The 143,571-nt window shown below is 44.3% G+C and overlaps 10 protein-coding genes, 1 long non-coding RNA gene and 2 pseudogenes across 12 annotated transcripts; 4 read left to right on the forward strand and 9 right to left on the reverse strand.

Annotated features, from left to right (window-relative positions):
• Positions 1–3,591: 3,591 nt before the first annotated feature.
• On the forward strand, positions 3,592–4,485 carry LOC133899990 (non-specific lipid-transfer protein 1-like). The gene is made up of 2 exons (XM_062341053.1): positions 3,592–4,071; positions 4,202–4,485. Exons 1-2 carry the CDS (start codon positions 3,710–3,712, stop codon positions 4,209–4,211), a joined length of 372 nt encoding a protein of 123 aa, XP_062197037.1. The 5' UTR covers positions 3,592–3,709; the 3' UTR covers positions 4,212–4,485.
• A 19,755-nt stretch (positions 4,486–24,240) lies between these two features.
• LOC133900587 (vacuolar-sorting receptor 1-like) lies at positions 24,241–28,830 on the reverse strand. Its single transcript, XM_062341775.1, has 12 exons — positions 28,092–28,830; positions 26,898–27,587; positions 26,722–26,810; positions 26,574–26,643; positions 26,397–26,480; positions 26,201–26,277; positions 26,022–26,103; positions 25,797–25,879; positions 25,649–25,706; positions 25,337–25,465; positions 24,960–25,066; positions 24,241–24,871 (listed from the first exon to the last, which is right to left on the reverse strand). Exons 1-12 carry the CDS (start codon positions 28,396–28,398, stop codon positions 24,773–24,775), a joined length of 1,875 nt encoding a protein of 624 aa, XP_062197759.1. The 5' UTR covers positions 28,399–28,830; the 3' UTR covers positions 24,241–24,772.
• Positions 28,831–49,197: 20,367 nt separating this feature from the next.
• LOC133900740 (probable WRKY transcription factor 14) lies at positions 49,198–53,291 on the reverse strand. Its single transcript, XM_062341968.1, has 3 exons — positions 53,092–53,291; positions 52,894–52,998; positions 49,198–50,009 (listed from the first exon to the last, which is right to left on the reverse strand). Exons 1-3 carry the CDS (start codon positions 53,166–53,168, stop codon positions 49,520–49,522), a joined length of 672 nt encoding a protein of 223 aa, XP_062197952.1. The 5' UTR covers positions 53,169–53,291; the 3' UTR covers positions 49,198–49,519.
• Positions 53,292–78,524: 25,233 nt separating this feature from the next.
• LOC133900739 (WRKY DNA-binding transcription factor 70-like) lies at positions 78,525–80,421 on the reverse strand. Its single transcript, XM_062341967.1, has 3 exons — positions 79,594–80,421; positions 79,334–79,438; positions 78,525–79,126 (listed from the first exon to the last, which is right to left on the reverse strand). Exons 1-3 carry the CDS (start codon positions 79,965–79,967, stop codon positions 78,718–78,720), a joined length of 888 nt encoding a protein of 295 aa, XP_062197951.1. The 5' UTR covers positions 79,968–80,421; the 3' UTR covers positions 78,525–78,717.
• A 4,093-nt stretch (positions 80,422–84,514) lies between these two features.
• Positions 84,515–87,258, reverse strand: LOC133899889 (transcription factor WRKY45-2-like). Of its 2 annotated transcripts, none has more exons than XM_062340923.1 (3): positions 86,841–87,258; positions 86,505–86,609; positions 84,515–85,596 (listed from the first exon to the last, which is right to left on the reverse strand). In XM_062340923.1, the coding sequence occupies exons 1-3, from the start codon at positions 87,167–87,169 to the stop codon at positions 85,044–85,046; spliced, it is 987 nt and encodes a 328-aa protein (XP_062196907.1). In that variant the 5' UTR covers positions 87,170–87,258; the 3' UTR covers positions 84,515–85,043. The 2 variants fall into 2 exon arrangements, with proteins under 2 accessions (XP_062196907.1, XP_062196905.1); XM_062340921.1 differs by having other exon boundaries at positions 86,505–86,612.
• An 8,622-nt stretch (positions 87,259–95,880) lies between these two features.
• Positions 95,881–100,489, reverse strand: LOC133900304 (uncharacterized; annotated as a pseudogene).
• Positions 100,490–100,638: 149 nt separating this feature from the next.
• Positions 100,639–101,617, forward strand: LOC133900305 (methylesterase 17-like). The gene is given in 5 exon segments (XM_062341395.1): positions 100,639–100,758; positions 100,866–100,997; positions 101,113–101,247; positions 101,338–101,502; positions 101,504–101,617. Coding segments are annotated over 5 exon segments (666 nt in total).
• Positions 101,618–102,160: 543 nt separating this feature from the next.
• LOC133899877 (methylesterase 17-like) lies at positions 102,161–104,041 on the forward strand. The gene is made up of 4 exons (XM_062340908.1): positions 102,161–102,424; positions 102,718–102,858; positions 103,313–103,441; positions 103,778–104,041. The coding sequence occupies exons 1-4, from the start codon at positions 102,200–102,202 to the stop codon at positions 104,039–104,041; spliced, it is 759 nt and encodes a 252-aa protein (XP_062196892.1). The 5' UTR covers positions 102,161–102,199.
• Positions 104,042–114,304: 10,263 nt separating this feature from the next.
• Positions 114,305–116,459, reverse strand: LOC133901093 (uncharacterized). Its single transcript, XM_062342384.1, has one exon. It carries the CDS (start codon positions 115,872–115,874, stop codon positions 114,960–114,962), a length of 915 nt encoding a protein of 304 aa, XP_062198368.1. The 5' UTR covers positions 115,875–116,459; the 3' UTR covers positions 114,305–114,959.
• A 2,894-nt stretch (positions 116,460–119,353) lies between these two features.
• On the reverse strand, positions 119,354–123,905 carry LOC133900306 (uncharacterized; annotated as a pseudogene).
• Positions 123,906–124,641: 736 nt separating this feature from the next.
• Positions 124,642–125,670, reverse strand: LOC133899959 (uncharacterized). Its single transcript, XM_062341008.1, has one exon. It carries the CDS (start codon positions 125,659–125,661, stop codon positions 124,831–124,833), a length of 831 nt encoding a protein of 276 aa, XP_062196992.1. The 5' UTR covers positions 125,662–125,670; the 3' UTR covers positions 124,642–124,830.
• A 459-nt stretch (positions 125,671–126,129) lies between these two features.
• Positions 126,130–128,519, forward strand: LOC133901095 (uncharacterized). The gene is made up of 3 exons (XR_009906637.1): positions 126,130–126,800; positions 126,885–127,008; positions 128,041–128,519. It is a non-coding gene; the product is annotated as an uncharacterized LOC133901095 (long non-coding RNA).
• Positions 128,520–140,424: 11,905 nt separating this feature from the next.
• LOC133900494 (protein LURP-one-related 8-like) lies at positions 140,425–141,575 on the reverse strand. The gene has a single exon (XM_062341652.1). It carries the CDS (start codon positions 141,507–141,509, stop codon positions 140,838–140,840), a length of 672 nt encoding a protein of 223 aa, XP_062197636.1. The 5' UTR covers positions 141,510–141,575; the 3' UTR covers positions 140,425–140,837.
• Positions 141,576–143,571: the final 1,996 nt, after the last annotated feature.

Below are 143,571 nucleotides of genomic sequence, written 5' to 3' on the forward strand. Positions count from 1 at the left end.
TGCATGTACTAGGATCTTATATCTTGAAACTTCATTGTGGCAGAGTACTTAAATTCAGTTCATTGCGATGATTCACAGAGATGAGAGGTAGGGAGATATTGCTTCACTTTTTTGGAAACATGAAGCAAAAATAAAGAAGATTGCGGCTGAAAAGCATGCTCAAACTCAAGAACAAGAACCATCTTTGATTCCGATTATGGTTGAAGAGCAATCTCAAGAACAACCACATCCTGTTTCGATTTCGGTTGTGGTTGAAGGGTGACCTCAAGAACAAGAACCACCTCCAATTTGTAATGTTGATCGTCTCGAATTGTCGAATTTGTAGTGTCTTTTGTCAAATTTTATATTCTTTTACCGAATTTGTATTCTTAAAAATTTAGATGCCTACCCTACGAAAAAAAATCCTAGGTCCACCACTGCTAGCAATAAGAAGAATAACCTTACAAGGTGCTGAAATTTTAGTTCAAAAACCAAAACAAAAATCAAAACCGGAAACCGAAAAACTTGCAAACGTGCAAGGAAACCAATAGAGCGAAACTATAAGGAGAAGAATTTAAGCATATACAAAAACATAAACTTTAATACTCAAAAAAATCAGCCCTATTTTAATCGAATTACAAAGATTTATCTCTCAAAACTCTCACATATTACATAGTCTAAGCATTCACCATTCTCTCATCTAAAACTCTAGCTCTAATCTCTCAAATGGATGGCTCAGGGGGGGCTCAAGTGGTTGGTTCAAACTCTCTCATAGACCTACCCCTCTATTTATAGGCCTAGAAAACTTGACTCCTAAATTTTCTAGCTTTTTTTTCTTCCAAAATACACTTCTCTTGTAGTACACTCCTATCTACCACTGGATACATTTTGATCCATTTTCTTCTCCATTCATCGGACGGCCGTGGCATCCTCATGACTTAGCTTCACCTCGACGCAAGCTTCGCGATGGTGACATGTACTCCTCCAATCTTTTCACGGTTTTGAGGCTAAACCGTAAAACCGTCTGCACGCTTCTCAAAGCGTGACTCGCCGCATTGTTTATATCTTAAGCAAGCGTTTCAATGTCAATACACGTACTCCATCATGCAATCCTAACTGTCAGTAAGTTCCTCCCGCTCCCAATCGTTCGGATCACCTTGTCACTTGCACTAGCATCCAATTCGCTTGACTTTATCAACATATCTTCTCTATCCGCCTTTCATGCTTTGCTTAACCTCCACCTGTTCAGCTAGAATCACCCTTGACTCTGTCCGGCCTCCTTAATCGTCTGGTACCAAGCACTTCGCTTGGCCCCGATCATCCCGTCGTCGACCGCCAAGTTGTATCCATCATCTGCACACCATGAGACAAACAAACCTATATCTCCAACTCCAATTTCAGTTAGTCCATAATCAATATGCTGAAATAAAATTCCAAATTAATTCAAATCACATCAAAACCCATACAAAACCGAAGATCATCAAGCAAATAAATACCAATATCAATCACTTATTATAAATAAACTAAGATATATTTCAACTTAGTTTATTAATATAAAGTTGGAATTGAAGTCTTAAATGCATGTGAATAGAAGTCTTGGCTCAGAAGCATCCACACGATCGGGGGGTGACGGATGGATGGAAGAGAGCTATTAGCCTTTTCTTTTTTATAAAAGAATACAGTTTTGGCCTTTTATCCTTTGACATAGAGCTTTTATTTATTATTACGTAATCTTATCATGGATGATTGGAAATATCAGAAGGTAAAGAAAAACAAAAGAATAATATAAAAATTATCATCATATCCTGTAATTAAACCGCTACCTATTTTTGACAAACATTTTCATAGCCATCACCTTCAAAGCTTAGCATGCTTTAAAATGTCATCCATTTGATCATCCCTTTGTAACAACTTCCAAAAACACAACCAATAAATCTCTAAAAATTACTTACATTAAAGATATATTAGGAGTATGATTAAACACAATATTATTTTGACAGAGCTATATTGATCAACAGATGGCAGCAACCCTTTTCTCTTAGCTAAGTACCAATAATATGGCTTGTACTGCTAGATTTTTTAATATTTAAGGTAATAGAAAGAATTTGTCAAAAGATTCTAGCAAATAGTATTTAAAGAAAAGATGATTAATTTTTTCATTATGGATGCAAAAATAACACTTTAGGTTTCTATCTCAGACATTTGACAGTGATAACGGTGAGTCGAGATATTATTTATTTATACATGGATTGAACTGAAGCTGTTAGCCTATTAACCATGTCAATCAGCAAGGGAAAATTGTTCGTGATCGATCGAGAATGAGAAGCTAGGTAGCCCATATATATCCACGTAAAGAGACGTGACAACAAACAATTTAAAGGCTATTTTTGAGAAAAATGATAATATACCATATCTAATAATTGTAGATGTTAGTTGTTAAAATTTTAGAATTACATGTTGTATTCTAATCTAACAGATCATTCATATTTTTTTAGTCTTCTCTTACTACCGTACTCCACCATTTTAAAGCTCAGTTAGATCATGATGTCTTAAATATGCAACGAAGCTGAGTTATCGAATCATTTTTTTTAATTATGTATATCTATTGTTAAAATGTTGGGTCTGTTACTGTTGGTGCATGAAAGAAAACTACTTGGATTAATGTTTAATTATAGTACGATTGATCGACGCATGATGGCAACTAGCTACTTGGAATGTATATCGTCACATCAGCATATATCCAAGCTATATCCTTGTATCTTCACTATCTGCTTACTGCTGAGGTACCGCTTACTCAGGGAACCGCAGAAAGCGCCACGTAGAACTACAATACACAACTGCTGGCTTACGTTTCAACGTGATCAAGTTGCCAGCAAGAAAGCTCAGTTTGCGCTAGTGAAAATTCATGTGATCAGTCCCACTGGTAATAATATTATGGTTCATTTTTTTTAAAAAAAAAATACTCGCTAACTGTTTGCAGAAAATATCTAGGTTAAGCGCGATGTATGTGGAGTAGGCCCTGCTTAGGATTTATCTGAATCTTGCGGAAATTGAACTGCTTAAATTTACGTGAACTTCCTCCGCTTGCTAGCTCTAAATTAAATAGGCTGTTGCATGGTAGTGATATATACATATATATTCTGTAGGTATATTCACTGTATTTTATGTCTGCGTATATCCTATAAGTTGTAACTTATAGTGTTTCGGGTTATAACTGGTGATATGCGCACTGTGAATAATAAGTTGTAACTCATAGTGTTAGCTTCTCATGTTACGATTATGTATTTATGGACGTGAAGTTGTAACTGGTCTACCTAACAAGTTATAACTCACAGTGTTTCGAGTTGTAACAGGAGGATGTACGCAGTGCGAATAACAAGTTATAATCCACGATGTTAACTTCTCGTATTATAATTATGCATTTCTAGACGTGAAGTTGTAACTAATCTACCTATCAAGTTATAATTTATAGTGTTTCGAATTGTAACTGAAGGATATACGCAGTGCGAATAACAGCCAACGACATGGCAATGATGGCCATGGAATGGACGATCATCAATCAATCAATCATGTATAGTAGTGGACTGAACCTCTCTATTTAAACCCTCCTATCCCGCTCATTCCCTCCACAGTACTCAAGCATATATAGCGCCAGCAAACTTGCAAAGTAGTGATCACACACCACCTCGGCACATCATCCAACTCCTAGCTTAATTAGCTCGGTCGATCGATGGCTCTGAACAAACAGGCGGTGGTCGCCTTCGCCGTCGTCGTAGCGGCGTCGGCGGCGCTGCTGGCGTCAGAAGCGCCGCGCGCGTCGGCGGCGATCACCTGCGGGCAGGTGAGCTCGGCGCTCGCCCCTTGCATCCCGTACGCGACGGGGAGGGGCAAGCTCAGCCCGGGGTGCTGCAGCGGCGTGCGCAGCCTGAAGAGCGCGGCGAGCACGAGCGCGGACCGGCAGGCGGCGTGCCGGTGCCTCAAGAGCCTGATGGGCAGCATCAGCGGGCTCAACATGGGCACCGTCTCCGGCATCCCCGGAATGTGCGGCGTCTCCGTGCCATTCCCCATCAGCATGTCCACCGATTGCAACAAGTACGTACATGTCATCTTAACCATATCATTCAGGAGTACTACCTAAGTCCATACATATTATACACACGTACGCATGAATATTAATTTACTCATCATTCATATATATGTCTCGATTGTTTGGTGCATGCAGGGTCAACTAGATCGATCAATCCTACGTACGCACGTGCTACTATACTATACGTAATGGAGCGAGATTGCTAGAAAAATAAAATGAAGTTGTGGCAGCAGCGTCGTCTACCCTATATGTATCTTGTACTCTGTGTCCGTGCGCGTATACTTGTGTGTGGTATGTGAGAACTGTTAATTAGTGCTGTTCAGTGGCCTACAGGTGGTGCTTGCTATTAATTCATACTCATATCTATGGATGCTCTTCCATCGAAAACATTATATATATCTTCACTTGTTTTCATAGTATTCCCTCCAAGCAAGATCCGATCCGTTATAATATGGACTTACGTTATTCTCGGATATCCAATATCCCACGTATATATATGTCGGTGAATCAGGAACCAGTGGTCCCTGAATCTCGAAACCATGCCAGCAATCCGCCACGTGGCGCCCTCCCGTAGAGGTCAGCTCCGCGAGGTAAAAAAAAAGAGACTAAGTCCCGAGAGAGGGCGCTCGGGGCCACAGTCAGTGGTCCCCGAGTACCCGGGTTCCCCGATGATCTGCGAAGACTAAAGTAACCGGGAAGAGAGTGCTCGGGGAGGTAAACAGTGACCCCTGAGCACCCAAATCCCCCGACGACCAGGAGAGCCAAGTACCGGGAGAGGTGTGCCCGGGGCCGCGAGCAGTGGCCCCCCGGGCACCCGAGTACCCCGAGGACCAAATGAAGGAAGTTCCGGAAGAGAGTGCTTGGGGCTGCGAGCAGCGGTCCCCGAGCACTCGGTTCCCCAAGGATCCGTACAGTCAAGACCGGGAGAGAGTGCTCGGGCCTTGAACAGTAGCCCCCGAGCACTCGGTTCCCCGAGGGTCAAGAAGGGTCGTCCTCGGGAGAGAATGCTCGGGGAGGTGAACAGTGACCCCCGAGCACTTGGTTACCCGACGACCCAGGAAGCCCGCTAACAGTGGCCCCCACAAGGGTCCAGCGATGAGGTGTCAGCCGGTGAAAAGCCCGAGGTCGCATTTAAGAGCGCGCGTGGCCTGTCACCTCCAACTGCTCTCGCCACGCTCGGTGTCAGTTCCTGCCATATTCTGGCAGAAGGGCGTGGGGACATTAAATGCACGGGTCCCATCCGGCGCGCCTCGGGATAACATCGCAAGGCCCGAGGTGTTCCGTCTGCTGCGCTGCTGTAGCAGGAGAACAAGACGGGGCGGGCACGCCGGGCCGCTCTGCTGCTTCCCGGTGGGCCCTCTCTACGGCGCCCGTTGCCCGCGCCATCATGATGACTGATGACCAGGCGCGGGACGCGTTTTCAACCCCCGTCACTTCGCGCAGAGGCCATGATGACGCATTTTCCATTTATGGTGCCTTGTAACTCGTGCCCTCCCATTCGGGGCACTCTACCGCCGGCGGTTATTTAAAGCGGCCGGCAGCACGGACAAAGACAAGCTTTGAGGAAGTCTTGAAAGCTCGGCAAGCTCTGCACGGTTGAAGAAGTTAAGGAGGTAGAGAAGATCGAGAAGTCCAAGGGCACCCAAAGCCAACAGATACACACAGATCAAAGAACACCTTCGTACGAGCATAGAAACCGAAGAACAAGGAGCCCCAGGCCCTAGGATAGACAGACATTCTTGTAACTAGCACACTCCTGAGAGACATTCTCAGGGCATTTATAGCATCCACACAGGAGTAGGGTGTTACACCTCCGTGCGGCCCGAACCTGTCTAAACCCCCAGTGCATTTACTCTTTTCTGCATTAGATCATTCCACCCCACCAGCCATCGCATTCATATCCATTTATTTCTCCGGCAAACATAATCAGAATCATCCCCCCGGCCGAATCTCTAAAAAGGGGTCCCTCAGGATCCCTGCGACAGGAGTTAACCCTTCGACAACTGGCGCGCCAGGTAGGGGGGTTGCATCCCTTAATTTGTTTGTTTGTTTTCTCCTGCAGAAAAAATGGCTGGCGGTCATCGTCTCCGGCACTCTGGCTCCAGCTCCAGTGAGGAAATGGAGCCCCTCACTCAAGAGGCCCTTGGCGCTGCTGCGTCCCAGCAGCAGCCACGATCTGCACGCACGGCGTTCCCCTCTCAGGGGGACCATGGCGCTTGGCCCAGCAGGGCCGCCGCCGTCGTCGCCGGTGCACTATCCAACCCCCAGCAGGTGGCCGAAACTCCTGCCGCCAGATTCACGTCAGGACAGCGCCGGGTGCCGCTGCAGCGTAGGCTCGCCTTCGGCGAGGCCAGTCCTGGGAGCGCGCTACTTGCGACGCAAGCTCTCCTCAGGCACCCGCCAGTCCAGGCAGCGGGGGAAACCCCGGAAGGCCGCTGGCTCCAGGAAGTAGTCGCCTTAGTCGGCACGGCCCACCGCTAGGTGCTGGCCGAAAGTTCCCGCGCTACCTCACACCGCGGCGCAGCTAAGACCGGCCCATCATCAGGTGGCGGTCGCACTGGCCGGGGGGCCTCCAAGCGGAGCGCTGCCCCCCTGGCCACTACCGGAGCCCAGAACCTCCGCTTGCACCTCAACGAGCGGAGGGGCATCGAAGACGCGCGCGTCACCCTCGAGCGCCAGCGGGAGACCCGGCATGAAGCTGAAACCGAGGACCAGGCCTCCTCTCTGCCGGCCCATGATCGCCGGGGCTCCCTAGCTCGCCAGCGTTCACCGCCCAAGGGCGCTGCCCGCGCCGCAGGGTACGGCACCGGTTGCCGCGCCTTCACCAGAGAGCTCTGCCGGGTCAAATGGCCCACCAAGTTCCGGCCAGAACTGCCGAAGAAGTACGACGGGTCCATCGACCCCGTCGAGTTCCTCCAGATATACACCACTGCTGTCCAAGCGGCTGGCAGCAGCGAAAAGGTGATGGCCAACTACTTTCATGTCGCCTTGAGGGGCTCTGCCCGCTCTTGGCTTATGAGCTTACCCCCAGGATCCATCAGCTCCTGGGATGATCTTTGCCACCAGTTTGTGGCTAACTTTCAGGGCACATTTATGCGCCCCGGCTTGGAGTGCGACCTCCACGCTGTCAAGCAGTAGGAGGGGGAGACGCTGCGGCGCTTTATACAGCGCTTCAGCTAGGTCCGCAACACCATCCCGCGAATAACCCCCCACGCTATCATTGTCGCGTTCCAGCAGGGTGTCCGCGACGAGCGGATGCTCGAAAAGCTAGGCACGCACGAGGTCGAAACCACCGCGGAGCATTTCACGCTGGCCGACAAGTGCGCTAAGGTGGTGGAAGCTCGGGCATGGCACGTTCCGCACCCTAAGCATCCCGCCGCCGATCAGCCAGGTCCTTCCCGCTCTGACAGGCGGAAAAAGAAGAAGAGAAGGAGGCGTGAGGCTGTGCCCGTCGAGCCAGCCCAGGACCCCGGCCATGGGCCGGCCCAGGAACCCGACCACCGGCAAGCACACTGGGCGGCCGTCGACAGACGGCCTGCGCCCGCGAGGGCTCCGGCCCGAGCCCCTCCTAGGGCTCCGGCTCCCGCAAGGGCTCCTGCTCCGGCAAGGGCCCCCGCTCCCGCGAGGCCCGAGCCGGAGAAGTGGTGCCAGACCCACCAGACCAGGTGGTATGACCTCACAGAGTGCCGCACGGTCAAGGGCCTCATCGAGCAGGGCCAGAGGGACCGCGAGGAGCCCCGCAGGGGCGGCGACGGCGGAGCCACCCCCAACAACCAAGAGCTCGGCTTCCAGGAACCCGAGCACACCGTCACCTTCATCGACGGAGGCACGTACACACCCTCCTCGCGCCGTAGTGTTAAGACCATGCGGCGCGAGGTGTGCTCAGCGACCCCGAGCGAAGAGGCCGCAAGGCCCCTGAAGTGGTCGGATGCCCCGATCACATTCAGCTTGGCCGACCACCCCGCCAGTATTGCAGGCGTGGGGTGACTACCCTTGGTAGTACCCCCCACCATCTATAATGTGAAGGTTAGCAGAGTGCTGATCGACGGGGGCGCAGGCCTTAACCTCCTCTCCAAGGAGGCTTTCGAGAAGCTGCAGGTGTCCTCCAGACGCTTAAAGCCGTCGCTCCCCTTTTACGGGGTGACACCCGGGCACTCCCTACCCCTCGGGCAGGTCGAGTTGCCCGTGACATTCGTGAGCCGGGACAACTTCCGAACGAAGAACGTCATCTTCGACGTCGTGGAGCTCCCCCTCCCCTAGAACGCCATCCTCGGGCGCCCGGCGCTCGCTCGGTTCATGGTGGCCACGCACTACGTGTACCTCACGGTTAAGATGCCGGGCCCGGCGGGCCCCATCTCCATGTCTCTCGAGACCAGCAGCGCCGTCTCCTGCGCTGAGCAGTTATACTCGGCCTTGGTCTCAGCTCGGGCCGAGGTCAAAGGTCGTCCAGGGGGCCCGGGACCCTCTTCATCCAAACCCCGACTCGCTGCCGACGCCTCCGTTTCTACGAAGGAGGTCGTGGTGGGCGAAGACGCCTCCCAGGTCGTCCGAATCGGCGGTGACCTGGGCGGCAAATAAGAAAGCGCGCTCATCGCCTTCCTCCAGGCTAACGTCGACGTGTTTGCATGGCAGCCGTCCGATATGCCCGGGATCCCTAGGGAGGTGATCGAGCACTACCTGGCTGTGCGCCCGGACGCACGCCCGGTGAAGCAGAAAGTCCGGCGGCAGGCGCCCGAGCGCTTGGAGTTCATCCGGGAGCAAGTCAGTAAGCTCCTTGACACCGGATTCATCTGAGAAGTCCTCCACCCTGAGTGGCTGGCGAACCCAGTCATCGTCCCGAAGGCCAACGGCAAGCTACGCATGTGCGTGGACTACACCGACCTAAACAAGGCTTACCCAAAAGATCCTTTTCCTTTACCCCGCATAGATCAGATTGTAGATGCAACCGCGGGATGTGATCTTTTGTGTTTTTTAGATGCAAACTCTGGTTATCACCAAATTCGTATGGCCATAGAGGGTGAAGAAAAAACTTCTTTTACCACTCCGGTGGGGTCTTATTGCTATGTATCGATGCCTTCTGGTTTGCGCAACGCTGGGTCTTGACTCGCAGGTTGGCCGCAACGTCGAGGCCTACATCGACGATCTCGTGGTCAAGTCCCGAGACCGCGCCACCCTGCTTGAAGATCTTGCAAAGACTTTCAACAGTCTCCGCACTACCCGCCTGAAGCTCAACCCCGAGAAGTGTGTCTTCGGGGTACCTGCGGGCAAGCTCCTCGGTTTCTTGGTCTCCAGCCGAGGGATCGAGTCCAACCCAGAGAAGATCCGGGCCATCGAGCAGATGCGACCCTCGGCTCGACTCAAGGAAGTGCAGCGTCTCGCCGGCTGCAAGGCGGCCCTCGGACGCTTCATCTCCAAACTTGGGGAGCGAGGACTCCCCCTCTTCAAGCTTCTGAAGAAGACCGGTCGATTCGACTGGACGCCGGAGGCCGAGCAGGCCTTCCGCGATCTAAAGAAGTACCTCACCTCGTCACCCGTTCTGGTGGCCCCCTCCGAGGGCGAGCCACTACTGTTCTACGTCTCGGCCACTCCTCAGGTCGTGAGCATGGTACTGGTGGTGGAATGCGATGAGTGCTCGGGGAAAGATGCTGGGTCTCAGCTCCCGGCCGCCCCCGAGCACTCCCTAGTCCTCTCGGCTCCCCCCGAGCAGGGGGTGGAGCCCGAGCAGGGGGTGGAGCCCGAGCACTTGGCTCCACCCGACCAGGGAGTCGAGCCTGAGCACCCGGCCAACCCCGACCACGTCGCTGAGCTCGGGGGCTGTGACAGGCCCTCGGGTGAAGCCGCAGTCCAGGCTCGCCGTGTACAGCGACCGGTGTACTTCGTCAGTGAAGTCCTCCGAGATGCCAAGACAAGATATCCCGAAGCCCAGAAGCTGCTCTACGCCGTGCTCGTTGCTTCCCGGAAGCTACGCAACTACTTCCAGGCGCACAAGGTCTTGGTGGTTACTACGTACCCACTAGAGCCTATCCTTCGGAACCGAGAAGGCACCGGGCGCGTCGTCAAGTGGGCGGTGGAGCTGGCGGAGTTCGACCTGCACTTTATCAGCTCCCAGGCGATCAAAAGCCAGGCGTTCTCTGACTTCGTGGCAGAGTGGACGCCCGTCCCCGAGGTCGACCAAGAAGAGATTTCCGCATATCCCAGGCACGATGCGCCCGGGTACTGGATTATGCACTTCGACGGTTCTCTCACGCTGAAGGGCGCGGGGGCCGGAGTGGTTCTCACCTCCCAAACGGGTGAAGAACTCCGGTACGTCGTGCAGCTGCAATTCCGAGCAACCAACAACATGGCGGAATATGAGGGCCTCATCGCCGGCCTCCGGGCTGCGGTGGGCCTCGAGATTCATCGCCTCCTGGTCAAGGGAGACTCCCAGCTGGTGGTCAACCAGGTATCGAAAGAATACCAGTGCACGGATCCTCAAATGGCGGCGTATGTGGCGGAAGTCAGGAAGCTGGAGAGGCACTTCGACGGCCTGGAGCTGCGGTACATCTCTTGCCGCGACAACGCTCTGGCTGATGACCTCTCTCGCCTTGCCTCTTCCCGTGCGCGCGTCCCTGCCGGAGTCTTTGAAGAAAGACTCACACGACCTTCCATCCTGCCTGCCGAACAGGACGAAGGGGAAACCTCGAGCCCAGTTCAGGGGACCCCCGCGGTGCCCTCAGTGGGAAGCCCTGACAGGGTGCTGCCGCCCGGCGAGTGCGCTATGCTTGCTAGCTGTTCTCAAGATTCCTCGTGGATGGACGAGATCCGAGGGTACTTGAAAGAAAAGTTACTCCCCGGGGATGATGCCTTTGCTGAAAGAATTGCTCGGCAGTCCAAACGCTATGCCATAGTAGATGGGGATCTCTACCGGCGTGGCGCAGGCGGCATCCTCCTGAAGTGCATCACTCGGGCAGAAGGCGGTGAGCTTCTTGCTGAGGTCCACGAGGACGAGTGCGGTGGCCATGCATCGTTCCGCACGTTGGTCGGGAAGGCCTTCCGGCAAGGTTTCTACTGGCCTACAGCCCTCCAGGATGCTTCCGAGCTGGTTCGGCGCTACAGGGCGTGCCAGTTCCACGCAAAGTAGATTCACCAGCCAGCTCAGGCTCTTCAAACCATCCCCCTGTCATGGCCTTTCGCGGTCTGGGGGCTGGACATTCTAGGTCCATTCCTTCGAGCAATCGGGGGCTATGAGTACCTCTATGTCGCCATCGACAAGTTCACCAAGTGGCCGGAGGCGGTTCCAGTCATCAAGGTGACCAAGAACACGATGCTCCAGTTCATCCGCGGTATCACCAGTCGCTTCGGTGTCCCGAACCGGATCATCACCGACAATGGCACCCAGTTCACAAGTGCCCTGTTCGGGGACTACTGCGAGGACCTCGGCATCAAGCTCTGCTTCACCTCTGTCGCTCATCCTCGGAGCAATGGGCAGGTCGAGCGTGCCAACGCGGAAATACTGAAGGGGCAAAGCATGGGAAAGGGTGGATCGACGAGCTGCCTGCCGTGCTATGGTCCAATCGGACCATGCCAAGTCGCGCTACCGGGGAGACTCCTTTCTTCCTCGTGTACGGCGCTGAGGCGGTCCTCCCCTCCGAGCTTACTCTAGGCTCCCCTTGGGTGCATGCCTACTCTGAAGGAGAACAGGAACAGCGAAGGCGCGACGACGTCGACTACTTGAAAGAGCGCCGACGGCGTGCCGCCGTCCGAGCAGCCCGCTACCAGCAAAGCCTGCAGCGCTATCATCAGCGTCACATCTGGGCCCGGTCTCTCGAGGTGGGGGATCTATTTCTCCAATGCGTCCAACCGCGCGAAGGAAGGAATAAACTGTCCGCTATGAGGGAAGGCCCCTTTACTGTGATCGGTGTCCCGCGAGAAGGCTCCTTTCGGTTGGCTGCAGAGGACGGGCAGCCGCTTCCCAACGCGTGGAACATCGAGCATCTGCGCAAATTCTTCCCGTAGATGGCATGTATGCGTGCTCAGGTCAACCAGGCCGGGGGCTTCCCCCCCCCCCCCGGCCCAAGTTGACCGGGGGCTACCACTAACCGGGTAAGTCACCCTGTCTTGTAAAAATTGTTAATACAACATATATGTTATCAATGTCCAGTTCTTATGTAAAATTTTATTTTTTTTCTGGAAACCATATGTTTAATCTGTCTGGTGAGATGCTCGATTGTGCGAGAAAAAATTACTCTCTCTTTTTCCCTGTTGATAAAAGAATCCCGATCGGTATGCGCGCGGGCAGTTGCCGTTGACTTATGTCTGTTGTGGTAGGCTATGGTGTTCGGTGTCATAGCAGTCCTCCGGGCATCACCGAGTCCCTGGGGTTCTCGAGTAATCCTATCGCTCGAGCAAAGAGTAGTCCGGAGCCTAGGCCCTAGGGGCGGGCTGTCGGTGCTCGGTCTGGTCTGTCATACCCGGGCGCCACCGAACCATAGGACCTCTGGGTTATGCCTCTGCCTGTATAGTCCGCCGATCCGGGTATTCGAGAGATCTCAGGTCGAAAATGGGAGCAGTCTATAATAAGTACCGCACTAACAGAGTGCACCAAACAAAGAACCTTTCTATTTCCTCGAATCACAGATCAACAATCTGGAATAAAAGCAGCTCTACCTCGAGGGCTTCAGTGCCCAGGTCGCTGCTCGGGCCTAGGGTCCTCGGGTGGTCCGACCGCTCGGGCATGAGTGGTCGGGATCGCCTAGTCCCAGGCTCCCCATCACGCTCCCCAGTGCTCGGGCGCTCCAGCCAAAGGAACCAAGTTCCCGGGCACCCCGAGCTCGGAGCGCATGCCTCTCCTGGATCAGTCGGCCGAAAAGCTGACAGCTGTCCGGTGAGTGGTTAAATCCATACAAATTTACAGTCATTAATATATTGTTCCCGAGTTATCCTCGGGGCCCTCGTATCCTAATCTGTTCGGCGAGATGGTCCTCGCGCACAAAACTCTGCCACGTGTCCGCTTTTCTCGGAACGATAGAACGGACAGTAGAAAGGTGTACCGTACGAACGGCGATGTCTGACCAAAGTCCTTCATGGCGGTCGTGGTGTTCGGTCCGCTTAAAAGGCCCCAGGCACTACCGAGCCTCTAGGGTTCTCGGGTAATCTCACCGCTCGAGCAAATAGCGGTCGGGAGCAAAGAAGGCCTCACTGCTCGGGCGTTGAGTGGTCGGGGCGACTTCGTTCTCGGGGAGGGAAAGGTCGGGCTCGGTCTGACTGAGTACTCCTCGGGACATCAAGTAAAAGGAACAGAGACTTCATCAAGCATTTGGAAGAACACTGGAGTTGCGACCCCAAAGAAAGGCTTCCATTATATTCACAAGAAAGGACAGCTATTCTGAAGGATCACTCCCATATTTACATCAAGTCAAAGAAAAAGAAAAATTACAAAAGCCTAATCTAAGTCTGAGTCGTCGGGCTCAGAAGTCGGCGGCGGCTCCCGCATGAAACAAGCCGCCACCTCAGCGGCGACACCCCAGACAGCTTCCTGGGCGGCCTCCTCATCGGCCTCGACCACCCCTTCCCGAGGTGGTTCCAGCGAGAAGTTCGGATCCCGGCTCCGGTAGCAGGCCAGAATGTGCTCGGCCACCGCTTGGGCCAGGCCACGCCCTTCCCGGGCAGCTAGCTCCTGCACGGCCTGGGGAAGCACCTCGAGTCGCTGGCTGAATTTCTCGAAGCCGAGGGCGATGTGGCCGATGGTAGCTCGCTCCATCCCCTTATCGCCCACGTGGACTCGCCCGAGCCCGGCCACCCTCACGGACCTCCGTGCCTGCCGAAGGATGTCTTCCATCATCAGCTTCACATTGGTCCGTTCGGCGCTGATGGTCTCGAGCTCGTCCTTCATGATCTGCAGCCACTCCTCCAAGCTCAGTCCCTCGGCTGTGCTGGTCGGGGCGGCGCCGGGCGCCGGGACTTCGGCCTGCTTCTGCTTCACCTGCTTGGCGAGGGCAGAGAGGGCCTGCTCCCGGGTAGTCAGCTCTGACTCCCACATGGTGGCCCGCTCCTCCCGAGCGGCTAAGGCCGTCGATGCCTCGGCAGCCTCCGCCTCCCAGCGGGCCAGTAGCTCCTCCCGGGCGTCCAGAGCCGTCGTCGTGATGCTGACGTCGGTATCGCGGATCGCGACGTCCTCCTCCCGACGCTGGAGCTCCTCCCGACGCTGGAGCTCGGCGCGGCTCTGCTCAACCTCGTCCTTCTGGCAGGCTAAGTCCGCCTGGGAGGCCTCCACCGTCCTCTCGCGAGACAGGATTGCCTCCTCCCGAGCCCGCACCAACCTCTCCCTGGCGAGTACCTCGGCTGCCCGCCGCCGCGATGTCTCGGCCAGGCGGGCGGCTTCTTCTTGCTCCTGCACGGCCTCCATGCGTATTTCCTCCAGGGCCTCCCGCTCCGCCTCTATCGCGCGCCGCTCATTCTCGTGGACAGCGCGCGCTGCGGCGACGCTGTCGGAGGGTTAACTCCTGTCGCAGGGATCCTGAGGGACCCCTTTTTAGAGATTCGGCCGGGGGGATGATCCTGAATATGTTCGTCGGAGAAATAGATGGGTATGAATGCGATGGTCGGTGGGGTGGAATGATCTAATGCGGAACGGAGTAAATGCGCTGGTGTTTAGACAGGTTCGAGCCGCACGGAGGCGTAACACCCTACTCCTGTATGGATACTATAAATGCCTTGAGAATGTCCCTCAAGGATGTTGCTGGTTACAAGAATGTCTAACTATCTTAGAGCCTGGGGCTCCTTGTTCTTCGGTCTGTGCGTATCTCTTGGCTTTGGGTGCTCTCGATCTTCTCTTCTCTACTCAAAGCCTGTTCTGAGATTCTTGAGCGCCCGAGAGCTTGTTCTGTCCGTGCTGTTCTTCTCTCTCCTTTTTTTTTGTCTGTGATGTCGACGGCTTTAAATACCCACCGGTAGCAACGTGCCCCGAACGGGAGGGCACGAGTTCTAAGGCACCATAAATGGAAAGGACATCATCATCACCTCTGGGCGAAGTGACCGGGGGTGGAAAATGCGTCCCACGCCCGATCATCCGTCACCATAAATGCACTGGTAACGAACGCCGTGGAGAGGGCCCACCGGGCAACCGCGCTGTCTTGTTCCCCTGCCACAGCAGCGCGGCAGACGGAACACCTCGGCCCTTACGACGTTATCCCGAGACGGGCCGGATGGCACGGGATGGGACCCATGCATTTAATGACCCCACGCCCTTCTGCCAAAATATGGCAGGAACTGACACCGAGCGTGGCGGGAGCAGTCGGAGGTGACAGGCCACGCACGCTCTTTAAATACGGCCTTGGGCCTTTGACTGGCTGACACCTCATCAGTGGGCCCCTCGGGGGCCACTGTCTGGGGGCTCTCTGGGTCGTCGGGGAACCGAGTGCTCGGGGGTCACTGTTCACCTCCCCGAGCACTCTCTCCCGAGAATGCCCTTTCTTGTCCTCGAGAAACCGAGTGCTCGGGGGTACTGTTTACCTCCCCGAGCATTCTCTCCCGGGCACGCTTGTACGGATCCTCGGGGGACCGAATGCTCGGGGGCTGCCGCACGCAGCCCCGAGCACTCTCTCCCGGAACTTCCTTCAGTGGGTCCTTGGGATACTTGGACGCCCAGAGGGCCGCCGCTCGCGGCCCCGGGTACGTTTCTCTCGGTACTTAGCTTTCCTGACCGTCGGGGGACTCAGGTGCTCGGGGGCCACCGTATACCTTCCCGAGCACTTTCTTCCCGACACTTAGACTTCGTGGATCATCGGGGAACTCGAGTACTCGGGGACCACCGACTGTGGCCCCGAGCGCCCTCTCCCGGGACTTAATCTTTTTTACCTTGCAGAGGAGACTCCGCGGGATGGCGCCATGTGGCGGATTGCTGGCCTGGCCTCGGGATTCGGGGACCCCCGGTTCCTGATTCACCGACAGACGCAGGCCTCAAAAAGGCGTCTGCCCTCGGCCAGTCGCTCCCTTTCCTCAAGAAGGGCGGCGCGGCCCGCCTCAAGTTGCGTCTTCTCCCCCGCCACGGCCACCTTCAGCCGCTCGATCACCTCCCGGGCACTTCCTAGCACGTCCGGGAGGGGTTCTGCAGGCCGGCTGCACGACGGCCGGGCGCTGGGTCCCCTGCGAGCCCCCTCTAAGGGGCTCGGGGTCCCCGAATACTGCCACGAAGGCACCGCCCTCGACGAGGCCATCCGCCCTGCACTCGATGTGCTCGGGGCGGGCTCAGCCGGCGACGGTTGCTCGGGCGCGGCCTCTGCCATCGGCTCGGTGCAAGGCGGCGCCTGCGGCTCTGTTTCGGCCGGCGCGCTCAGCGGTTCCAGCTCCACCGGCGCGCTCAGCGGCTCCGGCTCCACTGGCGTGCTCGGCTCGAGGGCTGGAGCTGGCCTCGGCGCCTCTGACCGTCCTTGGTCTCCGGCGGCGTCCTTAGGCGGCCTGAAAAAGAAAATAAGGTCAGTCTCCGAACTCACTCCAGGCAAGGCTTGCTCAGGGAAAAGGAGGGAAACTTACACAGTTTTGGGTCTTCGGTATTGCCATCTCGATTCCGGGATCTTGTATTCCGGGCCCGACAGCTTTGGCCCGGAATCCTCGCTCCTCCTCTTATGCGGGGGATTCTGCGGGGCCGTCGCGGGGTCCGTCTCTGGCGACGGGCCGGGTTGGGCACTCGCTGTGCCCGCGCTCCCGTGCCGGCCTTGGTCTCTGGGTTCCAAAACCGTAGATGCCACCTCCGTCGCCGGCCCCACGTCGGACGGTTGGCCGCCCCCGTCTCCCTCCTTCGCGCCGCCCGCCGGCGGCCGCTGCCGCGGTGGCGACGGCGACGACGAAGACGTCGGCGTAGGAACGAAAATCCAGGGGCGCTTTCCTTTGTCCCCCGGCGCTGTCGCCGCCCCACTGCAGGTGGTGCCTCCTCCACCTGCCTGGCGGCTGCTGCCTGCAGCAGCCCCACGGCTGGTCTACGGCCCGCCACCCGTGGCGCTTGAGCCACCGGTCTGCGCCGGGACACCTGCGGCCTCCTTGCCGCTCACCTGCGGCCTGCTTCTGGTGGTGTCCCCGCCGGAGGCACTCAAAGCGCGGCCGGTCGCCTCGTCCACCCCGGGAATCTGGATAGTCCCGGGGTTCTGGCGCCCTGACCGGTCGACCAGCCCCTGGGCGTCGAACTCGGGCAGCGTTGCTTGCAGCGCCACCCGGTTCGGGTTGGCGCAGAGCGCCAGCTCCTTCCATGGAAGCTCCGCCCGGCCCAGGTCATCCACGCCAGTCACCACCCGGAGCAGGCCCCTCAGCGCTGCATTGTCCAAGTCCCACTCCGCGTCGATCTGGGTCCTGGTGATGTCAGGCGGTGGCGCAGATAGTCCGCCACCACCATCACTGAAGTGAGCCTGGCCTGGCGCAGGAAGTCGATGCGGTCCAGGACCGGCTCAATCCTCTCGACCGCCTGCGGCGGTGCCTCTCACGTCGACCTCTGGGGCTCCGCCGCCCTCTCCGGCAACGTAAGGCGGTCGTGGGGGCTGACGTCAACGTAGAACCAGTCGCGCCGCCAGTCGTCCCATTTTCTCCGCAGCACCTGGGGAATGTACTGCTCCCCTAGGCCGTCCTGCAGCCGGAAATTGCAGCAGGCGGCGACGTCGGCGGTGGAGAAGCCCCTCTTCTTCCCGGCCGATCGCAGCATGAAGAAGTGCCGGAAGAGCGACACTGACGGCGGCACCCCCACGAACATCTCGCAGAGGTGGGCGAAGACCGCCAAAATGACGACGAAGTTCGGGCTGAGATGCACCAGCTGGATCCCGAACGTGTCGAGGATCTGGAGGAAGAAGGTCGAGAACGGCGGCACCAGCCCGTCCGCCACGAAGGAGGTGAAGAGGACGATGCGCTCTGACCGGTCCGTCACCGGCGGGAAGCTCGCCGGCCTCACCACCGAGGCCTCCCGCTGGCCTTCGGGCCCCATCAACTTCCGCACTTTGTCCGCCGCCTCCTCGTTCACGAGTCGGGACTCCGGCAGCACGCTGTCGGGTGTCTTGTCGCGGCGGCTTCCTCCCGCTCTCGGCATCTTGTCAGGGTGGGGGATGAGTTGGAACGGTGGGGGAAGAGTGGTGCTCTGATCGCCTAAGGGAGGATGAGGGCTCAGGAGCGCAAGGAAGAAGAAGGCTTGATCGCAGAGATGGCGTAAAGAGGGGGGCGGTTCGCTCCCCTCCTCCTTTTATACGCCAGGGAAATTCAAACATCGCCTGCCGCGACGCGCTCAGTGAGACGTTTTCCTCGGCCAGCGCAACCGTCAGGCGAATCTCCCTCGGGCCGCGCGGTTGTTAGCGGTTGCCAGGCGCACTTTCCTCAATCTGCGCGGTTGCCACGCGCGCCGCCTGCCTCGTTATCACGCACCTCGGGAGTCGGCTATACGCGCGTCCGTTCGGCTCCCCATTGGGCTGTACCAGAAGCTCGGACCGGAAGGGCCAGCGCCTAAGAGCACACCGCGTAGCGTCGGTGCTGGGTTCGGCCTCATTGACGACGAAGAGTCCATCCGCAGTCTCTGGGCCATCGCCTGCCAATGGGCCCGGGGGCTGCTGTCAGTGAATCAGGAACCAGGGATCCCCAAATCCTGAGGCCAGGCCAGCAATCCGCCACGTGGCGCCCTCCCGCAGAGGTCAGCTCCGCGAGGTAAAAAAAAAGACTAAGTCCCGAGAGAGGGCGCTCGAGGCCACAGTCAGTGGTCCCCGAGTACCCGGGTTCCCCGATGATATGCGAAGACTAAAGTAACCGGGAAGAGAGTGCTCAGGGAGGTAAACAGTAACCCCCGAGCACCCAAGTCCCCCGACGACCAGGAGAGCCAAGTACCGGGAGAGGTGTGCCCGGGGCCGCGAGCAGTGGCCCCCCGGGCACCCGAGTACCCCAAGGACCCAATGAAGGAAGTTCCGGGAGAGAGTGCTTGGGGCTGCAAGTAGCGGCCCCCGAGCACTCGGTTCCCCGAGGGCCAAGAAGGGGCGTCCTCGGGAGAGAATGCTCGAGGAGGTGAACAGTGACCCCGAGCACTTGGTTACCCGACGACCCAGGAAGCCCCCTGACAGTGGCCCCCACAGGGGTCCAGCAATGAGGTGTCAGCCGGTGAAAGGCCCGAGGTCGCATTTAAGAGCGCGCGTGGCCTGTCACCTCCAACTGCTCCCGCCACGCTCAGTGTCAGTTCCTGCCATATTCTGGCAGAAGGGCGTGGGGACATTAAATGCACGGGTCCCATCCCGTGCCATCCGGCGCGCCTCGGGATAACGTCGCAAGGCCCGAGGCGTTCCGTCTACTACGCTGCTGTGGCAGGAGAACAAGACGGGGCGGGCACGCCGGGCCGCTTTGCGGCTGCCTAGTGGGCCCTCTCCACGGCGCCCGTTGCCCACGCCATCATGACGACTGATGACCGGGCGCGGGGCACGTTTTCAACCCCCATCACTTCACGCAGAGGCCATGATGACGCCTTTTCCATTTATGGTACCTTGGAACTCGTGCCCTCCCATTCAGGGCACTCTACCGCCGGCGGGTATTTAAAGCGGCCGGCAGCACAGACAAAGACAAGCTTTGAGGAAGTCTTGAAAGCTCGGCAAGCTCTGCACGGTTGAAGAAGTTAAGGAGGTAGAGAAGATCAAGAAGTCCAAGGGCACCCAAAGCCAACAGATACACACAGATCGAAGAACACCTTCGTACGAGCATAGAAACCGAAGAACAAGGAGCCCCAGGCCCTAGGATAGACAGACATTCTTGTAACTAGTACACTCCTGAGAGACATTCTCAAGGCATTTATAGCATCCACACAGGAGTAGGGTGTTACGCCTCCGTGCGGCCCGAACCTGTCTAAACCCCGAGTGCATTTACTCTTTTCTGCATTAGATCATTCCACCCCACCAGCCATCGCATTCATATCCATTTATTTCTCCGGCAAACATATTCAGAATCATCCCCCCGGCCGAATCTCTAAAAAGGGGTCCCTCAGGATCCTTGCGACAGGAGTTAACCCTCCGACAATATGGCTCCCTATATCTGAATCTGATATCCGATACAATTATTCGAGATCCGATCTGTTATCCTAGATTTGTTTTGGATATTTGATATCCGATTAGCATCTAAAATGGTTCGGGTGGTCGGACATGCAGGAAAAAATCCGGCCCATTTTCACCTCTAATTGTGGAGAAAGCGGAAGCCGTGGGGTTAGCGGCCATGACTGTAGATGTGCACGCAGCAGGCAGACGTGAAACAACAGCAACTCGGGGCAATGAGGGGGGAGGGGTGCAGGGGGTCGGCCAAACAAGGTTGAATCTGACCCCTTTTTTCATGCCATGAAAGACTGGAAGTATGGGAAGGGGGTGGGGCTGCGTGCAGGGGGATCGCGCAGGGGGTCAGCCCAACAGGGTTGGGGGTATCATATTAGGCCGATGCCATAAAAAAATTGGAAGTATGAGAATAATCTCAAACTTAGATTATTCAAGGAGCGCTAGGGCTACATATGATGTTTATCTCTAACTCTAAATCTATCTCTAAGTCAATTCTATCTTAAGAGATCTATTTGTACTTTAAATCATTTTATCTATAAGCTATACAAACCAACTATAACAACTGTAACAATCATGGTCCGGCAACCGGCCGATTGCCAGACATGCTATAGTACCCATGCGGTATCAGGTGGCACGGCTCAGCTGACATGGTGTAGCAAAAATAGCCCTATTAGATCATGATTGTGATTTTGGTGATTAATGACAACATAGTCAATGAGACTAACATGTTTGTCAAGAATATATATTAGTAGGTCTTATGGATGCAATATATGAAAAAGTCACCATAGCCGAGACAAAGTTTGGTTAAATTGGAGAAGTCCCAGGAGATTTGTTCTCACCGGATGGTCCGGTATACTAAAGGCTATACTCACCGGAGTATTCTTAGCAGAGGAGAAAGAAGGCACCGGATAGTCCGATGTTGAGACATGTGTACTTATCAGAGTGTTTATGCTCATAAGAAAAAATAGAACAACCCACCGGATGGTCCGGTGATCAGAGGAGGATACACACCGGAGTATTTGTACCAAAGAAGGTTGCAGCTATCAAATATTGAAGATCAACCCACCGGATAGCCCGGTGATCACAGAGAGTAGCACCGGAGTACTTTTAGGGAAAAGAAGAGAAGATCCAACTGACCGGATAGTCCGGTGATAAATGGTATAAAGCATCGGAACATTTATTGCAAAGACGATTCCAAGTGCTGAAGAATGAAGAACAACTCACTAGATAGTCCAGTGATCACAGAGATAGTTGCACCAGAACATTACCAGGGAAAAGAAGAGAAGGTTTAACTTACCGGGTGATCCAGTGTGAATGGATTGAACACCGGATGAATGCACCAGAGTATTTTACACAAAGAGGCTGCAAAGGCGTGGTGATGAAGAGATGCACACCAGGGGCTTCACCGGAGCAATTTACACAGAGAAGAAGTAAAGACTCAGAGGGCTTAGGATAATTCACCGTATAGTCCAGTGATGGAGATGAAGTATACACCGGAGTGTCCGGTGTTCACAGAGGCATTGAGTGGAGTTCTAACGATTAGTTTCTAAGGTTGTAGTCACCGGATGATCCGATGTTAGTATTACTGTTATCATCGGATTATCTGGTGTTAATAGTTTTTGTGAACCGTTGGGGGCAACGGTTAATTGATGGGCTTGAGACTATAAATACCCCTCCACTTAGTCATTTGAAGGTGTGACATGTTGCAGGAGTCCAGAGAATTTCATATACGCTTAAGAAGACATAGAAGCCACCAAAGTGCTTAAAGTGTTCATCTAAGGTGATTAAGCACACAATTAGTGAGTGATTAGTGCTTATGGGCCTAGAGAGAGGGTTGCTAGGTGATTACTGCATAGAGAGTGGATCAAGGAGTGATCCAACCATGTATCGAGAGGTACGTCGACACCTTAGAGTTTTGGTGACTCACCGGCAACTTTTTGACCCTCTGACTTGGTGTGCAGCGGCGGCAAGACACGTGTACGGGGACGCAGAGATCCTTGCCTTGGTGGCTCAAGCTCTGAAGTGATCATGACGGCAAGGGACTTGAAGAGAGGCTTGTGGTGAGGTCTTGTTTTGGTGGCTTGGCGGCTCATCCAGGTTTAGGTCTTGTCTTTGTGATTTGGTGTCTCAATAGCTATGACCGGGTGCTGACCGGGAGCATATCCTTGGTGGAGCTCCATCGTGGACTAGAGGTGGCATTCATGCCATCAATACTACGGGAAAAATCCTTGTGCCGAATTTTCTCTCTACCTTATTTACGTTTCCGCATTTACTTACTTACAATTTACCTTCTTACTTACTTGTGAAAAAATATTATAAAATCTAATAGCTAAAATCCAAAAACAGTTTTTCAGAAAAACAAAAAACACAGCTTTTCAAAGAAATCAGAAGCAGAAGTCCAAATAAACAGGCCCTATATCCTGATCGGAGAAGCTGAGTGAAGAACATTTATTCCTGTCCAAATAATTAATTTTTTTTTACCCTAACACAGTACATTCCAAAAGGCATCATAAGGTCTGAAAAAGGGCATCATACAATCAATCCTGATCAAACACATGCAATAGCTCCCCATGTCTCTTTTAAATTGAGCTATAACTGAGGCAAAATCACGCCCTCTTAATAATTACTCTAGCTTCGGGTGAACAGCTCTTTAACATTGTCTCCGATCTGTGGTTTCCTAACTCAAAATCTTAGGATGAAGAAAAGATTATTCATTTTTTTCAGCAAGCTTTGATAATTATTATGCAGGTACAGGTATCAGGTCATGATAAGGAGGACATTTTATGTTGGCAACTTGCAGCCTCAGGTGCATGCACAGCAAAGAAAGCTTTTAAGCTTCTCCAATAGCAAAACTACCAACCCATCCCCATAGAAAGCAGCAGGGCTTTACCACCAAACATTCAAAGTTTGATGGACAAGATCTAGAAGCACAAACTAATGCAGCCAAGGATCAAGACCTTTGCTTGGAGGCTTCTAAGACAAGCACTTGCAATAGGACACAGAGCCAGCCGCTACTCCACACACATTGATGAAAAATGCAAAAGGTAAGGTCAAATCGAAACTGATCATCATTTATTCTTTACATGCAATTTTGCTAGGGCAACTTGGTTTTTAGCTAACCAACAATTAGGACAGATGCTTTACCACAAGGACAAGATGGAATACATGTGCCCATATCAGCCATGTTCCAAGTTGTAGGAAGTGAGCAAAAAATTCTAGAAGTCTTCACTCTTCTTTGGTATTTGTGGAAGGCAAGAAATGATTTAAGATTCAATAACAAATAATGGACGATTCACCAGGTGTCCCATGCAGCTCAAGCAATAATACAAGGTATGCTTTTAACTTATGATGGTCAACAGGTTCAGAGACGGACATGTATGCAGGAAAATGGACACCAGGTGCAGCCAGCTTAAAAAATTTCACAACAACAACCAAGACCTCTTCTACCGGGACCAAGATGCTACACCGACGCGGCAATCATTCCAGATACACAAGCCACGGGACAAAAAAAAAGAGATCTCGGCATCTTCATCCACAACACAGGATCCACAGTCTCCTCTTCCAAAATTTTCATATCTGCCCAGGCATAAGAAGCTCACAGCCCTCTTATAGCTGAGGCTTTAGCTGTTAGCATGGACTTCAAGGTGGTTAAAGCTCTCAATCTCGCCCAAGTGACTTACGTATCTAACAATCAAACCCTGGTGACAGCCCTTTGACAAGAGACATCATCTCAGCTCCTGGACACTAGAAGCTCCGACCAGTTCTTACAGATTTTGGAAACAACAATGAAAATCAACACTATGATGTACGCAAGATAAATAGGAGCATAAACAAAACTACTCATGCTGTAGCTAGGAAAACCTGGAACTCTCCTGTTAGGGCTCCTTCAATTTATAAGTGCAATCATATCTTTCATGACCAACAGTGCCCAGTCTTAGAGGCACTGCAATCTGTAATTTGAGATGAATTCCACCCTTTACTGTAACTTGTCTGTGAAATAAAATCCAATATTTATCCCAAAAAAAAAAAACTGAGGCAACAGGCTTTAGACGCTTTTAGTATCAAAACCAAAATCCAATTAAGCAGAGTCAGTGTACAACTGAAGAAATAATCAGCACCAGCTCGGTCGAGCTCATATTCCAGGATCAGATGTTGATAAATGCGAGATGCCTCAAGTATGCCAACATAAGGTTCCAGTTCCCTGCTTTTACCAATACAAAATTTTTCAATCATTGGATGCCCATCATGAACAAGACAATGGATAGCAGACACAGTTCTCTGTTATGTTAGGCAGTCAACATGCGCTCAAATCCCTCTACCACTGACCACAAACATGACTAAACTGCAGCCACGCCTGTCTGCCATCTCCTTTATTGGTGCTAAAAGAAAAAATAGGCAATTCTTTCTCCTATCAATGAAATGATATGCAGCTCTACTCCGTATTCGAGACAAAAAAAAAAAAAAAACTAAACAAGACCATGTCACGGTACAGCCTAACCCAGTAACCAGCGGATACAAATCGATTTAGAAATTTACAGGAGGATCTCACTTTGCATGCTACACATAAGATCGTTACGGTTATACACATCTAGCACAAGTGTATATGCAGAACAAGCGCCCGCTTCCTCTCTTCAAATCTTCAGTCTCCATCCTCTTCATAAGGGGAAGCTAGCTGTGTTGCTCTTCACATCTCAATATGATGAGAATGACTCTGAATATCCCCTTGGTTGTCCAGGGGCATGTACTGAGCCATGATGGCACGGATCTCTGAATCCATGTACCTCTGTAGGCACCAGCAGCAAAAACAGAATTAGATGGCAGCCTAGAGGTATCAACAGATAATGAACCTGTACAAGCTATTCATATCTTACCCGGATCCTGTACTTGTACACTGCATATCCGGCAATTCCTGCTGCCACAAGGCCAAAGAAGATGACCCACAAGAAGCTCCAGCCTACCTCTGTTGCTGCATTTTTGCCTGAGCACAATAAATGCCCAATTAGCATCACTCTAGTGTCAATTCAATGACTAGATTTATCATACTTGTTGCCATTAGCTTTCAACTGTCAATTACTGAAGGAAAAAAATCCCAATCATGATTGGTGTGTCTCAAATAGATGAGCTAGCCAGCAACTTGTGGTAACTTATGACCCCTAAGTCTCAATGATTAACTCAAGAACATAAATTCAACATGTGATTTGTTAGGCAATAATAAGCTAACAGTGTAAAATGTACGAGGGCTGCATACTTATGCATGTATCATGCTCCTTCATGTACAGCAAGCCTCCACTGCAGCCACACTCATAGCTTCCCCATGTGTTCTTGCATTTGCATTCTTTGCACTGACATGCTGTCCTTTCCTTGCATTCATCAATATCTGTCGCGAAATGTTTCACATCAGCGTCACAACAAAGATGGACAAGGCTAACGATATACGATATGGTTTGACTGCGATAGCCACTTCTGAAGTGCTTAATCACATTTGTGCACTGAATCATAAGTTGTGTGGGACTGGCAAGCACTTCTAAGAGCCTAATGGACTTCAGGAATTGGCTCTTACCTTCACATTTGTGGGTACCACCACCTTCGAACCCATCCGGGCATTTACAGCCATCATCCTGTTGATTACAGACACCACAAATATAATTTCAGATCTTATCAAAGATATGGCAATTTTAAGGACAGCAAAAAATCAAACTGATACTTACCGTGCAGGCAGAGTATGTCCGGCCATTCCTGGTCTCTTTCCAACATCCTCCATTGTTAATTTCACATCGCCCAGATCCCGAAGCTAAAATAACAAGGGCACATGTTATAATTCAGAGGCCCTAGTAACAAATGTTATTCCCTGATTTTTCTCTGTTACTTAATACTAAAAAATTTAAAATGAAAAAAACGCCAACAAATGAATCTTCAGATGCCTTGTAGTGTACCTTCACAATGAGTGTAGCCATCGCCAACGAATTTTACACCTTTCACAACTGGACACTCACAAACCCTTCCACGGAAAGTATCCTTCACATATACCAAACAAGTATTATGCATAAGCTAAACAGAACAAATATCTGATAAACAAGAATTTCGAGAGAGAAAATAACACCACAGGAACTACCTTGCATGCAGTGATGTTAGCAGCCTTATCTTGCCAACAGCCACCATTGTTCTCCAAGCACTCATTTGTTTGTATATCTAATTTGACATAAGATGAATGTTAGATGCTTAAGAGCAAGTTGCCACGCAAGTTACATTTGAAGCATAGATCACAAATGCAGTAACCGTGGAAAAACTAGGGAAATCACTGCACCAACCTTCACTCAAGCAAACAGCAGGCTCAGTAGTTTCTCGAAAACCAGCACAAAGTGCTTTAAGAACTGCTTCTTTGTCAAGCTTCCCTGAGAAACAAAGATTCGGATAAGTTTACCCGGTAAATTGGTAATCTCAAATCACATTTTTATAGTAGCTTTACAGGATAGCGGAGCACAAACCTCTGTATTGTCTATTGTTGATCACAAGAGTTGGTAAGATGGTAACATCACCACGAGAGCCCTTGCCAATCTATGCAAAGTGGTGGACGATGATTTATTCAGATCAACAATAGGATGTAGGGAAAAGATCGTGAATTGAAGCACTAACCTGTACATCCTGTTCAGCTTTCAGAACAGGATTTTCTTCATCAGCATCTGGATCGCCAATACACTTGTCTATTGCTTTATGATCAAGGCCTGTAAATTATAAATCAATTCAGTACAGCCACTGCACCTCTGCACCTCACCACAAAACATAGGAAAACATATGCAAATATCACATACCAAGTGACTTGATAACTCCATCAGCACACTCCTTGGTGTACTTCTTTTCCTTCATTGGGCACCGAATCGCAAAATCAGTAACATAGTCCCACCATAACCAAGGTTTCTTGTGCTCCTTAGCAAATTTAAACACACAAACTTGGCGCAAATTCTGGACCACTACATCTTTCCCATCATATCCTTTGCTAAAATCCTGTTCAGGGTCAGGTGCACAGTATCTCCCATGATTGATGCACTGGGACTTGCACTGCTTGCTTAGAATGAAGGCTTCCGGGCAATACCAGGTAATGTAATGGGGAGTGAACTGCGTGTAGCCCTTCTTCTCAAGTACTTGTGCTGCTCCTTTAAAGCTCTTGACAAAATCAATCTGGCTATCACATTTTGGGCCACATTCATCATTACTGTTGGTCCAAAATTCATACTCAACGCGCTCATCAGGGTGGGGCAGGGCCTCCCTCCAATCCAAATTCACATTGACCATGTCACCGTTATCAATTGCTTTCTTGAGCCTGTCCCCGAAGCTTTTGGTTATGAGCGCTGAAGGAATAGTGATGTTCTCTAAATAATCTGCCCTCCCGCTCTCTTCAGGGGTGTCCATTGTAATTAGAGGTTCATCCTTGTCATCAGCAACAAGGATTGCTGCTGCTCCAGCATTCTGTGCATTCCATGCCTTCTTTGTGAAGTAGCAATCTGAATAAAATATAGCATTGCATATTTTAATTAATCAAGTGGAATGCAACATCACAGAACAGACAGATAACAGTGGTAAATAAACAACAAAATTGGTTGAAAATAAAATCAGTGGAACATCATAGGGAGGTAAATAAACATGAGAGTGACATAGGTACAACAAAATGCAGGAGGGCTTGACCGTAAGCTTCCAGATTAAGGTCCCTTGCTGCACAAATCTAACCACAAATTTGGTCGTGGGGTCAACGAACATTACACCCAATCAAATCATCTCATGACAAAATCAAATCTTCAAGGTACCTAACTAAAGACCACAAGACTAAACAAAAATTGCCCCACTTGTGGTTAAACCTTCAACTACACTCTATCCAATCTAATTAACTGGAGCTTGTAAAGGCCTAGCTAAGTAATAATCAACGAAGTCACACATGGATGACCTAACAGAGACCAACTACGAAAACCGTAGTAGCAGGGAGAAGAAGTAATTTTTCTAATTGTGCTGACCTCCCCTGTCGACGAGCAAGAAAGTGGGGAAAGCCCCCGGCTTGGCCTTGTAGGAGATGTCGAAATCGTCGAAGCTCTTGCACGCCTTCTTGTTGGCCTTGGGGTAGGCGACGAACCCGACCATGGTGCCGCCGTACTGGGGCACGCCGAAGTTGCCAATGGCGCACTCGTAGGTGCCCTTGAGATCATCGGGCGCCGTCACCTTGAGGCTGTTCTTCTCCACCACGAACCTCCCGTGGCAGCAACCCAGCAAGAACGCCGCGCACAGCAGTAACCGCAGCATCGTGCCGGTGGATCGGAACCCCATGCTCCAATCCACGGCGGAACCTTGCAATTGGCGACACCAAGCTAGTGATTGGATTGATATCTGCGGTTCGATCGGCTCAAGAAAAGACCAATCTTGGGGGTTGCGCAGGCGAAGAAAGCGGCGGAAAACGGCGGAGAGGAGCGGAAAGATTAGATTTTGACGTCGGGTGAGAGTGTTGGAGCAAGAAAGTAGGCTCTACACTCCTCGGATGGAGGAGTTGGAGCCGGAGAGATTTTTTTGTTTTAGGTTTTGGGAGAGGAAAGAGAAGTGGGGAAGGGACGCGGTGGCTTTTACGTACTGTATCACTACTACACTATGTTAGAGGATTTTGGAGACGGAGACGAAGACCATGCGGAACCAAGAAGAAGAGCACAGCAGCTAAAAAAAATAAAAGACGACTGCTCCGCCTAGGTTGCTCCTATGCTCGAGGGTAGTCGGTGTTTATGGTGTTCATATTTTGGATTAAGCTTGTAGTGTTTACCTAACAGCTCACGAAACCATGTACAACACGCCAATGTGCCTTTTATCTTTTGTAAAATATATATGACTATGTATTATATTTGTAATCGAGAACAAGGTGTTACATATTCACAATACCAATGAAAAATATGATTTTTTTTTCCATCGGACCTTATCTCTACTGAAAAGTGCGCTGGCACTTGTATATGTGTTGTAGCTGGTAGTAGTTGAAGCTATTATAGAGGAGGAAAAGCAAAAAATCGTGAAGAGGGTAATCTCCCAACGCCGCCTGCCCCACATCTAATTCATCATCACAGGACACAAAACTGGAGATGCATGAACTATCGCTACCGGTGGTACTTGTCATTGACGGGATACCAGCATAATATGCACTTGTGGTGCCATTGAACAGCTGGTTACTGGTAGAAAATGGAGGAGGCAGCATCGGTGGTTCTTGCTTGACCATGCCATGGCCGCTATTTGGAGGATTGATCAGCCGCTCGGTGCTGTTACAGTAGCCTAGTGTTGATGGCATAAGTTGATACCATGGGAGAGTTTCGGATTTGGAAATTGTCAGTATATCGGAACATCCAATTAAATATTTTTATCTAAACCGAAGCGTCTATGTTTAAGAAAACTTCCGATGTTAATATTGGAACATCTGATTAAATATTTTTAGTACAAACCAAATACCCTATGTTATCGGATATTCTGATATAATCGGAACATTCGATCAGGGCATCATAACATCCAATCTAAGTCAGATCAGGATTTGAAGACGTGTTTTGATAGGTTCTAACTCAAAACAGGGCAAGACCAATCCACCATATAAATATAAAGGGCCATGGTCGATTGAGGATATCCAACAACTAATCGATCAAACACAATTTAATTTATCTTTCGTTTTTAGCTCTTTTTGCCCTAATTCTCTTTTCCAACCTCTATTGCTTCCTGTTCTTGATCTCGGCAACCAAGGACAAGCCTTCGGTCACCTGTGCTCTGACAGGGTCCCTCCCGAGCGTGGGTGAAGATAAAGGTCCAACTGCGTAGCGCCACGACTAGGGATTCCTATGCGCTGCCCGTTGGATACACAGATCGGATGTTCCGATCATTAGATCAGAACATCCGATCCTGATAGGAAGTTCTGGTCTAGTTTTGCACATGAGGTGCTCAGTGTTTGGCATGTGGAATCTTTACATGTCAACACACTTTTTGGCGACTCCGCTGGGGACCGAAGTTTTCAGCTATCTTCTAGCTGAATTCTAAAACCTAGACATGTCTACTTTGGAAATCGATAAAGATAATATCATCATGACGTCCTATGACAAGTTGCCGGAAGAAGCTCGCTTGGCGTTCGAGGCCAACTTGGAGCAACTCCTCTCATGTTACGTGAAGACTTGGTAAGTTATGTTCAAGAAGGAAGATTCTCTACCGCTCATCATCCAAAACCCTAAGGTACTAACCAATGTAAGTACTCAACTCTCTCTTTCTCATGAAGATGTTGCTAATATGATCGATCAATCTGTTGGTGTAACCATGGCTAATAGTGTTCAAAGGATGGTTGAGGATATGTTGGTTGATAAGATTCGACCTTTAGTTTTACAAATACACGAGGAACACAATTTGAAAAAACATGTTGCTAGTAAGTTAATACTTCAATTCCTCCTGCTATTGTTAAAATATTACCTAGTGCTTCTTATGTGTACTTGAATAATCCTCATAATGGCCGAAATTATATGAGTAGTGTTGCACCTAATTATATTACCGCTTATCCTATTAAAACTGATGTGACACAAAAACCCGTATCAAACACCATATGTTAAATACCATACTTCAACTTCAGTTCAAACTTATAGAGCCGAAGGTTCCCAATGTGCAAATACCTTATTACCAAACCGTAGAATATAGTGCCCTGCCTATACCGCTACAAGGGTTAGGGTCCCTTATGGGCCGACATTTGAGGAGAATTTCACCACGCCACCTCCTATTACATCCTATATGCCAAATGTGACTACACTGCAGCTTGAGCCAGTAGCTAACTCTGTTCGGCCCGTGGCCGATTATGTTGAAATTATGCGAGAACAAGTAGTTACAGTGTTAAGGGAACAATTTGGCATGGAGGTTAGAAGAAATCTTGTGCATACCAGAAGCCATAACCCAAGCACTATGACACAATTCCATACCCACGTGATTTTAATGTTCCTAATTTTGTAAAATTTACCGAGAAAGATAATAGAACAACTAGGGAGCATGTGAGCCAATTTCTTGCGCAATTGGGTAAGCTAGTTCCAATGATATCTTGAAAATTAGATTATTTCCTTTGTCATTGTCTAGAACTGCTTATACATGGTTTACATTTCTTGCTCCTAATTATGTACATGTGTGGTATCAATTAGAAGAATTTTTCATGAATATATTTATAGTGCTAATATTGAATTGAGACTTTCGCATTTAACATCAATTAAACAAAAATACAATGAACCTGTTGCTAATTTTATTAAGAGGTTTAGAGATAAGAAAGAATTGATGATTTAACTTGATGCTTTCTGAAAAAGATTTGGCCGAATTAGCTTATTCGGACTTATTATCTCATCTTAAGGAAAAGCTAGAAGGGTACTATTTTCAAGATGTTAGTCAAGTCTTGCAAAGAACTCTAGCACTAGAGAGCCGGGCTAAAGAGTCTAGAATTTTTTAGAGATCAAAAGATAAATCGAGAGTTGATCATCCTAACGTTCACATGCTTGAATATGAATCTGAAGGTTCGGACGATGATGACGTTGATGTATGTGTGGTCGAATGGGCTTGGTCTTCTAAGTCTAAACCATTCGTGGTATGAATATCTTAGGGATTTTTTTTGTCAAAAGGGGCTTTGAAATAGGCAAAGATGATTCTACTCTCTTTACTAAAAATGTAGATAATGATTTATTTATTTGCCAAATATATGTCAATGACATTATATTTAGTTCTAGTAATAAAAATTTTTATGAAGAATTTAGTAGGATCATGACAAAGAGATTTGAGATGTCAATAGTGGCTGAATTGAAGTTCTTCCTAGGATTTCATATTAAACAATTTAAGGAAGGAACCTTCAAATATCAAACGAAGTATATCAAAGACATGCTCAAGAAGTTTGACATGGAGAATGTCAAACCCATCAAGACTCATATGCAAGCAAATGGACATCTTGATTTAAATAAATATGGCAAGATCTTGGATTAAAAGGTATATCGCTCCATGATTGGTTCTTTACTTTACCTTCGTGCATCTAGGCCCGATATTACGCTTAGTGTGTGCATGTGTGTAAAATTTCAAGCCGCTCCAAAAGAGTGTCATTTGGTGGCCATTTAGAGGATTCTTAGATATTTGGTTCATAACCCTTACTTTGGCTTATGATATCCTAAAGGTTCATCCTTTGACCTTTACGGCCATTCGGATTCTGATTATGCCGGTTGCAAGGTGGATATGAAGAGAACCTCGGAGATTCTCGTAACGTGGCTTGATATGTTGCATGCAATTGACTGTTCTAGCTTCATAGTTTTGGTAGCTAGATTTTTGCGAAAATCTCCTTGTTTTCTATTTTCAAAAATCATTTAATTCTTGATCTTTTGATCATAGCTTGATACTTATGATCATTGTTATGTACTATTGTTTGTTGGCTGATCACAAGTGGTAAGAAGTTCTTATATGTCCAATAATCTTTCTCTCAAAATTCTCCATCAAATCTCAGCTCAAAATTCAATCTTGTCAAAGTTCCAGAACCCGGAGTATCTAGATAGATCCAGAGTGTCCGGATTTTGGACGTCCAATTTTTTTTCTGTTGAGTTGATAGGACCTGGAGTCTTCGAGTTCACCCGGATACTCCAGGCCCTGTCACTCAACCCGGAGGGTCCAGGTCACCCTCTGGGAAGGAGTCTCTGTCTCGTGTCCAACTCCAACCCGGAGTCTCTGGGTCATCGAGGCTTTTTAGCCTCCCCCGAGCAGCACATCTCCTATTCAACTCCATAATACCTCTTTCACCTCTCTCTCAACGTGGAAACCTTCCTCCGGCGATTTCAAGCACCCTCCAAGGATTTTGCAAGCTTTTCTTCAAATCTACCTCAACTCTAGGCCAGATTCTCCAGGCTTCTCTCCGGATCGATCGTTGGTGATATTTTTGCCCTAAAAAGGTACTTCAAGAATTCATTCACCCGATCTCTCAAATCCTCGATCTAGAGTCCGATTCCTTTGGTAGATATACTTCATATACATCATAGAATCACATACTAAAAGGATATTGCAATGCCTTGCTCCAATCTCTCATATCCTAGATTTTTGCTCCGGAGCCGGATTACCCGGAGTATCCGGGTTGACCCAGATACTCCGGGTTAGTGAACTTTTCTACAAAAGCCTATTTCATCAATTCCTTCATGAGTAATCATTCTAGTATCTCAATTTGTTCATCCTCTGGTGTATCTCAGGATTTGTGAAGATGGGACGAGACAAGGGCAACGCTTATCAAAGAAGAACTAAAGCGAAGTTTGATCCGCTTGCCCAATCTTCTCCACAATAAGCAGAAGGCAGTGAGAGTAGCAATGGCAGTGGCCATGGGAGTGGTCTTGGTCGCTTTCGTTCAGTTGTTCCGAAAGTGCCTCACTCATCAACAGGGATCCACATTCATGAGCCCGTTCCCACAACAACTGCAACTCGCGGGAGAACAAAGATACAAGCTACGAGAGGTAGAGGAAGAGGTGCAGCAGAAGAAAGAGGAAAAGGGAAAGCTGCTGCTTCTGGGTCTTGGAGTCAACATCATGAAGAAATCGAAGAAGAAGAAACTCTAATGATGAGTCCTTTGAAGCTTCATCGACCCATTGGACTTCACACAACAAATGACATGCCAAAGCAAGTTGTTAATTACATGAAGAGGGCAAGTAGATTCAAGAAAGAGAGATATGAGGATCCTTTTCAGTTTGTGAAGAATGTAGCTGATCACCATTTTTGGAGTGACTTTCAAACAGATTTTTATGAAACGGTGATCCTTACAAAGAAGAAGCCAATCACTCCTATGCAATGAATTGATTGGGATTACATGGCTAACAAAAATGATCCAACTTTCAATGAAGTGATTTCAACTTGTGACCACAAAAGAATCAAGTCCATCTTGGGTCTACTGAGAGTTGATTTTCAATATGGATCTTAGTCTTTTGAGTGTTACGGATGTCAAAACCAAAAACATGAGTGAAAGCTCGATACGGGATCTCATACTTTTCTCCTTCGATAGTCCAAAACATGGATTGATCTCTTCACGGTCATACCAGAGTGTAGTGTAGAATTAAGCAATTACTTCTTCACTCTAGTCATATCTCAAGACATGGATTTTATGTATTCAGATCACGAAAGAGTAGTTCATGGCATGGTCACCGGCTTGAGGCCTTTCTATAAATGCTTGAACTCATTGTTTAGGGTCACCTTGGCTCCTAAAAGTGGAGATGCCACCGTCGTTCAAGGAATTTTAAGAAATCTCCTTGCTAGGATGTCCAATGAGGGAGCTCCCTTCAGTATGATTGATTTTATTTAGGAAGAAATTCACACAGCATCACACACTCCCAGCAGAAGCTACCCATATGCTCCCTATATCATGTTCATGATTGAGATAATCTCCCAGAAAAGCTTCTTCAAGGAATGAAGCACGAGCCTTGCAGAATGAGGTTGGTGAGCAATAGATCATCTACACCTCCACCTTCACCTTCTCCTAAAGCTCCAAGCGCTCAAAGGAAAGCTTCACAACGTATGTCTTCCTCGCATAGCTCTCCATCTTTCATAAAAAGAGCTCTCAAGGCAATTTTCAAGGTGTGCACTCACAATATCATCAAGATCAAAGAGCACAAGGATAAGACAAATCTGAGATTGAGGAAGATAGAAGAGAGGCAGAAAGCTATTTATGCAAACTTGAGGATTGAGCCTCCTTGCTCTCCACTTGCCTCAGAAGAAGTGGGTGAACCAGAAGCATTTAAAAATCCTTGGGCATGGTATGATGAAGCACAAACAGCTGCAGCCGGTACTTCTCATGTCCAAGATGATGATGATGAGGAGACAGAAGAAGAAAATATGGGAGGAGCCGAGGACATCTCTCCGGACAACAATGATGGCTCCGATGATGATGGCGATGAGGACTTCGCAGCGGATAGTGATTAGTTTCTATTCGATGCTTCTCTTTCTTTTTGGTGCTTGATGCCAAAGGGGGAGAGAATGTAAATTCTTAGGCTATTCATCTTCTCTTGTTTATCTCTTCGAGTCTTTATCTTTCCGTTGGACATGTCAGACATATGTATCTATTTGTGATGAACTATGTGTGGTGTGGTAGTTGTTAAATTCGTATTTGTAAGTTAATTAAATTTGTGCTAGTGTGATGCCATGAGATGCTTTGATGGTTGTTTCTCTCTTTCTTTTGTTTGTGATATATATTGTCATATGCATCACGTACTATCATATCCACACACTTGCACCCTACGGATTCTAAGATATAGGGGAGCTCTCACAAAATTTCTTTAAATATGTGCATTTGATCTTAAACTCCAATTTCTAATCAATGTACACATTTAGAGGGAGCTCACCATAAATCTTAAAATTCAAAACTCTTTAATTCAATTATTTCTTGTAAGCTTTAATCGTGTTGTCATTAATCATCAAAAATAGGGAGATTGAAAGTGCATCTAGACCCCTTAAGTAGGTTTTGGTTTATTAATGACAAATGATTAAGGGACTAATGGTTTGCTGAGTTTTTGAACAGGTTTTAAGTCCCTCAAAAAGAAAAGAGAAGCGGCATATAGTTACTCAATAGGTTTAAATTTATTTTATTTTGAATTTAAGTTAAGGATAACCGTACTATCAAGAGAGATGCATGTTGATAGTCTTGAAGATGTCTCAGTGCTCAAAATATCATTTTAGGACCAAAAGATGACAGACTATCACTCACGGACACCGAAAAATAGTTTTTGTTGTCTGAGCCTGGAGTCTCTAGGTGAATCCGGATACTTCGGACACTATCCAGTTGGCCGGAGCCTCCGAGTGAGACTCCGCCAGAGAGTCTCGAGTAAGCCTTGTGTGCTCAACCTGGAGTCTCCGGATTGGTCTGGATACTCTGGTGTTCTGGTTGTGGCCGAAGTCTTCGAGTGAGACTCCGCCAATGAGTCTCGTGTAAGCCTTGTGTGTTTAACCCGGAGTCTCTGGGTTAGCCCAGATACTCCGGTGTTCTGTTCGTGGCCGAAGTCTCCGAGTGAGACTCCACTAGAGAGTCTCGGGTAGGTCTTAAGTGCTTTACCCAGAGTCTCCAGGTTGGTCTGGATACTCTGGGTCCAGATGTCTCTGGACCCTCCGAAGAGGCTCCGGATAGTGTATTTTGCCTAAGTCATCGTGTGTTACTCGGAGTCTCCGGGTGAACCCGGATACTCCGGGTCAGTTCAAAATAGACTGTAACGGTTAGTTTTTTAAAGTGAGCTATATATACCCCTCACCCCCTTTGTTGGGGTGCTGCTGAACTAACTCGTGGACATATACTTCCAAAGCCATTCAATAACCCTCCTAACTCCGCTAGAGCTCAGATTTGTGCAAGATTTGGATATTAGGTTTTGGAAAGTGAGTTTGAGTACTAGAAAGCACAAATTCTACTCTTGAGCACTTGAGGTCATCAACGAGCTTTTGATTCACATTCTTTTCTCTTGGAGATGTGAGCTCCTAGACGGTAAGGCATCACCCGGAGAGCACCCAAATTTGTGGAGTGTCCCGGGGAAGTTTGTGTTACCCTCGTTGATTTGAGTAAGAACCCTCGCTGATCTTTGTGGTCGCTTGGGAGAGGAAAGGGTTGGAAAAGACCCGGCTCTTTGTGAGATCCTAAACGGAGACGTAGGCACCTCTTTGTGAAGTGGTCGAACTTCGGGAACAAATTCTTGTCCATTTCATTTTGTTGCACATTAACTTGCTTTAGTTAACATTTGGGGATTTTTCCAATCTACTTGTTAGTGTGCTTGTGACTGCAGGGTGTTGGTGATAAAGTACTTAGACCTCCTTTAGAACCTGTGGTAATCCTTTGAATCACTTAGATTTACTTAACAGTTCTTTAGTTTTGTTTTTCTGTATAATCTGGACTATTCGGATAAGGCCAAAATATCCAGGTTCTGTATAACACGGAGTCTACGGATTAACCCGGAGTATCCGGATCCAGTTATCCGATGTTAAGTTTTTAAATTGCAGGAATCACCTATTCACCCCCTCCCCCCTCTAGGCGATATCTCGTACATTTCAATTGGTAATAATTCGGTCAAATCTAAACATGTTTCTACTGCTGTCCAAGTTGATTAAAAGACCAATGATCATGAAGCAAGCAGTAGCAAGCCGGTTTCTAAGTACCTACAGCTGAGGTTCTGTCCCTCGGGCTTATCTCACACAAAGAAGAGAAGATTGCAATGGCTGCATAAGCAAGAATTGATAGAGCAACAAGTTAAGAAGTTATGGGATGGTACTTTCAATGAGGTTAAACCAATGAACCCATGAAGCAAATATGGAAACCAAAGCTATATGACAAAACATCTCCTACAACCGTCCTTTCGCCGACAACAATGCTAGAGCCTATACAAGGTGACAAGTAAGATGAAGAATTGCTTGATTATGGTGATTCACCGATGCATACTAATGATGTTTCACCAATCGAAGGTATGGATATCAATATGGTTTCTATGTTACCTTCGGAATTTTATGCTATGGATGAAGGTGAAGTGGTTCAATTGAACTTAGAGCCAAAAGAAGCTCTTTTTGAGAAGTCAAATGAGACGAATCGGCACTTGAAACCGTTATATGTAAAAGGCTATATTAATGGGAAGACAATTTCAGAAGTGCTTATTGATGGTGGGGTTGCAGTTAATTTGATATCATACTCAATTTTCAAGAAGTTTGGTAGAGATGATGATGAATTAATGAAGACTAACTTGGTGTTCAATGTATTTACAGGTGATTCTAATAAGGCTAAATGTGTTATCTCTATAGAGTTCACTATTGGACGTAAGATGTCATCCACCGTCTTTTTCGTCGTTGAGGTGCAAGGTAGTTATAGTGTTATTCTTGGACGCGATTGGATTCATGTAAATAGTTGTGTTCCATCTACCTTGTGTCAGTTTTTAGTTCAATGGGTGGATGATGATGTGGAAATAATACATGTAGATACTTCGACCTATGTTGCTTTAGCCGATGCTTCGATTGATTGGAGATATGGCGATGCTAGATGCTTATTAGAGCTTGATCTTTCAGATTATGATTTCCGTAGTGTTTCCAAGGATGGATTTGTACCCGTGGTTGTGAAGCTGGTTTGTGATAATCGGTTAAATGATGTAGTGTATCAATGAATGTGCATAGGAATTTAGAATGGCTACAAAAGCGTATGGAACAATATCTTTCAAATAAGAATGATATTTGTTATAAAATTGAAGACTTAGATGAGTTAGATAAATTAGGTCAAGGTATTTTGTCGGCCGATCTATTAGAAGAGGTTGATATAGGTGATTGTATTCTACCAAGGCCGACATTCATAAACAAAAAAATATGAAAGCCGATTACAAGGACAAAGTAGTCGAGTTGCTCAAAGAATACATTTATTATTTTGTTGGAAGTATCATGAGTTGTGAGGGCTTGACTGAGAGTTGGTAGAGCATTGGTTGCCTATTAAAGCAGGAGTTATGCCTTATAAATAGCAACCTAGAAGGTTTAATCCTAACATGTATGATTGGATTAAAGAAGAGATAGATCGATTATTGAAAGTTGGATTTATTAGGCCATGCAGATATGCGGATTGGATTTCCAATATCGTCTCGGTTGAGAAGAAGAGTATCGGTAAGTTGCGAGTTTGCGTTGATTTTAGAGATTTGAATAAAACTACTCCTAAAGATGAGTATCATATGCTTATAACTGACATGTTGATTAATGATGCTTCGGGACATAGAATAATTAGTTTTTTTTGATGGTAATGCTGTTTATAATCAAATTTTTATGGTCGAGGAAGATATGTCTAAAATAACTTTCCATTGTCCTGGTTTTGTTGGTTTATTTGAGTGGGTGGTTATGATATTTGGGTTAAAAATACTGGTGCTACTTACCAAAGGGATATGAATTTGATTTTTCATGATTAGCTTGGTGTCATATTAGAGGTATATATAGATGACATAGTTGTTAAATCAGATGATGATGATTCTCATTTAGCCAATTTACGATTAACCTTTGAAAAGATGCGTTAGTATATTCTGAAAATGAATTCACTCAAATGTGTTTTTGGTGTGTCGGCTGGGAAGTTTTTATGTTTTATAATATGTGAGAAGGACATAGAGATAGATCTTACTAAAATAGAGGCTATACAAAAGGTTCAGGATCCTACATGTAAAAGAGATATGCAGAAATTCCTGGGTAAGGTAAATTACTTGAGAAGGTTTGTATCAAAATTGTCCAGAAAAGTTAGCATTTTTACATCTATACTTCGGTTAAAGAATGATACTGAATTTACTTGAGGGGTAGAACAACAACTTGCATTTGATGAAATCAAGAGATATTTGTCTACTACTCCGGTGCTTCAGGCACCTAAAGCCAAATAGTCATTTCGGTTATACATTACTGCTGGAGAGAATGCGATTGGTGTTGTTTTGACACAAGAAATTAATGGTAAGGAGCACGCAATTACTTGAGTCAATGTTTCTTGGAAGCGGAGACGAGGTATGTCTTTATTGAAAAATTATGCTTATCGTTGTATTATGCTTGCACGAAGTTAAGGCATTACTTGCTATTTAGTACTTGTGCAGTAGCATGTCAAGCCGATGTTGTTAAATATATGTTGCAAAGGCAGATCTTAAGTTGTAGAATTGGTAAATGGGCTTATGCATTTATAGAGTATGATTTGGTTTTATGAATCTTTGGAATCTATGAAAGGCTAAATTGTAGCTAATTTTATTGTTGACCGTCAGATTGATGATAAGCATGATTTAGAAGTTAATTATATATCTATTAAACCATGGAAGCTTTATTTTGATTGTTCGGTTGCAGAGTTAGACAAGGTGTTGGTCTTGTCTTTGTTTCACCTAGAGATGCTGTTTTTGAAACATCTAGTCATATAGATTATTTTTATACTAATAATCAAACCAAATATGAAGCTCTCTTGTTAGGTTAGAAAGTTTAAGTTCCATGGGTGTGAAGAATATAGAAGCTTTTGGTGATTCGTTGCTAGTTGTGCAATAAGTTTCTGGTAATTATCAATGTTTCGACGGATCACTAAATAGCTATCTTGATAAATATCTAGACATCATTGCTGTCTTGGATAATTTTGCTATTAGTCATATGTCTAGAGATGATAATTTTAGAGCTAATGACTTAGCACAATAAATATCTGGTTATCAAGTTGATAGAGGCAAATTTTTATGATTGAAAGACCGATGCTTGAAAGTGTTAATCATTGTATAGTCGAACATGAATTCTTGGGTTTAGTTACGTCTTCTCTAGTGGGAGAAAATGTTGAAGTGGCTGAATCTAAGGATTGGAGAGGGCCTTTAATTGATTACTTAAAGGATCCAAGCAAAAATATTGGTAGAAAGATTCGGCGACGATCCTTTAAATATACATTGCTGAATGATTATCTATATCACCGGAGTGTGGATGGTTTGCTTCTCAAGTGCTTGGATTTGGATCGAGCAAGAATTGCTATGTGAGAGGTACATGAAGGCATATGTGGCACACATCAATCAACACACATGAAGTGGTTATTGAAAAGAGCTAGTTTCTATTGGCCTATTATACTTAATGATTGCTTCAGGTATTATAAAGGGTGTGAGACATGCCAAAAATTTGGTGACATTCAGTTAGTTCCTGCTGCTATGATGCATCCTATTATCAACCCTTGGCCGTTTTGAGGATGGGGCTTGGATTTCATTAGTCAAATACATCCTCCATCATCTAAAGGTTATCGTTTTATTTTGGTGGCTACTGATTATTTCACCAAATGGACTGAAGTTGTTCCTCTCAAGAACATGACATATTAGGATGTGATTGACTTTATATTAGAGCATATTGTTCATAGATTAGGCATTCCGCAAACCTTAACTACGGATCAAGGTGCTTCATTTATGTCACATCAGGTACATGGATTTGCCAAATCATTGAAAATTAAGCTTCTCAATTCATCTATATATTATACTCAGGCTAATGGTCAGGCCGAGTCTAGTAATAAGATTTTGATTAAGCTTATTAAGAAGAAGATAGAGCGAATATCCTAGAAGGTGGCATGAGGTTCTACCAGAGGCTTTATAGGCACAACATATATCTAGACATAGTGCCACTAAAGTAACGCCGTATGAACTTGTTTATGGACAAGAAGTTGCACTACTCATTGAGGTAAATCTTGGTGCTCTGAGATTGGCCAAACAGAACTTGTCGACCATGGATTATTATGATCTAATGATGGAAATGATTGATGAAGTGACAGATAAAAGGTTGAAGGCTTTGAGGGAGATCGAGATAGACAAGTTGAGGGTAGTCAAAGCTTACAACAATAAGGTAAAGGTAAAGTCATTTTAACTTGGATATCTTGTATGGAAAACTATCTTGCCTATCGGATCGAAGGACAATAAGTTTGGCAAATAGTCTCCAAGCAGGGAAGGTCCGTACAGAGTTGTAAGTATTGTCCCTAAAAATTCTTATTTGTTAGAAACCTTGCAAGGAGAGAAATTGCCTACAACTATTAACAGACGATACTTAAAGAAATTTTATCCTACTGTGTGGTAAGATACTTAAAGAAATATGGCCGATGTATTGGTTACCATCGTCCTAAGGGATATTCGTGGCCGATGTTTTGATCATCGCCCTGAGAAAAGTAGAAGGGGAGATTTTTTTTTTTGTAAGCAAGCTTCACCAAAAAATAGGATATCGGAACATCCGATTAAATATTTTTGTCTAAATTGAAGCGTCTATGTTTGAGAAAATCAGACATTCCAACTATATTGGAACTTCCGATGTGAGCATTAGAACATCCGATTAAATATTTTTAGTCCAAACCGAATGCCCTATGTTTGAAAAAAAATCAGGCATTCTAATATGATCGAAACATCCGATTGGGGCATCGGAACATCCAATCCGAGTCGAATCAGGATTTTTGGGAAGAGATCGAGTCAGATTGGAAGAGTGTTTTGATAGATTCCAACTCAAAACACGGCAAGACCAACCCACCCTATAAATATAAAGGGCCATGGCTGATTGAAGACATCCAACAACCAATCGATCAAACATAATTTACTTTATCTTTCTTTTTCTCTCTTTTTTCCCTAATTCTCTTTTCCAACCCCCATTGCTTCCCGTTCTTGATCTCGACGACCAAGGACAAGCTGCTGGCCACCGTGCTCTGATGGGTCCCTCCCGAGCGTGGGTGACAATAAAGGTCCAATGGCGTAGCATCAAGACTAGGGTTTCCTAGGCACTACCCAATACACAGAGCAGAACATCCCAATCGTTAGATTGGAACATCCGATCCTGACAGGAAGTTCCGGTCTAGTTTTGCACACGAGGTTCTTAGTGACATGTGGTATCTTTACGCGTCAACACCTAGTAATGGAAGATGGTTGTTACTACCGGTGCTACTGCTGTTGTTTTTCTTAGCAGCAGGAGTCAGAGATGTTGCCGCATGCATGCTCCACCCGAACTGATCATGGAGCAATCTGATTGCTACAGTATGCCAAATTGCAGTTCAACATGCAAATTTCAGAAACAAACATGCGGCAGGATCCAAAAACAACTTACCATAAACTACTTGTATATATCACAGTAACCATCGATAGATGCACCCTGAGATTAACATTGTTTTTTAGATAAAGAAAGCTTTTATTGAACTCAGACAATTACATTAAGTTGATACAATTGAACTGAGAACACTTCCGGCCTCTGCATAACCAAGATGCACACAGTCCAAAAAGAAAAGAAAAAACATAAAAGAAGATTACAGTGGTGGAAACAGGAGATGCTAAGGCACTCCGATCCTCTGACTAAGTCGCGACCCATAGACCTGGTTAAAACACTCCCTGACCACCCTCTCCAAATGCTGACACGCCACTGTAACTATATCCCACGAATCCGGCTTATGTAATATAGCCCAGGTACAGAGCCAGTGAGTACAAAGGTAGATAAGCTACAAAGGAGATGAAATATTACTTTTATCAAACACCATATCGTTCCTGCATAGCCAAAGCGACCAGCAAGTAGCGGCCGCCCCCAACAAGACTTTCTGTTTCAATTCTCTCCTACTACCCCGTAACCAAGTACCGAACATATGTGATACACTACGAGGCTGGTAGAGTCCCGAGGCCACTTTTATGATAGCCCACATGGCGTAGGCAAAATGGCATTCAAAGAAAAGATGTTTAATTGTCTCTTCATGGTGACAAAAACAATATTTCGTACTCCCTTGCTAATTGCGCTTAGCTAGGTTATCCTTTGTTAACACTATACCTTAGCGTAGGTACCAAAGGAAGATTCTGACTTTGAGGGGCACCTTCAGTTTCCAAATGCGTTTATTAAGATTGGGAACATCACTATGTACTAAGGCAAGATAGTGAGATTTCCCCGAGAACTGCCTATTCAAGGTTAAGTTCCAATGGAACTCATCTTGCTCCTAATTAAGTACAATATTAGCAATTTGAGGACGCAAAGTACCACACAATTAATTTTGGCTCAATAAGATCCCTTCTAAAAGAAACATTTGGAGGGAAAGTTCGAAGGACTTCTGCTACTGTATCCTGTTTGTTCCTTACTATATTGTAAAGACATGGATACTCTTCTCGCAGAGATATATTTCCCAACCAGTGATCTTCCTAAAAATGGATTTGGGTACCATCTTTGATAGTGAAAGTTCCAAAGCATAGAAAATCTCTCTTCATCTTGATAAGGATAGCCCAGAAGTGGAAATCTCCAGCTTTTCACTAGACCTATGATAAGGGTTTAGAACCTAGGTACTTATTGCGAATCAGCTGTTGCCACATTCCATCAGATGTGAGCAACTTAGAAAGCCATTTGCTGAGTAAGGCAATTGTTATACCCAGTTTTAACGGACAAAACCAAGTACATCTTATGTGTGTCCAAGAAGTTTAACACACATAATGACATCATAGGTGAAGTAACAAAAGCAATACTTTAACTTACAACCGTTTAACTCTTACACAAAGACTTCACCTAAATAACTCTACTAACCAATCTATAGCTACTAAATGACGGCAGCAGAATGAAAGCATCGGTAACCACAGTAACTCCACAGACACCGACTGGGAACACACTCCTAGTACACCATGTCATCATCTTGAAAGTCTTGGAAGTCTTCACTGAGCAACATATGTATTGGGGGGGGGGAGATAGTAAGGGTTCAGCACTTGGAGTACTCAACAAGTGTAGAAAAGATAATGATATATAGGCTTACAGTAAGAATATGCTAACATATGGTATATTTGCGTAAATAGAAGTAATGAAAATAGTAATATAATTCAAAAACATTAAACAATTATTAAGTGAATATAACCCAACAACTGGACATTACCCAAGGCTAACCACCTTACAAAGCATAACCATTCAACCATCACCCGTATCATCAACCTATAGCCAAACTTTTACCATGACCAACTACTCATGTGAGGATCCAAGTCTCCTATAACTGTGGGCATAGCTGTTATAACAGTTTTACACTCTGCAGAGGTTGTCCAACTTTTAGCCACGAGTCGTGATACCCATGTTGCCATGTTTGCAAAGACACTTAACATACGTCAATGATGTGCCTCTAGGAGAATCATTATGAAGCATGAGGCATCAATTAGGTCCTGATACTCCAACGAATATCAACCAGGTGTCTAATCGATATGATAAGCCCTTACCCATACCGGCCTCGTATTTAGTACGGTATTTCTTGGGTTGTCACTCTACGAACCGGTCCTTATATGTGATACTTAAACAAAGACCATCCAACAGGAAAATAATCAACAAAACCTAACACCTTTTCTTGGAACGTATCCACAAGGCCACCACATGAATCACCATTATCAAACCAACTCCTTGCCCAAGTCCTAGGGTTCCATGTTACTAAAACAAGTTCATCATTACCATTGCATATGTCCACTAAATATGTATATGACACTTCTCCAATATTTTTGACAGCATGACTAAGCACTTCTACCCACAAAAGACACCTAACCATAAACCACTTAGGCTTCAAGGGATCATAAGGGAAGACTAGGTAAACCCTAACATACTTGACTACCCGTCAGATTAACAGACACTACATGCAATTTGTAAAACAAAACATTTTAAAAATATAGGTTTGTTGGGGGATGATCTCCCGTACCCCTTTGGATGGCAAGTCGAAGTCCGCCGGCGGTTGAGCACTGATAAATATTTCAGTTGTGTTTCAGGAAGTGCAGGCGAAAGCTCTGGCGAGCCTTTGGTCGGGGGCCAAAGGTCGATCCGCGACGCCATCTGCCAGCATAGGCGAAGGCTCTAGCGGGCCTTCGGTCAGAGGCTGAAGGTCGATCCACGATGACATCTGCCAGCAAAGGAGAAGGCTTTGGCATGCCTTCAGTTGGAGGCTGAAGGTCGACCCGCAGCGCCGGGGGTCAGGATAGGGGAAGATCCTAGTGAACCTTTGGGTGGAGACCGAAGGGTGACCCGCGGTGCAGCGCTAGGACTAGCTGAAGGTGCCTGGAGGGCGTCGAAGCCCACGTCTCTCAGGGTATAGTTGTAATTATGCAGATGTACTTGATGGTACCATAATGCCCCCGAATGCCGGGAATGTGGCAGTTGAGAGGGTGAAACTATAAATCCTAGCGTGGAGTGGTTGAGTATGGGCTATAAATAGGGTAGTACTGTAACTGAGGTGCCAGAGGAATTAAGATTATTTCACCCTCTAAACATGTCTCACACTCTGAAGCCTTCGGCTTCTCCTCCAGGCAAAGGCCTTCCTTTTCTGGGGACTTAGGTTCCAACAAGGTTCAAGATGATCAAGAAGTACACTTTTCTTCTCCTTGCTGTTGCTCAGTGAACTCTAGCTCTTGATCTTGATGCTCTCAAACTGATCTGGGGTGTTGATGTCTAATCGCACGATTACCGGCAAAGCACATAAACAAAACACACTAAGAACAGTACATAAAATAAAAAAACAATAAAACAAAACCTATCTAGAAAGATAGAGCTCTGAAAAACAAATCCAACGGCACAAGAATCGCTAAAAAAGGAGATACGACGAAAAAGATATGCTAAAAACAAGTTTATGGTCTAAACTGCAGAAAGACAGGGGCTTAATTGAAAAATTACATTAATTCTGGAATTATTAGATTTATTTTTATTAGAATACCTTGATTTGCTGACTGGGCAAGACACGTCAACACTACTGCTGATGTGGCAGCTGAGGTGGCAAGGTGACGTGGCAAAGGAGCTGACTTGGATTAAGAGGGACATGTGTTGGCTTGTGATTGGCTAATAAAGGGATATTTCTAGATCTAACCGTGGCCACTGGTTTTGGATCTGATGATCCAGAAGAGATCAGGCGGCTGGAGGGGGTAAGCATGACGGCTTAGGGGCGGCGACTGGCATGGCGCGGCGGTGATCTCTTCGGAGGACGGCGCGAACCTCGTCGTCAGCTGCGGAACAAGACAATGAGCAGCAGTACACAACTAGAAGCTAATGGCGAATCAATCTGGATGCTTACCAAGCACGATGAGGCACAAGAAGGTGGTCGGCGATGGGAGAGGCGGCGAAGCGGCTCGGATCTTCGTTGATGCCGGTGCTCCGATGGTCAAACGGTGACGGCGAGGGCAACACGAGCTTCAGCGGAGGCAGGCAGTCCTTCCGGTGGTCTCGGACGGCGCTGGATGGCCCTAGAGCTGCACAGTGGCGAGCTTCACCAAGGTGGCTCTAATGGCGACGACAGTACTTAGATCTCGACGAGATGCGCTAGAACCGGCTGATTGGCTTGGGGAAAACCTAAAGGGGTCACGGGCATATATGGGCGGCCAGGGGGTCTCGGGAAGGGCCGGGACTCCTTGTGGCGGCGCTGTCCAAATCGGACTGGGCGGCGACAGCAGTCTTCGGGTCGGAGATGACTCCGACAGGTGGGGTCCACTGGCAGCAGCACAGGCGAAGGCGACATGGCGCAGGCCGCGTTCGGTTGTGGTAGGCGCACGCGAGCGGCAAGCACGGTGCAACGCTGGGCCGAAGGCGCTAGGAGCGGCCTAGGTGGAAGAACGGAGGGGTGGAGGTGAGGGAAAACCGGACCGGGGTTAGGATGAGGAGGGCCAGGCTAGTTTAGAGTTTTAGATCTTCTCTTATGTTTTCTATTTCCAAATTTATTTTTTTCCATCTATGCTTCTCCAACTCAAACTAAAGCAAGGCAAATCAAACCAAGCCAAATAAATCCTAAAATGCCTATTTTAGCATGAATGCACTGCAAACAATTATAACCTATGTCAAATTTGGATTTGGTTTTAGAAAATAGGTTTTATCCTATTCAGTTGTCTTTCAGTAGTACTCTTCTTTCTTCGGTAGAATGTATAAACCACTGATGAAATTTTCTATATCTTGGATGTCTAAAAATTATACTAACTTGGATCAGTAGTTATTTAGTAGTCCTCTATTTTCTTCAGTAATAATTCCAAGTCCTTCAATAATCCTTTTGTAGTACTTGTTTTTTTCTTTAGTATTTTTCCATTCCTTCAATAGTTCCAAATCCTAACAAATTCTACTAACTTGGATTCAATAATCCTTCACTAGTCCTCCTTTCCTATTTAGTAATCTATTACTGACATATTTTACCACGATTTGGAAGTTTAAAAGATAATACTTTCAGTAGTTCATCCATTCTTTCAATGTTCATGGTTCATAGTTCAGTTGGTCATCCTTTCTTGGTTCAGTAGTCACTTCCATGTCATAGCAATATTCAACACTTGCTGAGTAATATTGTGTCAGTGGTTCTACTTTTCAAGGATTCAGTAATAAAATTATGCCAGTAATTCTATTTTGAAGGATTCAATGGTAAAATTATGTTAGTAGTTCTACTTTCATGGATTCAATGGTAAAATTGTGTCCATAGTTCTACTTCAAGGATTTAGTGGTAAAATTATGTCAATAGTTCTACTTTCAAGGATTCAGCAATCGTCAGTAACTTCAAATCATAGGAAACACAACGAACACCCAATAGGAGAGTTATGATCATTTAAAGTGACCAAAGTAGCTTGTACAACAAACCAACTACTCCATTCAGTCCAAAATAAGTGTTATTTTGGGTTATGTGCAGTCAACTCTTTTAAACTTTAGCTACAAATTATTTTTTATGTATTGAGTTTAGATACTTGAAAATGACATGAATAGATTTATTTCGAAAAATACTTTCACAATACTATACTTTTACTATATTTTATCAATATATTATAATAAAAATAGTGATTAAAGTTGTATTTTAAAGAGATCATGTCAATATTCAAAATAATACTTATTTTGGACGAGGAGTAGCTTTTGCCATTCTGATGTGGGCACACATGCACGTTAGATCATCTCTAACCATATTCCCTTTATTTCGTTTCTTTCCCGATTCTTTTCCCTATTCCTATTCCCTTTATTTTCTCTCATCTCCAACAGCTTCGTTTCGAGGGGAATTGTGAAGGAAAAGGAGAGAGAATCCCGTCTTGAAGAAAATAATCCTGAGAATCCCTTCGTAACAGGAACCGTAAAGAAAAACCGTTGGAACGCTGAAGGAAACGAAAATCCCTTCATAACAAGAATTTTGCCCACAAAAGGAATCCCTTGAAGTGGTCTTAAACTACCTCCGCGCGTGCTTCACTCATGAGCTTAGGTCACACAACGACAAATTTTGCCCACCTTACGGACCTACGATGTGTAGCGCGACTAGGCGCCCGAGATAAACTTTCCCGAATCGGAAACCTATCTTTAGCCCAATGTCCACAACAACTCTCCAAGGCCTACTTACCTGCGGCAACCACGTCTCCAGCCCAATCCTAGGGTTTACGTGAAGGAAGAGGCAGGCCCAACAGCACAGCCTGCATTTCGGCCCCAACAACTCTCAAACCCCTATGAGTCAAATCCAGACATCAGATTAAGAAGGTTCATTCATGTACCCCTCATTCCACTCCAACACCAAACATAAACTGACCTGTGCTCTTTTAAGCACAGTCATTCCACTCTAACAACCAATCTGTTTCCAAATCTGTAGACATCTAAAAGGGGGGAAACAAGATAGCAGAGTCTCTGCAACCTTCAGTACTTCAGTAGCAGCAGAAATCTGCTGCAAGGATTTTTGAGACATATGTAAACGTCCCTCATATATATAATCAGTAAACAAACAAACGGTGCTACCTCGATAACATCTTTTGGTATCATGTGCTAGATAGAGAAAAAAACTTCATCACATTCTTCACATCATCCAAGTACAAAAATGTGGCTTGGATCCGAATATGAAGAATGAACAAGGCAGTAATATCTCTATGGGGATCAGTAGGTTGGGTCCCTGTGGTTCAGGCCTGGGAAAGCAATACCGCCTCCAGCTCCAAATACAAACTCCACTTGGAACTCGAAACAGGCACCAAGCGCCTCCCCAGCATATGTACTTCTTCCACCTCGAATATCATCACAAGAAATGGAAGTACTCGATGCATCTGGACTGACCGATCCGTAGCAAAGTCCTCGGCAGAGCACCCGTGCTGCTGGACGAAGTGCTTGCTCCTGAAAATTCGTCAGCCTCCATTTTAACCGGACCGTTACTTGTAGGAGATAATGCACCTGTCCACTGGAACTGGCGAGCATAGGCATTCCTGTCAGGCCGTTGGTTGGCTCTGTAAGAATGTATGCTTGTTGACGGTGGTGTAGCCGAGGATGTCAGGAATGTAGGCTGCTCACTGCTGGTGTGCGGGCTGAAGCAGATTGACACCACCTTCTTCGAAGATGACTGCGCAGCAATATCTCTACTCGTGCTTCCGGTTGGATTTGAGATGGTGCTGCAGGTGTGATGGTTGAAATAAGTGACAGAGAACAATGGCGGATCGCTGGTGTCCTTCTGTTGGACTTGCTTTGTGGCGGGGCACTTCATCTCGTTCTTGTAGGTGCATCTGTAGTAGAACCTGAAAATAGAATGATATTGTTATGAACTCAAAAATTCACTTCAAAAGTAAAGAGAAGGATTGTTCGACAAAATACTTTTAACAAAAAGCTTGTTGGAAGCTTTGTGGATTACAAGCATACAACAGTCACAATTAAGAGCAAACATACTTTATCCCATTCAAACAGAATAACCCATACATGTTGCAGGTGTTTCTAAACCACAGAAATGATGATGGGAGTGTATTTCAAGAAAAAAAATTTACCATAAGGTTAAATCCTTACTGTGCAGTAGCCAGAATACCACTCAACACTTTTTTGTTTTGTTTTTTAAGATCAGTATATGCATGTCTTCCAGCAATGAAATTAGCAAGAGGAAACCACAGGTGACTACCGTCTACCAGTATTAGAAAATTTCCCAGATTTTCATTTGCTAGTAGGATGTTTTAAGACATAATTAACCCACCTACAGTTAGTGAATAAAGCTGAAGCTGCCCTATTAAAGTTCCTTTTGGACAATCTAAATATTTTTATAGAAAAGATTACTATAGTTGCATTTAGGAGAAAACACATTGGTTTACAATAATGACAATAATCAGGTTAACTCCTTACTATCCAAAATACTTTGTACCGTTTTTTTTTTTGTTTTCAAGATTAGTACGTGCATGTCTTCCATTAATGATATTAGCAAGAGGACACCACAAGGTGACAGCAAGGGACTTTGTGTTGCTCTGCTTACTACTAGTATCAAAAAGAAGTTTCTCAAAATATCACTAATTTGCTATTTGAATTTTAGAACTTAATTAACCCACCTACAGCTAGTGAGTCAGTAAAGCCGACATGGTCCTATTGAAGTTCCATTTGGAAGGTTGAACAACATCTTTTAAAGGCTTCCAAACACTTTTAGTCTACCAACTTATCTTATTCACCTTAACAATTCTGGAACTGGACTTCGCATTAAGATGCATATGTCAAGGATCTACTTCCCTTGAACTCAGCAAGGGGTAAATGTTTGGAAATGAAGACCAATCATGTATTTTCCCCTTCGATCAGCATTCAGTCTACCTAAATTAGGTGGAACAGCATCAATAAACACTGCAAACAAGCCTACCCACCCGAGTTCGATCCCAAGAATCGACACTCGGGTGTCACACCGGGGTATTTCCCCAGTAGCACCCAGAATTAGTCCGGGTTAAGCTAGGGTAAACACACGCGTGTGCGTTCAGTGGTACTGCGCGTTCCTGCACATTGGAGGTCTCGTGCCTCCCAATCCCTTCTATAGCGTGTGTATGGACATGCACGCGTGTGGTGTGAGTGTGGAGTGTGTGTAGTGTGGGTCCTCGTTGTAGCCTCTCAAAAAAAAGCATCAATAAACACTTTTGAGACCTCTTCATCTACTGCATCCACTGCCTTTTAGAAAAGAAACATTAACTCCCATCTATTAACATGATCTTGATGGGCTAGCAAGATATATGGGGGTCTGCATCCGAGCCTTAGCTCGGCTGGCAGTGACGAAGGGAGCAAGGAGCTCCCCTCCCGAGCCACCCGCGTTCGAGCCACAAGGGCTGCGCGGGATGCACGCCCCGTCAAAGGCTCCAAAGAAGACTCCGGGAAGGGGGCCCAGCGATCTAAAAAAAGATATATAGGGGTCTGCACTGCGTTCCAATCGCTCACAAAGAAAGTAAAAAAGGGTTAGCGGAGACTGTCGGCATGCATACTAATAGTTGAAAACTTGAGTTGGAGAGAAAGTGCGTTAAACAAATGAGGGAACTTTTAGTCTGCTAGTGAAGTATTAGATTTCAAACGAGTTGCAAATGACAGGTAATAAAGCTGGCCAACTTGCTAATTGTATATTCATACAGGAAGTAACACTCTACAAGTTTTTGTTCTGTCTTGTTGAGTTGTCAATTAAGAAAGATATTGCCGCTGTGAAGGTTATTGTCCTATAGTCGTTACATAATAAAAGTATAGAACAATTTTTAGTTGGCAGATATTTCTTTTTCTTCAGTCAATCAAGGGTATGGTGACACCTGTCCACCACCAATGCTACCAAGGAGTGGCTAGTAGGCAGTCAAGCAATTTGATATGTCCACAACAGTATTTCTTGCAAAATCCAAATACATCGACCAAGCCATCCCCTGATATAGAAACGTTAGGCGCACTAAGTGGCGATTGATTTGGGACATAAAAAATGAAAGATTTGGCTCACCAGCTGCCCAAACAAAGGCTATATTTTGACCAAAAGAAAGAGATCTATTTCTATTAGTGGGAAAGTGTAGGAAATGTGAAAAATTGTAGCTTAACTACATGGACAGGTATATTAACTTTCAGTTTCAGATCCGTTCTCCACTTAAAACGGCAGATCTAAAGTGTCCAAAGCTAGCAAGACCTTGGTGATTTGCCGTTTTTCAAGGTAACGCTGAACCTGATGAACGGGAAATCAAGAAGCACATGAGGTGCCCGACCCGTACTGCAGTGGTCATGATTTGTGCTATGAAACAAAACCACCATTACGCGCCTCATTCCAAAATCAGCAGTATAACATTACAGATAGAAAGTATATTTTAATATTCTGGAAAAGAAAGTGCGTATTATGTTTTCTTTATTTGCACGACTTGAAACCAAGATATCATGTATGTACTTAGTCAGTAATTCTTTCTATCAAAAACCGGCAGAACTCCTTTCTATGTTTCAAAGGTTTCAGGTCACCACCCTCAGTTCACCCAACTACAGGTCCTGCAAATTTACTAGGCAGTGCCTAAAATTTTCTTTAAACTGTACCATGAAAAAAGTTTTAAAAAAGGAGTTTTTGCACAAAACAAGAGATGCATGCATGGACTGAAATAAAAACATGTAATCTGGGGAAAGAATTGTATGGCGAGGGGGATGAAGCCAAGGACTATGAACCTTGGGAAGTTGGAGCTGGAGAGCTTCTTCTCGCCGTACTTCCTCCACTGGTGCCCGTCGTCGTACGGCGCATACGTATCCGCCGTCCAGATGCGTTCGTCCTTCCTGGTAATTTATTACAAAAATTAATCAAAATCGAGAAGCTAAACTTGAGGAAATTTCGCACCAGAAGTTGACGAAGCCTATGCCTATGCATACCTGATTCTTTGTTGGGTTCGGACAGCCCTGCTGGATCCGAAGTCGCTGGGATAAGGAGGAACAGAGTCGAGAGCCATGGAGAGGACGAGGAGGAGAAGCGGAGACAGGTTGAACTGAACAGGGAGGGAGGGAGGAGACGTTTCTTCGGGGATCTCGGCCTCTTCTCTGCGACTGACTGACTTTATTTATTCATAACATTAAACAACGACGGTGCAGGAGCATTCTTCAATGTTAACACGCGTCACTAACTCTGCGACTCTACGTAACGCCGCTTCAATCTGTCCTCATGCCTTTTTATATCCTCTTCGTCCTTTCTTGCGAGAGGTCATGCATTGCATCATATCTGCCTAACAAAAATAAACTTTTGTGGAATTAGGATTTTTTTTTTACCTTTTGCTAGGGGTTTTACTCACGAAAGATAATCCGGAAAAAGATGATGATAAGATAGCTAAAAGTGTTATTTTTTAGAAAAATGAAACAATTAAGTATCTCTTTTTTACGTCAATTCGCTCATTCCACTTGGCTTCATAGGCGAAGCTACTTGAAAGGGAGATGACGCAGATGTATAAAAAAAACGCAAATCACAGCTAAGCCTCAGAATTTTACCCATAACGTACCTCTCTCAACTCAAACTCCTGCACCCACTCGGTCCAATTTTGTGGGCTACACCCACTCCATTTTGCTCTAGCTTCATCACTACTTGACTCATCATCTAGTTAGCTATAAATATTAATCCACCTTAAAGTATGGCCCATACGATAGGAAGCTGGTTATAAGATCTTTGTAAATATCTAAAAGCTAATATACTAGTTAGAGTTGTAGCCTTGTACTGGTCAATATAGTGATGTAGGAATAACTTTATTCTCAATAACGCGGAACATTCATCTTCTTTGTAGATTATTTTTACATATATGTATTGGCTCCATACTTAATATGTGCTGCTTCAGGCAGAATCTCGACAAATAATGTCTATGGCATGCCGGCTACTAGAATAGTAAGTCAGGTTCTTTATCAGTCTTAGTTGGGATTCAAAACTACAAATTCAGACTTGGTAATCCCAGGGGATACCAAGTGTTGTACTACTTCTGCTTCCATCTCTTAAAGTTTTTATGTTCTCTTTTATTTTTGGTGTGTGTGCATTGTCGATAACAGAGACCAAAACGGCTTATATTGGTTATAATCATCTTGTTATAACAATATGAGTTAATAAAGTTTCTCCTTATCGGAAAATATTTGTTCTTCAGCCGGAGTTCCTTGTTTCAGTAGCTTCGGTATGCACTGAAGGAGAAGATGCACACTCAAGTCAGTATTGTCCTGTTCATGTACAAGCATATTCTGAACACTATCAACATCATTTCAGGCTAAGAGAAATATTATGGAAGCACTAAGAGAAATATGGGGCAAAATTTCCCAGTAGAATCGAGATCTAATATCTCTTTCTAGTTGTCAGTCAAAGAGTTTCAGGAATTCTATCGGTAGCAGTTATCAGTAACGGAGAGGAGCTGACGGAGTGAGGCTGGCATCAGAGAGCCCGCCACATTTGAATAACTAATGCAAACGTCAATATAAATCCATGTGCAAGAGAACAGCTCATGCTCTGGCTCTACATTTCTTTACATTTCTGTGGACTCTCAGCTTGGTCTTATATTACTTTTGAATAAAAAGAAGGTACAGCTTTATTACAAAATCTTTGGTTTGCTGGATCAATCCCACCGGCACAGGCTAGCATTGGAATCAATCGAGACCTTATAAAACTCCATCCCTTTGAAGTTTGAACAAACTTCCACCAACTAGTCTTTTTCAAAGCAGTTCCTGGAGAGAGAAACATAAAAAAAAAGAAACAAGAAAATAATCCTGTTAATGACTCCTGATTAAGTGTTAGTTAGCATGCTAATGACATTATGGCAGGAAACATATGCCTTTGGAACAGCTGTATATTGATAACGACATGATTTTATATTTCTTTTCAACTTTGCATAATGGTAAATTAAGAGCACTTGGCCAGTTGAGAGATGCTTCGCGCTCTTCGTAACTACGAAAGTCCTAAAGCAACACCGCTAGGAATGGAGCAGTGAGTGATTTTCACTTTTCAGTAGAGCACCAATCCACAATTTTCTTACTATTGTAACTTGTAAGTAGTTAATTATTGTCACTTGTCCATGGGACAATAAACTACGCTCCGTTTGAACATGACATCACTGACAAAAATTAGTGATATATTGATCTGAAAAAAGGGCTCCCCGCTTAATTGCTATTGTTTTATGCAAAAAATATATTTCCCTTTCTTTTGAAACATATAAAAGGAAAGAAGTTCTAGAAGTAAATGAACCATTCTTCTACATGGACATTTTCACAGTATATCTCTATTTCATTTCATCATCTAGCTGACTAGCTAACTTTTGTGTGCTATATATTATGCTGTCAAAGAGCCAGATCGATAGAAACCATATGGAATTTAATAACTCTGCATGATAATATTTAAGCCATCGAGACTGTGGCTATAGAAGTAGCCACATCATCTCATGCGTTATTTTGTTGCAAAATTGGGAGAGCCGGTAAACTTTCTGGTGACAAGTTCAAATAGTCAAGCTTAGCTTATTTTGTTGGACGAGATCCTATTAAATTTTAGAGGTAATTATTCTGAAGAAGATCCTTATTTGCTTCCAACACATCTGCATAACAAAAACAGCTCAACCAACCATTCTTTAATACTCGTTTATTTTCTTTTGCAAAACCTGGGTTCATTAGAGTGGGAGATAGTTAACCTGGCTTTGATCCCCGGATTCGCACAGATGCCTTCCTAAGGCAGGGGTGGTCCCTATAGTCCTTTACATAAGGACAAAGCTTTAAAATCGTTTGCAAAACTCTATATTTGTATGCAGAAGTATCAAGCCAATTTGTCGGCAAAGTTAGAAGCTCCTGAAATCCATCAAGTTTAGTAGAAAATGAAATAGTACTATGTCTGTTTCCAATTCTTGGCAGTTTTGATAAAAACATACATACCTAGGCAATTGTATTTTGGATGCGAAGTGACCAAAACATCCTCAATTAGTATTGCAAGCCCAAAAAGCAAGGTGCCAAAGTAGGGCAAATGAGTGCGATTGATAGAGATATATGATTAGGGGAAAATGTGCCTTATTTCTAAAGTGCCAAGTATTTGAGAAGAGAAACTTAATCAAAAAGAATGTCAAGTATTTGGAAACGGTGGGAGCAATAGCAATGAAAGTCTAATCTGCACTTTTGAGAAGTTACCTTTGCATCTAAATTATGGTTTGCACTAGACTGCTCTTTTGAGAAGTTTGCCCTGGAACTTGTGAGCAGCCCTTAACTGAATAATTAGAAACTAATGGAGGGAAACAAAGACAATCTAATTGATCCACTATCTGCAGGGTGATGCTGGTACAAAGTTCTTCCATGTGCAGCTGCGCTGTTTGTGTGCAAAGTGCTCTATCTTAATCCATCCATGGGAAGCATCTCGCTATGATATCGGTCATGGAAATCCTATGATGGGGGCGGTGGGATGGTTCCTGGAAGCTAAGATCACTTCAGAGGACTTAAGATAGAAATTAAACAGTACCGACTTTTTACAGCTGAAGTGTGTTGCCAAACTTTCTTTGATGATGTAAAAGTTAGTATAACAGAATAAAGCCGAAGGAAGAAATGGTTCCAGTTGGAATCAACTAAATAAGTTCCCTAGAATATCATAATGTTGGAAACATCACAATCGCTAGCTGTGTAATATTGACAGTCCTAACTTGTGCACATTAATTTTAACCCCTCTTTTTCGCAAGTGGTCTCTTGAATCTAACTCTGCTTAAGAAAAGAATTGTTCTCAAAGATGACAAACGCGGCACCTAAATAGCAATGGTTTGATATTACCACCACCCCATGTGTAGGGATCACGTGGTTGTGGGGAAAATCTTCTTAATCCAGATGATGAATCGGTTTAGCCTTCCTTGTTCACTAGTTTGTGCAAACAGCAATGGCATCTAGAAGCAACAAGAGGATGCAGATTAGGTACACGGCAGTCTTCACAAATTGGCTGCTACTAGTATTCTAATATATCCTGCAGGCTGCAGGCCAACTATATATATTATATCTGCAGACCTGTGGCTGCAATGTGCATGGTACTGAAAATAACTAATGATTCAATTGCCTCGTCGGTGAGAGAGATGGGGATGGATATTTAGCATAGAAAAAAGTTGAAGCTATGAGAAAGTATTTCAAATAAAATGTATTGAGTACATGTAGAGAAAGGATATTGCAGAGTGGTCTTATCTTTGATGAAAGTTAGCTAGCCTGTAGATGTCATACCGTATATAGTAGGACTTAGAGCAAGAAGCCAAGAAGAAGTAAAACTAGAGGTGCTTAACAAATCAAATAAGCTTGCTTTTGTGACGAATCAATCGATCAGAACTAACACAAACAAATACATGTGTACACATGAAAAATAAAGCTATATAGTAGGACTTGGAACAAGAACAAATAAAGCTAGAGGTGCCTGGCAAATCAATTCAGCTTGCGTTTTGTGATGGATCAATGGATAATAAGTAACACAAACACACATGAACGGGACGGGGAGGGCATCAACTGGACATTTGTTTGACTTGGGCCTCACCTGGGCATGGCGAAGTAGTCAGGCTGGACTGTGATGGCCCAGCTGGGAAGTTGTATAGAGTCTCAACCTGTGGCCTGATCAATTTAATTAGTCATCCCAACTCCTCTCGGAAAAGGAAAATAGTCGGCCCAACCATCACAAAAAAGAATAAATTTTCAGGCCGAGGAGATGAAGCGAGTAGCCGCGACACATCTAATTGGTAACAAACGGAAGAGCTCCGAGGACATTCTTAGTTAGATACTTAAATTCGTCCCTCATAATATTATTATATTATCTCCTAATATTATTATAGTACTCTCTATTTTTTCATCTTCAGCAACTACTCTATTTCCTACCTTCTATTACTTTTCATCTCTCTTCGGATCCACAGTCATCTTCTTTTCACCTGACCGCACATTGATGCGGCCTCCTTCGCTAGCCGTAAGTTTGTGGGCAACCATCTCCTTTCCGTATCCCTGTAGCGCTCGATACGGCTGTTACTGGAGCTATGTTACGGGCCTTCTCCAAGTCGCATTTGTCATCTCCGATGCCTGTAGTGCTTTCGATATGACTGCTGTTCGAGTTGGTCTTAGCGATTGATGTCATCCTAGCTGCATCACCCAAGCAAGACTCCCTATTCATTTGAGAATGAATAAAATAGAGTGGCGATTGAGCCTATCTACAACGATAGATCTATCACCTTGTCTAGCCCATTCACCTCGGATAGATATTGACGAGAAGGCATTGTGCTAGGCTTTTTTAGGTTTGAGTCTAAGGTTTTTTTTTTTACTTCTATAAGCTTTGGTTTTTTCAGAATTCTATTTCTAGTACAAGGATATCCAGATTTACTTCTGACTTCTCAGACTTCTATAGTAGTAAAGACTATTTTTACTTCTCAGAAACCGCAACTAAAAGTCAGTAAAAACAAGTTATTTGTTCAGCTTCTGGCGTCTGAGATGCAGGAGCAAAATAGAAACCCAAACAAAAACAGAGCCTAACTAGGTGGCTAGCCCAGATGCTTGCTTGCCACCGATAGCTCAACTCAAGCACATGTGAATTTTATACAATCTATATATGAACCAGTAATATGGCAATCTAGCTATTTTGCTTAAAAGAAAAATAGTGCAATCTATTGATCACTGTATTTTGCCATTATATCTCTTATTTGTGTCGCAGTATGAAAACATGCGCGTGCATGGTTTTTTAGTTTGGCTTATCCTAATTGTATTTTGGGCATGGATGTCACCTATAACGTCCCTCTCTTCTATGGTCATGACTCTTGACGACTCAACCTCTTAGCCTTGCATTAGGTGTGCCATTACAAACAAATTGCTCCTATTGTCAACAAAATGTTATAACTTAATTAGAATGCAACAAGCAGATAACTTAGTTTACTACTGCCATTTGCTGGATATGCATATTTATAGGCAAGCTGATGTAGTTTACAAAGTCATTGTCTTGCTTCGATCCAGTCAGGTGTTTGAGACGACGCAAACAAATTGCTAGTTCTTGCTATTGGTTATCGTGTCTTTGTTTTCATAATTTCATTGAGTCTGATGCAAGTAACTATTTCACTTATTCTACTCCCTAGAGATAGACCAACTTGTGCATTGAACTATACTATTACGTCCGTACATACATACATAGACCTGTTGCTCATATCTGGTTGCAACACATCAATTCTATATATCTACAACGAATCAGGTATGCACGTGGATGGAGAGCATATGCGACAAACTTGTGGCGGCTGGGGGTCAATACACCCTGTTTATAATTACTTAATCAGCAGCTACTTGTCATCACGTACTAATTGGCTACGTTTATATAGTTGCTTGCTGTTGCAACGCGCGACACTGAACATATGATTTCCGAATTTAAGGTTGTACTGATATTCCAATTTTAGAACGCGGCAATCGCAGGGATTGCATCGTGAGAATCCAATGCCTTCGGACTAGTATAGGATTCCAACAGACGAGACAAGTTCAGGCTGTTCGATCCACTCCTTTTATCCACAAATTTTTGTCACTATAGTTTAGTATACCTCTCACTTCTGCCTTTCCAATGCATGATTTCTCATTTTCTTCCTCTTATTATCTCCCTATATATCCCACCCCGTTGCTAAGATTTGTTCATATCATATTGACTGATCATTATATATGAATTACCAGGCTCCAAATCTTAGGAGCGCATCCGCAAGTTGATGTAACTAACGCAGTAGCCATCATCTTGCTTGGATCCCGTCAGATGTTTGGTGAAATAGAGACTATCTATCCAATGGTAAGCACCCGGCCTCTCACATCTTCTCTTCATTATTATCAGTACGGCACTCAATTTCTTTTTTATATTTAAATGGGTAAGTATGTCATTATAGGAACAAGAATGGTGACTAGAGGAGATGAATAGACGTCTCAATAATTTTTTTTAAATAGATGATCTTTTTCTATTTCTCACCCAACGCATCTCAAAACGCTCAAACAGAAACAAAAGAATTAGAGAGACAAAGCAAGAAGACTAGTTCTATGGCAATATAACTCCACAGATGGAATATGAACCATAGGTTCTATTCAAAACCATTCCATATGTCTTTGTACACAAAAACTCGCAACTTTCAAAGAAACTAGAGAAGATGGATATCGGACAAGATTATCCTCTAAGATGATAGTCTAGTGGCAAGGGGACTGAAGACCCGCTCAAATACATGAGTATGTGAGTGTTTAAGCCACTAGCATCAAGAAAAATAACCCTGCAAAGGTGAAAAACTGTAGCTCAAAGAAAAGATCACCGAGTAAAGAATCTCTCCAAGTTGATGATCTAGAGGTAAGGGTACTCAAGACCTATGTGCATACACTCATATGTGAGTTTTATGTCTCTAGCAACAAGAAAAATGACCTCACAAGGTGCTGAAATTTCAGCCCAAAAACCAAAACGAAAATCAAAACCGAAAAACTTATAAACTTACAAGGGAATCAATAGAGGGAAACTAGAAGGAGAGGAATTCAAGTATATACAAAAAAAATATAAAATTCATTACTTAAAGAGGTCAGCCCTATTTTAAGCGGATTACAAAGATTTATCTTTCAAAACTCTCACCTATTACATAGACTAAGCACTTATCCTTCTCTCCTCTAAAATTCTAACTCTAAAGCTCTCAAATGGGTGGCACAAGGGGGCTCAAGTGGCTAGTTTAAAACTCTCTCTAGCCCTACCTCTCTATTTATAGGCCTAGGAAACTTGACTCTTAAGTTTCCTAACTTTTTCCCAAACACCCCTCTCTTGTAGTGCACTTTTACCTACCACCGAGGGTATTTTGGTCCATTTTCTTCTCCATTCATCGGACGTCCACAGCACCTTCATGACTTAGCTTCACCTCGACACAAGCTTCGCGATGGTGCCACATACTCCTCCAGTCTTCCCACGGTTTTGAGGCCAAACCGCGAAACCGCCTACACGCTTCTCAAAGCGTGACTCACCGCCTTACTTACACCTTAAGCAAGAGCTTCGATGTCGACGCGTGTACTCCGTCATGCAATCCTGACCGCCAGCAAGTCTCTCCCGCTCCTGATCCTTCAGGCCACCTTGTCACTTGCACCGGCATTCCCTTCACTTGACTTTGTCAACACGCTGTCTCTATCCGCCTTCAATGCTTTGCTTGACCTCCACGTGTTCAGCTAGGATCACCCTTGACTCCGTCCGGTCTTCTTGATCATCTGGCACCAAGCACTCTGCTTGGCCCTGATCATCTCGCCGTTGACCGCCAAGTTGCATCCATCACCTGCACACCATGAGACAAGCAAACACATATCTCCAACTCCAATTCCAATTAGTCCATAATCAATATGCTCAAATAAAATCTCAAATCAATTCAAATTACATCAAAACTCATGCAAAACCGAAGATCATCAAACCAAATAAATGATAATGTCAATCACTCATCACAAGAAAACCAAGACACATTTGAACTTGGTTTCTCAATCTCCCCCTTGATGAGTGCATTGACAACCGCAAAGTATAAAGATTTTGGTTTGAAAAAATTAAAACAAGATAAGCTTATCCAAATGACCAAAAACTCGAGAAAGAGCAAAATATGATACTTGGCATAAGAAAAGTTGCAAAAGCCATAAGAGAGGTAAAGACGAGCCAAAAACCTCAAAAGAGCAAGAAAAACTCAAAAACCCAAAACACATCCCTCTGTTGAATATTTGAGCATAATATTTTTAGGCATATTTTATCCCCCTTTGACAATGCAAACATCAAGGATAACAGACTATGCAAAAGATTGCAAATAAAATACAAGCCTACAAAGCTTCACATATAGATCACAAAGCACTTACAAGAACTAGAGATGTCAAAGCACTATGAGAAGTAAACAATATAACTCAAAGGTGCACAAAATCTCAAAGTGAGTTCATGTCATAAGCACAGGAAGTGAAGCAAGTTTTGATCATGTTGTTCAATTATCCAACAGATGTCACCATAAAAGCATTCGTAGTTTCATGACCAGTGCAAATATTAGAGAAACTAGTGTTATGTCAAGTTCAAACTAGGCAACCAAGTTTAACCCGATGGGCTATACAAACACTCACATATCAATCCAAGCCTTAGTTTGACAATATGAAAAAAAAACATTCTTAGCACATTAAAAAGCACAAGTTAACTTTCTCATTTAATCATTTAACTATCCTCAAGTGAGTTTTAAGCAACCTTAGGTTCACTTCTTTAGCAAACCACATGAAGCCTTAAGCCACCGTATTGGATTCAATTTTAACTCAAAACTTAACCATTCATTTTATTAACTTAACATAGAATTCAAGATATACAATTTTTCACAAAACCAAAATAAGTTGTGCCTTTGCGACACAAAAGAGCACATGCTCTCCCAAGGGTTAATCATGGGCTAAACATTTACATAGACAAAGATCAAAGATCCCCAATCCACTTAACTGAACAAAGCAGCATAGCACAAGCTTTTCACAGAATTAGCCCTAATTTAAACACTGATTAAGCTAAAGCAAATACTCAAGGGTGACAAGAGCTTATGTTCGTATTTCAAGTTCATTCTTCAGAAAAGACAAGCTTACTCAACAGATTTTATGTCATGTTTCAATAAGAGTCTAAGCTTGCACAAATTGTTATACATCCACTACACTTAGCATAAATTCACAACTAGTACAAGAAAGTGCAAAGAACATATAAGTGAAGCTTGCTAACATGATTATATTACAAAATGCTATGCAATGCAAATACAATAAAAGTAAGATAGAGTATGTACAAAGGCAACTCCCTCTCACACAATGCCATAGGGATAACACACACCAAGCTCTCCCCTCAGAAAGGCAAACCTTGTTGCATCTAGAGGCTTGATAAAGATATCGGCTAGCTGGTGTTAGGTATCTATGTAGCTCAACTCAATGTCTGCCTTCTCATTATGGTCTATCAGGAAGTGGAATCTCACATCTATGTGTTTGGTTTTGGAGTGTTGAACTGGATTATTGGCTAAGCTTATAACACTGGTGTTGTCACACAAAAGTGGCACACTCTTGAAATCTAACCCAAAATCCCTCAAGGTAGTAACCATTCATAAAATCTGTGAGCAACAGCTAGCAGCAGCTACATATTCAGCTTCAGCAGTAGATTACGCAACGCTAGACTACTTATGAGAAGACCAACACACAAGAGAAGTACCCAAGAAATGACAAGTAGCAGAGGTACTCTTCCTGTCAATTCTACAACTAGCAAAATCCGCATCTGAAAAACCTCGAAGAGAAAGCGAAGAGGAAGCAGAAAATCAAAGCCTAAACTCGAGAGTGTGCTTGAGATACATCATAATGCGCTTCACCGCTTGGCGGTGAGACGTCCTCGGTGAAGCCTGGAAGCGAGCACACAAGCAGACGGCGAAGTGGATGTCGAGTCTTGTCGCCGTCAGGTACAGAAGGGAGCCGATCATGCTCCTGTACTCCCGCTGGTCCACCTCCTTGCCATCTTCATCCGGATCAAGCACGGTTGAGGTAGCCATCGGTGACACCAATGGCTTTGCATCGCTCATGTCGAACTTTTTCAGCAAATACTTGGTGTACTTCGTCTGATGGACGAATGTGCCTTGCTTGTATTGCTTGATTTGCAGCCCAAGGAAGAAGTTGAGCTTGCCCATCATCGACATCTCGAATTCCCTACTCATAGTTTCTGCAAACTTGGCCACAAGTGCATGAGAAGAGCCACAAAAAATGATATCATCCACGTAAATCTGAACAAGTAAGAAATCATTGTTATGCCTAAGAGTGAACAAAGTTTTATCAGCTGACCCCATCACATACCCATGCCCTAGCAAGAAAAACCTAAGCCTATCATACCAAGCCCTAGGTGCCTGGTTAAGCCCATACAAAGCTTTCTGAAGCTTATATACTCTAAGTGGTTATTTAGGGTGCTCAAAGCCTAGGGGTTGCTTGACATAGACCTCTTCCTCTATGAAGCTATTTAGGAAAGCACTCTTGACATCCGTTTGATACAACTTAAAACCTCGGGATGCCGCAAATGCAAGAAGGATTCTAATGGCTTCTAGTCTAGCTACTGGTGCAAAGGTTTTTCTAAAGTCTATCCCCTCTACCTGAGTGAAACCCTGAGCCACTAGTCTAGCTTTGTTTCTCACAATAGACCCATCCTCCCCCTGTTTGTTTTTGAAAACCCATTTGGTGCCTATAGTGTGAACATTAGGGGGTGGCTCTACAAGGACCTAGACTTGGTTTCTCTCAAAGTTTTCAAGCTCTTCACGCATGGTATTGACCCAACTCAAATCAGATAAAGCATGTCCAACATCCTGGGGCTCAAAAGAAGCAACGAATGCAGAATCAGTAAAATGAGCATTAGAAATAGACTTGGACCTCGTTACCCTCTTCTCAAGACCTCCGATCATCATGTGTGGAGGGTGTCGCTGCTGAATGTGTTGAGGGGCCTCACGCCTAGAGGTGAACTCCCCCTCAACTTGTGCGGGTGCAGGCTCGAGAGCAGCCGAAATGAAAGTAGAGGCTGCAGGACCCTCTGCTGGAGTAGAAGTAGGAGCCAGCTCTGGAAGCAGTGGTCGAGGAAAGTAGTGGATCATCCTCGTCAGCACCGAAAGCTGGAAGATCGTCATCTACAAAGATGCTCTCGCTCATCTCCTGATCACCTGCATACTCAAAGGCAGAACTAGCACAGGGGTTGATTCATCAAAAGTCACATCACAGGATTCCATGATGGTGTTAGTGTCAAGATTATAAACCCTATAAAATTGACCATAAAGAGAATACCCTAAGAAAATACCATCAGAATAACGCGACTCGAACTTGTCAAGATTTCCACGCTTTAGGATGAAGCAACGATAACCGAAAACTCTCAAATATGAAACCTTCAGGTTTCTCCCAAAATGCAACTCATAAGAAGTCAAATTCAAGATCGAGCGCAAGAAAAATCCGATTAGAGATATAGCACGCTGTGCTAATGGCCTCAGCCCAAAACTTCCTAGGAGTCCTATGCTCATTGAGCATCGTCCTAGCCATCTCCACCAAAGTCCTGTTCTTTCTCTCAACCATGCCATTCTACCGAGGAACGCGTGGGGTAGAAAATTGATGTTCAATGTCATGTTCAATGCAGAAAGTATCAAAGAGATAGTTCTTGAACTCGGTGCCATTATCACTGCGAATTGCTTTCAATCCACCAGGGAGTTCTGTGAACAATCTCAAAGCCAAGCTCCGACAGTGTGAAAACACTTCATCCTTGCTCACAAGAAAGAAGACCCAAGAGTAGCAAGAGAAATCATCGATAATGATAAGAACATACCACTTCCCACCCGCTGAACGAACCCGAGCAGGACCAACAGTTTCCATATGGAGAAGTTCTCCCGGTCGTTCAGTCATCACCAGATAAACTGGTGGGTGAGCACTCAAACGAGGAGCACACACAAGGTTCTTCTCAAACTTGATCTTGGGCAATCCTCAGATCAAGCTTAGGGCACTCAAACGAGTAAGCAAATCAAAGCTCATATGCCCTAGTCTTCTATGCCACATCCAAAGCTCAGAAGAAGGTTGAGCAAGTAAACACCGAAAAGAACCAGAAGACTCAGAAAAATTAGCTCCAAAAACTCTCCCAACTCGAGAATCTTGCTGTCGGAGGATGAACTCTACAAGCGGGGATCCGGAGGGATCCCCTTTGAGATTGGGCTGGGGGAATGACTCTGAATCTACCTCGTACGCGAAATAAATAGGAGTAAATGAGATGCAGGTGGAATGGATGATCGGATGCAGGTGGAAATAAATGCTCAGGGGATTTTAGACAGGTTCGGACCGCACGGAGCGTAATACCCTACTCCTGTGTGTATGCTATAAATGCTCAGGAAATGTTTCTCTGAGGATCTCTTGTGTTACAAGGATGTTTGGCTAAATCGAGAGCTTCGTGAGATTGTCTTGGTCTTGAGGACTTGCTGTTCGTGCTTGTTCCGTCGTCGTCGTCCAGAGTTCCCCCTTTTCTCCGGGGAGCCCGCCCCTCTTTTATAGCCCGTCGGGGCGGTAGCGTGCCCAGAAAGGATGGCGCGAGTTCCAAGGCACCATAAATGGAAACTGTTTTCTCGCACAAATCGAGCATCTCACCAAACAGATTAAACATATGGATTCCAGAAAGAAAACTCAGAATAAGAGTGTATATTGACAATTTTGTGTACAAAGGTGGTAACTTACATGGTTGGTGGCAGCCTCCGGCCAACTTGGGCAGGGGGACCCCTGGCCTGGTTGGCCCGAGCACAAACATGTCCACCTAGGGATAAAATTTGCGCAGATGCTCGATGTTCCACGTGTTTGGGAGCGGCTACCCGTCCTCTGTGGCCAGCCGAAACGAGCCTTGTCGCGGGACATCGGTCACGATGAAGGGGCTTTCCAACATAGGGAACAGCTTATTCTTTCCTTCGCGCGTTTGGACGCGTCGGAGAACTAGATCCCCAACCTCGAGTGCCCGGGCCCGGATGTGACGCTAATGATAACGCCACAGGCTCTGCTGGTATCTGGCTACTCGGACAGCGGCTCGTCGCCGGCGCTCCTCCAGGTGGTCGACGTCGTCGCGTCTTTGCTGTTTCTGTTCGCCTTCGGAGTAGGCATTCACCTGAGGGGAGCCGAGAGTGAGCTTGGAGGGGAGGACCGCCTCAGTGTCGTATACGAGGAAGAACGGAGTCTCCCCGGTGGAGCGGCTTGGCGTGGTCCGGTTGGCCCATAACACAGCAGCCAGCTCGTCGATCCACCCTTTCCCGTGCTTTGCGAGCATGTTGTAGGTCCGAAGCCCCTTCAGTATCTCAGCATTTGCACGCTCGACCTGCCCATTGCTCCGAGGATGAGCGACAGAGGCGAAGCAGAGCTTGATGCTGAGGTCCTCGCAGTAGTCCCCGAACAGGGCACTTGTGAACTGGGTGCTATCATCGGTGATGATTCTGTTCGGGACGCCGAAGTTTCTTGTGATACCGCGGATGAATTGAAGCGCCGTATTCTTGGTAACCTTGATAACTGGGACCGCCTCCGGCCAGTTGGTGAACTTGTCGATGGCGACGTAGAGGTACTCATAGCCCCCGATTGCTCGAGGGAATGGACCCAAGATGTCCAGCCCCCAGACCGCGAAGGGTCATGACAAGGGGATGGTATGGAGAGCCTGAGCTGGCTGGTGAATCTGCTTTGCGTGGAACTGGCAGGCCCTGCAGCACCAAATCAACTCGGATACGTCCTGGAGAGCTGTAGGTCAGTAGAAGCCTTGCCGAAAGGCCTTCCCGACCAGCGTGCGGAATGATGTATGGCCACCGCACTCGCCCTCGTGGATCTCAGTGAGGAGCTCACTGCCTTCTACCCGGGTGATGCATTTCAGGAGGACACCGTTCGTACCGCGTCGGTAGAGATCCCCATCTACTATGGCATAGCGTTTGGACTGCCGTGCAATCCTCTCCGCAGAGGCATCCTCCCTAGGAAGGATATTTTCTTTCAAGTACCCTTGGATCTCGTCGATCCACGAGGCATCTTGAGAACCACCGGCAAGCGCAGCGCACTCACCGGGCGGTGGCACCTTGACGGAACCTCCCACTGAGGGTGCTGCCTGGGTTCCCTCAACTAGGCTCGAGGGTTTCCCTTCATCCTGGTCGACAGGCAGGACGGATGGCCGTGTGAGCCTTTCTTCAAAGGCTCCGGCTGGGACGAGCACCCGGGCAAAGGCTAGGCGGGAGAGGTCAACGACCAGAGCGTTGTCGCGGTGAGGTACGTGCCGCAGCTCCAAGCCATCAAAGTGCCTCTCCAGCCTCCTGACTTCCGCCACGTACGCCGCCATCTGAGGATCCGCGCACTGGTACTCCTTGGATACTTGGTTGACCACCAGTTGGGAGTCTCCCTTGACCAGCAGGCACCGAATCCCGAGGCCCACCGCTGCTCGGAGGCCAGCGATGAGGCCCTCATACTCCGCCATGTTGTTGGTTGCTCGGAAATGCAGCTGCACGACGTACTAAAGTACTTCACCCGTTGGGGAGGTGAGAACCACTCCAGCCCCCGCGCCTTTCAGCGTGAGGGAGCCGTCAAAGTGCATGACCCAGTACCCGGGCCCATCTTGCCCGGTGTACGCGGAAATATCTTCATTCTCAATCTCAGGGACTGGCGTCCACTCCGCCGCAAAGTCAGACAGAGCTTGGCTCTTGATTACCTGGCAGCTGACGAAGTGCAGATCGAATTCTGCGAGCTCGATCGCCCACTTGACGATACGCCTAGTGCCTTCTCGGTTTCGGAGGATCGGCCCCAGTGGGTATGTGGTTACCACCGATACCTTGTGCGCCTGGAAGTAGTGGCGCAACTTCCTGGAAGCGATGAGCACGACATAGAGCATCTTCTGGGCTTGGGGGTATCTTGTCTTGGCGTCTCGGAGGACTTCACTGACGAAGTACACCAGTCGCTGTACACGGTGGGCCCAGACTGGGGCCTCTCCTGAGGACTTGTCACAGCCCCCGAGCTCGGCATAGTGGTCAGGGCCGGCCAGGCTCTCGGGCTCAACTCCCTGGTCGGGAGGAGCCGTGGTCTTGGGCTCGACTCCTTGCTCGGGAGGAGCCCCGAGAACTGAAGGCTGCTCGGGAGCGGCTGGGAGCTCGGACCTAGCACCTTGCCCCGAGCACTCGTCGCGCTCCACCACTAGTACCATACTCACGACCTGAGGAGTGTTCGAGACATAGAGCAGTAAAGGCTCGCCCTCGGAGGGGGCCACTAGTACGGACGGTGAGGTGAGATATTTCTTCAAGTCTTGGAAGGCCTGCTCGGCCTTCGGCGTCCAGTCAAAATGACCGATCTTCTTCAGTAGTTTGAAAAGAGGGAGCCCATGCTCCCCGAGCTTGGAGATAAAGCGTCCCAAGGTCGCCATGCAGCCAGCGGGATGCTGGACTTCTTTGAGTCGAGCCGGGGGTCGCATCTGTTCGATGGCCCGGATCTTCTTCGGATTGGCCTCGATTCCTCGGCTGGAGACCAATAAATTGAGGAGCTTGCCCGCGGGTACCCCGAAGACGCACTTCTCGGGGTTGAGCTTCAGGCGGGTAGTGCGGAGACTGTTGAAAGTCTCGGCTAAGTCCTCCAGCAGGGTGGCGCGGTCTCGATGTAAGCTTCGACGTTGCGGCCAACCTGCGAGTCAAGGGTAATGCGCACAGCCCGCTGGAATGATAATCCAGCGTTGCGCAAACCAAAAGGCATTGAGACATAACAATAGGTCCCCACCGGGGTAGTAAAAGAAGTTTTTTCCTCGTCCTATTTGGCCATGCGGATTTGGTGATAACCCGAATTTGCATATAAAAAACACAAAAGATCGCATCCCGCAGTGGAATCTACAATCTGATCTATGCGGGGTAAAGAAAAATGATCTTTCGGACAAGCCTTGTTCAGGTCGGTGTAATCGACACACATGCGTAGCTTGCCATTGGCCTCCGGGACGATTACTGGGTTTGCCAGCCACTCTGGGTGGAGGACCTCTCGGATGAAGTCGGCGTCGAGGAGCTTGCTGACTTGCTCCCGAATAAACTCCTAGCGCTCGGGTGCCTGCCGCTGGACCTTCTACCTCACCGACCGTGCGTCTGGCCGCACAGTAAGGTGGTGCTCAATCACCTCCCTAGGAATCCCGGGCATATCGGACGACTGCCATGCAAACACGTCGACGTTAGCCCAGAGGAAGGCGACAAGCACGCTTTCCTATTTGCCACCCAGGTCACCGCCGATCCGGACGACCTGGGACGAGTCTTCGCCCACCACGACCTCCCTCGTAGGGATGGAGGCATCGGCGGCGAGTCAGGGTTTGGATGAAGAGGGTCCCGGGCCCCCTGGGTGTCCTTTGATCTCGGCCCAAGCAGAGACCAAGGCCGAGTAGAGCTGCTCGGCGCAGGAGACGGCGCTGCCGGTCTCAGCGGGCACGGAGATGGGACCTGCAGGGCCCGGCATCTTAACCGTGAGGTAGGCATAGTGCGTGACCACCATGAACCGAGCGAGCGCTGGGCGCCCGAGTATGGCGTTGTAGGGGAGAGGGACTTTCGCGACATCGAAGATGACGTTCTCCGTCCAGAAATTATTCCGGCTCCTAAATGTGACGGGCAGCTCGACCTGCCCAAGGGGCAGGGTGTGCCCCGACGTCACCTCGTAGAAGGGGAGCGACGGCTTTAGGCGTCGGGAAGGCACCTGCAGCTTCTGGAATGCCTCCTGGGACAGGAGGTTTAAGCCTGCACCCCCATCGATCAGCACTCTACTGACCTTCACATTGCAGATGGTAGGGGACACTACCAGAGGTAGTCACCTCACATCTGCAGTACTCGCGGGGTGGTCCGCCAGACTGAACGTGATCGGGGTGTCTGACCACTTCAGGGGCCTTGCGGCCGCTGTGCTCGGGGTGGCCAAGGACACCTCACGCCGCATTGTCTTGACACAGCGACGAGAGAAGGGCGTGTATGTGCCCCCATCGATGAAGGCGACGGTGTGCTCGGACTCTTGGAACCCGAGTTCTTGGTTCTGGGGGGCGGCTCTGTCGTCGTCGCCCCTACGACGCTCCTCACGCTCCTCCTGGCACCACTCGACAAGGCCTTTAACCGACCGGCACTCTATGAGGTCGTGCCAGTCAGTCTGGTGGATCTTGCACCACTTTCCCAGCTCGGGCTTCACGGGAGCAGGAGCCCTCGGGGAAGCGGAAGCCCTCGCGGGAGTGGGCCTTCTATCGGCAGCTGCCCGGCGTGCCAGCCTGCGGTCAGGGCCCTCTGCCGGCCTACAGGCAGGGCCCTCTGTCGGTACGACAGGGGTAGCATCGCGCCTTCTTCTCTTTTTCTTTTTCCGCCTGTCGAAGCAGGAAGAACCTGGTTGGTCGGCAGCGGGTTGCTCATGGCGCGGGACATGCCACGCCCGAGCCTCCGTCGCCTTTGCGCACTTGTCGGCCAATGTGAAGAGCTCTGCGGTGGTTTCGACTTCATGCGTACCTAGCTTTTCGAGCATCCGCTCATCGCGGACACCTTGCCGGAATGCGACGATGATGGCATGGGGGGTTATCCGCTGGATGGTGTTGCGGACCTGGCTAAAGCACTGTATGAAATGCCTCAGCGTCTCCCCCTCCTGTTGCTTCACGGCATGGAGGTCGCACTCCAAGCCGAGGCGTGTGAAAGTGCCCTGAAAATTGGCCACGAACTGGTGGCAGAGGTCATCCCAGGAGCTGATGGATCCTGGGGGTAAATTCATAAGCCAGGAGCGGGCAGAGCCCCTCAAGGCTACATGAAAGTAATTGGCCATAACCTTTTCACTGCCGCCCACTGCTTGGACGGCGGTGGTGTAGATCTGGAGGAAATCGACGGGGTCAATGGACCCGTCGTACTTCTCCGGCAGTTCTGGCCTGAACTTTGTGGGCCAGTTGACTCAACGGAGCTCGTTGGTGAATGCGCGGCAGCAGGTGCCGTATCCCGTGGCACGAGCAGCGCCCTTGGAAGGCGAACGCCGGCGCGCCGGGGAGCCTCGGCGGTCACGGGCTGGCATAGAGGAAGTCTGGTCCTCTGCTCGGCCTAGTGCCACTATTCCCAGTGGCGCTCAAGGGTGACGCGCGCATCCTTGATAGCCCTCCTCTCATTGAGGTGTAAGCGGAGGTCCTGAGCTCCTGTTGTGGCCAAGGGGCGCTCACGGGGGCGGTCACGGGCCGAAATATCCCGCACCACCTGCCGGTAAGCTGTGCCCACCAGGGCGGCCACCTCCTGCAGCCAACGGCCTTCTGGGGTTTCCCCCGCTGCCTGGACAGGCGGGTGCCTGAGGAGTGCTTGCGCCGCAAGCAACGCACTCCCAAGGCTGGCGTCACCGAAGGCAAGCCTGCGCCGTAACAGTGCCCGGTGCTGTCCGGACGTAGATCTGGCGGCAGGAGTGTCTGCCGCCTGCTGAGGGTTAGGCGGCCCACCTGCGACGGCGGCGACGGCCCTGCTGGGCCCAGCGCCGTTGTTCCCATGGGAGGGGAGCGTCGTACGGGCCGACCGCTGCTGCTGTTGAGGAACAGCAGAAACTGGGGCCTCTTGAGCGATGGGCTCCACTTCTTCGCTGGAGTTCGAGCTGGTGCGTTGGAGGCGATGTCCACCTGCCATCTTTTCTGCAGAAATCAAGGCGAACTCAGAGATGCAACCCCCCTACCTGGCGCGCCAGCTGTCGGAGGATAAACTTCACAAGCGGGGATCCGGAGGGACCCCCTTTGAGATTCGACCGAGGGGATGATTCTGAATCTACCTCGTACACGAAATAAATGGGAGTAAATGAGATGCAGGTGGAATGGATGATCAGATGCAGGAGGAAATAAATGCTCAGGGGATTTTAGACAGGTTCGGATCGCACGGAGCGTAATACCCTACTCCTGTGTGTATGCTATAAATGCTCAGGGAATGTCTCTCTGAGGATTTCTTGTGTTACAAGGATATTTGGCTAAATCGAGAGCTTCGTGAGCTTGTCTTGGTCTTGAAGACTTGTTGTTCGTGCTTGTTCCGTCGTCGTCGTCCAGAGTTCCCCCTTTTCTCCGGGGAGCCCGCCCATCTTTTATAGCCCGTCGGAGCGGTAGCGTGCCCAGAAAGGATGGCGCGAGTTACAATGCACCATAAATGGAAAGCAACCATCATGGGCTGCAGCTTGAGGTGACGGGGAGGGTTGAAAACGCGCCCCCGTCCGGTCCTGTCGTCATCATCCCGCTTTTCAGCGGGTGCTGCGGGGAGGGCCCGTCGGGCAGCCACCGAGCAACATCACGTGCCCGCCCGGTCAGATCGACCCTGACACAGCAGAACGACAGACGATATGCCTTGAGCCCTGCAACGTTATCCCGAGACGCGTCAGATGACGCGCGATGGGACCCCCCGCATTAAATGTCCCCACGCCTCCCTGCCAGGCAATGGCAGGGACTGACAGTAGGCGTGGGGGGAGTGGTTGGAAGTGACAGGCCACGCGCCCTCTTAAATGCATCATCGGGCCTCTCACCAATTGACACTTCACCGCTGAGCCCCTGTGGGGACCACCGGCGAAAGACTTCTCAGGTCCTCGGGGAACTGTGAGTGCTCGGGGACTACTGTTCACAGCCCCGAGCACTCTCTTCCCGGATATGCCCTTCCTTGTCCTCGGGGAACTCGGGTGCTCGGGGACCACTGTTCATGGCCCCGAGCACCCTCTTCCGGAACTTGTACTTCTCGGGTCATCGGGGAACTCAGGTACTCGAGGAGCACTGTTCATAGCCCCGAGCACCCTCTCCCGAAACTTGGTCTTCTCGGACCTCGGGGAGATAATCCCCGTGGGAGGGCGCCACGTGGCACTCTACTGTCCTGCCCTCGGTACTCGGGGACCCCTGGTTCCTATGTCACCGACACTTGCAAATCAAAGCGCTAGAAGAATCAAGAACTCGAGAATTATTGCGTTTGAAACGCACTTCCAAGTCCTCATCTAGCAACTGAGATATAGAGAGAAGATTGTATCCTAGATGCTCCACCAAAGCCACATCTTTGAGAGTGAAACTCTCATTCATCCTTATCATACCTTTGGCTTTCACCCTTCCTATCCGATCATCCCCGAATGTGATGTACTCGTGTCGCTTTACGGGGGTAAGACTGGAGAACCATGATGAATCTCCAGTCATGTGGCGCGAACAACCAAAGTTGATGAGCCACTTGTTCTCCAAGCCTTCGCCTGCCACCTACATATGAGAAGAATAGAAGGTGGACGGCTTAGTACTGGGGTTAGTCAAAAACCTCCTAGGAATCCAGTACTGGATCATCCGCCCTGAAGCAGAAACAGTAGGTAATTCAACACCAACACGCTGGGGGCGAGTACCACGATGAGGAAAACGTGGTTCGCCAAAGCGCTAGGACTCAAAGACTTTTACATGTGGACCAAAACCATATGAGTCATGGTAAAATCCACGCTGGGCACCACCTCTAGCAAGAGACTGAAAAGTGCTAGGGACTCGTATGTGGAAGCGAGAAAAAGACTCATGTACACCAACAGAGGGGCGGTACATGTCCTGAGTGCTCCATTCCCACTCATGCCGCTCATCTCTCCTACGGCGAAAGCAAAACCCAACCAAGTGACAATCTCTCTAGCAGTAGGTGCAGTGGTAGCGTCTCTCAGGAACTCGACTATCGGTCACTCGGGGCTCTCTTACAGGCTCTCTCATCTTAGGCTGTGGAGCTCTCTTGGGTTGTGATGCGGGCTTCTTCTTTGTGGGTTGTGGAATTGGTTTCTTGATGGGTTGTAGTGTGGTATTGATTTTGGATTTCTAAGCTTCTAGGGTAGTAGATGTGGTGAACACATTCTTACTCTCCCCATTGTAAGCCACGCTCTCAAAACCCAACCCAAGAGCCAAACCCGCCTTGTCAGCACACATCTTGGTCTTGGTCAAGATCAAATTCATTTTTTCTTTGCCCTCTGAACACTTCTCCACCAGAGAAAGGAGATACTCATTCTCAATCAGAAGCTTTTGAGCTTGCCCTCTAACCTAGCTGAGTTTGTCCTGAAAGATGGTCCAGGTGGAACAATTCAGCTGCACATCATTAGAACTCCCAGCACTCTCCAATATATATAAAGGGAAATTTATACAAGCACTTAAGAGAGTAGACCTAGACTCCTCCTCAAGGAGTTTCTTCTTGGCACTCTCAAGCCGAATGGCGACTTGAGCATGCACATTACGAATCTCAATAAGTTCAGCCATGACAATCAGGCAACTCTCACACTCCTTAACATCGAGCCTAGACCTAAGCAATGCAAGTTCAGTAGAGACAGACTCATACTTAGGCCTAAGATCGTTCAACTCACGCACAGCTTTCTAAAGTAACCTATTTTGGCTAACGAGAGCATCATTCAAGGTATCGACTTGGATGGAAAGCTGGTCGTAGGAAGGTAATACCTCAGAGGGATCCAGCTCGGGGTCGCTGTCGTCATTGTGGTCGTCCACCATGAAACAGAGGCCGGTGAAGTCCTTAGCCTTCTTCTTGTTCTTTGCTTGCGGTTCATCCTCCTCCGAGCTATCTTCCTCGCTAGAAGAAGTGTCGATGTCACTGAGAGCCGCCACGAACGCCCTAGAAGCCACCTTGGCCGCCTTCGTGGCCATCTTATCACAGTTCTTCTTAAAGAAGGGCTTCTTGTTATTCTTCTTGTGCTTGTTGTAGTCGTGGTCGCTGTCCTCTCTCTTCTTAAGCTTGGAGCAGTCCGCCTTGAAGTGGGTAGTGTCACCACACTCAAAGAAGGCACGAGAACCACCCCTCCTCCAGTCTCGGTAGTTGTTGTAGAAGCGGGTGAACTTCTTCACAATCAGCGCAAGGTCCTCATCATCCAGCGCGTCCACCTGCTCCTCTGTAACAGAAACCAAGGAAGACAAAGAAAATCCACTTGATGAAGTGTTAGCACAAGAAAAGCCAGCTGCAGACTGATTGTCACCACCAAATCCGGAAACCAACGCCATGTTCTGAGAAAGGTGGTTACCGAGACCGATTCAAGCCGCTTTGGCTATCTCGGTGGACTTGAGCTTGCTGAAAAGCTTATATAAGTCAACGTGTCCTAACTTGTAGACTCTTCAATACTCGAGATCTTCACTTCCCATATGCTACGGTCAAGAGCATAGAGAAGCTTGATCGCTCTCTCATGGTCAGAATAGGGCAAAACACCAGTTGATCGAAGATTGCTAACAATCCTATCAAAGCGAGCAAACATCGCATCCAAAGACTCTTCGGGGCCTTGCACAAACATTTGGTATTCTTGGTTGTATGTGCTTTGGTGTCTGGCCTTAATCTGATTAGTTTCTTCATGAAAGACACTCAGAGTAAACTATATCTCCCGGGCTGTATGGAGGTGCTGAACCCTATCAAACTCATTCCAACTCAGGCTTGTGAACAAAATATTTATGGCCTTATTGTTGGCCTCATACTGTTTGATTTGAACCTGAGTCGTGCGAGCAGCAGGGATCTCATAGTTGGAATCAACTATTTTCCATATTGCACTTCCTTGGCTTCGAAGATAAGCCTCCATGCGCACATTCCAGTACAAAAAATCACGGCCATCAAACAGGAGAATCTTCCCACTTTTCTCCATGTCACCTACGGATCACAAAGCCGATTAAGGTTAACAAGTGATCAAACCGGCTCTGATACCAATTGTAGGAACGAGAATGGTGACTAGAGGGAGTGAATAGGCGCCTCAACAAATTTCTTTCGAAATAGATGGCCTTTTCCTATTTCTCACCCAACGCACCTCAAAACGCTCAAGCGGAAGCAAAAGAATTAGAGAGACAAAGCAAGAAGACTAGTTCCATGGCAACATGACTCCACGGATGGAATATGAACCATAGGTTCCATTCAAGACCATTTCACGTGTCTTTGTGCACAAAAACTCGTACCTTTCAAAGAAACTAGAGAAGATGGACACCTGACAAGGTTATCCTCCAAGATGATAGTCTAGTAGCAAGAGGACTCAAGACCCGCTCAAATACATGAGTATGTGAGTGTTTAAGCCACTAGCATCAAGAAAAATAACCCTGCAAAGGTGAAAAACTGCAGCTCAAAGAAAATATCACCGAGTAAAGAATCTTTCGAAGTTGATGATCTAGAGGCAAGGGTACTCAAGACCCATGAGCATACACTCTTATGTGAGTTTTTATGTCTCTAGCAACAAGAAGAATGACCTCACAAGGTGCTGAAATTTCAGCCGAAAAATCAAAACGAAAATCAAAACCGAAAACCAAAAAACTTGAAAACTTGCAAGGGTACCAATAGAGGGAAACTAGAAGGAGGGGAATTTAAGCATATGCAAAAAATATATATAAACTTCATTACTTAAAGAGGTCAGCCCTATTTTAGGCGGATTACAAAGATTTATCTTTCAAAACTCTCACCAATTACATAGGCTAAGCACTCATCATTTTCTCCTCTAAAACCCTAGCTCTAAAGCTCTCAAATGGGTGGCACAAGTGGGCTCAAGTGGCTGGTTCAAATCTCACTCTAGCCCTACCCCTCTATTTATAGGCCTAGAAAACTTGTCCCTTAAGTTTTCTAGCTTTTTCCCAAAATACCCCTCTCTTTTAGTGCACTTCTACCTACCACCGAGGGTATTTTAGTCCATTTTCTTCTCCATTCATCGGACGGCTGCGGCACCTTCACGATTTAGCTTCGCCTCGACGCAAGCTTCGTGATGGTGCCACATACTCCTCCAGTCTTCCCACGATTTTGAGGTCAAACCGCGAAACCGCTTACACGCTTCTCAAAGCGTGACTCACCGCCTTGCTTACACCTTAAGCAAGAGCTTCGATGTCGACGCGTGTATTCCGTCATGCGATCCTGACTGTCGATAAGTCTCTCCCGCTCCCGATCCTTCGGGCTGCCTTATCACTTGCATTGGCATTCCCTTCGCTTGACTTTGTCAACACGCCGTCTCCATCCGCCTTCAATGCTTTGCTTGACCTCCACGTGTTCAGCTAGGATCACCTTTGACTTTGTCCAGCCTCCTTGATCGTCTGGTACAAAGCACTCTGCTTGGCCCGATCATCTTGCCGTCAACCGCCAAGTTACATCTATCACTTGCACACCATGAGACAAGCAAACACATATCTCCAACTCCAATTCCAATTAGTCCATAATCAATATGCTCAAATAAAATCTCAAATCAATTCGAATCACATCAAAGCTCATGCAAAATCGAAGATCATCAAACCAAATAAATGACAATATCAATCACTAATAAAAAAATTAAAATACATTTTAACTTGATTTCTCAATCGTTTAGCTAGCTAATTCCTGACGGTTAGTTGCAACAACAATCCTCCAAGTATATCAATTTATTTACTGGTGGCTAGTTTCTATATATCGATCTGACATGGTATGTGCTCATGGCTGCGGGTCAGAACCCCTACTAAGAACTTTTTAATCACCCATTTCAGCTATAAGTAATGAAATCAGAAAAAGAATAAAATCAGAAAATAATAAACATGAAAAATAATGAAAATAGATCAAGTCCACAAATCGACGACATCATCTTTTTGCTGATGTGTATGGAGCTTTGTGAGAGAAAGAGGCTTACACATGGGCCTAGATATGTGGTGAAAAAGTACTGTATCAACAATTTTACTGTCCACTGGTTACTGTAGCATCTGATCTGATCGGTTGATTTTTATCTGACGGTTGAGGAGTGATCTTAATGTATTTTACTGTAGCTCTATGCAGTTGTTAGTTACAGCTGTAGAGGATCCGATCGTGTCATGAGAGTTGCTTTGGTTTGTTAATGGCTGTGTGCAATTTGATTGTACACCCCTACATAATCAATAAAGCTCGCTCTTAGTCTTAAAAAAGCCTATAGTTGGAGGTTGTAAAATAGACCCTGTTTTTTATGTCATTTATAACTTCTTGATACAAACACAGAAAATTGACATGTTATACATTCTGTCTAAATGATATTTTCACCCCTAGACAACTGAATACAAGCATCTGTTGAGATATAACATATCATATCAAATTATCAATGATCACTAGTTTTTCGTCGGTATCTTAATTATCAGGCTCCAAGTCTCACGGGTGCATCCAACTCCCAACTGTCAAAATCCAGGGATCCAAACGTAGTAATGTCGAATGGCTCATACATGTTGGTCTTTGTGATCAAGTCCACAGATTTGTGGAGCAACCTATCATCTTCTAGGGATGTCTGATTGTCATTGGGATCTGAACAATTCGTCGATATACTGGTTTGGCTGTCGCTGCAAACAAGATCACTGGTGCTTTGGGTGTTTGTTTCAGAGTCATTGGGGCCTGAATCGCCACCATTGTTGCTCTTGCAAGTATGCTGGCCGTGGTATACGACCGTGTACATCACAGAATGATCAGCACCAGCGCTGTCATCTTGTTGTTGCACCGTCTTTGTTGCTTTGCAGTCTTGTTCCTGTCTATAGGTGCATCTGTAGTAGCTCCTGCTTGATTGAATTAAGGAGTACAATTTAGTACAAATGTGCATCATTTAACTTCTCTTAAAGACTGAAACCGGACGCATACATCACCGGAATGGGACATAGCTGTGTGCATACAAATGTAAGTGTTCCTCGGTGTTTACAGAAAAAACGAGAACACCTAAGAGGAACAAGACATATTTTAATTTTCAACAAGAAAGAGAAATTTACCTTGGGTGTTTTGCTTTATTGATGTTCTTCTGCCCATATTTCCTCCATTGGCGACCATCGCAGTGCGGAACAGGGGTTTCAAGTGACACCGAGCCAGCAGATCTCCTGTTTACAAACGGTTTGCGTAAAAAAGAATCAATGAAAAGCTTAATCACATGCAGACATATAGAAGCATAACCAACAGTAGCAATAGTTTAGAAGAAAAGAAGAGGCAATAGTTTCACACGAACGAATTTAGGACATGTCACATGCAGACATACCGTCTCTTGTGCGGATGATGGGGATTAGCATTCTCCTCATTGATGCAGTCATCAGAAATAATCTTCCTTACTCCCTTCTTGTCATCCACCAGCACATCATCAGCTCGAGCTTTGGATTGATGAAGCTGCAGGTCAGCTATGGCCTTGCTGGAGCAATCCAGTATGTCCTGGAACATCTGAACAACAAGCTCGGAGAGTTCATCCGCCTGCAGCGCTGGCAGGACGATGGCGCGCAGCTGCGTCACCAGAGACTGCTCCCTTGCGATCTCCTTCATCGCCGAGCGGTGGTCGCAGTCGCAGGCAAGAGAGGGGTGATCAGGAGGTGAAGATTGAGGAAGATATCTGTTGTTGTTCTGGTGGTGGTGGTGCTTCATCTCTTCTCCCTGTCTAGGGCTGCGGCTTCCTAGCTAGCTCTTGCCTCTCAAAGTTCTGAACCACTACAGGTTCAGTTCCTTGCAGTTGTGGGAGAAGGAAAGCTAGCTAATTGTCTGGCAATGGCGATAAGGTTGGTCCTAACCTGCTGTACTTATATATGGAGATGGCACCGTATTATGCAGCCTAATTAACGATCAAGTTGGGCACTAATATAATCAGCTGCCTGCGTAGGCAGGAACAGAGAGCACATGGAAATTAAAATACATAGGGTAAATATTTTTCTAACATAGGGTATAATGTTGTCTAGCATCTCACCAAATTTGAAATTAAAATACAACTTGTGCGAGGTGAAATAAAAAGGATAAATTTTATTATGCATAAATTGACCATATTTGAATAGTTCGGTGGACTAAATCGAGTCAAGTTTTTGTCTAGGGGCAATTCAAATAAATGAGATTGTTAAGGAGTAGAATGGACTTTTTCCATATATATATATATATATATATATATATATATATATATATATATATATATATATATATATATATGTGTGTGTGTGTGTGTGTGTCTATATATATATACACACACGTCTATGCGCAGTTGCTATTCGCACTGCGCACATCCCCTATTACAACCCGAAATACTATAAGTTACAACTTGGTAGGCAAACCAGTTACAACTTCATGTCCAGAAATGCATAATTGCAACACGAGAAACTAACACTGTGAGTTACAACTTGTTAATCGCACTGCGCACATCCTCTAGTTATAACTCGAAATACTGTGAGTTACAACTGGTTAGATAGACCAGTTACAACTTCACGTCTATAAATACATAATTGCAATAAGAAAAGTTAACATTGTGAGTTACAATTTGTTATTCGCACTGCGTACATCTCCCAGTTACAACCTGAAACACTGTGAGTTACAACCCGAAATACTGTGAGTTGCAACTTGTGGGATATATGAACTACAGTGAGTATACTGCAGAATATATATAGTTAATGCAGTAATTGTCCTGCTTGGATTCCATCAGGTAGATACTCCATAGCTATTATATACATACTATATACCAATTAACTTGCCCGCTAAACTATATATATTACGAATGATATATACACATGTATAAATAACGAGCACGTACGACAAACTTGTGGCGGCTGCTGGGTCAGACCCCCAACTAGCTTAGTACTGATTAAGGAGTAGCTAATTCCTAGCTGTTGCAGCACATGAGACAAATTAAAGCTTGTCGGTTTTATATTTTGGTAGAATAATTAAGCCATGTTGATTTAGAGGAGAGTCACCGCATTGTGCTGTCGGAGTTTTGATTTTTAACCTGCAACTCTTAAACCGCGCGTTTATCCTTCGCCGTCAAACTCTCAAAATTGGTGCAAACACCCTCGTATATAGGACAGGCTACTTCTCTGGATCCGGGCTCTACTTCGCCTCCGGTGTGCTCCAAGCTACCAAGAGAGGCTCAGGGGTGAGAGGAGATCAAGGGAGCCCATAGGAACCCAGATGGTGGCGAATGGCTCACCGGCCGGCACCATATATGATAGGCTAGCTAGGATCTAGCTAGTCTTGTAGATGGGCATTAAGTCTAAAACTTTGCACCATATATGATGTCAATGTCGGAGTATATAACACACAGAATGTGTTCAAGCAGTGCATGTGTCTGTGGACCCTGAAGTGCACTAGAAAATAACTACGTATGCACGTTGTGCACTGATGGAATTGACGCAGGTAAGTATGTAAGATATATGACAAAATAAGCACCTTTTCAGGGAGTAAATTTTGATTCAATCGAAATCGAGAGGTCACTGATATATTTTTCCGAACCCCCGAGTCATCTCCACGAGGCGAGACGAGGGTAACTCCTCCGCCGCCTAAAGCCTCCTCCACATCAAGCATGGGCGGCAGCCGCCGCCACCCCCAGCCGATGACCGTGGCGGTGGCGATGGCTGGTGGCACCATCAAGTGACGGTTGTTGCATTCCTTCCTCTTCCTCTCCCTCCCCCTTTCTTCCTCCTCCCTTTCTCTATGTTTTGGACAACCGGATTGAAGGTGGTTAGCCGGATTAGTGTTGTGGCGTCTGGATCTGCTTGCTGGAGGCCCTATACAACCGGATCTGGCGAGCAGCATTGCGGTCTCCGGCTTGGTGTGGCTCCCGTTGCCGTCGAGGTTGAGGATGAGCCCAAGGAGCTGGCGCGTCTGCTCGTCGTGGAGCCACGCTCGCCGGGAGCAGGGGCGGGTCCGTGCTGTTGCCGTGATGTGACTATGCAAGGCACGTGAGGTGATTGGTTGCTATATTGGGGGAGGGGATCGAGGAATTTGATTATGTCCGTAATTAGTAGGGTCTAAGTATGAATTTGAGCCGTGTGATTAAGTCTTATGGACGGTAGGTACCAAAAGATATTAAAAGCTTATGCATAACTCTTGCATTCTATATCTAATTATTATAAAAGATATAGATTAATTCTAGTTATTGGATATAGATATAAGGAAATAATAGAAGTACTACAGAAAAGATCATCACTATCAGTTTAAATTTGACATCATTGTCGGTTTTTAAACCGATAGTGAAGCGGCAGTGATAATCATGGATAGTAAGTATCACTAGCGGTAGCGGTAATAAGTATCAATGCTGGTTAATAATATGAACCAACAGTGATAATAACTATCCATGTCGGTTCATACCTTGAACTGGCAGTGATAATCCTTTCAGATGTGCAAAAATACTCTACAATGAACTCTTCAACATGGAGATCTGTCTTAGGTTTGATGTCAAGCCTAAGATAGAAACCCCATATCGAAATATTTGTGGTAGGATATTTTATACCTAAATCTAAAAATAGAAACGGATGTTGCGAAGCTGTTGTACTAGGAGCTCTTTAGACATCACGTCAAAGAACTCCTAATACAGCAACGCTGCGCCATCCATTATACATCTTGCACTAGCTGAGTGAATTTACTATTTGAGTGACAATAGTAAGTCTAAACGAATGACAAAAATACAATCTTTAACACTCAAACTTAGTTTGAAGCGAATGTACTTTTTACCATTCGTTTAGATTTATCTATTGCCACAATCATCTTCACACAACATTCGCGCACTCAATGGAGAAGTGGAGAGAGGACATGAAGAGACAGGGAAGGCACACGACCACATGTTAGTTCAGGAGACAGTGGGCTCGGTGAACGTACACGAGGTGGCTACCTACTCGGAGGATGGTGAGAGGAGATGACGAGACGGTGAGAGGAGACCATAGGGAGAGAAATGAGGAGACGTGGAAGGCACACGGCCGGGCGTTGGCTCAGGAGACGGTGGGCACGGAGGACGTCAAGCTTGGCGAACAGTGGCTATAGTGAGGAGCTCGTGTGAGTGGTGTTGAAGCCGGACATGAGGGGTAGAGACGGTCATAGTAGAGATGGCCGATGACCATCGCTCTACTTCGACCGCCACTACCCCTCGAGAGCAGCTTCAGGAAGAGCAAAATGAGATGGACGCGACTGAGGGAGACATATTCAATTTATAAAAGAATTATCACTGCCGGTTGAAAATACGAACCGATAGTGATTAATATTATCACTGTCGGTTCAGAATACGAACCAGTAGTGATAAACATTATCAATACCGGTTATTAAAGGTATGTATTTTTATGCACATCTTGTTAAGAACTATTAGTGATAAATAAATATTTATCACTGCTGGTTTGAAATACAAACCAGTTTAGATAAATATTATCACTACTAATTATTAAAGGTGCGTCTTTTTAGGAACCGACAGTGATAAATATTATTACTACCGATTTGGAATATGAACCGATTGAGATACATATTATCACTAACCGTTTATAAAGGCATGTCTTTTTATACACGTTATTTTAAGAACCGATAGTGATAATTTTAACATCACTACCGGTTCGTGTTATAAACCGGCAGTGATAACCACTCTCATTATCGGTTCTTACTATCTTAACTTTTTTTTGAGCCTGTAGCTTAAAAACCTATAGTGATATATTATCTCTACCAGTTATTACTAAACCGGCAGTGAAAGAGAGCATGGATGATCTTTTCTGTGATAGTGTAGTGTATTAATACTTTTTTAATATTGATAGCGCCTATTAATTGCATATTTTCAAATTGATTGGAGGTTTCTAAACAATTAAGAGGGGAGGAGATGGAAACTAACTTTGAATGTAGACTGTTTGATCGTATAAGATGTATAATAGAGATCGTTTAGATCTATGACAACTCATATATTTTATAAGAGTATAGATTTGTGACTTGAAAAAGTAGCTATAGGTGAGAGAGAGAGATGCATGCTTGAAATTAAAGGTGAGGTCACTGGCGGTAGCTTGATAATTAGTCTGTTTTAGGAAAATTTCGATCATTAGGGCATGTACAGTGGTACAGATGGCTGTTGTATATAATACGATTCTATGTCACATATATATAATATAATAGATAACATATTGTATGAGTTATCTGTAAATAATCTAAATGACACTCAATTGTTAAACGGCATGTGAAAAACTGAGACCACCAGTAACAGACGACATCCATATAATAAAGAAAATATTATCTATAAGAATGATTGTCTGATGTTTTAGACTGTCTGTTAATTAATAGACGATATATTTCTCTATCTTATTTCTCTTTTTTCACGTCAAATAAAATCCTAAGTAATTTATTTTCTAGACAGCTAACATCATCTCATTATACACGTCTTTAGTACTGCAATTAAGTAACCGGGCACTGCCGGGCTCCCACCTGCAGTCACTTTTTTTGAGGATTTTGATCAGGGCTTCAGCCAGCCCGGCCGGCCAAATTGTCATATCAGTATTGGCCCGTCACGTATGTAATGCATATATAACAACAATAATAATTTCCCCCAACAATTAATAGCATAGAAATTGCGATGATCTGCCGGCCAGTTGTAATTAACCGGAGGCGACCATCCCATGTGTTACGAAGGCTCTTGTGAGTTCGTTGTGACTCAGCTCAGTAGCAGTTGGATCTTATCAGAGTCACCGTACTGTACTGATAACTCATCACAATGTACACACCATGTAGCTAGAAAGAGAAACCGGCTGAGAAATGGCTAACAGGAGGCTCATTAACGAGCTGCAGGTAGTGATCCATCGTCCAACCACCTGCCGCGATGTGCACCGGTGACCGGATTGGTCCGGTGAAGTAGTCCTCCGTCTCCTGGAGCAACGACGGAGCCGGTGTCAGGACCCAGCTGTCATGGACGGCGAACAACCCGCTGTAGTCATCGACGTGCCCGCTGGTACTGCTCCATGTGATTTCCGAGGTCGTCGGAGATTCTGTCCCGGCACCGGTAGTGGGAGCGGCAGGACTAGAGCTAGATACAGGAGCATCGTCGGCGTCATGACGAGCCGCCTTCATGAATGAAGTACTGTTATTACTCGGGACGGCGGCAGTGGTCTCGAGGATGACCGGCGCCTCGAGGGGATCGTTGGCCTTGCAGGTGTGCTCCGCCATGTACACCACCGTGTACTTTGGGGCGGCACCACTGCCGTCGTCATCGCCGTCGTCGTTGCGCTGCACCGTTCGTTTGGCGGGGCACCCTTGCTCTGCACTTCGTGTGCACCTGTAGTAGCACCTGCATGTGGGGTCCGAATTAGTCCGTGCAAGTTTTTTTTCCTGGAGCAGAACTCAGTAATAGTGAGGACTAAGCTGCTTCACTAATAATTCTGCAAGCTTGATTGTCTCCATCAATCACCCGTGTTTACATGCGATCGGTCGATCGATGTGACAGCGCCCAACGTGTATCACGACAGACTTTGATTGGTTGCGGCACTACTAGATGTAGTGGGCCGAGTTAGATAGAGAGGGACGCGTACTAACACTAGCTAGTGTCACTGTCCAAATATTATTGGTGCACCTGCAAATCCTAGATCTGAGAGAGGGTACGAATTGTCTGGATACGACCACAGACAAGTGAATTTATAAAAATCGTATAGAAATTCTGTACACTCAGATAACGGTTATATTATAAATTTTTTTATATTAGTAATCGTCTGTGGATATTTTATTAATAACGGATCTTTAAAAACTGTCTATAATATTTAGTCTGTTTTAACTAATTTTATAGTAGTGAAATGACATTCTATATATAGGACGCGCATCCTTTTTCTTCTTCTTTCTACATCTGAGAACGCATGCGATGGATCATAATGCTCGATTACCCCTAATTCTAATAGAGTGCGTATCTATCTTAGCAACCGTATGTGGATATTTTATTAGTGACGGATTATAAGAAATTATCTATGATATTTTATCTATTTTTACTGATTATATGGTAATAAAATGACATCCTATATATAGGATATGCAACCCTTTTTTGTTCTTCTTTCTACATCTCTTTTCTAAGTTGAGAACGCATGCGATGGATCATACTGCTCGATCGCCCACCAAAAAGTTAGCTGGATCAATCAGTTAGCTGAAAGTCTGAAACGTAGCTTAGACCGATCTATCTGTTATATGTAGTATTACTGAGCATTGAGTTACCTGGGGTACATGGCACCTTCAATTCGCTTCTGGCCGTACCTCCTCCATTGGTACCCGTTGAAATTGGGCACTGATGTTACAAGTGATGTGGTTCCTTGCTTCTTCCTGCTGTTTAAGCGAGATCCGTACGTTAAAATCATATGACACAAATCAGTGAGTGCACGCCAGATCTAATTGACTAAACCGAGGTCATCACTCATCACAACGAAATGTATAGACATATATACTACATATGATCGTGATAGATCTGCTAGCTGAAGATCGATCGATCGAGGGGTGCCCATCGAGCTGAGGGAGCAATCATGCATATTGCTTGGACCATAAAAATTGAAGTACCTTCTTTTCCTGCAACGAGGCTGTGCATTTGCGCCAGCCGGCTCATCGTGTTGTTCATCCTTGGCCTTGTCGTCCCGGGCTCTCTTGCTCCCCCGGCGGCGGCGCGTCCTGCTCCCACCGCACACCGCGTCGGCCGTAGTAGGCGCACGGCTGGTGTCCAGCAGTCCGCCGGACTCCACCTTAAACAAGCATTCTTCGACGCTGCCGACCGGCTCGGCAACGATACTCGCCGGCCATGCACCGTCGTCGCTCCGATTCGGAGTCGAGGGAGACGGCAGTAGCAGCTCGTGGAGCTGCGCCACGAGCTCCCGTTCCCGCCCAAGCGTCATCGCCGCCGAGCTAGCTAGCTAGGTGATTGGAGTTTGTGCGCAGTATGCCTGATCGAGTGACTCCGGCCGGCTGCTTCTAAAGATCGATCGATGCCAGCTCGCTTGTTTATAAAGGCCAGCAGCTATGGACGCAGGACGCGGGACTTAGGGGGCCCAGAATTACGTCCACACCTAGTGACCTCACTACCGCAGCACCATGACGTAAGCTAAGCTAGTGGTCTAGATATATAGCACCACTAGTACCAGCTAATACCTCCGTTTCAGAATACTTGACACTATTAATTTTACTGTTTAAACTTTAATTAATAATAAATTTTAATATACTTTGTTAATTAGAATGAAAACGGCATTGTTAGATTCATCATTCAATGAGCTTTATAAATATTACATGCTTAGGATTATTTGCATACGTATTTGATTAAATTTATAATCAAAATTTAAATAGTAAAGTCAACAATATCAATAGGGAGTACATTAATTCTGTCCACATCATGTCCATATCGTCCCCGCTGTGGATCGGCCCCACGCAGATGGGGATCCATCCGATCTAGGTTTTCTAGTTCACTGCAGGGCCGTTGCAACCTACAAATTTCAGCTCGCATGCATGCAGTTTCCCTGCAATGTGTCAACCGCGCGGGGGGATTGGATCGGCTAGTCATCAGTCCGTGTGCCTTCAACTAAAAATATTTTAAAAAATACATGATAATAGAACTTTGTGAAAATGTTTTAGGATTGAGAGATGACTAATATAATGTGTGTATGTATATTGATCATATTTCTTTAGTATATTTTCCTACTAAATTAGAGTTTTACACAAAATTATTTTTCTTGTTTTGTCCTCATGTTCACGATATCCATTAATGTGTGTAACCATCCATGACATAATATTTCTATTTCTATTTTAGTCTGTTTCTAGACTCCAGTGAAAGATCTAAATTATGGCATAAAATGGGTAATTTATAATAAGGTATTGAAGAATTTTGGGTTAATTTTTTCATAATAGCAAACATGGGTAATTTAAAAACATGTTAGATTCAATGACTATTATTATTACAATAATTAAAGTTTACTAAATCGATGGTGAGATGTTTTATTTTTTTTTTGTGAATTTTGAGAATTTCTTTCTTTTTCTAGCACGCCACGTATATATAAGGATTAACCTGAAAACTGTAGAAGGAGTCTTCAATTAATAATAGTAAGATAAGGTGATCAGAAACCATTGGAGCATCCGCGGAATCCACTAGTCTAGTCCCACACGTACCTACGCCTGCATTATTTGCTGTTCACTCGTTTTCCTCCTAAATCGATCTCCACGTTGACGAAGGTGTCGATCATAGTCCATGCGTCCGAGTAAAGAAGATAGGGACAGTGTACTAACCCTTTACACGTGTTGCATACACTATCTAAAAGAATATCATAAATGACAGGATGATAATTGTTAGAGGTCACAGATTTTACAATAGTGATCTGAACGTGTCACTGATAATTAGTTATAAATAATGGATAAGAATCTATCATTAATAAGATCATTATCGATGGATCATAACTTGATCCATCACTAATAAGTATTATAAGTGACGAGTCATTACTGTGACATATCATTTATAAAAAGTCATAAGTGACGGTAAAAAGTCATAAGTGACGGGTCATAGTTATGACCCGTCACCTATAACTGATGAACGTTTTTTGTATTTTTCGGATATAAAAAAGTCAAAAAAATATATTTTTTCACCTGAGTCATCCCAACGTAGGGACAATCAGCACTCGCCATGTGTCACTTGCTATTTTTCATACTATTTTTATACTCTGCATTCCGTAGGAATCGAACTCATGACCTCCGCTCACGAGCGTTGACCCTTACCACCTCACCCTCGCATACGTTCTAAAGTAAGCTGGATATTTTATCCTTTCAACTTTTTTTTGTAGAAGGTCATAAATAACATGTCATAACTATGACTCATCATTTATGTTGGTTTTTTTACTGAATTATAATTTGATAGGTGACCCGAAGTGACATTCGATGTTTTTTTGACTCTACGGATATTTATAGAAAAAGTTACATCGGTTTCTCTATACATCGTCGGGTTCGATAAATTTTTAAGGCCAAATACGGTATGGAAGATTGAGTTCTCACCCCCTGAAGTTTCTGTACAGTTTTCAGAATACGCGTTTGAGTCCATAGCCACCTTCCTTATATCAAAATTGAGTAGAAATATACAATGGTTCATATTATAATGTTGCTGAGATGGGAAAAAATAAGAGAAAAATAAAATAAAATAATTTTTTAAGCATCATATACATACATTCCTAAGGATGTATTATATATATATATATATATCCCTAGTGATTAGAGAAAAATAACATAGAATAATTGGAGTATATGAATATACCACTATCTATGTGTATACATATATATGGGTATATATTTGTACTACTATACATGTATATATACACAAACATAGCATAATCCCGGAGTACATGCACTTTTACACCACATGAAATGATAGCTCTATGTATCGGTCATGTACATCTATAGAAACAACCATAAAATTGTGTATATATATCTACATAAACCTAAGTATATGGATATCTAGGGGTGTGTATATATACACAATACAACCTCAGGAATATGAATATGTGTATATGTTTAATTATAGCATCATATATTGAGCTATGTATTTATGAATACCGTCGTTAGTGACGTATCGTAATTTGATCCGTCACTGATAACTGCTTAGATGATCCGTCACTGATAAGTTAGTTATTGATGATGGGTCATAATTTAACCCGTCACTAATGCTTAGTTAGGATGATTCGTCACCGATGAGTCGTTATAGATGATGAGTCATAACTTTGACCTATCACCTATGACTAATCTAGAATGATCTGTCATTTATGAGTTGTCATTAATAATAAGTTATAACTTAAGATTTGTCACTATTATCATCGATGATGAGTTATATTTATTTTACGTCTATTTTGTCTGTTTTTTATGTAATGATACATCGAGGAACAAGTTTGAGCTGGGCATGCATGACTCACCACTCATCAATCGAGTTGACTAGCTAGCTAGTACATACTGAACACGCAAACGAAAGCCAAAGGTCTCAGCTGAATGGCAGGTCGCATCATTCGGCTAGTTGTGCTTGATTTTCAAGGACAACGTCGACACAAAAGGGACGTGTGCTTTGCTAGCTGTTCCCTCGGTCCCCCGTGACTCACGTTGTCCAAACACATTTTCACTAGCATACACAAATATCGTCTCAAAAAAGAAGTAAACATACACAAATATAAAGATCAATAGATGGCGATATTCTGTGAGCACAAGACTTCATGAGGGTGCTCTACGTACTCACACAAGCAGTAGTGATAATTTCCAGAGCCAGAGTTCACATATATAAGCAATCTGCATGTTTTATATATGATGTATATGTCATGCATATCGGTTGTAGAATTTTGATCATATATGTGTGGAGATGTAGAGCAGGATCGCCTGCAAGAAACTAGCTCTTCCATGCTGATGAACTAGGTTCGATTAAGTTTCTGGATTGGTTGCGATTTGGAAGGGAAGGGTCGAGGGAGAGACAACTCTCAGAAAAAAGAAACGAAGGGGACCTGTTCGGCGGACCCAAACCACCTGCAGCCCACCCTTGCGGTCTGCCTCCCACAGTGGTCCAACAAAAGAAAGGCCCATGCCGGTCAGCTCTCACCTCTAGTCAGTAGTCACCGGCACCGGCACCGGCATCATCGACGCAACTACCCTGCAGCCCGGCCTCCTTCTCGCAGCTCGCCGGCGTCGAAGAACTTCGGCGAGCCGAACTTCATAGCAACATTACTCTATTTACTAATTGCAATTGTTCCAGCACACAATAACGAATGTTCTAGCTTCAATTAAAGAAGATTTGTTCTGCAAATAGAAGTGATTTGTTCGAGGTTCTCAATAATCCATCTCCTTTAATAAAAGGACAATACAGTATTTCTGTAGTGTAGGGATACCTGGTCGAAAGTTATCGACTGTAGATCAGAGAAAAGGATACGTGATATGTGGTTAACCCTTGTATTAACTCAAGAATATGATTGTAATGTAAGGTGTCTATATATAAACCTTAAGCTATTCGGTGGTTTTTTTAATCTTTTTGAGTTTTTCTCCTGGGCATGAAGGTTTAGACCCTGTGTTGATTGACTTATATCATATCCTCTGGTAATGCCCCCTGCCCCAATTTTTATAGTCGGATCGGAAGAGGCCGTATTTTGCCCGGAGTCACAACTCACAAATACAACTGATTTTGATTTATCCTTACTGGAATACTTAAAGTAATCCTTTCTTACTCGAGATACTTCATTGTATGATAAGATAAATATTTCTAGAAGGTGACCTTGTTCATGGTGATTTGGTTAACCTACCAAAGCCACATATAGCATGCCACATTTGATAGACCTGCCATGCTTGTAACTCTACCGTACTTTTAGTAGTATCCGTATTTATATAATTATACATTCCTCGTCAAGCGGGGCGTAGGGAGGATGGATGAATCAACGGTGTCGTGTGAACAGCCGAGCACGGAGCTGAAGTGCAATGTGGCTTCGAGGTGCGACACTGGGGTAGGAGTGCCGAGCGCGAAGGAAGAGGCTGAGGTGGCTCTGATGCCGGCGATCGGGCGAGTGCCAAGGAACGGCGTGCGCCAAGGAACGGCGATAGGGCGTCGACGTATATCAGTCAAGGTATTTAATTTCTAACCATTGCGTCATAGGGTGTTAGAGCCACGGGATCTTAGGGCGTAGCCCAGGTCGGGGGGAGCTTGAGGACCAACTGGAGGTTGGCGGGTAGGCGCCATTGCCGACGCAGGAAGGAGAGCGAGAGAGGTAAGGGAAGACTAAACTTTAGTTTATTGCCTGCCTCCATTGCACAGGAATAGGCTTGCTTATATAGTAGCCTCTGATGACTAGTTCGTAATGGACTCTACTTCTAATTCAATCTGGACTTTTTAAAAAATAAACTAGACTTATCTTTAGACTTCTAATTTGATACGGACTCTACTGATCCTTCCTTCTCTGATAAGTAATACCATACATAACATCTCTCTCCTCCTTGTGAAACAGCTCATCCTCGAGCTGAAATGATGGATAAGCCTCTCCAAATTCTGCCACTGGTTCCCATGTGGCCTCCTGTTCACCTAATCCAAGCCATTTAATAAGGACATGCTAATTATCTCGCCGAAGGGAAGCCTGCAACACCTTTTCTGGAACTGGAAGAGCACGACCATCTTCAATCGGAGGAAGAGAAGGTAAAGCTTGTGGTGGCGTGCTATGAAATTTCTTGAGTAGCTCCACATGAAATACATCATGTAAACGAGTGCCGACTGGTAACTGAAGGCGATATGCCACTTCATTAATGCATTCTGTGATCTTATACGGACCATAATACCGAGGTCCTAACTTCCCTTTAACCTTCCTAGAGAGTGATGCTGCTTGTCTATGAAGGAGGCATAGCCATACCCAATCGCCTGCAGAATAGGACACCGGTCGGTGATGTTGATCATAATAAAGCTTGGCATGATGCTGTGCTTGCAAGAGTCGTTCATGGACATCATGAAGAAACTAATCTTGATCACGTAAAGATGTTTCCACTGCTCCTACCTTGGTTGACCCAGGCACATAAGTCAACATGGAGGGAGAAGCACGACCATATACCAGTTTGAAAGGAGTGTCCTGAAGTGCGGAATGATAAGATGTATTATAACAATACTCGGTCCATGGAAGCCATTCAAGCCAACGGCGAGGACGATCACCCGTTAAACATCAAAGGTACATGGCAATGACTTTGTTAACAGCCTCTGTTTGCCCATCAGATTGAGGATGGAATGCCAAGCTCATATGAAGACGAACACTAGCCATGCGAAATAGATCCCTCCAAAAGTTGCTAGTAAATACTGAATCACGATTACTAACAATAGAACGAGGGAAACCGTGCAAGCACACAATCCCTTCAAAGAAAGCTCGGGCCACTGAATTTGCCGTATATGGATGTCCCAATGGAATGAAGTTGGTGTACTTAGAAAAATGATCAATTACCGAAAGGATAACTGATTTGCCTTGTACGTTGGGTAGTCCTTCAATGAAGTCCATGGCAATGTCAGTCCAAATGGACGATGGTACCTCCAAAGGATTGAGCAGTCCGGTTGGATGCATATGTTCTGTTTTATTGCGTTGACAAGTGACGCAACGTTTAACATAATCTTCCACAGGTTGGTGTGCTCTAAGCACATAAAAATCTGCACGCAATCTATGCAACGTCTTCTGAATCCCCTCATGAGCAGCATGTGCAGATGCTAAGATGGACTACATATTTGGTGAAGAAGCTAGAACATAGATCCGTCCTTCCCGGATTAAGAGACCATCTGAGAAAGACCATAGCGGACCCAATTCGCCAGCCTGAAACTTGGCGTATAGATATGTAACTCGCTTGATGTGCTAAACTCACGACGAAGATCATTGAAGAGAGTAAAGACCGGTCCTGTAAGAGCCAACACTTGTTGTTCTTCTAAACTATCTCGCCTAGACAAAGCATCGGCCACAACATTGAGGCGGCATGGTTTGAATTCCATGGTGAAATCATAGCCAAAAAGCTTGCTAACCCATTGATGTTGGAGTATCGTGGAGAGGCTTTGGTCCAATAAAAACTTCAAACTATAGTGATCTGTGCGCACCATGAATTGCCGCCCCCAAAGGTATGGTCTCCAATGTTTAATCGCCAGTACAAGTTCAATGAGCTCGCGCTCATATGCTGCAAGTTTGGTATGACATGGTGCAATAGGCTTGCTGAAATAGGCAATGGGACCAGCACTCTAATGAAGAACAGTACCAAACCCATTGCCTGATGCATCACATTCAACAATGAAGCTTTTGGAAAAATCTGGAAGTTGCAGTACTGGAGCTATAGAAAGGGCTATCTTGAGAGCACTGAATGCAGAATTTGCCTCCTCAGACCAAAGAAAAGCTTCTTTCTTCAAAGTTTGGTCAGCGGTGCAGCAATCATACCAAAATTTTGGATAAATTTACTGTAATACCCTGCTAATCCCAAGAACCCGCGAAGATGGCGCACCATTCATGGAGTAGGCCATTCGGTTACCAAGTTGTTAGAGCCACTGGATCTTAGGGCGTAGCCCAGGCCCGGGGGAGCTTGAGGACCAACCAGAGGTTGGCGGGTAGGCGTCATTGCCGGCGCAGGAAGGAGAGGGAGAGAGGTAAGGGAAGACTAAACTTTAGTTTATTGCCTATCTCCATTGTACAGGAATAGGCTTGCTTATATAGCAGCCTTTGATGACTAGTCCGTAATGGACTCTACTTCTAATGCAATGTGGACTTTCCTAAAAAATAAACTGAACTTGACTTATCTTTAGACTTCTAATCTGATACAGACTTAATTTGAATCATTGACCGAATTCCTTACTGATTATTAGCCTTCCTTCTCTGATAAGTAATACCATACATAACAAAGGGTCTCACAAGATGTCGTCCCGTTGAATGGACGGTGTCATCATTTCAACGGATGACGGTAGTCTATATATGCAGTATTTTGAAATGGACATATAGTTTTATAAATATTAAAAAATAAAAATATATAAATAAAAAAATCGCTTTATTTTCAGTGACCTCAAAGGCCTGCTCAGCGAAGTTGAAATTACTTGTCTCTGAAAGACGAATGCTTCAGCAACTATAAGCAAAGCCTAAACATGTTGTTCGTCTAGTCAGAGAGTAGCGAAGAATCTGCAACTATAATAAGTTATGGTTATCACTCATCAGTTCACATTGTGCACCAAACCAAAGGAAAAAAACTAGAAAGAGATCCCTTCAAATTTCACCTTCTTTTCACAGAGTACACATTGTGCACATAAAGAACCCATTGCGTAGAAATAGAATAATGTTAGTTATGTGACCACTATTAAGCCTGAAAACAACAGCAGGAAGGAATCTAACAAAACACTTGGAGAACAAGAAGATCATGAGGACATCAACTAGCTTTTCCAGCACATCAGGAATGGTTGTATTAGCTTGTCCACAGCCTTTAACACCTGACACTAAAATCAGATCCAACATATAGCAACTTGTGGCAACTTTGTCTATTGCGATCATGAGAGAAATCATGCATGTCAATACAGACAAGGCATATGGAAGGGTAGCTTCACCTCCAGCCCACCTCACACATACACAGTGATTGGATAGTCACCTTCACCACATGTGCACATGCTGACATGTTGTGCGCGCTGACAGAAATAATGTGCAACCTGATTGGTTCTGTTAGCATGCCATTGTCAATTTTGGAACAAAAGAAAACGAAGGTAGACATCAATAGGAAGAGCTATGTTAGTGTCAATCAAATGTCTAGAATTCTCATTTCTTAGTCTGATTTCGAGTTGTAGTAGTCATATCTAAATGACTGATATGGTCTGAACTTATTAGTATACCATCTCCATGATTTTTTTTGAAGGACTACAGTAGAGGCTTCCCCTACTGTAAAAGAAAAACTTTATTAGAAAGCCAGGTTACAAAACAACAAAGCACTGTGCAAGCCCTAAAGGCTAGGCGCGCTTCCAACGAATGGACGGCTGCCGAGAAAAGAGCAACCTAAAAAGAGAAAAGACTACACAAAAGAATTAATCCACAAAGAGAAAAGGGAACGATATGATCAATTTTGACCAGGAGATACGTCATATGCCAACAGTGTGGTATCAACAATTGCCGTTATATCATCAGATATGGACAAATTTACAACAAGAATAAACAGTGTCTATACACCACAACTAAAGAATTTGACAAACTAAAATACTAAAATAATTCCAATTTCTCTGAAAAACTAACAAAACTTGGCAAGCTGACATCTTGTCTTCATATCATAAGAAAGACTTGTACGGTTGAACCATACTCTAAAATCGTTTAGCCTTCCTATCCTACTTGCACAGGACCAAAGGTTTTACATCTCAGAGCAAAACCTCACATGTTCTTTCTTCTGGATACTCTACTGGAAACAGGTACCATTGACTCGAAGATCTCATATCCATCTTCAAACACTCTACTGTGACATAACAACTGGCTTGCTGAATCATACCCCATGAGTCGGTGAAGTGCCGAGTCAGATTCCTTCTTGCCACTTTGTGTGGCAGCAAGGCTTGATCCAGCTTGAGTAGATAAGCTTCTTGTGAAGGAGGCTCCATATTCTTCATTTACACTAACAGGGTAACCTGTTAGGCACTCAGTAGAATGGGAAGCAGCATTCATATTCTTAGAGACTATGCTATAATCAGGCTTGTTTGATTGTTGTGCCACATCCTTGCTGATCTTTGCATCTGCATGATATCCTGCAGGAAATGACAAAACAAGAACCTTGGAGCATTGACCGCATTGCATTTTGCCAATCTTTGCTTTTGATATGTAGATATATGATGGCGTTTGAACCAAATTGAAACAACTGTTGCAGATAGTGAATGGTGAATCGCCTGACAGAGGCCGCAAAATATGCTTTCGCACCACATGTTTCTGCTCTTTGTAACTCGACTTAAGTGACTCGTGGTCAAGAATTGTGCTTTCAGAGTATGAGGACTGGTAATATGAACTGAACTCCCATGCGTCGTAATTGTGTAGTATGCACTCATAGGCATGTCTAAAATGGCAGTGTGTGTATGTACGGGTTGGAGAAAAAGGAATTGGTGGTTGGTACCTTGGTGGCCTTCCATGACCACAATAGCATTCTAGAGCACAGGAATTTGGAATGGGATCAACATCAACACTTTGAAGATGCTGCTCAACATCGTACCTATTGGATTGTTGCTGGTACTCTAGGCCTCTCCTCTGATACCTTTTTCCAAGCCTTTCTGGCTAGAAAGCCTACTTAGCCGATCTCTTAGTTCATCCATCTTTTTGAGACGCTCGTGTCTAACAATGTGATTGAACTTGTTAGACGTTCTGTGCACCAAATCCCCTTGACTAGGAGACCCACTTGAAAGAGAACTTGAGGTACCATCCATTTGCGACTCAATAAAGTTCTGGAATGACTTAAAGTCTTCAGAATCAAGTGACAGTCCCTGACGAAGTTGACTAGGTCTATATCTGTAGAGCCTAGCTAGTTAACTTGCATTGAGTCCTATTACTTGGCAAGCTTGAAAACCTAGCAACAGCTTTACTGTCTGCTTGACCACAGTTGGTCGTATTGCCATCTTCCATAACATTCTCTTCCTTTTCATTAGTGCCATCAGCTGTTAGCTCCATTTGTTGAAAACTTTGTTCAGATTTGATATCTCCAGCATTGAACGAAGAGATGCTTCCTTCAAATAGATTTTTTGTTTTACCTTCCAGGGATTGCTGATCCTTACCGTGCTCATTCTCATGAGCTCTCTCTGCAATGTCCTCATCTGCAACTACAACGTTCTCACGAACTCTCTTTGCAAAATCCTCATCTGCAACTACAACATTATCATTCCCATGAACTAACTTAGCTGTATTGTCATCTTCCGTATTGCACTCTTCAATTTCTCCAGTGCCATCAACTGTTAGCTCTTCATTCCCGTGAACTCTCCCTACAATGTCCTCATTTGCAAACACAAAATTCTCATTACCATGAACACAGTTGGTCACAATGTCATCTTCCATACATCCCCCTTCACTTCATGAGTGTCATCTACTTTTGGGTCATCTTGTTGAAAACTTTGCTTAAATTTGATATTGCCATCATCGAATGAAGTGATGCTCCCTTCACATGGTTGTGCACTTTCCGTGTCCACAGGCTGCCAATCCTTTCCATTTTCATCCTCATAAAATCCCTCTGTGATGTCCTTATCTGTGACCACAGTATGCTCATCCCTATGAAGAGAGTTGGCAGTACTGTCATCTTCAATATGCGACTCTTCCTTTGCTTTATTGCCATTATCCATTAGCCTGTTTTCTTGATGAAAAGCTAGATCGAATTTGAGATGTCCATCGTCAAATGAAGAGACGCTTCCTTCACATGGATGTGCACTTTCAGCATCCGGGGCATGCGGATTCTTAGCATGCTCATTCCTATAAAACCTGTCTGTAACCACATGATGCTGCTCCATTGGTTCTTCTGCATCACTAAAAGACATCTCCAGTTCTTCAATCAATCGACCATAAGGATCACTTCGAGAGGCATAATTCATTTTCCCTCCTAACATAAATCTGCAGCTACCCATTTGATGACGTAGAGCATCACCAAGCCTGTTGTTTTCTGGTTAATCTAAAAAGTCTTCATCCTCACTACTAAATGATAGAGACCTCTCCAACTCTTCAATCAGAGTTTCATGAGATTCAACGTGCATACCTTCATACGTGTGCAGCCTCTCCTCCCTCTAAACAACCTTAGTTTTCTCATACAGTGTGTCCACTTCACTAGTGCCAAAAATATCTACTTTGCCTCCATTTGCATCTTCATTTGTGTCAAGATTCTTTAACTCTTCGGTCAAATTGGAACTAGAATTAGCTCCAGTGCCTTTGCCATGTATCTCTTTGACTGCAACCCCAGGCTTTTGAGTATTCTCATCAATTAAGGAACGTGTTTCCTCATTCTGATGCTCAGCAGGGGTTACACTCACTGCTACCGAAATTGTTCTTTCTTGAATTGTGCCCTCGCATGAGTTGGTATTGTTGATAGTGGAGGAAATGATTCCATCAGCCGTGGCTTCATGAGTCTGATCAACAGAGGAGATATTTGTCTGTTCACCCGAGCAAACTAATTTGTTATTCTGAGGGGATCCTTTCAGGCTACTTGGAAAATGATTGTGTTCATCAGATTTTGGACCAGCTTGTGCTATAGGCATGACTCGATTTTTTGCTGCATCAGACATTTGATATTACAAATTGTAGCTCGGAACAAAGAAATATTTGTGAGTTAGTGAATGGGAGATAGATCATATGATTTGTACCTCTGAGAACAATACCACAGCCGCCACACTGGTAAACAGGAATGGATGGGTATTTGACAAGAAGCTGGAGGCATCTCGGACATTTAACAAACCGGAGCTTCCATGGTCATTATCTTCCCCCAATCTCTCAATTACAGAGGCTAGATGCACTTCGATTAAATGGCATCAATCCCCTGTTGATAAACAAAACCACCAGAGTTATCTTCCACTGCGTGGCTACTCTCTCGAGAGTACCAATTATCCTATTAAATATTAATAATCAGCAAGACCATGCATCATAGAATAAATTATCAAGGACAGAAGAAAATAGACGAAACAATTGTTCTGGGACTCAATTAGTCCACGACAACTCTAGATTTTTTTAAGCTGAAGATAAAATATTTGCCACCGAACCCATCAATCATGACAAGAAGCATGCACATTGATAAGTCTCGGAGGTCTTGCAGATCTATGAACTACGGCTGGGGGGAAATCTAGAACTCTATTCAAGAGGCAGGAAGGGGGAAAATGAACCTTTTTTCTCTTTCACGCAGAGCATGATCCTCAAGATCATCCCGTGATACTGATCTCCCAATTGGTTTATTTCCCCTTGGCCTCCTCCCTGTGCCCCCTTAGAACTAAGGAGGAACTCAAAATGATTGCGATCAAGTGCTCAATCTATCAACGGGGCCAAGACACAAAGGGAAGGCAAAAAAGGGGGGAGACTCTTCCATTCCCGCAGGCAGTCGACGGAAAGCACCACCTCAGAACACGTCCTCTTCATGGCATTAATGGCCAGGTCAAGGCTGTTGGTCTGTCTGCAACTGCTAGGAGTAAGAGGAGGAATCGAGGAAGGAAGGATTGAGGAAGGAAGGGAGGAGAAGAAAGAGAGGAGACTGAGGGGGAGAGAGATGCAAGGCAGGGGCAGCAGGGAGGGGTTCTCTTTCACCTTGCAAGTTGCACATATGGGACATTTCATGTCTCTGTCCAGGTCAAAATCACAAAAGGAAAATTCCTCCAGATTTTATAGTGTTTGACTAGTAATACATGTAGTACCATTTCATCAGGTATTATTTATGATTAAGGTGTCCATTCTGACGAAATTTGTTCTTTGGTGCTAGGTACAAATATGTTCTTTCTTTAAAACTGATAACTGAGATTGCTGGAACTGTATAATGCCTCATTTGATTCGAAGTGTGAGTCCATTTGGCCATTCATCTTTTCACCAAATGGAAGCCTATCTACAATTCCAACGTGTTTCAGAAACTATGGAGTAACAACCTAGGCTTAAACGATATAAATGAAGTACTGAAGAGATAATTTGGTTGTTGCCGACACATAATTAAGAGCAGTTGCAGAAGAATCTGTCGGCTGCATCGTTCATGTCTCATCACTAACATCCCCCCATTGTTCATGAGTGTGACACTTCACCATCCACTCCAGGTTATTTGCTTCAGGAGGAAATAGTTTCAGTCAGTAACAGTGCTTTTTTAACGAGCCAGCAATAGTACATCTATTAGCATGACGTTTTGCAACAATTAGTGATAAATTAAAACTATGACGCAGACTGCAAAATATTTGGATCTTTGGATGCAGCGAGCTTCTGCAATCAGCGATCCACAAGCTTACAGAAGTCCAACTTCTGAGGAGACAGCGATGTTGCTGTCGCTCACTCCGGCCGGCCACTAATCCAGCACCAACCTTTTTTCAAGGATGATCCAGCATCAGTGTATAAAATCCAATCTAAACTATGGTGTTGAATACAAAGCCCATACCATGGCTAGGCCCATAGCCCTCCTGCGCTGTGTTGCCTGACCCACGCAATGCATTTGTTCGCAGACAAGATTAAACAAGTCATCTTCATAGCAGCAACCATGCTACCGTTTGGCTACCAAACAGAACAAGACATCAAAGATGTGATTCAGTTTCCACTGTGCCTGACTGCCCTCTTGTCACAACTTTATTCAAGTATCCCTCTTATGTCTGGTAACAATAGTATCAATTTCTAAAACTTTCATTGAAAATCAACAGGGCGTACCTGATTTACCCGAGGTTGGTGATGTGTATAACCTGAAATTTGGTCTAGGGCATGACCATCCCCCTGCAAGGGTGGCACTGAGAAAGGAGTATCGGAACGCAATCCTGTATCAAAAGAGCCCGCATGAGGTACACTATTACAACATAAGTTAATGAATTGCAGCAGCGAATCATTTGTGGATCATATTTCGAAAACCCTTACTGTTAGCATTTGTTCAGGACGCCACACTTGCCTCCATCCTGCTGAGACCATGGCTAGCCACGTTGATCACTGCCAAGTTTGGCCGCGACAGTGATGGCATTTGGAGTGCTGTGAACAAGGTGCGCCGCGTGTACATAAAGACGGCACACGACCACATGGTGAAGCCGGAGCAGCAGGAGGCTATGAATTATGATCCGCCGGTCGCCACCCAGTGAGGTGACGGTTATGGACACAGACCACAACCCTTTCTTCTCTGCACCAGAGCGCTTCCTCGAGCTGATCCTCAAGTTCTTGTGAGAGCTAGTGTACCATATTCCCAATGCCAGCGGAGGCTTCAACTGTTCACTGTTTGATGCTATATACCAATTAAGTAATCATTTATAGATAGGGTGTTGTTAATTCTCCAACAAGAAAAAAACAGAAGTTGAAATGCAAATCAGATTAGTACACATCACGGTGAAAGGTTATAAGCGCATGTCTGCATCGTCTGTCTGCAGTAGATCTTTTGTAATGAATGCATTATGTTTGAGCTCTTGATACGCCAACAAGCAATCAGCAATGAAGCAAGATAGCAATAAATCAAAAGAAGAAAAAATCCATCAAGTAAAGAAGGCCAAAAGCCACACACAATGCAAGGAGAGAAACTAGCTCATCCACACGCTATATCCTGCATCATCTACCATTTTCAGCCATTTTGCATGCCAGAAATGTAGGCGTCTCCTAAGACCCCCTATTTAAAATAGAATTAACTGGATATCTGCTCGGTTTGACATATGGAATTGGTCACGGAAATGCAGTCCCCCCCTGCTGGATGTCCATCAGGTAGTTCTATTCCATCCGTGGTAGCAAATTTAGATTAATAGCCAGAGGTCAGACTAAATGGGCATGGCAAGGGAACACTTTGTGCTTGTTCATGGTGAAGGTCAAGGAGGCTGGTGCTGGTTCAAACTCCGCTGGCTTCTTGAGAGCTCCGGCTACCGTGTCACATGCATTGATCTTGCCGGATGTGGCGTTGACCCTACCGACCCCAACACCGTTCGGTCATTCAAGCAGTACGACAAGCCGCTCATAGACCTCATCTCGGACTTGCCAGAGGGGGAAAAGGTACATGCATAGGCTCATTTCTTCCTCCTTTTTGTCCAGTGATTTGTATTAAGGAACATCTTGGCTCAACCTATAATGTCAGTACTATGTCTTGCAATGGAAATGACCAGCAGAAAATGTCTTATGCTATTTCTTTTTAATATATGCTCGACTCGAGCTCTATCTCACCGTGATCTTTCAAAGAAAAAAATAATTCTGAAGGTAGTTAACGAGCAATGCTCAAAATTGTGAAGAATATGGACATATGAAGGGAGATTTGGTTTACGTGTTAAGTCATTTCAATCTTATTTCAGATTATTCTAGTTGGACATGGTGCTGGAGGGCTGAGTGTGATTCATGCAATGCATGAATTTGTTGACAGGATCAGGCAAGCATTTTTTGTGGCAGCTACAATGCTACCATTTGGATTTCAAACTGACGAAGATAAGAAAGATGTAATTTTTTTAAGCTTCTCTTTCTTCTCTTCATAAAGCATAAGCCACCTAGCAACTGATGAGAATATAACTGACAAACTATACAGCAAACAAACATATACATACACTACAAATATAAAGAATGTAGCCATTAATATTTTCTTTGAAAAAATGTAATAACTCAGCTTTAGTAGCTAAAATGTGTATGATAAAAGGTAGGGTAAATATGGTGGATACTGTCAACCAGGCACCTAATATTTCCTAAAGAAAAAAAACTGGCTCGTTCTCAGTATAGCCATTTGTATTATAGACATGAAACAGAAAGTGCGGGGAATTTGGAAGAACTCTAGAATAATTATGTCAACTTACCTTAATTCACGATATATTTTTTAACGTTCTGTTATTTATTTCATCATTATAGACTTGTAACACTATGTATGACTAACTACATCCTCTGCATGTTAATGTGTAACAGGGGTTACCAACTTTGCCCCTAAACGAGGTTGAGTTGACACTCGGTGCAGGAGCAGATGATCCTCCAACATCTGTTGCCTTAAGACCAGAATTCCAGCGTGATCGACTATCCCAACAAAGCCCTGAAGAGGTAATAATACATTTATATTGTATGAAATGTGCCTTGGAATTGCGAAACATTGAATCAAGAATGGAAAACCATCTCACAGTGCAACCGTGCATAGTTTACATATGTGGGCATGTGCTCACCAAATCCACTCTATTTATTAGACTGTATTGATTATATCATCTAAATCTGAACATAATATTATTATAGTCTATTATATAACTTCTAAAAGGATATTGTTTATTATTTCCCATTCATATTTCTTGACCAGTTATGTCCTGAATAACTAAACATCATGCTCCAATGAGAAGCAAATAATGATGCAAAATTTACTTATACGTACTTATTTTTACCTGGTAGGAATCGGTCCTTGCTTCAATGCTGCTGCGTCCGTGGCCTGCAACCTCTATCAGTACTGCAAGCTTCGATGGAGATGACGAGAGATTGAATCGAATCAAACGGGTTTTCATAAAGACAGAGCGTGACCACATGTTGAGCCCTCAACAGCAAGATTCCATGGTCAAGAAATGGCCACCCAGTGAGGTTTTGGTCATAGACACGGATCACAGCCCCTTCTTCTCAGCACCAGAACAGCTCTTTAAATTGATAGTCAAATCTCTATGATGCTTATGCACAAAGCTACAAAGTGAGCTAGCCCAAATTCTTGTAACATCACGCACACACAATAATCATCACCAGATTTAGGATCTCACCTTCGTGAAACATGCTTCTCTGAATCTTCAAGGTACATCTGCATAAATGGTTTAAGGGTGCAGGTAAAACATGTTCAGTGGTAACACTTCCCTTCAATTGTTTGAACAAGTAACTCAAGTCAGAGCCTTTATAATTTCCAATTTAGATATGCTTACATGTCATCCGGAAAAAGAGAAGAATATAGATGGCACTTCGGATTTGACTGCACAGAGGACTGAGATCTACATAATCTTGGCCAGTCCTTGTTAATATAATAGAGGCTTTTTAAGAGTTCCTTTTTTCATAATGTACAAAAGTAGTAAGGAAGCAAACTTCTGACATCACTAAGTACTTGTTTTCCATAAACTACATAAGTGGTAAGGAAGCACATATTTCTCCGTTTTATTTGATAACAACAATCACATGAGAGAACTATTGGACATCTGCTACCTGCAATGTTCACAGATCATGGACAATAGAATTTTCATTTCAAACAATTTCATGCTAGACAACCAACTCATGGTATATAAAGGAACAAACAACAGTTTGCGTGCAAACAAGAAAGTACATCAGTTTTATAAGGATATTGTTGAAATGAAATTAGGTAGGTGCATGATGGAAGGACGGAACTTCATTTCACAATTTAATATTTACCCTTTTCTTTACCAGCACAGTGTTCTTTAGGGCCAGGGATTAGCATGTATTATTGTGCATCATACTCACATGTATCACCTTGGCCCTGTCTCTGCTACTCTGTAAAAGCCTCGTACGTCCAATCCTAAGCTTATTTTCATTAATTTCTGTCTACTTGAAAGTGATGTATGGGTCATGGTTTCTTTCCTTCGTAATATCAAACGCACAGGTAGATTGTAATAAGAAGCATCATAGGTATCTCACCGTTTCTCTAACGCTTTTTTCTTGGTACGTCAAGCCTTTTAATAAATAATCTTATATTGAAATATCGTAATATTACTCGTTGGATGAATGAGTATTCTATGTCCTACTTCTGAATAATCTTAATGAATAATTCATTTGCAACTAGTGCATCAGTGACGTTGTCGTGCTTTCGATCAACGTTTTGCAGCTTACAATTATGTTGAACCACTCTAGAAGCTACCCAATAGGTCGAATACTTGGAATTATATGCATGAACATAAAAGCTACATCCAAAAATTTTGTACTTAACACTGTACTTTTCTATGTGATGTCACTGTCCACCATGTCACTGCATCATTTATTTCAGACCGATTAGGGGAGACCTGGTTAAGGTAAATCATATTTCAAAGGGGAATCATGGTTCTCTATAACTTGCATCTTCGCTTTGTCAGGCATGTTCCATTCATCTGGGATGATAATATTAGAGGACTCGTCGTTTTCATCATCACCATCATCATTCCCTATATTTACAGATTCCAATAAAGCTTCTTCCTCACGGATTATGTTACGGTCCATGTTCTCAAGCTCAATAATGATTTCTTCAATTTTCCTTCCCTATGTCAGCTAAACCTTTAACCTCTACCGTTTGCCTATGCACAACAACATCTGGACCAGCCGTCTGCCTTTGCTTAATTTCCTCTCTCGATACTGCACGCCCTTACCTATCATTTTCTTCTACTTATGTCACTGCAGTGCTACGATTATACACTTCTTTTAGACATACCTGCACCAGAAATGATTTTGATGCAGCAGCTTGGGCTGTGGCTGCCTTGCTTGTCCACCGAGTGTGAGAGAGTCCACCCGTGGCTTTCCCCCTCACTTTAGCAGAGAAGAGATGAGAGCTTTGGTCCATCGCCAGAGAAGCACAAGAGTGGCTTTGCTGTCTTGATGAGCAGAATAAGATCCAAGCAAGGTCGTGACTGATCAGATCGATCATTTCGTTGACAAATCAGGTAGGCTGAGCCTTATTGTGTGTGGTTCGTGCAAAAACTCTCCGTCACCCGATTGACGAATAAGAATATCCGGGTTCATTATGATGCACTCAATGGCGTTCATGCGTGCTGTTAGTCCAAGCTTTGTTTTTCTCCCTTTCTGTTTCACGGATCAAAGATGAGAAAAAAAGGCAGTGGTAAAGGCTTTGAGCTGTGTTTTGTTGCTGAGTGCTTCCAAGTATCGCTTGTGAATCAGCGTGCTGATCTTCGCGGAGAGGGCGTGTTTGGATTGACGCCTGCGCTCCTCCCGCTGAAAAAATTGGTGTTGACCTTGTGCTTTTGGATAGACACCAATAGTTAGATCATCTTTAATTATATTCTCTTCATTTCGTTTCCTTTCCAATTTCATTCCCTGTTTTCATTTCCTTTATTTTCTCTTATTTTCAATAGCTTCCTTTTGAGAGGAATTGCGAAAGGAAATAAGAAAAAATTCTATCCTGAAAAAATGACCTAAAAATCCTACCGTGAAGAGAAACTATTGTAACACTGAAGAAAACAAAAATTCCTTCACAATAAAAATATCACCTTAAAATAAGTTGTTGAGACTAGTTTCAGCGATACCAGCCTCCCAACGCTTAGTTTCTTTCTCCCCAACCATGAGCGAAACACGGGCCTTCGATTCCTGCGCCAAACTTTTAGAGAGCCAACAGATTAATGGAGTTAGCTAGGACTCAATCCAATTGAACCCTCTGTTTCTCAGGTTTTAGGGTAGATATCCATCTGCATGTCTGGTAGCATGCATTAACTTTTGAAAGCACTAACTAAACACGGTCAACTTGTAATTAATTTTGACCTTCAGATGAATGGTGCTTGATTTCTTGAATTTAGGTCGGTACCGTTTTAGAGCTGACTCACAGTCACAGTGGCAGGCTCGAGTTGAGTTGGCGCATGGCAGAGGTCAGCGCATTAATAACGAGATGAGTGAATTAGAGTCATTAAAACTAAAGTTAAAAACTACAGGGTAAATTTAATTTAATTTTAATCTAAATGAGCTTTAAATTTATCTAATGTTTTTACTCTACCAAAATAACAACTTGCGCCCTATAAACTAATCCTACCAAGTATACATGGTGATTCTAGAAAAAGTTAATCCGAAATAGTATGTATAAGAAATAAGTGTGAAATGTAAAGGTAGAGAGAATACAAATACTTAGCACAATGACTTTTCTTATGGTATCAGTGGATTGCCATCCACCGCTAGTCTATATTGAAGCCTCTTACAAGAGCTAAGCTCTATGTTCGAATAACTCTGTAGATAACTGTTAAAGCTCCCTACTCGCAAATATGTATCCTACTAGATCTCTCACGGATCTCACCGCTGTCTTTACTATAGTAATTCTTCACCACTCTGGTACATGCCACTTCTCCCACTCACAAAGCTTGTGTCCACTCAATAACTTTCTAGGAGGATCTCATAAGACAAGAACATCATCAAGTCATCTAGGTGTCGGCAAGCACCAATAGTAATAAGTATAGGTTGCTCACTTGATCTAACTCTAGACTAATTACCTAGCTAGATGCACACTAGACCTAAACTAGCACTAATTAAGTCTTTAATCTTATGCTAATTACCTTAGTCTTCAATGTGCTCAACTTTTGTAGCAAGAACTCCTCTCTAAGTGTATGCGTATGCTCTTGAGCTCTAACACCCTCAAATGACCAACTAGAGTGGTCTATTTACAGCCTAAACTCCCAAATTTAGATGTTACCTCTAGAACATAGAAAACTGTGAATACCGGATATTTCTGTGAGCATATTTCCCGTTGGAATCTACTGCCATGTCACCATATGATTTCTCAATCTTTTGATGCACACATCGAAACATCCGGTAAGTATATCTCGCCAACTCCAAGCTGAGCAAACATTTACTGTAAAAATTTTCTAGTGAAGCTTTTGGTGATCATCGGATCATTTGGTGAAGCTTTAAGTGAATATCGTGTCTGGATTTCTTCACTTGGACCCATTATAGAAATTTGTTCCAGTGTAACCTTTCGGTGATCATCGAATCATCTGGTGAAGTTTTTGGTGAGTACATTTCGACAGGGACTTGTCCAATTTAGCCAAAACTTTGTTCCAATTTCAATATATAGCTTCTTCTTCTTCTTCGATGTCTTAGATCTTCAACTGGTATATTAGGGCTAGTCAAATCTAATATGTATGGCTAAAATACAAAAATAGACAACATACGTCAGCGTATTTGCGAAAATAGATAACATATCGGCGTATTTGTAAATCTAACACCTGTATTCAGCACCTTAAAATTCGAAAACTCAATTTCGATACCTCAAACTCCGAAAATACGTCGGGCCCACTGATTTCAGCACCTAAAGTACCGAATACGGCACTGTTCACCGTATTCGGCACCTCAAATACTAAAAACGCTATGTATTCGGCAAGTGAGGTGCCGAAAGCCGTATTCGGCACCTCTACGGCTCTGTCGTGCGCGCGCTCCAGAGAAGCTAGCAAGCTACAGTAGAAGGAAGAAAGTAGTTAAAAATTCATATTTTTTATTTAACTCACGATTTTATTTGGGAGTATAAAAATAGTCTAAAAATTCTAAACGTTTTCATGAGTAAAATAGAGGTCACTAGCAATCCATTTTAATTGGTTTGATCCAAAAAGCATGAGCCAATATTTAATTAAAATTCTCTAAATAAGCTAACTTTTATAAATTCTAGCAATTTTTAATGCCTCAAATAAATTCTCAAAAATCTAGAAAAAGTCACTAATATTCTTCTAATATGATGTACTAATTTATAAAAATGTTTCTCACCCTATGTTATTTGGTAAAAAAATAAGTTCCTTTATAATGATCCATTTATATGCATTCTTATCATTTCATATGATATTCTCTTTTTAATTCAATTTAAATAAAAATAAACGCATACATTCTCTTTTAATTCATTTCATGTGACATTCTCTTTTTAATTCATTTCATGTGATATTCTCTTTTATCATTTCAAGCTCACCCAGTATATTTGACGATAAGATGTGCTAATATTCTTCTCGTGTGATGCAGTCAACATGAATATATTGAGATTGTTTTTTCATACACCTTTATTGTCTGCACTAAGAAAGCAAAATGTGCCCAACCAAAACTTGTCACTCCTCGGTAGATCGAAACACCTTCGCAAGTGTGCAACATACTCTTGCCTTGTCATGCTTTTCATCTCCTCAGCCGTGTATCTTCACACCACTCCAGCTATGACAACAAGGGCGGTCATCCTCCACAAAAGAGAATATCACATGAAATAAATTAAAAGAGAATGTATGCGTTTATTTTTATTTAAATTGAATTAAAAAGAGAATATCATATGAAATGATAAGAATGCATATAAATGGATCATTATAAAGGAACTTATTTTTTCACCAAATAACATAGGGTTGGAAATATTTTTATAAATTAGTACATCACATTAGAAGAATATTAGTTATTTTTTTAGATTTTTGAGAATTTATTTGAGGCATTAAAAATTGCTAGAATTTATAAAAGTTAGCTTATTTAGAGAATTTTAATTAAATATTGGCTCATACTTTTTGGATCAAACCAATTAAAATGGATTGCTAGTGACCTCTATTTTGCTCATGAAAACGTTTTAAATTTTTAGACTATTTTTATACTCATGAGTCAAATAAAAAACATAAATTTTTAACTACTTTCTTCCTTCTACGGTAGCTTGCTAGCTTCTCTGGAGCGCGCGCACGGCAGAGCCGTATTCGGCAAGTGAGGTGCCGAATATGGCTTTCGGCACCTTTCGGCACCCCACTTGCTGAATACATAGCATTTTTGGTATTTGAGATGCTGAATATGGTGAACAGTACTGTATTCGGCACTTTAGGTGCCGAAATCAGTGGGCCCAACGTATTTTCGGAGTTTGAGGTATCGAAATTGAGTTTTCGGATTTTAAGGTGCTGAATACAGGTGCTAGATTTATAAATACGCTAATATATTGTCTATTTTCGCAAATACGTTGACGTATATTATCTATTTTTGTATTTTTTCCAATATATATCACTACTAAGTAACTAACCTAAAGACACTAGATCAAACTACTAAATTTATACCCCTCTTTATAGTACGATAAAAAACCTATCTCTATAAATAATATTCACAACAGAATGATCACTTATCTAAACAATAGATCATTGTATCTTTATAAAAGTCTTCTTTGACTTTAATGTTGACTCATTTGAGATGTTTTTAACTCCAAATCTATATTTTACATCCATAGCACCAAACTTTTGCATACTAACCAACCTTATTAGTCTCATTGGCTATAACATTAATCACAAAAACACACGGTCCCTGTGCAAAGTTCATCGACCTTTCAAACGGAACGATGAGAGCAACGTGACATGATGATCAAACGCCAGGAGGGCAATGGGCACGAAACTCCATAAAAGGTAAAGCAGAGGTCACCGGTCATGTCATCACAGTGAAGGAGGGGAAAAGAAAAACTCTTTCTCGGCGCTGCTTTTCCGTTGCCGTCCGTCTCTGTCGGCGCTTTTTTTTTTACTCTTCACCACTAAATACAGCTGTAGTATCTGAACATGAATACGCGCGCACTCACCTCTCACACACGTACCTACTCCACGCACACCTAACGTACGCACATACTAGCCCTACAACTACACACAGCTTGAAGAAAGCGTCCATCCAAAGATCATCAGGACCTATCAAGAATCCCGTAGACAACGAGCACGTCGTAATCCTTTCTGTAGCACCACGCCGAAGAAGCTGAAGAAATCCGAAATAAATCGAAACTCCCGTGCGACAGCCGGACTTGAAGCCCGGCTGGATTCGGCACAACGCCAGCGTCTTACCATCGTGCTGAAGGCACGTTCGCGTCTCTGTCGGCACTTGATCGGCTGCTTGCCTGCTACCTTTGGTTGAGGTTCAGAATGCCCGGCCGGAGGGTTGGATAGGCTGCCGCGTCGGTGCCGTTCTATCTGTCTTGTTTACATGCATAGGAGCTGTGAACTCGGTTACGAGTTCCCAATATTTGCTTTAGCACTTTTGAGTTTTGGTAGGGATTTAGATCTTTTAGAAATATTTCAGTTCTAGATTCTTTTTTGAAAATATTTTTCTGTTGATTAGATTCAGATAAGAAAACCGTTTGATTAGTTATCTAGAGTCCGAAAGAATAATAGTGTAATTGACCATTTTATCATTTGTTGATATACTATTTTTTATTTTTATTTGACTATTTTTTTAATATAAATAATATTTATTTGACTTTTCTTTTAACACCAATAATATCTCTCTCCTTATCTCACTCTCTCATCTGTCTCCCTTATCCATTCATCTCTCTCCCGAGAGGGTGACAGGCAAGCGGACAAGCACGACGGTCAAGCGAGTAGCGCGGTGGGCAACGGCCGGTCGCACGACGAGGGCAAGGTAGGCAAGAATCGGGTGAAACGTCTCTCCACCCGTTTCGAGGATTCACCCTGATTCTCTGAAATGTTTCGTGTTGCTCCGTTTGGGCAACCGATTCTACCAAATCGGAAGAGAATCATAACCAATTATATGTTCCAAACGAGGTCTTACTTGGTGGTCGGTCAAGAATGAAATTTATAGATACAAGTGGTTATCTAATGGGTAGTTTTAGGTCTGTATTTAATTTATTTTTTACTTATCTTAGCTAGGTAAAAGTGAATTTTTTATTTATTTAAATTTTGAGTCTATATAATAAAAAATACAAAACTTGCATATATAGATCCTCGAGTTCCTTACCGTTCGCAAACTCATTTTGATGGGTTCTTTAATTCAATGACATGTGGGGCCAGCTAAAGGAGGGGACAACCAGGTCATATCGTTGTGAGCAATCACATCGCAAGCCTTCCTCCTAGACATCCTCCTACAGGACTTAGCATTTTACAGCTCGGGGTCCAAGACGGGCAACACATGGCCGTTGGCAGTGGGAATAGGAACCCTTTATTTTCTTTTTGATTGGAATGTCTGAAAAGACTTGTTAAAGCCCAAGGAGTCTACGACGGGTAGCAGCCCGAGGGCGGAATCGGCCCAAGCGCATCCTTTTAGTCAAGAAAAAACAAAGGAGCTAGTCTGCAAATAGCAACATACTAGTCTGATTAGTGCGTCTACACCACACTCGTTTTTATTTTGCTGTCTAGAGTACAATAAAAAAAGACTAAAAAATTAAGTTCACAAATTTTGTACATTACAATATTTATTTATGAAATTATTAATGTTAAACACATTAAATTAATTATAGAGAAAACAATAGTACTTTTATGTATGCACATAGTTTTAAACATGTAGGTGAAAGTAATACTAACCTAATAAAATTTGTTTCATATTTTTTTTGGGTTTTAGATATTTTTATTTACATTTTAGATTTTTTCAACCGATTTATTAATGTAACTAATATTCATTTCGACATTTTTCTAGAATTTCTAAAAAAAATACACACATATATATATACAATACATGTATACCTATATGTATATATGTACGTATATACACATATACATACATAGAGTCCACTGCTACAGTAGTAGAGGCTCCGAGAGGGCGCCGATTTCATCACCGTTAGGATATAGTATTGATAAGGGGTTCTTTGCATATTGTCATATATATATATATATATATATATATATATATATATATATATATATATATATATATATACACTCTTAGCACATGGCATCTTGAGAATACAAGTTATTATTCTTAACATATATTACTAGATATGTTACTAGATTTGTAATGAAAGATACTATCATAATATATAACTCTTTTTATTTAATATAATACATTTATATAGATATTTCTAGTTAAAGCGTCATGTTAGAGACCGTATTCGAATTTCTAATGGACTTCCATTTGGGATAAGAGGAAATAGTTTGTAGTCCGCCAAATCAGCTCAAATCTCCATTCAAAGACGACCTACTCCTACCTGTACATGGTTTCAAAATCAAGGGTTCTTTATGAATGAATGAATGAATGAATGGGTGGATTGATTAAACAACTAGTAGCTCATGGACCACCGGTGACAGTAATCCATTTTCTCTTACTGGTAAGAGCAAGGGACAGACGCGCTTACTGTTTTCAGCTTCAAATTTCAACACGCTCACTGGCCACATTACCTGCCTCGTCCCGTAATCAGTCAAATTAAATGGGTACTCACTGACTAAGATCAGCTGCGCCCCCAAAATACTACTACGTAAAACCTATTTCTCTCTTCGCTGCTGGTACCTCCAGTACTATAGAAACAGTTCTGATGATATATTCCAGAGCTCACGAGTCAGCTGACACACAGTAACTAATCAGCAGAAAACAAACTGCATAGTCCAACGACAGTTACTTTAACCCTCCAGTACACTACACTACAGCACTGCTAGAATAACAAACGTATATTCCAGAGCTAGGATCCTAATGGGGCGGCCGGTCCAGGCCAGCGCACAAGAGCTGTGAGCTGTGACAGCAAAGATTCCGCTACAATGCCAGAGGCAGGGGCCAGCAGCAGCAGCAGCTGCTGCTTCAAAAAGCTGTGCCTGCCTCACACAAACAAAACCAGCAAAGTTACTCCATTTCCTCAAGCTCATACTCCTACCTTCTTCTCCATTCATCATGTAACAACGTGTGAAGAAACAAAGGCAACCGCAGGAGTCACTTGTTTTTCCATTCTTCTACCTTGTTCTGAATTCTCCAGCCGAGGAAGAAAACCAGGAAGACACTTGTTTTTCCAGCTCCCAAAGCATCATTCTGGTGTGAGCCAGCACGTAGCTTCTGCCCGTTTTAGGCTTTTAGCTATTCAATCTGTTATTCACCCATTTTATCAGCATGTCACACTTGCTCTAATCTGTCCCATTGTGGGATGCAAGATCCCGCTCACGTGTGTGCAAGGCCTAGCTAATTGCCCTAGAATCTAGATACACATGCTTGCAAGGGGGCAAGTGCTACTGATTTATAGTACTCAAGGGAATTTTCAGGCAACCTAATTTGAACTGGCAATCACATTTCTCCACTGATTTGTAAACCACAAGTACCGATTAGTTCTCACGTTACTCGTGCTCGCATGATTTCCTGAATGAAACAGCAGATGGAGGAACAAGGGTAGCCTAAAAGATAAAAAGAACACTGCTTGCTCAGAAAGTGAGTGGCTTGAGGCTGTGTCCACCTCTCATCTTCATATCGTAGTTGACCCAAGGGGCTTTCTCATGCAATTTTACTACAAAAAGCCTCGAACTAGCCTAGACTTTCAGAGAGTAAGTACACATGTTAAAGCACGTTTAGAAGCAAAAGAAACAGAATGGAGCTCCATTGATTCCTCTTTCACGAACCAATATCAGTAAGGTTGATGAACATTGAAACAGTAATAAACACAGACAAACTCAGCAACGAATTGACACTAAATTATACATATGAAATTGATTCTTTTTTTCCAAATCGGACTAATTATCACAGCAATTAAATAAGTAAACATGTACATGATCTTAACTGGTGCCTAAACATCAGAAGTCAAATGGCACAAAAATGGAATTGGACTGAAGCCTGATGAATGAATTCCCCCAACACAGAACCGTGCAATGTGCAATGAACATTACCTCAGCCTTATTTACCAAGCCCATTTTGTTTTGAATACAGCAAACCGAAAAAAATAATTGAGGATTCCAAATCTGACATGAAAAATATTGGTCCTCCATTGCTTGCCAGGAGATGGAAGGAACTCCCCCACACATGAACACCGCAACTATGAACATGAACAATAGCCATTGCTGCAGAAGGAAAAAATGAAACTTCCTCAAACCCGCCAAAAGAATATGTTAAACCTCCATGGAGCAGAAGGTAAGCTCATGGTGCCGGCCTCGTGATATCCAACATTTGCTGCCTCAGCCAACCGATGAGTGATTCCATCTATTCATGTTGCCAAAACTCTGCAGAAACCCAAAGAAATCCACTATGCAGCGTACTCGTTCTCAATCACCGGTTGCGTCCGTGTCCCAAACGCCACAGGTGCCTGTGTCTTGCCAACCTGCGCCATCCGCAATGTCTCCCCAACCTCTGCATTCCGTTCCATCAGCTCAAGCTTCTTATCCCTTTCATACCTCACCAAGCATAGCAAAAGCGAAGCCAACAGCCCCAACGCTACGGCGGCCCCAACCGTACCGGCAGCAATCTTCCATGCCTTGGCACGACCCCCCGGGGATGGTCTTGGTGGAGCAACTACGCCGGATGGAGCAGGAGCAATCTCACTGGAGTTCACCACTATGGATAAGTGCCCTCGGCGATACGTCGCGCACACATTGGTCGCCTCCAGATCCTGGAACTGCGGCACACCATCCAAATCAAACAAGACACACCGCGGCGCTGGAGCCCCTGGCGGCACCAGCCTGACATTGCTGAAGTTTACAGAGATCGGAGTCCCTGACGCGACGATGCTCAGCTCCTGCAATCCCACAGCCGACAAGTTGGCCGCGTCATAGACCAGCAGCCCGAGCACCGGCGCGAGGTAGGTGTACCCGGGTAGCGGGTAGTAGTGGTCGGACCAGTTGCCCAGATTCTGGTACACGAGCACCGCCCGCTCGACGTACGGCTGAACGATGATGCCGGTGGGCAGCCCGAACTCGAGGTAGTGAGCGAAGCCTTTCCGCCGGAGGCTGCCGCTGCGCAGGCGGAGTGCGGAGACCGCAATGCCGGTGAGGTTGCCCGGCAAGGTGGCGTTGTAGACAATGCCAGTGCGCGGGCGCACGAATGCCCGGTACGCGTAGTCCTGCAGCGCTGCGTCGAGGATCCTGGCCGGCGACTGCGCCGCCACTCGAGGGGATCCCAAGAACAGCAGCTGGAGGAGGCAGGCCCAGATCAAGAAGCCCATACCAGTAGGGCTCAAGAGCAGAGCAGCCGGAGAACCTGGCCAAGAAGTGTCAGGACGGCCTCCTCATCTATGGCTACTAGGATTAAAGCGTGTTCAAGAATCTTGTGCTCTTGATTGGGGAAAAACAAGGACGAGATTTGGAGCTCGGGATCAGTCGCTGCACGGACGGGCAGGGACAAGGCCCGAAACGGTCCAAAGAAGCAGGCGGCGTGAGCACAGAGATGGAGCGGCAATGGCGACGGAAGCGAGGAAACCAGGTGGATAGGACCGAGTCCAACAAGTGGTCGGAGACGCGGAGGTCGGGAAGAAGCAACGCGACCAAGATGGCAATATAGAATGAAAGAAACTGGGAGGAGCGGAGGAGGAGGTGATGCGAAATCCGAGTGGGGAGACTGGGCGCCACAGAATTCGGGGACGGATTAAAGCGCGCTCCCCCACGAATGATTGCGACAGCAAGGAGAGTTGAGGTAGTGAAGAGGAGGGGTTTGGGGATTGGATTGGATTGGAGTGAGGTCGAGAGACAGAGATTTCAGCTCGAGAGAGAGCAAGAGGAAGAGGACAGCTTGGCGAGGGTTTGAGTGGGAACATTTTTCAGGGGTGTAGCTGGGAAGTAATTTGCCGGGAATAAAAGACACGGGCTTACAGTTGGTAGTTACCGATTTGCCCCTGGACCGCTCATCCGCGTGAACTTTACTGCACATGTAGTAGAATACGTTCGGCTTATAGCAATTTAAAAAATACAAAAGGTAAATAATAGAATATTAAATATATTTTTAAAATATATAAAGATAAATATTAGACGTCTAAATATGAAAGATAAATAATTAGATATTAAATATATTTTTAAAAGAAAAAATATAGTCTAACTTTATACAATGGATAGACGATAAAAATACAATGATCCATCAAACCTATCACTACTCGTATATTTTAAAAAATATAAAAATATAGATACGCTCGCTGAAAAGTAGGTCCAGGCATCAAAGGGGCCCTTTGCCGCTTTTGGCTTTGTCATGTCCCTTTTGCTAACGTTTGGATCCTTCCTTCAAGGGGCTTTTTTGCAAGTGAAGCTTCTTCGCTGTGCAAGATCCACTGAGCAGTAGAGAAGAGATACTGAGCCGCCGTACGTGTCCGTTGAATCATCGACCAACACCTTTCTTTTTCCCAACGTTTGGATGGTCATCGATTGCAACAACGTACAGTGCAAAGCGATGCTACAACCAGAGTGCATTTCTTTTTCTTTACCGTTCCATCGTTGCAGGCCAGGTACGTGAGTCCAGTGAAACCTATCCCTGTTTTGTATTACGAACAGTTGCGTACCTAGAGGTTGGGATATTTGTCATTATCTCGATAAAAAAAGTCCCTTCATCAAAGAAAAAACTTTTCTTGCCTCGCCACCGTAAGTGAGGAAATCAAACTAGCGTGATTTTGTAGTGTGTACTGTATTACTATACTTCTTTTTAATTCAAATATTTTCTCAGTATTTCCCCCTGATAATGCAGTTTCACAATTAATATGTTACAATATCTCCAAACATTTATGGTCCTTCACCTGGAAGTTAGACCGATGGAGTAATGCTAAATTATTGTACCGGTACAATATAGTCGATCATTAGCTATCAAAACTATCCATATCACCTATAGATAATATAATAAACAACTCTTCTAATAAACTATATATATTGTTTTTCTTTTAATTTAATACAGGTTCACACGTAGATATTAAAAGTCTGAATGAATCTTGAAACGCGATATAGACTAACCACATGTTAATAGCTAGCTTTTCTCTCTTCTTACATTAATTCTTCTCTACATAGATAAAAATATGATATGAATATCCTTACCGCTACCTAACGTAGAGTGTTCAAGAGGCCTTAATACTACTCTATGAAACCTAAACCAGAAAGATTATAGGGATAGTGACCGTCCAATAAAGGAGCTGAGTCACACATGACACAAAAAGGAAAACGCCAGGTGCTACTTTCGCCGACTCTGCTTAATCTGATCTGATCTGCAAATAATAAAAATTAGCATTGATATTTGTCTCAAACTAAACTAAGCACACCTGAACAAGGACGACTATTTTCGTCTAACACTTACGGTATCTCGAGAAGCATATCTCAGCGAGCTTCTCAGCTTTAGTTCATTTTCCTCAGAAACAGACTTCTGGCTTCTCCAGAACCTCGTTTATTCTAGCTTCTGGCTTCTGGCTTCTGCTAGTAGCAGAAGTAGTTTCAGAAGCAGCAAACAAACACAGCCTAAGGCTTTTCCTTTGAAATTGAGCATGAAATGTATGCAAATGGTAGATGGCAAAAAAAGAAGAAGAAGAGAAATCCCAATGGATGCATGGTGGAGCGGAGTAAACTCACTGGTCCTGCTGCTGCAGGAGAAGGTTTGATCGTGGCATTATTGCGCTCATCATTGTGCATCCCCAGTGGATGCTATCATCTGCGTGTTAAATTTGTCATTCTTGGCCTACGCTGCTGGCAAAGGACCATGGGAAGATCGAGTCATATATCTATTGCATTGCAGAAAAAAGAGAGAGAAGAATTCAGAGAAGGAGAGTTATTTTGCCAAAATGAACAATGCATTTCGTCTCTTGAGAGATACTCCATTTCGAAGGTTGTGCAGGGAAATGAAGCAGAGATTACTGAAGCCAACAAACTGGTGGTGGTATCTTTACTTGCACACTATGTTAGCAGCAGTGGGTAGGAATCAAGTAGGAGCTTGGATTGAAGAATCAGAGATACACCGTTTGGGAAGAGAGGCAGAGGCATTCGAATTGGGGAAGAAACATTCTTTCTTGGGCTCTCTCTTCTTAATGCAACACACCGACAGGAATTCACATGGTTCAATGCAACATCATTTTCTTTTGACAGGAATTCACAGAAAATGGTGAACCACCTCCAAGGCTCCAAGTGCTCAACAGGACGAAAACTGGGTAGAACGGAGGCTCAGCTAGTGTCACAAATGCACATCATGTATGTATCCATGTTGTACTACTCTTCACCTGATCTGCATGCATAGCATATGACTATATGAGCAAGCCGGCTGCTTTGACGCAAATACATTCATTCAATCGCAGCATGTGGAAAAGGCATGGCCAAGCTATATGCCGAGTGAAGCAAAAGCACACCAAGGTGCGCTGGAATCTGAGTAATCGAAAGTACTATGCAAGTAGACTATAATCCCACTCTTCAAAGTGCTCTTCATTTTGCCTATTCACACCAGTCAAAATTTACCAATAATTACACGTCAACAAAACCACATGTGTTACAAACTCTCCGTAATCACACTGAGTCACTTTTTCATCAAAACCCTGAATGGAAAGAAACCAAACTGTACTCTCTATACAAAAGCAGGAACCTGTAACTATGTTACAATTGCAAACCAATGTGGACAAAGAACGGACAAAATTTTATGCACACAAGCCACAACCACACCAGTTGAAATCCCAAACAAGACGCAAGTTCACATTCGTCAAACCGTGTCAGATGCTGATGCATTTGGCTCTGAGGGATTATCCGGTCTATCAGAATTGCTGTATCTGGGGGATGATGGCTCGCCTGGGCTGAGATCTGGAGACTCTGGCTGGAGAGGGCAGGGGAGAGCTCTTCTTGAGCTGAATTTTCTTCAACCACAGGTAACATATTTTCGCTGCAGATGCTATTGCTGTCTTCTTCTGGGTCGCTGTCTTCCATGCCGTCGTCACCCAAGGAGACAACATCGTGGGTGGCGAATTGATGAAATTCTACTATCTCACACAGGAAGCGATTTCACGGGCAATGTGAAAATTTCCTATGCCAGCCTTGATTTCTCGGCCAGTAACGTCTCCAGTTGTGCACGAATCTGTTTCAACAATGATTCAGTATATCTTGGAGAAAATAGGTTGTACTCATCAGTTCACAAGGACAACAACATGTTCTATACAACGGAATCCAAAGGATTGCAGTGAAACTTAGATATAGAAGAATCAGTTGACAGTACCAATAGTTAATAGCTTATATGAAATGAGATGTCAGACTCGACTTCTTATCACCATAGATTATGTTTTCGTATGAATCAAGTAACCCACTAAATTTATGAAATGCTGAGTGTTAAATAAAGGAAATGTACTGAAAAGTCGAGTGTTTAATACAAGTTTTCAGAAATGGAATGACCATTAACAGCAAATTTTATAATTATTTTTCAATAATCACAGATAATACCCTATCAGTTTTGCGATGAGTTATCACTCAATCACTATTTTTGATGTAGTAGAAAATCCAAATGCATGTAATCCATGAAGAAAACTTCAACATGAAAACAAATACGTTTAAGGGGCTAACTGGATCAGAAAAAAGAGTACCAAGAAATCATCCTCTTTGGTTTTTTAAACAAGAATGACGACTAGAGTGAAGGTGAATAGGCGCCTCAACAAATTTCTTTTGAAATAGATGATATTTTCCTATTTCTCACCTAACGCATTTCAAAACGGTCAAGTGGAAGCAAAAGAATCAGAGAGACAAAGTAAGAAGACTAGTTTCATGCCAACATGACTCTACGGATATAATATGAACTATATGTTCCATTCAAGACCATTCCATGTGTCTTTGTGCTTAAAAACTCGTAACTTTCAAAGAAACTAGAGAAGATGGACACCGGACAAGATTATCCTCCAAAATGATAGTCTAGTGGCAAGGAGACTCAAGACCCGCTCAAATACATGAGTATGTGAGTGTTTAAGTCACTAGCATCAAGAAAAACAACCCTAAAAAAGTGAAAAAATTACAACTCAAAGAAAAGATCATCGGTAAAAAATATCTTTAAGTTGATGATCTAGAGGCAAGGTACTCAAGACCCATGAGCAAACACTCGTATGTGAGTTTTTATGCCTTTAGCAACAAGAAGAATGACCTCATAAGGTGCTGAAATTTTAGCCCAAAAATTAAAACAAAAATTAAAACTGAAAACCGAAAAACAAGTTTTCAGAAATGGAATGACCATTAACAGCAAATTTTATAATTATTTTTCAATAATAAGAGATAATATCATATCAGTTTTGCGATGAGTTATCACTCAATCACTATTTTTGATGTAGTAGAAAATCCTAATGCATGTAATCCACGAAGAAAACTTCAACATGAAAACAAATACGTTTAAGGGGCTAACTGGATCAGAAAAAAGAGTACTAAGAAATCATCCTCTTCGGCTTTTATAGGAACGAGAATGATGATTAGAGAGAAGGTGAATATACGTCTCAACAAATTTCTTTCAAAATAGATGGTATTTCTCTATTTCTCACCCAACACACCTCAAAACACTCAAGTGCTCAAAAACTCGTAATTTTCAAAGAAACTAGAGAATATGGACACTGGATAAGGTTATCCTCTAAAATGATAGTCTAGTAGCAAGGGGATTCAAGATCCGCTCAAATACATGAGTATGTGAGTTTTTAAGCCACTAGAATCAAGAAAAACAATCCTGAAAAGATGAAAAAACTGCAGCTCAAAGAAAAGACCACTGGGTAAAGAATCTCTTCAAATTGATGATCTAGAAGCAAGGGTACTCAAGACCCATGAGCATACACTCTTATATGAGTTTTTATGCCTCTAGTAATAAGAAGAATGACCTCACAAGGTACTGAAATTTTAGCCCAAAAATCAAAACGAAAATTAAAACTGAAAACCGAAAAACTTGCAAACTTGCAAGGGAACCAATAGAGAGAAATTAGAAGGAGGGGAATTCAAGCATATGCAAAAAAACATAAACTTCATTACTCAGAGAGGTTAGCCCTATTTTAGATGGATTACAAAGATTTATCTCTCAAAATTCTCACTTATTACATAGGCTAAACATTCACCATTCTCTCCTTTAAAACCCTAACTCTAAGGTTCTCAAATAGGTGGCACAAGGGGGCTCAAGTGGCTGGTTTCAACTCTTCCATAGTCCTACCCCTTTATTTATAGGTCTAGGAAACTTAGCTCCTAAATTTCTTAGCTTTTCTTCAAAATACCTCTCTCTTATAATACACTCCTACCTACTACCGAGCGTATTTTAGTCTATTTTCTTCTCCATTCATCGAACGACCACGTCGCTTTCACGACATAGCTTTTCCTCGATGCAAGCTTCACGATGGTACCACATACTCCTCCAGTCCTCTCACAGTTTTGAGGTCAAACCGCGAAACCGCCTGCACGCTTCTCGAAGCATGAATCACCGCCTTGCTTACACCTTACGCAAGCGTTTCGATATCGACGTGTGTACTCTGTCATGCGATCCTGACCGTCGGCAATTCTCTTCCGCTCCCAATCTCTCAGACCGTCTTGTCACTTGCACCGGCATCCCCTTCGTTTGACTTTATCAATACGTTGTCTCCATCCGTTTTCAATGCTTTGCTTGATCTCCACATGTTTAGCTAGGATCATCATTGACTCTACCCGACCTCCTTGATTGTCTGGCGCTAAGTACTCCACTTGGCCCCGATCATCCCACCATCGACCATCAAGTTGTATCCATCACCTTCACATCATGAGACAAGCAAACACATATCTTCAACTCCAATTCTAATTAGTCCATAATCAATATGCTCAAATGAAATCTCAAATCAATTCAAATCACGTCAAAGCTCATGCAAAACCAAAGATCACCAAACCAAATAAATAACAATGTCAATCGTTCATCACAAGTAAACCAAAGAACATTTCAACTTGATTTCTCAGTTTTGCTCCCTTTCTGCTCTGTTTCTCGCAAGAGCTTGTTCTCTTCTTCTAGCTGAGCACATCTCTGCTTCGCGAAAGCTAGATCGGCTATAACAAATTTTAATTCACAGAGTAGAAGTTTTGCTTTAGCAGCCATTGCATTGGCAACCTGAATCAATTTATAAGGGGGCAAGAGAAAGGCATCATTGCAGGCAGGTATAACAAGAGAATCATATATTTACTTATCTGAAGCACTGATAGAACGAAGACAGAAATGAGAAAAATACTCATTCTCAACCACAGTTTTATCTTTTGAGGCACAAAGCAGTTCTTCTAATTCATTGTAACCGGAGAAAAAAAGAGAGCTTACAGTGCCATTCAGATGGTCACAATACTTATATCTGATTGCCCTAGAAATCATAAGACGGAATTAGGCAACTTCAACATGCATCTGTGTCAATTCTCGACCACACTAACAACCATAAGGGTGTTACACATGCCCAATAACTTACAACTTAGTAAACGGCAAAGGAACTAGAAATATTTCTCAGCATAAAATACAAATATATGTATGGTTTCCTTTATTTGTACTGAGGATTAATGCTGACCCCATTTCAGTAGACTAGAAAACCTAAACTTAGATGTTGAACTGATAATAGAAGGACCACTAAAACCAAGCAAGCACTAGCATTGTGGTAGTAGCCCGAGTTGGTAAGCAAGAAGTAATGGGATCAATTCCCAGTTAAACAAGCTAGTGAAAGAGTTAGTAGAAAAAATGGGGTTGCAAGTTTTTCCCATGTAAAAGAAACTCTAGTTTCTCTGCATAGTGCTTTCGATAATCAATAGGTAAAATAACATATTTGTCATCAAGATATAAGCATGTGGCACCTTACGTCGCGAGAAGCTTTCAATTGGGTCTCTTGGGCTGCAGATTCAGCTTGATCCATTGAGGAATTAGGAGTGCTGAGTGCATTTATTGCTGAATTTGGTGTTTGAGAACTGGAACTGGCAGGCTTCCTCCTAATTTGAATTTTCTTTTTTTCCTCAATGACACTAGATGTCTTATTATCCACAATCGTATGTCCCTCCTATTAAACAATGAAAGCAACAAGTTGTTATGACAACACCAGGATACTTAACGAAAAAAAGGAAAACTTCACAAGCATCCAGAACGACAACAGTGAGATGAGTAGAATTTAGAAATGACGCCAGAGGGTTATGCGATTAATAGTGCTACACAAAAAGATTTTTTTTTGTTCTTTTCACTAGTGGAGAAAAAATTATAAACAAAATTGAAATTATGTAGAGAGACAGACGGTGTCGTGAAGGAGAGCAGCAGCCTGCGTATCCATCCATTCATCCGTACATCAACAATGAAACCGATCATCACACAGTAATAACTAGAGTATCTAATCAATCCTATATACTAACGACAGCGGAATCCTCGAACGCTCGGGGGCTTAACTACTGTAGTAGGGCCTCACCCACCATTGTATACGGATATGGATATGTATATATATACGAATATATATATATATATATATGCATATATGTATATATGTATTCATATACGTATAATATATTTTCTATTTTCGGGAAATACTAGAAAAATGTGAAAGGAAAATTAGTTATATTGATAAATTGACTGAAACAATCTAAAGTGCAAAGAAAAAAAAACTAAAACTTAAAAAATACAAAACAAATTTTGTTACATACGTAACTACTGTCCACAAATATATTATGTGTATATATATATATATAAATCTAGATATAAATATATATATATATATATATTTATATATGTATATTGCATATATGAGTCCAGATAAATCTAACATCCCACTTCCAATAACATATATTAACGAAGGAAAAATCAATGTGCTAATATGAAACGAATTTTGTTAGTTTCGTATTACTAACATAGCTACTGCCTAGTAATATATTATGTGTATATATATTACATATATGAGTCTAAATAAATCAAATATTCTTCTTTCAATAACATATACGAATGATGAAAATATCAGTACACTTCATATGCTATTAAAATTACTATAAATTACATAATATTTAAATATAACATTTATTCAAAACGGACATAACAAAATCCGCTAATCTACCTAGTTATACTATTTATTTCTCTCCGTAACGCGTAGAAGAATGCCGACGCGACGCCATCATCATCGTCATCATCATGTGCCCACCCCGACGAAGACCCGCAAGCAAGCCCACGGCTGGCACCACGTGAACCCGCACCAAACAACTAGCTCGTCAGAGCTAGAGCTTGGTGTGGTCGCGGCACTCCTGGCTACGCATCCGCATCTCGGCGACGCCGAAGACGAAGCGGCAGTCGGAGTAGGCCACCGCGCGGCGCTTGAACAGCCCCAAGATGGTGACCCTCCCGGGGATCCTGGTGCTGGACTCCATGGGCACGGACCCGCTCTCCACGTCCGCCAGCAGCTGCGCCACGTCGGCCACCAGGCGGTCCGCCTGCACCGTCAGCGCCAGCCGCACCTCCCCGTCGCCCTTGCTCGGTATGCGGCCCGGGTCGGCCTCCGCCTCGCCCACCTTGGAGCCGCGGTAGGTGAGGTCCGTGTGGCCGGACGCGTAGGAGAAGGAGGCCGGGTTGGGGTTGTGCACGGCGACGGTGAGGAGCAGGGTGACGTTGAGCTGGAGGGAGACGAGGGGGAAGGTGAGGCGCGGGGCGACGCCGGCGAGGCGGGTGGAGACGAGGCGCGTGGCGGGGTCGCGCACGCGGAGCACGGTGAGGAAGAGGACCAGCAGGGTGATGGCCAGGGCGAGCAGGACGGCAAGGGTGACGAGGAGGCACACGCACAGGCAGCGGCGGCGGCGGCGACTGTTGTCGTGGGGTGGAGGGGGCTTGGAGCTGGAGGGCCAGGCGGGGGCGGAGGGGGTGGTGTGGGTGGGGAAGTTGCTGCCGTTGTTGCCGGCGGTGGAGGCCATTGCGATTGATTGATTGGTGCGTGGGTTTGGGCCGGATGCGATGAGAGGTGCGTCCGCAAGCGTGAGAGGTTGGCCGGTGGCCGGTGTTATTGCGGAGGTTGGCGGGTGATTGATTGATTGATTGCAGGCGCGTCCGGGATTCATTAGTATTTCTTCTTTGCTGCATTGCATCGCAAGGTATGGGAACGGGGGATTTTAATATGTATTACTTTACTGTATAGCGATTTTAACGTGTATTATTTTACTGTAGCAGATAATCAGATGTGTTTATTTCAAATCTAGCAGTTGATAGGTGTTAATATCATCGCTACTGTTCACCGGTGACATTACTTTAGCAATATCAAAGATGCGAATCTAGGAATAGGACTGAGGATGCTGTTATTTCACTCGCGCGTCATGAGGTAAAGTAGTAACTTCTTAGACACTCCTTCTAACTTTTTGTTTTTGGAAAAAAATTCTCCCACTTCTTTCCATTTTTAAAAAGTTTTCAGAATGTGTTTTTTTTAAAAAAAATAACGAGAAAATTTTGAGAACAAGTTTACCCAAAATAACGCACATGCAATCATCTCTCTGAATCTGCTTGGCCGTGGTAATATTGCGTCTAGAGGAAGATCTGGATCAAGGTACAAAGCATGACCGCTTCATATTAGCATCGTTGCGGTTCTTCGTAAGTCCCAATTTGGGACGGAACCTTTCTTCACCAAACACAGAGGAGAAGTTCATCGGCGACCCATTAGGACCATGTTTCACTATGAACCACACCACACGCAGCCGGATGAAAGATAGGAAGAAGTTGGAACTAGGATGGATGAACGCAACAAAGGTCAAGATAAAGAGGTGGCAGAATAATTTGGTGCCTCTCACCGCCGGCGAGGTGGCACGACGGTCCGGTTGCCATAGAGGAACTGTGCGAATCATTTGGAATTCGATTTTTGAATGGAAAGTTGGGACCGACCTGCCTCCAAAAGGATAGCTTCCATTAAACCATATGGTATATGATGGAACTATTCACATGTACATGATTGGGTCAGTTCGAGGAACTGGCCTACCTCTCAAATATTGAAACCATTCCGGACGGTTTGGATAGTGGTAATCCTGGTTTCCAGCCCTATATATTTCTTGTTCGATTATTGGGGGGCACTTAAGAATGCAAATCTAATAGATAGATTCAACTGGTGTCGATATGTCTATGGCCACGTTCTGGATGCGACTCAGAAAATTCGTGAATCTATCAGTCGGAACATCTTGTGAGAAGTATTACTGGCTATCATCTGTTTCTGCAGGTTATGCTCATCACTTTAGTGTATGTTGTTTTTGATTATGTACTATCTCCTTTATATGTTTTGTAATTATCCCTGTTCCTACAGATTATGTTCTTGGACAATAAAGACATTCAGTTGCTGAACAAACCACACAACAACCTACCATGCATTAGGGATTTTGATGCGGCAACAGTTCAGAAGATGATTCTCATGATTTCAGACCAAAATGGTAATGACTTCTGGTGCTTCTTAGGGATAGGTTAATTGTCCATAGTTTATTTTAAACCCCCTTTGGATCTCAAAATTGGGGCCAAAATTTTGGAATTGAAGTTGAGTTTTATCAATTTAGTTGTTTGGATGTCCTCAAAATCAGAATTGGAATTGAAGGCCCATTTCCACGGAATCAGGAAACAACTGCCTCCAGTTCTCGCCGATTCAAAGGCCTTACCCTTTGATTTCGGCTGACTCCCTTGACGAATCGCATGACGAGAAGCAAAAAACCGATGCCCTCCTCACCATCGTCTTCATCTCCTTCCTTCTCCCCTGTGTCATCATCATCACCTTTCCGCCTGTCCTTAACGGTGCTAGTGCCATTGCCACCACCACTGCCACGAGATCCTATTGCTCGTGTCCTCTATTCCGGCCACAAGATTCTGTCACAAGCTTCATCCTCATCACTGCTGCACCACTGCCGTGAGCTTCTTCTTCGTCACAGGTGCTGCGAGAACCCGCCATGGCCATCATAAAATCGAAGCCCTTCTTCCCTAAGTCCCCATCCCTTTCCTCACCGCTCCCCAAGATCTTAAGCGACCTCTACGTCAACCCAACAGGCAGGTGGTGGAGCAGGCAGAGGCAGTGAGGAGGAGGCCACGCGGGGATAGGGTGGCTAAGGAGGAGGCCACGACAGAGGATGAAGGTATGGGAGCAGAGGACGGCGGTATGGGTGTGGAGGCTGACATGAAGGAAGCTGTGGAGGTCGTCAGGGTGGGTGGCGGCAACGAATTCAGGGGAGGCAACCACTATCACAATAGATGAAGACAGAGACCCTCGTTTCCATTTCAACAATTTTCTCACTCACCAAACAAAAGAATCGAATTGTAGTCTCATTTCTATTTCTATCTAGATTTGGATTTGAGGTCCAATTCAATTCATATATGGCAATTCTAAGATCCAAACGAAGCCTTAAGTATTTCCCAATCAGTAACTTTCTCTTCATTACTTTTATTGGTCATCTGGCTAATTCATTTCTTCCTTTTTGTAGCTGCGGCCATCTGGCACATCTGTGTACATGACGCACACATTGCAATCAGTTGACATTCCTCCTGTCCCGAGAGAGACCATTGTTGTAGCTCCTTCAATTGACATTGGTGTACCAACTATCAAAGCCTAGACATTTGCATTCCAGCATGTTGCTGACTTTAGTTCATACCTAAGGATTAAATATCCTAGACTAGTCAGCATTTCTCACTATATTTCTTCGTACCAATAATTGTATGCTCAGTACTTATCAACAAGTAATACTGATATTTGTGGCTTGCTTTTAGCACTCCTACTATGCAATGGATCAGCTAAAATTGCACAATGCAAGGCTTCTAAAGGAGATTGCTCTGATGTGTTCAACAATGATGAAGCATAATGCATTTTTTGCTGACTAGCTTGCTGGTCAAATTGGACCAACGGTGTTGCAAGTGATGCATAAGTAGGATGGAGATAGCGATCATGTTGCACATCCCAACCCGATCCCCTCTGTACCAGTAAACGAAGGTGCATAGCTAACATTACAAGAGAAGTATTAGTACATGCACACCTCCATAGGAACATTGATATTTACTCTGCTGTGTCTTTGAATGCAGCTGTATAGTCTAAACCAATGTAATGAGTGTGTTCGTCATCCAACGATAATGAAGGTGTACATTTATTTCCTTTGGCCACCTTGATATGTATTTTTGTGTTTAATGCTACTTGCATTGATTACGTTTTCCCCTCTCTTGCAGAAAGCTCCATTGGTAACAGTGTCACCACTTGCAAGTATTTCGGATGGGGATTAGACACTATCAAATCTAAGAAATTGAAGTGTAATCTTGGTATGTTCAAGTTTAGAACTTCTTTTTTTTTCCTGTTCTATGGTTTTCTGAACTCCATTGGTATGTTGCAGCATGATTAACAGTAGTATGCTTTTTTACAGAACAAATGTCACTCCAAATGCTCCTTCATTTGACCTTAGTTTTGATGAGACCCAACCAACTTATGCATTTGTTACACCAAAAACTCAAATGTTTCCGAAGGTGTCTGTTACCTCCCTAATACGTAAAATTTGATGAGGTTGCCTCCTTGCAGTAGAAGAGTTCGTCGACGTACCAACTCTCCCCTCGGTCCTCCACAAAACAACATGCTCAAAATGTTGTTCTTGACATCATTACTGTGATTGGAGCTAATGACAATGATCCCACTAGTATTTTGTACAACATGAATATAAAATCTGATTACTAGAAGGTATACGTTCAGCCTAGTCCATATGATGTGCCAACCTGGTTAATCGCTCAATGCCATCCAGAACCTGACAAAGACGTTGTTAGCTTGGTATATACATGGTGCACTAATGCTTCAACTGAAACCATTGCGAGGTTGGTTTAGGACTGTACTAGCTTGCCCTCCATCCTTATTTCCATTCTACAAACTTCTGCTAAGTCTCATTGCCAGCATCCTGTGAACAACGACAGTAATAACAAAACAGTTAAAGGAATTCATCAACAACAAACAATAACAATAAGAGCAGTAACCTCTCATTGTCAGATAAAATTGCAATGTATGGGTGGCGGAAGAACTCTTGGGCTATGCCACAACGACCTGCAAAATACAGAATGCAGATCTGAAGCATCTACATAGCGTTCAAAAGAAGGCACATAACTACAATGAAGGTCGGACACAATACATGCCTGACCGAGGAGACAGAGCAGGAACCGAGGTCTCTACCCAATCGTCCTACTGTGCAATCTACCGTTGAAGTATACTCATAGATCCTAGAATAGTCAAACCAAAGCATCTAAACTAGGAGCACATAAACGAGACCGCATATGAAAAAAAAAACCCAAAATAATGCACCTGCAACTATCTCTCTGAATCTGCTTGGTCGCAGTGACATTGCACCTAGAGAAAGATTTGGATCAAGATACAAAGCATGACTGCTTCACATTGGCATCGCTGCGGTCCTCTGCAAGTCATAGTTTAGGACGGAATCCTTCTTCACCAAATGCATAGGAAAAGTTCATGGCGACCCACCGAATCATGTTTCACGACGAACCACACTAGACGTAGCTGGACGAAGGACATAAAGAGGTTGGAACTAAAATGAATGGACGCAGCAGAGGTCAAGATGAAGAGTTGGCATAATAGTTTGGTGTCTCTCGCCGGTGGCGAGGTGGCAAGACGGGCCCGACTACTATGGAGGAACTGTACGAGTGGTTTGGAATTTGATTTTTTAAATTAAATGGAAAGCCGGGTCTGGCCTAGCTCCAAAAGGACTGTTTCCATTAAACCGTATAGTATATGGTGGAACTATTCACATGTATATGATTGGATATAATACTCTGGTGCGGTTTCAGGAACTGGCCCACCTTCCAAATCTCGAAACCATTTCAGACTGTTCGGATAATGACAACCGTAGTTTCCAGGCCTACATATTTCTTGTCCTTAGCGTCACGGGCGTCCTCTTTTAGTCCATGCAGTCTCCGTCAAACACTATCAAACTGCTTGCTTCTTCCTTCATCCACCTGGCCAAGAATGCAGCTTTGCTTTCTCTACTATGCACACACAACTCTTGCGAAGATTAACAAATACTTCTAGGACAAAAGATAGGATCACAAGCATATAACTTTTGTAATACTACATGATAAGTTCATAAGACAAGCTGTTACAACATAGCGTAAATATAGTTTATTCACCAACAAAGTATATGTATATACACACTAGGGCTTACCTATAGTTACTATTGCACCATCCTCGATTATAATTTAAAATATGGTAGAGTTATAATTCGCGAGACATAGAATTACAACTAAACATAAATAAAAAAATTAAGTTATAATTGCGTTATGGATGAACATAACTCCTAACAAATTTCTTGTCTAATAATGTACAATACAAGGAACACGATTGTAATTATAATATAATCTAAAACGTAACTCGTTAGATTGTCGTGTTGTAATTATGTACTTCAAGACGTGTGGTTGTAACTGGTCTATATAGTGGATTGTAACTGTCAATTTTTTTTAGTTGTAACTGAGGGTGGTATAACGGTAAACTACAGTACACCTCGACACTATATATATACATATGTATATATATGCGCCATATATACATATATATACACGTATGTATATGTATACGCACTATTTTACACCGGAGCCACTCAATAGAGGTGCTTCCTAGAGCAGTAGAGTGAGCTTGCCCACCGGACCAGCGTCAACAACACGTTTGTCATGTGCCCTCTTGCCACATATAACAAGCTGATTAGAGCATGTATTATATGGTGCTTATAGGAGGTGCTCATAGAAAAAATCAGGTTTTTCCCCTTAACTACAGTAGCACATGTGTTTAGTCAGAGGGTAATGTGCTTACTTAAACATCACTATTTATATTAGTGTTAATAAAATAATTAACCATATTTAAGCACATGCAGTATTTGTTTGCATTGAAAATTACAATTTTCAAGCACATGTAGTCTTTGTTTGCATTGAAAATTACAAAATTTAAGCATGTGTAGTCTTTGTTTGTATTGAAAAATATAATTTTTATGTAAGTTCTTAACAATCTCTTTCTTTAAACACCTAGTCATAAGCATTAGCATTGTTCGTGCCCTTAGTATGCCGTTCATCTATTTGTCAATTGCAAAATATTCTATAACTTTGAATTTTAATTGGGTTGCATGGAGATGACCTCATTTCCTTGCGACCGGATGAGCTAGGATCCACCAAGAGTGGACCAGTCTGAGCTGTTTAGCGGTTTACACCACCTTACATGGCACTGTCACGATGCCATATGTCGTGCTTCCCATCGTTCAAGATGTGACGACATGGCTGAGACATACAGGAGCAGGTCTCCACCACCACATACTGCACCGAGTCCCTCGCCCAGGCAGGAGGGGACGTCATCCCAGGTGCCACAACCTAGGCTCACTTTCGTGTTGATAATAGGGTGGATGAGATTCTTATCGGGTACGTTATATCATTTTAACAAAATTTGGTTCCATATATTTGTGTTTTGGGCTATTAAAAGTAGTGTTTCGATTAACAGGTTCACAGAGGCAGTCGGGGACCTTCTTACTTGCTACTTCTTCCTCCATCGTCGAGTACTTATGGCCCCAGCTTGAATGACTGGTTTACAGAGTCTCCCATCACTCAGGGATTCTCTCAGATAAACGAAGCCCTGCAGCCTACCTAGCCTACTTCGGAGGATGCAACCACCCCGGTGGGTACACCTCGCCCTAGACAGTCACCAGACAACTTCACTTATTCGATGCGACAGAGGAGGTGCCCCTTGACGTCCTTGTAATTAGGCATATGTTTTGTTTCGCTACAGTTTAGAATTCTGTTTAACTTGTACTCCGTACTATTGTTATGCTATTTGTGTTCTACTCCCTTCCTTTATCTGTGCACGCACCACAGATTCCACATAACAATCGTGAAATTTTGAAGATTGTTTTCTCCTAAAAAATAAATTCAAATATAAAATTAAAATGACATATCAACATATGGGTCGCCCACTAACCCCTGTCGGCAAAGCCGGGTATCCTATCAGCACGCCATGTGCTGACAAGTTCTATCTGCATAGTCTCCTGCCAACAGGATTTCATGTCAGCAAAACAAATGCCAATGGAGGCATATCGGTATCTCAAGTGCTGACATATCTCTTGTTGTCATTTTATCTGCCGACAGTGTACTATTTTGACAATTTTCAAAAAGCAGATATTTTTTTGTAATTTTTTATTAAATTAATATTATTTTAAAAATCTTTTATTGCTATCTCTTTGCTGTAGGAAGCAAATTGACCACATTTCCATGACCTTTTGGCTGGCACGGGAATACCGATCTGAAGGCGCATACAGAATTTCATGAAATTGCATTGCACCCAACCCATCGCGCCTAGTCAGCAAATACAACTGTTTTGAAATTAGACTATTGCCAACAGCGTGGACACCTGTCTAACCATGGTAGAGTAGGAATCAAGAAGAGTCGCAAGAAGGAGGTGCCGTCCAACACATAGGAGGAGCCTATATCATTAATAAGATTGTAGTTTATACTCGTACCAATTGAGAACAATAAATTGCTGTGTATATTCTTTCAGGAACGCGAATGGAATCCTTTTGGTCCTTCACGTTTTTGTCCACGTACCTTGTGAAGGCAGCTGACTTGGCAGACATTCAAAGTTGACATGGCATGTAGCTACGAGTGCGGCTGCTCGCGTGCTTCTTCTGATCATGTAGCTGCTAGGAGTGCAGCTGGACAGGAGCATATGAGCCAACACAAGTAAACAAACTCTGAACTTCTGATCATGGGTGCCTTAAAATGACAATCTGGATGAGCAGAGAGATTCTGGCGCACATACTTAATTATGTTTCATGCTGCAAGCCGCCTCATAAATCCTTGCCAAGAGAAAAGTTGAGAAACTCTGAATCTCTTGCCCATTGCATGGATAATTAGGTATGGCTAAGTGGCTAATACTGGGAGACCACACATTTTGCCATATATGCTGGAGTGGAGTGGAGCCGTATCAACTACCAGCCCGGACAGGTCTCTGCATGTCTGTAGTCTGTACTGTATTGCATGTGCCAATGAAGATGAGATCGAAGATGCAGGTCTGCCAATGCGGAGTTCAGGGTTGGAGGTTGGAACGATATAGTAATCTGCATGCATTCCTCATTGCCGTTATCTTTCTTTCACGAAAGGTGATTAAAACGTGCATCTACACCTTCTAATTGGTTAGGGAACAGGTGTGCTGCCTGCTCAAGTGCTTGCTTATAGACATGTATGACAACCAGATGTGTGAGTCCAACTTCTAATTGGTGAGCTTCCTATAGAACCAAAAAAAAGGGGAGAACTACTGGGTCGGCTTGGGTTGACACTGGGTTAAGAGAAGTTCAGAGTTTGTAATTATTGGTGTGTCCCTATACTCTGTCATTCTGTGAAGTGTGTGAATACACAAGTTGAAGAAACTGAAATGAGCTGCGTCCTTCAGCTAGTTCATCTGCGTAAGCCAGGATAAAATGGGACATGGTGTAACGCCTCGGATCCTTAAAAACCCAAAAGTTACCATCTTTTATCATAACTTACACTACGTCTAAAAATTATTAGAAATTTTGACTAAGTTTCCCCTATACTTATCGGTTTCCGAACAAATAAAATTCCACACAGTTCACAGATATTATATTTATGTGCAGGAAGTTAAACATCACAGACCAAAACTAGATCCTGACGCATCCCGAAGACTCAATAAGACTCTAAGACCCGTTACACACGACCAACTTATCTAATTAACCATTTAACAAACCAACCAAAAATTATTGTTTCAGTGATTTAAGACTAGACTAATTGTGGTGTGTGAGCTCCATTGTGAAGCTACTCTCATCCCATGCATGTCACGGTCATTTGGTACCTAAACCCAAATAAAACACAAGTGTGAGTAAAACACTTAGCAAGTACATATAGAACTAGAAGAACAAGATAGCGAATCAGGATCCAGAAGAAAAACATAATCGAATGAATTGCTTCTTGTCTTTTAAATACATCAAGAAATAGTAGTTTCCGTCTGAAACGGATAACACCTAAATACATCTTTAGCATTTACCGGTAAAGCCAAGTAAATGGGACCAGCGCTTACTCACAGGAATATGAATATAAGAAGCAAACAACACATCTGGCTCTACCAAGAGAGGAATAAGTAGAAACTTTTATCAGAAACACGATCATAAAACTTGAATCACTTCAATACAAAGAATAGGAATATTGAAACAACATAATCGGACAATTCGAAAAAAAACAACCAACAAGCAAACCATATCAGCACACAGAAGTTCGTCATATACCTGCCTTAACCTTGGTAGAAACCCGGCGTCACACCCTTTGCACTGGAACTCTCCAAACCCGAGAAGCAAACTACAATTGATACCTAAACTGTCTCTCAAGAAAAGCATAAATCCCCAAATCTCATTTTTTTTTATTCGAATGTTCATCTAGTTTTCTGTGTTGCTTGCTATTTTTTGTCCACATCTTTTAATTCGCTTAACCGATTGTTGCAAACAAATACATCTAGGGAATCTGTAGAAAATTTCCTACAACCTTTCTGTTGTGAATTTGGGCAAAATCCTTCTCCAGCTAGGTCAAAAATAGATTAACAAAATACTACGTAGATTAAATTTAACCAAATAGTAGCACTATTTTGATGATTCCTCCTAACTGCTTATCGGAATTGAATGAGACCAGCGCATTGGAAAGATGTTGATAAGACCTACAACTTTTATATTGGTGAGATGGAACGACTCTTTCCTAATCAATGCTAGATTTTAAAATAGTGCCACAACACCATTATGGATCTACCGGTCACAAATTTCGGCGGCAAATTCCTCCATCCAAACTCATCTACATGCATCTAGGGACTAAGGAGAGGTTACCCTTGCAGCGAAGAACATGATTTGACGAAGAATTTGATGAATTTCACGAAAACTCCACCTTTCTCCCCCCCCCTCCTTATCCTTCTTCCTTCCTTATTCCTATTTCCTTCTCTTGTCTCCTCTCTCTTCGATCTTATTTTCCGGCCGACAACTGCAAGAGCACAACCGTACCAACAACAAATGCAATGGCAGTCCGCAGCAACAACACACAACAACAACACCGCACAACATGCCTCAAGGGCAACCACAGTGGTAGCAGCAGCACGATGGCGCATGCAGCTAGCAACAGGACATGATGGCCGAAGGCAGTGGTCAGCAATGATGTGGATAGTGGCGAGCAGTAGCGGCTAGAGATGGTAGGATGACGATGCGGTGGGCTGCGGTGGCTGGATGCGGCGACAGGGCAGAGGCAAGGGCAGCGGTGACAATAGGGTTTGGGTGACCTGAGCTCTAACGTGGGCTCAAGGCCCAGCTATATTGTGGCAGCCTCAAGGCCGAGTCGGTCTCGTGACCGGCTCGGTCTTGATTTTTTTTAAGGATATTACATTGCCCCCCCCCCCGCTTCAACAGAATTCGCCCTCGAATTCTTTATGTCACAATACTCATGAAGTGGAATCAAACCGATGTAACCAAACATAGTTACTCACCAAATGTGAACAATGCTGGATACTTCTCTCGCATTTGCGATTCGAGCTCCCATGTCGCTTTGCCCTCCATTTGATTCGTCCAAAGGACCTTGACATATTTCTATGTTCGACGTCTCAACTCTCGGATTCTTCCAATATTTTCACAGGACGAGTCTCAAATGTCAAATCTTGCTCAATAGTCACCGACTTCAATGTTATATGATGTTCAGGATCCCTCAAATACTTCTGCAACATGGAAACATGGAACACTTCATGCACGCCACTCATAGACTCCGGTAGCCCCAGTCGGTAAGCCAGCTTTCCAACTCGTGCAACTATCGGGAAGGGGCCGATGTACCTCGGACTAAGCTTCCCTTTAGTAGCAAATCTTACAACACCCTTGGTGGGAGATACGTTGAGAAGTACTTTATCACCCACCTGAAATTCCAAATCTCATCTCCTAACATCTACATAACTCCCCTGCCTTCTTTGGGCAGTTAGCATATGTTGTCGTATCTCGACCATGCATTGTGTCATCTACTGAACCCAATCTGATCCTAAAACTAATTTCTCTCTCACTTCATCCCAACAAAGTGGTGATCTGCACTTACGTGCATAAAGGGCTTCAAAAGGTGTGGAACGGATGCTAGCATGATAACTATTATTGTAGGCAAACACCATAAGTGGCAAGTGATCTTCCCAACAACCTTTCCAAGATAGAACACATGAGCTTAGCATATCTTCAAGGGTATGAATGGTGTGCCTAGATTGTCCATCCGTTTGAGGGTGAAAAGTAGTGCTAAGCTTCAATTCGGTACCCAAAGCACTTTATAAGCTATCCCATAACTTAGAAACAAACTTAGCATCTCTATCAGACACAATGGAGCATGGTATACCATGTAACCACATTATCTCACCCATGTAGAGCAATACCAAATCACCAGCTGAATTTGTAGAACAGCTTGGGAAAAAGTGTGCCACCTTACTCGAGCAATCTACTATGACCCAAATAGCATCCTTTCCCCATGGGGTGTGGGGTAATCCAATCACGAAATCCATTGCAATGTCATCCCATGGCCACAGAGGGACCCCCCAGTGATTGCAGTTTTCCAGCGAGACGCTTGTGTTCTGCCTTAACTCGTTGGCAAACCCCATATGAAGCAACATATTTTTCCACATCTACCTTCATCCTTTTCTACCAAAAGCTCTTCTTTAGGTCATGATACATTTTTTTCTCACCGGGATGTACTGTGTATGGAGTGCGATGTGCCTCTCGAAGTATATCATCTTTGACCTAGGATTTTTGTGGCACACAGAGGCGACCATGAAACCGCACCGCTCCTAAAGCACCCAAAGTAAAATCCCCAACTTCCCCTTCTCTAATACACGTCTTAACCTTTTGCAGTAACCGATCATGTTGTCGTGCTTGCATCACACGCTAAGGTAGGGCAGACTCAAGGATGACATGTGTCTTTGGTTCGAATTGCCGCACTCTCGGTCATGAGTATACTTCTGTCTATTTGCATCGGTCGTAGAGTTACGAATGTGGGATGGTAGTATGGATGGTATGTTGGATAATGTTGATGGCTGACTATTAATGTATTACTATGGTTCCATTTATATTTATGTGCAGGTTGGTAGTTACAGGTTTGGAAGGGTATGTTGGTTATGTTTAGATGCTCAGACATATGTGTCTAGGTTGCGGGCGCTTATGTATTAATCAACCATGTGACATTTTTCATTGCTAATGGCCCAATATATAATTCTTGGAGTCGGGTTATTTAATATGTATCATATATGGATTAAGTCTTGCGAGTACCTTCATACTCAACTGCTCTATAGGTTTTGCAGGTGAGGAAGAGGTAGTGTTTGGCTACTTCACACCCACTGATGGTAGCGGCGGGAACACATACCTTTTCAACATATAATGTCTGTGAAGCCTAAGGGTATATGGCTTTACCCATCTTTTGTTGTCTTTAGCTTTTGTTTCCGTTGCGTAGTTTTCTCTGTTGGCTAGGAGTTGATCAGTTTTAGTATCCTCATAGATCTCTTTTACTGTAAAAAACTTGTAAATGGTTGAGAATTTGTAATATTATTTAATTACTTGCTCTATATTAAGCTTGGTTATGATTGTTTATGTTGGAAAAGTATGTGTTCCGATCTTAGACATAAAACACATACCGAGACTACCGAGATGATATTCTAGTTAAGTCGTAATTATGTAAATGATCGACTTGATGATTAACTGCTCCCTAGGAACTACAACCCGATTCTGATACCAATTGTAACACCCTGAATTCTTACAAACCCGGAGGTTACCACCTCTCATCATATGTTACACTAAACCTGGAAATTATTAGAAATTTCGGTTGTTTCCCTTGTACTTGTCGATTTCTGAACAAATAAGATTCCACAAAGTTCACAGACATTATATTTATGAGTAGGAAGATAAACATCACAGCCCAAAACCAGATCCTGACACAACCCAAATACTCGATAAGACTCTAAGACCCGTTACACACGACCAACTTGTCCAATTAACCATTTAACCGACCAACCAACAATTATTGTTTCAATGATTTAAGAATAGACTAATTGTCGTGCGTGAGCTCCATTGCGAAGCTACTCCCATCCCATGCATGTCGCATCATTTGGTACCTAAAACTAAATAAAACGCATGTGTGAGTAAAAACACTCAGCAAGTACAATATAGATCTGGAAGAACAAGATAGCGAATCAGGATCCAAAAGAAAAGTAGAATTGAATGAATTGCTTCTTGTCTTTTGAATACATCAAGAAATAGTAGTTTCCGTCTAAAATGGACAACACCTGAATACATCGTTAGCATTTACCGGTAAAGCCGAGCAAGTGGGGCCAAAAATTACTCACAGGAACATGAATATAAGAAGCAAACAACACATCCGGCTCTACCGTAACATGAATGATATGAGAGGAATAACTTGAAACTTTTGTCAGGAACACGGTCATGAAACTTGAATCATTTCAACACAAAGAATAGAAATATTGAAATAACATAATCGAATAATTCAAGAAAACAAACAACAAGCAAAAAATATTAGCACACACAAGACGGCATGCACTTGCCTTAACCTTGGCGGAAACCCAGTATCACGTTCTTTGCACCGGAACTCTCCAAACCTGAGGAGCAAAACTACACTTAGGAACCATCCCAAGATAACCTTGAGTCTATATAATAAATATCCAAATTGTCCCTCAAGAAAACCCTAAATCCCCAAAATCTCATTTTATTTGAATGTTCATCTAGTTTTCTGTGTTGCTTGCTATTTTTGTCCACATATTTTAATTCGCGTAACCGTTTGCTGCAAACAAATACATCTAGGGAATCTGCAGAAAATTTCCTACAACTTTTCTATTGTGAATTTGGGCGAAATCCTTCTCCAGCTGGGTCAAAAATAGATTAATAAAACATTGCATAGATTAAACTTAATCGAACAGCAACACTGTTTTGATGATTCCTCCTAACCGCTTATCGGAATTGAATGAGACCAACGCCATTGGAAAGATGTTGACGAGACCTACAGCTTTTGTATTGGTGAGATGGAACAATTCCTTCCGAATCAATACCAGATTTTAAAACAGTGCCGTAGCACCATTATCGATCTATCGGTCACAAATTTCGGCAACAAATTCCTCCATCCAAACTCATCTACAAGCATCGAGGGGCTAAGGAATTTCCTGGCCGACAGCAGCAATAGCACAACCGTACGAACAACAGTACAGTGGCATCCCGCAACAACACACAGCAATAGCGTCGCACAACAGGCCTCAGGGGCAGCCACACGGGCAGCAGCAGGGCGACAACGCACACAGCCAGCAGCAAGACGTGATGGCCGGAGGCAGTGGTTGGCAGCGATACGGGCGGTGGCGAGCAACAGCAGCCAGAGACGATAAGATGATGGCACGGTGGGCTGCGGCGGCTTGATGCGACGACAAAGCAGAGGCAAGGATGGCGGCAACAATAGGATTTGGGTAGATCGAGCTCTTACGTTGGCTCAAGGCCCAGTTATATCATGGTAGCCTCAAGGTCGAGTTGGTCTCGTGACCGCCTCCTCCATAACCTATCTCAAGAGTTTCTGATGGGATCTTCTTCTTAGACGAAAAGCCATACAAACTTGATAAAGCTAAACTTGCAATGTTCAACAGATGTATTGTGTGGATCCGAATCCTCTGCATGCCGAGGCTAGTGCAGAGAACCGTAGCACTCAGCACAGTGATATGAGCCTTGTGCTATAGTCCCACGCAGTAGTACTGTAGCAACCAATGTAGGGACAGTGGTCGAGCTAGCTGTACACCGTTTTTGTTGTAGCATATGTACTGTGCGTGTATTGTCTCAAAATCAACTGCTCCAAAGTCATCCTAATATACTCTACTATAGCTTTACTACAGAGGATCCCGATCCCACAATGATCGTTTAGATGCCTGAGTTATGGAGTAACAGGCAGGGTACAGTTGCTCCTCAGCAAAATTTCATCTGCAATCTAGCTCTGTACTAGTTTTTTTTAAGAAACTCTATACTTGTCTGCTACTACTATATGGTAAGCTGCGTACCAATCACATCTGAATCTGATACGGCACGCTAGAAGCTAGACCCAGCTGCAGCTTGCATTGCAAACTCTGCTGACGCTGACAGCTGGGTCCCGGGCCTCTGAACTTTTCTCCTTCACCTGCATGTAGAGGTGTGCACAGTAGAGTGGAGACTTGGGCCTGATGTGGCTTTCCTGGTTCCTACGCCGACCAGGTCCGGCGCAGCAGCCACCACGCCGATGCGCCGGCGCCACCGAACATCTCGTCGAGGGCGATGACGAGGCCCATGGCCAGCGGCGCACCGAGACGAGGGTCAGCCACCAGCTTGAAGACATCGTTCCCCACGGACTCCTTGCGCCGCACCTCCGCCAGAGCTTCCCCGCGCGCGTCGCGCACCGCGCAGGCCCGCCGGCCGTAGGAGCCCTCCACCACGTACGCCTCGGCGGAGATGCTGGAGGCGAGGGGCGTGATGCGCGCCAGCGCCTTGGAGGCGCCGAGGCTGACGTGGCGGCGGACGGAGAGGAGAGGATTGGCTTTTGCTGCTGCTGCGGCGTCGCCGTCGTAGATGACCCAGTGCTCCGCCAGGCTCAGCTTCTTGCGCCGGATGGTGAGGAGCGGCTTGCCGGCCACGTCCATGAGCACGACCTCGGCGCGCCTGCGGGAGGCGGCATAGCAGTCGACGCGGAAGGCGAGGTTGCCCCTGGCGTCGAAGACGGTGAAGCCGTCGCAGTTGAAGAGCAGCGACTTGCGCCAGACCGTCAGCACCGTGGGCTCTTGATCCTCGGCCGGTGACACCGCCGCTCTGCCACTGCCACTGCTACTGCTGGTGGTGGCGGGCTCTGGCACGACGGCGTTGGGGTGCACCTTGGCCATGGAATTAAGTGGTTGTTACGCTTGGAGCTTGGGAAGGATCGGAGGTGCAGAGCAGTTTGGGGGGCCTGGGGAATTTATACCGGATACATAGATTGGCTTGGGAGTTGGTGCGGGAAATGAGCTGACGCGGGAGTGACACGTAGGGGTACACGGGACGGATATTTTTCCGACTGTCTAAAGGTTTAAAATAAATATAGAATGATTGATATTCGCTGTTTGATATTATTTGTGTTTGATTTTAATCCGAGAAAAAGTATAAGATATGATATATAATGACTGTATTTGTTCGAAATATCCGAATATTAGATATTAAAAAAAATTATTAGGTAGATTGTTATGTATCCGTAAACAAATAATATTAAATACTCTTGTTTTCACATATTACCTTTGTGTACTATTTAATATGCTATATGGTGATACAAATGAAGTGAAAAAATTTCGTTCATCCATCTAACTGACATCTATCTAACTATCCGTTCTCATTCTGATTAAAAAAGATAAATATGTAATAAAAAATTATTTGATATTATTTATGTTTGACTCTAACTTTTAAAAAATATATAAAATATAATAAAAATAAACTATATCTATTTATATCCAAGTCGATTATACCCCTACTAACAAGTGACCTCCGCTGGGCTCCACTGCCCTGCCATGCCCAAAGTGACAAGTGACCATCTTGCTGACGACCTCAGAGCATAGGCAGTAGTGTTGCGGTGGAAGAAGAGGAACTTATTCTTCGCCGCCCACGCCGACTTAATCCACTTCGTCATGCTGCACATTTGAAAGTTATTCTCGATAATGCATGCGGAAATGGTCGGCGAAAGGAAAGGAAGAAAGTTCTTGATAACGGAGCAGTGGCCTCCAAAGCAACATGGTCTCTTTTTTTGTTTGGATCAAGGAGCTTCATTGCTTAGCTATCAGCAGAAGAATTACAATCAAAATTCAAGAATTTCTAAGCCACTCACCTCTAACCATTGTACACGACATTTGCTTTGCACACATATGCGTAGCTTTATTACAAATATGATTTGTAAAAGAAATAGAAAAGCTCAAACACCTGCTAAGGCCATCTCCAACAGAGGTTTCCACTGCTACAGTACCCCCGAAAACAGAGGTTTGCACTCGAATTTGGTCTCCAATAGAGTGCTACAGTGTTGAAGAGGGAGAATCTAATACTCCAAATTTAATGAAACACTGTAGCAGCTGCAATACTGTTCATAGCGGTTAACTATGGATCCAGAGGGAATAGAAAGAATAGTAGAAGATAAGAAATAGGATAGCTGTTGGAGATAGAAAAATAAAGAGTACTGTAATGATATAAGAGGATGCTATAATAGTATTATAGAGGATGAATTTTTAGAGTATCTGATAGAGATGATCTAAGCTCCTAATGTCTTCTATGATCCGAGAAATCTTGGACCTTTGATGCTGCACTGCTCCAGGTTTTCCCGCGTGATATCCATCCACGTAACTAAAAAGCCATATATGCTCAGCATAACTCTAGAGGTTGGCAAAGTGGAAATAAATTAAGGCCACATTTAAAAAAGAAAAAAGGAAATAAATAAACACAATGACAGATAACTGTCTTAAATGTTTTCATGTCCATATATATTTACTTTAACCGTTGCAATAAGTTTTTAATTTCCCCCCTTAGATTGGCTGGATAGCTACTCCGCTAAAGTTACACAATAAGTTTGATTGTGGGCATCTCTCTGGATGTAGAAGCTGAGATTTTTTTATTATCTAAAAAAGAAAAAAGATTGGCTAGCTAGCTGCTGCGCTAAAATTATCACATTAAACACGAGAATTTGATATCTCCAACTGGAAATAGTATAAAAGGTCAAGTACTTAGAATCTATTTTGTAGAGCTCTCTCTAATCTAAATTCTCTGTAAAAAATAATTCTATGGAGAAAGTGATTCTGTAGCTCAAAGTGATTCTCTAAAATAAAATGTATGGAAAAAATGATTTTGTGCGGGAAGTGAATCAGGAGAAATTGTTTTTTTTCTTCAGCTCTCCATACTCTAGTTTATTTCAGAGAATCACTCACATGGATTCCA

This window comes from Phragmites australis, chromosome 19, assembly GCF_958298935.1.
Source record: "Phragmites australis chromosome 19, lpPhrAust1.1, whole genome shotgun sequence".
Lineage (NCBI taxonomy): Eukaryota > Viridiplantae > Streptophyta > Magnoliopsida > Poales > Poaceae > Phragmites > Phragmites australis.

Excerpts from the sequence above, each read along its gene's own strand:
- LOC133899990 (XM_062341053.1), top strand. The coding sequence starts at position 3,710 with ATGGCTCTGAACAAACAGGCGGTGGTCGCCTTCGCCGTCGTCGTAGCG.
- LOC133900587 (XM_062341775.1), bottom strand. The coding sequence starts at position 28,398 with ATGGGGTTCCGATCCACCGGCACGATGCTGCGGTTACTGCTGTGCGCG. Across the intron at positions 26,644-26,721 it reads AAGCTGAACAGGATGTACAG|ATTGGCAAGGGCTCTCGTGG; the intron begins GTTAGTGCTTCA and ends CACTTTGCATAG. Across the intron at positions 25,880-26,021 it reads TGGCTACACTCATTGTGAAG|CTTCGGGATCTGGGCGATGT; the intron begins GTACACTACAAG and ends TTGTTATTTTAG.
- LOC133900740 (XM_062341968.1), bottom strand. The coding sequence starts at position 53,168 with ATGGCTCTCGACTCTGTTCCTCCTTATCCCAGCGACTTCGGATCCAGC. Across the intron at positions 52,999-53,091 it reads CGAACCCAACAAAGAATCAG|GAAGGACGAACGCATCTGGA; the intron begins GTATGCATAGGC and ends ATAAATTACCAG. Across the intron at positions 50,010-52,893 it reads TCCAGCTCCAACTTCCCAAG|GTTCTACTACAGATGCACCT; the intron begins GTTCATAGTCCT and ends TTCTATTTTCAG.
- LOC133900739 (XM_062341967.1), bottom strand. The coding sequence starts at position 79,967 with ATGAAGCACCACCACCACCAGAACAACAACAGATATCTTCCTCAATCT. Across the intron at positions 79,439-79,593 it reads CATCATCCGCACAAGAGACG|GAGATCTGCTGGCTCGGTGT; the intron begins GTATGTCTGCAT and ends GTTTGTAAACAG. Across the intron at positions 79,127-79,333 it reads AATAAAGCAAAACACCCAAG|GAGCTACTACAGATGCACCT; the intron begins GTAAATTTCTCT and ends TCAATCAAGCAG.
- LOC133899889 (XM_062340921.1), bottom strand. The coding sequence starts at position 87,169 with ATGACGCTTGGGCGGGAACGGGAGCTCGTGGCGCAGCTCCACGAGCTG. Across the intron at positions 86,613-86,840 it reads CCTCGTTGCAGGAAAAGAAG|CAGGAAGAAGCAAGGAACCA; the intron begins GTACTTCAATTT and ends TCGCTTAAACAG. Across the intron at positions 85,597-86,504 it reads GAAGGTGCCATGTACCCCAG|GTGCTACTACAGGTGCACAC; the intron begins GTAACTCAATGC and ends CCCCACATGCAG.
- LOC133899877 (XM_062340908.1), top strand. The coding sequence starts at position 102,200 with ATGGGCATGGCAAGGGAACACTTTGTGCTTGTTCATGGTGAAGGTCAA. Across the intron at positions 102,859-103,312 it reads CTGACGAAGATAAGAAAGAT|GGGTTACCAACTTTGCCCCT; the intron begins GTAATTTTTTTA and ends AATGTGTAACAG. Across the intron at positions 103,442-103,777 it reads CCCAACAAAGCCCTGAAGAG|GAATCGGTCCTTGCTTCAAT; the intron begins GTAATAATACAT and ends TTTACCTGGTAG.
- LOC133901093 (XM_062342384.1), bottom strand. The coding sequence starts at position 115,874 with ATGGGCTTCTTGATCTGGGCCTGCCTCCTCCAGCTGCTGTTCTTGGGA.
- LOC133899959 (XM_062341008.1), bottom strand. The coding sequence starts at position 125,661 with ATGAATCCCGGACGCGCCTGCAATCAATCAATCAATCACCCGCCAACC.
- LOC133900494 (XM_062341652.1), bottom strand. The coding sequence starts at position 141,509 with ATGGCCAAGGTGCACCCCAACGCCGTCGTGCCAGAGCCCGCCACCACC.